General features: G+C 42.4%; 4 protein-coding genes and 1 long non-coding RNA gene across 11 annotated transcripts in view; 4 read left to right on the top strand and 1 right to left on the bottom strand.

Moving 5' to 3' along the window:
- The window catches only part of ERBB3 (erb-b2 receptor tyrosine kinase 3), a 115,095-nt gene extending 54,812 nt beyond the window's left edge, over positions 1 to 60,283 (top strand). Inside the window, exons 3-28 of the mRNA XM_089527149.1 lie at positions 3,168 to 3,354; positions 16,294 to 16,419; positions 17,405 to 17,470; positions 19,337 to 19,455; positions 19,640 to 19,781; positions 20,699 to 20,812; positions 22,333 to 22,453; positions 24,899 to 24,972; positions 25,569 to 25,659; positions 26,091 to 26,290; positions 28,594 to 28,726; positions 28,826 to 28,916; positions 30,770 to 30,924; positions 32,430 to 32,483; positions 35,071 to 35,212; positions 36,336 to 36,455; positions 37,579 to 37,677; positions 39,707 to 39,892; positions 42,557 to 42,712; positions 43,128 to 43,203; positions 45,518 to 45,664; positions 46,165 to 46,262; positions 47,187 to 47,336; positions 50,258 to 50,329; positions 51,548 to 51,815; positions 53,221 to 60,283. Coding sequence (XP_089383275.1) covers positions 3,168 to 3,354; positions 16,294 to 16,419; positions 17,405 to 17,470; positions 19,337 to 19,455; positions 19,640 to 19,781; positions 20,699 to 20,812; positions 22,333 to 22,453; positions 24,899 to 24,972; positions 25,569 to 25,659; positions 26,091 to 26,290; positions 28,594 to 28,726; positions 28,826 to 28,916; positions 30,770 to 30,924; positions 32,430 to 32,483; positions 35,071 to 35,212; positions 36,336 to 36,455; positions 37,579 to 37,677; positions 39,707 to 39,892; positions 42,557 to 42,712; positions 43,128 to 43,203; positions 45,518 to 45,664; positions 46,165 to 46,262; positions 47,187 to 47,336; positions 50,258 to 50,329; positions 51,548 to 51,815; positions 53,221 to 53,762 — 3,729 coding nt within the window. The 3' untranslated portion in view covers positions 53,763 to 60,283. The remainder of the gene's footprint in view (positions 1 to 3,167; positions 3,355 to 16,293; positions 16,420 to 17,404; positions 17,471 to 19,336; positions 19,456 to 19,639; positions 19,782 to 20,698; positions 20,813 to 22,332; positions 22,454 to 24,898; positions 24,973 to 25,568; positions 25,660 to 26,090; positions 26,291 to 28,593; positions 28,727 to 28,825; positions 28,917 to 30,769; positions 30,925 to 32,429; positions 32,484 to 35,070; positions 35,213 to 36,335; positions 36,456 to 37,578; positions 37,678 to 39,706; positions 39,893 to 42,556; positions 42,713 to 43,127; positions 43,204 to 45,517; positions 45,665 to 46,164; positions 46,263 to 47,186; positions 47,337 to 50,257; positions 50,330 to 51,547; positions 51,816 to 53,220) is intronic.
- Positions 60,284 to 65,191: 4,908 nt separating this feature from the next.
- Positions 65,192 to 83,231, top strand: PA2G4 (proliferation-associated 2G4). Its single transcript, XM_089477101.1, has 13 exons — positions 65,192 to 65,504; positions 69,882 to 70,010; positions 71,761 to 71,866; positions 72,256 to 72,325; positions 73,541 to 73,633; positions 75,109 to 75,172; positions 77,232 to 77,310; positions 77,518 to 77,596; positions 77,856 to 77,989; positions 78,496 to 78,590; positions 80,286 to 80,413; positions 81,327 to 81,380; positions 81,893 to 83,231. Exons 1-13 carry the CDS (start codon positions 65,417 to 65,419, stop codon positions 81,956 to 81,958), a joined length of 1,185 nt encoding a protein of 394 aa, XP_089333227.1. The 5' UTR covers positions 65,192 to 65,416; the 3' UTR covers positions 81,959 to 83,231.
- A 6,692-nt stretch (positions 83,232 to 89,923) lies between these two features.
- On the top strand, positions 89,924 to 93,446 carry LOC149322409 (uncharacterized). The gene is made up of 3 exons (XR_016271726.1): positions 89,924 to 90,084; positions 91,116 to 91,138; positions 93,089 to 93,446. It is a non-coding gene; the product is annotated as an uncharacterized LOC149322409 (long non-coding RNA).
- Positions 93,447 to 95,366: 1,920 nt separating this feature from the next.
- On the top strand, positions 95,367 to 107,358 carry ZC3H10 (zinc finger CCCH-type containing 10). 5 transcript variants are annotated; one of them, XM_089477061.1, is made up of 5 exons: positions 95,500 to 95,813; positions 98,023 to 98,092; positions 98,207 to 98,282; positions 98,798 to 98,833; positions 104,807 to 107,358. In XM_089477061.1, the coding sequence occupies exon 5, from the start codon at positions 104,849 to 104,851 to the stop codon at positions 106,034 to 106,036; it is 1,188 nt and encodes a 395-aa protein (XP_089333187.1). In that variant the 5' UTR covers positions 95,500 to 95,813; positions 98,023 to 98,092; positions 98,207 to 98,282; positions 98,798 to 98,833; positions 104,807 to 104,848; the 3' UTR covers positions 106,037 to 107,358. The 5 variants fall into 5 exon arrangements, with proteins under 5 accessions (XP_089333176.1, XP_089333196.1, XP_089333187.1 ...); XM_089477050.1 differs by lacking the exons at positions 95,500 to 95,813; positions 98,798 to 98,833 and adding an exon at positions 95,367 to 95,430; XM_089477040.1 differs by lacking the exon at positions 98,798 to 98,833.
- Positions 107,359 to 110,653: 3,295 nt separating this feature from the next.
- Positions 110,654 to 135,939, bottom strand: LOC149322407 (sterile alpha motif domain-containing protein 9-like). 3 transcript variants are annotated; one of them, XM_089477015.1, is made up of 5 exons: positions 135,766 to 135,939; positions 131,305 to 131,636; positions 126,214 to 126,322; positions 124,316 to 124,368; positions 117,308 to 123,386 (listed from the first exon to the last, which is right to left on the bottom strand). In XM_089477015.1, exons 4-5 carry the CDS (start codon positions 124,317 to 124,319, stop codon positions 118,666 to 118,668), a joined length of 4,725 nt encoding a protein of 1,574 aa, XP_089333141.1. In that variant the 5' UTR covers positions 124,320 to 124,368; positions 126,214 to 126,322; positions 131,305 to 131,636; positions 135,766 to 135,939; the 3' UTR covers positions 117,308 to 118,665. The 3 variants fall into 3 exon arrangements, 2 of the variants coding, with proteins under 2 accessions (XP_089333141.1, XP_089333150.1); XR_016271724.1 differs by lacking the exons at positions 117,308 to 123,386; positions 135,766 to 135,939 and adding an exon at positions 110,654 to 110,742 and having other exon boundaries at positions 131,305 to 131,720; XM_089477024.1 differs by lacking the exons at positions 126,214 to 126,322; positions 135,766 to 135,939 and having other exon boundaries at positions 131,305 to 131,720.
- Positions 135,940 to 143,334: the final 7,395 nt, after the last annotated feature.

The following is a 143,334-nucleotide window of genomic DNA, read 5'->3' as shown; positions in this document are numbered from 1 at the left end:
GTTTGTTCTCACCTATTAATTTACATCAGTTTTGCTGAAGATCCCATTATATCCCTCAGCTTCTCCTCTAGAATTCATATCTTTATGATTAGAGCTTGCCTTTGGGTTGATGTTTGAATTACCATCTCCAACCCACTCAAGATTTAGTTTAAAAGGCCTCTTGGTCAGACTTGCCATGCTACTACCAAAGACATTCTTCCTAGTCTTCATATGGTGCAGCCATCTGTAGCCAGTAGTCCATGGTCTAAGAAATGAAGACTATGGTCCCAGAAGCTAAACCTCTCCCATCTACACCATCCTCATTGACTTTTTAGTATCTTACTGTCCCTGTGTAATCCTCTATCCTTCACTGGCAGAATTGATGGGAATACAACCCATGCATCAAACCTCTTCAGCTTTTTGCCCAAAGCTCCATATTCAGAGATGCTCTCCTCATCTTGGCCATGAATAAAGAGAAAGTGACATCCCAGATACATGAGCCAGGAAGACAGCACACTTCCCAATTCTCTTATCAGGCTGGCATGGAGGTGCCTCTATACCCCAAGCTGTGAGTCTCCAGCCACCAGCACCATATTATACCTAGGTGAAAGTTTCTGTGCTGGTTGGGCAACTTCCTACCAGTTTGAGGCAATGGAGATTTTGACTGTGAGCCACAAGACAAGACTGAGATACCCAGCTCTGAATTGCTCAATTGATATATTAATCTAGACCAAGCCTGCTTGTTTGGGATGTGGGATCCATGCCATTATGAGTGGGAAGGATTCTTTGTGGTGTGATTGTGCAAATGAGACCAACTCATCAGAACTTACTTACTTTCTTTCTTTCTTTCTTTCAGTAACAGAGTGAGTTGTCAACAGGTAGCAGTGTTTTCTGAAATCACAGTGTTTTTCCTTGCCCATTCCTTCTACTTCTCACGGGGAAAGCTATTTTCTCTAAGGTTCAGTTCCACTTAACATAAGATACAGGACAATATTTATCTCTGGACACCTGGAGCAGTGTTATGCATTAAAGCAACCCCCCTGACCCCTGACCCATCACCTAGAATATAAAGAATTGGCAACCACCCCACCCCACACCACCCCTGAACAAAAAAACTGAGTGGAAGGTCTAGAAGTGTAAGAAGTGGTTACTTCTGGGTCATATTTTTGGCTAATTTCAGCTGAAGCTGTGCTTTTGGGGCCTGCTGCAGGAGAAAACAACTGATGTATAATTGATGTAGGGTGCATCTATGCTGTAGAAATAATCTATCTTGACCCCACTTTAACTGTCATAGCTCTAGTTTACAGAATTCTGGGATCTGTAGTTTTGTGAGGCACAAGCACTCTTTGGCAGAGAAGACTTAAAGGTCTTGTAAAACTACAAATCCCAGGATTCCATAGGATGATGCTATAAAGTGGTGTCTAACTGCATTATTTCTACAGTGTAGATTTACCTGTGTAGAATTAATAAATCTATAGTGGTTGCAAGATGTTGTTATAGCTGCAGTCCCAAAGAGAACTAGATGAAAATATAAGGGAATAGGATTGTCAGGATCTTGAAGCCAAATTTTTTTAAAGTGGCCTTATTCAGAGATTTCACATACCAGGAGCCAGGGGTTAATATGCATTAGCTAGATAATATGACATTATCCTGTAGTGCTGCTTTTTGGCCTTTGGCTGGTCACTGAAGTAGGCAGAATGTTAGGCTCATAGTAGTTAGTAAATCACATATACAGTATATTTACACCAGGAGATTGATGGGCTGGTAAGGGGTTTAAAACCTGGCTGGCTCTTTTGGAAGGATGAATAGATTGAAAAGAGGTAATTGGGAAGAAGAGGACTGGTGTGAGGAGACTGATGGGCTAGACAGTAATTTAAACCCTGGCTGGCTGTTTTGGAAGGAGATTGAGAAGAGGTGGATTGGAATGAACAAGAGTCAGTTGAGGAGATTGACGGGCTGGAAAGTTGTTTATACTCTGGTTGAGACTCTTTAGAAGAGTAAGAGATTGAGAAGAGGTAGGCGAGGAGAGGTCTAGCTAGTTAAGCAACAGCTACAAACCCGGTAGTAGTCAAAACCATGATTGTCAAATCTCCAAATGTGGAAGGCTGATTTAAGAGTAATCTGGCTGGCTGCAGAAGACTTTCTGGGGAATTTTATCTCAGTGAGGTGAGATTTCTCAGGGAGATGTGCATCGTTAAAACTCCATTCTTGGCAAATATTAATTTAGCATGTGTTGATTGGAATTTAATAGCACTTTTCCTCAGCCCAGAGGGGACCGAATCCTAGCTACTAGCAGAAAGCAAAAGGAAGAAGAAAGTGAAGCTCAGAAATCATTTTTTCTTATCAGAGATTCTAACAAATTGTCTCACTGCAAAGTGACGAGAGCAGACTGTGCCTGATCTAGAAAGCGAGAGGGAGAGAGGATGCAACACAGTAATGACTGTTGCTACAAATGTTATGAACCATGCAAATAAGGCTGGGGTGTGCAACAAAAGAATGTGGAACTTTTAAGGCAGAGCACGCTTGCATGTAATGGAGGCATGCCCTTTTCTTCATGTATGGGTTGTCTCCAAATACAATTAAAGGAGAAGTGGAGGCAATTTATAGCATGGGGCAGGGGAGTGGGGCAGAATTTTTTATCTGCCACCTCCAACTCACCAGCCTTTTCCACCATCCATTTTCATAGTTTCCAATGAGGAGTGGCTGATAGTGGCAGTGGATGTTCTTCCTTCCTGCCTACCATGTGTCAGGCAGAAACCACTTAGGCACCTCCTTGACTGTTACTTGAAAGTACTTCACTTTTGAAAACACAGGTCTGCTCCTTTCATGTTCAGCTTTTATTTTAAAACAATATACAATATTCCCTTTAGTTTCTGTTCCTTCATGGAGTTTCCCAGGAATGCTTCCCTCATACAACCATTTATAGAACATTTTGGTTCTGATTTGAAAGCGCTGTCCTTAAGAGTTCCAGGTTATTTCTCAATCTATCATCAAATGAGGAAGAGACTATGGAAAGCCATTGCCTGGAAATAAACACAGGTCTCATCTCCTGTCAAGTCCAGACAAAGCCCAAGATGTAGCTTGTTTTGAGTAGTGACCATTTGTTCCATTAGCAAAATTATTACCTGTGTAATTTTATAATGGACAGGTGGATGTTTTGATTATATATATTCTTTGACTTTTTCCAGACTATCCGAGAAGTTACCGGCTATGTATTGATTGCCATGAATGTCTTCACATACTTGCCACTGCAGAATCTGCGCATGATACGAGGGACCCAGTACTATGAAGACAAGTATGCTCTCTACATTGTCCTCAACTATGAAAAGAATGTCACACACGCCCTCCACCAGGTGGGCTTCAACCAACTCACGGGTGAGTCAATGGGAAGATTGGAATCTTCTGCTAACAAAGCAGTTACTACTGAACTGCTCCTTACTGAATCTTTTCCACTGTGAAATCATTGTACGTAGTGGTGAATAATGGACTGCTTACAGTATTACTAAACTGGTGAAAATGGCCTCTGGTTAGGAAGGATGAATAAAATGAGGTTGCTTTGGTATGCCACCAGGGTGCATCTTAAACAATGCGCGCATGACTGTATTCCTTCACTTCCCTCTTGCCAACAGGATCTTACTATGCCGTGAGTCTCCACTTCCTCTTTTAGTTCATGCGGGTGACTTGGTCATCATGCCACCTGTCTGCCTCCCCAATTTATCTTCCTGAGGTTTGGCTTGAGCAACTATTTTCAGTGACTGGCCACACAAAGCAGTACTAAAAAAAGATCTCCTTATGCATGTCTTATTTTATTGACATTGATGCATGTAGACTCACTTGGAAGCAGCAATGAGTTATGGCTTACCAACACATGTTGCTTATGGTCATTTAAAGATAAAGGAAAAGGTAGTCCCTTGACATGAATGTCTAGTCATAACTGATTGTACGGGATAGTGCTCATCTCTGTTACTAAGCCAACAGGCCAGCGTTGTCTGAAGACGAGTCTGGTGGTCATGTGGCCAGCATGACTTCACCGGACACTGTTGCCTTCCCACCGAAGTGGTACCTATTCATCTACTTGCATATGCATGCTGTTGAACTGCTGGGTTGGTAGAAGCTGGAACTAGTGATAGGAGCTCATTCCATCATGCAGCACTTGGGCCTCGAACTGCCAACCTTCCAGTCTTCTGATCATCAAAACTGGCGTCTTACCCACTAAGCCACTGCATCCCTACTATCTCAAACTCTGGATAATTTTTAAACTAATAATTTAGAAAAAAAAAAGGGGGGGGTTATCATGTGGCATATACTATTAGCTCATTTCTCAGGAAGAAGGGTTGTTGTCTACCTCTCCCACGCTAATTTTCAGATTGCCCTCTACACTTTACACTGCTAAAGTTGTGAGCAGGGGAGCAAAAAATGAAGTATGTTGGCCTGAATCCTGTTGTCAACCTTGACTAGACTGGCAGTCCTGACTAAATTCATCCACTGAATCATCCACTGACCCAGCTGCTGAATGGTGAATCAACACTTGTACAACTCCTTCTTGTTCTGTAGATCTACTCTAGGATCCTTTATAGTAGGATGCATGCATTTGTTCCCTTTTCAGTTACTATGGTAAGCTTCTTTAGTCATTCAGCTCTAGTCATAATCAGAAAAATAGTACATAGTGCTGGACAGACCATTGTATTCATTGTGCATATCTTTCTCTTGAACTGCTCCTTGCTGGCAAGAGTGGGCTGTACTGGAAAGGAGCCAGTGTATGTGGGACACTGGGGTGTTACTGGGTGGAGCACGGCTGCTTGGTGAAGAAATAAGATTACTTCAGCAACTGTCACCTTGAGGTAGCAGAAAATACATTCCACTGCTGAGATTTCATACTGTAAGTCCAAATGATCACCACATGTTGTGTAGCTTTTGGGACCACCTAGGCCATGTGGTATTTTTTCTTCCTCATGATGCGATTCCAGGTTACTCCTGGGGTAAACTGTGTTGTGTTTCCTAAATACACATAGAAACACTCCAGCAACTAGTTATGAACTATTAAATTCATGATGATTCTTTCTTTTTAAGAGAGGGAAAAGGAAAGAAAACCACTATGTCTTATCTGATTCAAATTTCTGGGTATTGGGTGTGGTGTTCTCTTTGATACTTCTGAATTAAAGGGACCAATATAGCCCAAGCCTTCCTTGTCACAAGTGAAATGATGGCCACCCTTAGTAAAGAAAACATTATGAGGAAAAGCCCTCAGCCAGTAACAAGGTTGGGTAATAAAAACAAATGGCAAGATTTGCTGGATGAGGCGAAAGTTTCATACAGTCCAGCATTGAATCCTGTTCCCCATAGTGGTTGCCAACCAGCTGCTTTTAGTAACCTTCTGCTTCTAAAATAGGCTTCTGCTTCTGCTCCAAGCATCTTTTATTCTGAGAATTTTAACTCTGAACCTGGAGGTCTCATATAACCCCTGTGACTAGTAGCCCTTGATAATGTCTAACTTCTTTTTAAAAACATCTTTTTTTAGCAGCAACGTCTAAAAATGAATGTTTTGTGAGGAGGTATTTTCTTTTATCTGTCCTTTTTCCTCCATATTGTTTCTGAACATGGAGAGCTATTTGCTAAACATCTCTTGGCTTGCCACAAGCAAAGGCAGCCATCTTAATTGGCCCTACTTGTAGGCTGCATGAACTGGATGCCTCAAGCAACAGCCGATTAGTGCCAACAGATCATGGCTGGGAAGGCAAGGGGACCACCAGCTAGATTGCAAAGGTCAGAAGAGTATATTCCAGGCAGTCTGCTGTACATCTTGAAAGCTATCCCAGGGATAACCTAGTCACAGTGATCCATGCATTGATAAATGCAGAATACATGGGGGTGCCCTTGAAAGTGACTTGGAAGCTCCAGCTTGTACAAAATATGGCAGCTAGATTGCTGATCACAACATCACCTAGAGATCATAGAGCACCAGTGTTAAAGGAGCTGCAATGGCTACCAATAAGCTTCTAGTCTGAATTCATAGTGCTTGTGGTGACATTTCAACCCTCAACAGCTCAGGATCTGGAACCCCCCCCCTCTCTATATTGGAGTAGTGTGGGGCAGGGGGAGGTATGGCGGTAGGAGAGTGGACCAGCGTTACAGGGGAAGGCGAGATGGATGCTTAATATCTATCCCTCCTTCCTGTCCCTCTTCTAACCAAAGAGATCTGAGGGTCATTCCAACCGTACCACAAACCCTGTCTCTGCTCCTGTGCAATGCCAGGTCCATTAAGAACAAGACCCACATCATTCATGACCTGCGGGAGGATAACAACTGTGACCTGGCTTGCATTAGTGAGACCTGGCTGGGGCCTGAAGGGGAAGCTGTGTGGGCTCAGGCCCTACCTGCCGGGTACTCAGTGAAGGACCAGACCAGGTTATGTGGGCGGGGGTGGGGGGTTGCCTTGATTCATAAGAACACCTTGTCTCTATCTAGGAACCATGTTTGACAGACTTCCTATATTGAGTGTATTTACTTGACCCTGAAGGCCAAAGACAGTCTAGGGATCCTGTTGGTCTACCAGCCACCCCGTGCACTAACAGACTCCCTTACCGAGCTGACACAGTTGGCCTCGGAGCTGGTGTTGGAGTCCCCCAGGCTTTTGGTCCTGGGGGACCTCAACATCCCCTTCGCGGCCAACCATATTCCATCAGGTGCGGCTCGGGAGTTCATGGATACCATGACAGCCATGGGCCTGTCTCAACTGGTCACGGGGCCTACGCATTCTGCGGGTAATACAATGGATATGGTCTTTTGTACGGACATGTAGATTCCGTGGGCGGAAATAACCAACATTTCCGCCCTGTCATGGACGGACCATTTCCTGGTAGAGGCAAAAATCAAGGCATCCACCCAGATCCCCCCGGGGGTGGCGGACCTATTAGGATGGTCCACCCTCGAAGGCTGATGGAACCCAAAAGGTTCCAAGAAGCCCTAGAAGGCTATATGGTTGGAAATGACGGCGATTCTGTTGACGCCCTGACTAACATCTGGGACATTGATCTCTCCAGGGCTATACACAGTATTGCTCCCAAGCGTCCTCTCAGGCCTGCTTCCAAAAAACAGCCCTGGTATACGAAAGATCTCCAGGCAAGGAAGCGGGTGCTGCGACGTCTAGAGCGTGACTGGCGTAGACATCAGCGCTTAGCCGACAAGGCTCTCCTAGACCTTCTTTTGGAGGACTATGGAGAGGCGATAGATGCAGCAAAGAATTTGTTCTACGCTGCACGTATCGCGTCCGCGGAGTCGCGTCCAGCAAAGCTGTTCAGGGTAGTGAGGGAGCTTACTCGGCTCCCTCCTGCTCCGAACCCTATCTTGGAACCATCTAAGGCCTGCTGTGACCAATTTAACAACTTCTTCGCGGATAAAATCTCTCGGATAAGGACTGATCTTGATGCTAGTATTAGTGTAGATACCAGAGTAGAGGTCTCCAGATCGTCCGTAGACTCGATTGTACTGGATCATTTTGAGTCTGTTAGTACCGAGGAAGTGGACAAGATCCTTAGAAGTGTTAGGAAGACAACTTGCTCCCTCGATCCCTGTCCCTCGTGGCTAGCGGCTCAGGGGGGAACGGTAGTAACTTCCATGTTACACCGTATAATTAATACATCACTGAGGGATGGGCAATTTCCATCTAGCTTAAAATTGGCCACTGTAAAACCATTGCTAAAAAAGCCCTCCCTCGACCCCCTGATGCATAATAATTATCGGCCAGTATCGCTTCTGCCATTTTTAGGGAAGGTGATCGAGAAGGCGGTTGCAATTCAGCTTCAATCGATCTTGGATGAGACGGATTATCTAGACCCATTTCAAACTGGCTTTCAGGCAGGCTACGGGGTTGAGACCGCCATGGTCTCCTTGGTCGATGATCTTCGTCTAGGCATGGACAGGGGTAGCGTGTCCCTGTTAGTGCTTTTGGACATCTCAGCGGCTTTCGATACCATTGACCATGGTATCCTTCTGGAGCGCCTGGGGGAGTTGGGAATCGGGGGCACTGCACTCCAGTGGTTCTGTTCCTACCTCTCAGGTAGGTTCCAGATGGTGCAGCTGGGGGACGTGTGCTCCGATAAGAGGGCCCTTACATCTGGTGTCCCTCAAGGAGCCATTCTGTCCCCCATGCTTTTCAACATTTACATGAAACCGCTGGGAGAGATCATCCGGAGGTACGGGGCGCGCGGTTATCAGTACGCTGATGACACCCAAATAGTCTTCTCTATGTCTCCGACTGATTCAATGACCAAGGATGGCATCTCTCCTCTCGTTGCCTGTCTGGAGTCGGTAATGGGCTGGATGAGGGAAAACAGACTCAGTTTGAATCCAGAGAAAACGGAAGTACTCGTGATAGGTTCTCCGGGCTCGGGGATGGCGGTGTTTCCACCTGTCCTAAACGGGATCACGCTTCCCGTGAAGGACTCAGTTCTCAGTCTGGGGGTGCTCCTTGACTCGTCGCTCCACCTTACATCGCAGGTGGATGCGACTGTCAGGAGCACCTGTCATCAGCTTCGGTTGATACGCCAGCTGTGTCCCTACCTGATAACCTCTCGTTTGGATTTCTGCAATGCGCTCTACATGGGGCAACCCTTGTACCATACCCGGAAGCTGCAATTGGTGCAGAATATGGCGGCAAGATTGGTCACTGGTACTTCCAGGGCCACTCACATAACACCGGTCCTTAAAGACCTTCATTGGCTGCCTATTCGCTTCCGGGCGCAATACAAGGTGTTGGTTATTACCTATAAAGCCCTAAATGGCTTGGGCCCAGGGTACTTGGAGGACCGCCTCTCTCCATACAATCCACCTCGCACACTCAGGTCAGCTGGGAAGCAATTGTTAAGGGTTCCAGAAGCTAGATATACTACCACCACTCAGAGGGCCTTTCCTACCTCGGCCCCCAAGCTCTGGAACTCCCTTCCCGGCGAGCTCTGCTCGGCCACCTCGCTGGACCAATTCAAAAAGGGGTTAAAGACATACCTGTTCCAGTAGGCTTACCCCTAAACCCTGAAGTACTCCCCCCTCCCCTCTCAGCAGCATTTGTCGCTAGCTTGAGATTTTTTAGATTGTAGTAATGTAGATGTATGATATGAGTTAATTTTATGATGGTTTTTATGGTTGTTGATGATGTTATATTGTTGTGTTTTAATATGCTGTTAACTGCCTTGATCTCCGGAAAGGCGGTATATAAATAAAATTTTATTTTATATATATATACACACACACACACACACACACACACACACACACACACCTCTTCAATGGCTGAGGTCTGCTAGAAAGCCCTCTTCTCTGTCCCCACCATTGGGGATGATACACTGTGAAAGGATATGCTGTGGCACCCTAGTTGTGAAATACCCTACTCATGGAGTCAGTCAATGCCAACAGTGGTGTTACTCTGATGCCTAACCAAAACATGTTTTTTAAAAAGTTATTAAAGTCCCTGGGGACTGATTTAATCCAAAGTGGCATGTGTTGTGGTTTCAAATTATTTTAAACTGTTTGTTGTTGATGTGTGCCTTCAAGTTATTTCCAACCTGTGGCAATCCTAAGGTGAAACTGTTTTTGCTGGTTTTAATTGTCTTGTTTTTAGTTAGCCGGCTGTTTAATATGTTCTACTCTCTTTAATTTATTTTCTACTCTTTTGTATTATTGGTTAGACTGATTTTCTTGTATAACATCCGGAGATTGCAAGATATAGGGTGAGATATCAGTGTTTAAATAAATAAATAAATAAATAATATTCTATTGCCATCCAGTGCAGTAGTGGATACATTGCTATTACTGTACGTTGAAGACTGATCAGTTTCTGGCTTTTGAATGTGCAGAAAAGAGGTTCCCCATTTTGCTCTCTACCTCAACTTGCAAAATCCCAGCCCTATTAGTAATCTGTAGTGATGTAGTGGTGGTGATGCACTGAAAACAAAGTCTCAGAAAGAGTTTTCAGCAATAGCATAGTCTAAAACTCATACATTTATTTTTTTTTTAAAGTAATTTGTCCTGTAAGAAATACATCCCACCTAGGCAATTCACTGCCATGACCAAATAAAACGTAGGGTTAAGGGAAAGAAACAACATAAAATTTGAAAATTTCTGCTCTCTAAAGATGTCTCTAAAATGCCCTTAACTTTTAAAAATAACTAAAAAATGTTGCTCATTACATAAATACGCACACAGGCCCTGTTGTTCTCTGAGCTTGTAACAACAATAACAAAAAACCAAGAAGAAAAGGTAATCACATTGCTTTTAACCCATTGCTTTCAAGTTCTGCAATGATCTTTTAGTTTCATACTTAAGTTTATGCTGTAGAGTAGAGAGAGAAGATGATTTAGTGGTTAGGGGTGCAAGCCTGTGTTTTGTTTAGTAAGACCTCCCTGGGAAACTCTGGTAAATCATAGTTTTGTAATGAGAGTGTGGGCCTCTATCAGAGAATTGTTAGCCCTTTGCCAACCTTTCATTGGGTTTGCTATTGGAAGCTGTAACAGTTACACAAGATTAATTTACATGTAGACATGCTTTTACTTGTGACTTTTGGGAATTTGCTTTGGTATCTGTTGGTAGCACTCTTCACTGTTATATTTTGTAGAGAAGAGGAACTGAAAGATGAAAGGAAATGTAATTAGATCTATTGGACTTGTATCAATAGTGTGAAATACGGAGGGGGATTTTGAATTTAAAGCTGATATTTAAATGTACTAGTCATCTCTTTGAGGTCTGCTGAAGGAGTATAGGGGCTTGAAATGGTACGCTTGATGTTCTTTCATCCTTCAGAAGTAACATTCAGCCACTGGCTACAGATCAAACCAGATCTTAACAGCTCACATCCACATCGAACAAGAGCTTGTTCGCACTGGTGGGACTAACCCTGTGAAAAGAATTTCTAGGAGCTTACTTGGTCATGTTCTCTTGGATCTTGGAATCTCTCTTCTAACTGCGATTCCTGCATAATCCTGAGTTTGTCATGTTCTCCATCAGTACCATCACCATACCACACACAAATACCTAATTTTTCTAGCCCTCCTAACTGCTTATTTTACATATAATAATTTACTGTAAAATACTTGAGAGTTTTCCATGAAAAGCAATATACAAATATTTTAAACAGATAAATATACGTCTTGGAATGTAGCGGGGGGGGGGGGGGGGAAGGTAAATCTTTCAGAAACTGCTGCTAAATTTTAGAAACTAGAATAGGTGGAGCTCCTATTACGAAGGTGAGGCGGAAGGCTCCTTTATTGAGCACTGCTCAGATCCATTATCTATAATCCTCATTCTCTTTCTAAAATCTTTTGCAACAAAATGCCAGAACAAGACAAAACACATACATTAAGCAATTGATGCAACTGTGGTCCTCGTCGTGGTCTTAGAACTACAGATTTTCAGTGCAAAATTCTAAGCTACATATTGTGTTCTATAATGCAGGCTATTCAAGTTATCTAGTGTGGGAGACTGGCAGCTTACTTTCCCCAACAAGCCAGGAACCAGAACTGTATTTGTGTCCCTTGGCTACAATTGTTTCTTTCCTAAATAGAAACTCACCAGGGACTGGCACCATATTATGTATAAAAAAGAAAAAAAAGATTAATCATTCATTAGCCATAGAGCTCTCCCTCCCTCCCTCCCTCCCTCATTCTTTTTTTTCACAGATCTAGGAGCAACACAGTTTTTATCTGAGATTACATCATTCTAGTCTGGTAACTAGCAGGAATTAGAAATTCTGACCACTCGGGACACTTAGATATTCAAGAGGCTGAATTCTGTGCCAAATAAAATTCAGTTCCCCTTACTCCACCCTCTGCCTGCAGATTATATACTATCCTGAATAAAAAGACTTTCCATGTTACAAAATTAGAATGGGGTGATCTCTCTATATATGCCTCTATCCAACCAGGACAATATTCAGGGTCTCAGAGATAGATTGAAGAGCCTTGACTTCAGTTGTAGTCAGATGATGGCTTCACAATAAGAAATCATGCTTCTTTATTTCCAGTTGAACATTGGGCCAAATAGTCTATAGCTCTGTTTGTCTGTTTACAAGCCCTTTGAACTTCACATAGTATCAGGGAAGACAGTACCTTTGCCCTCTGATCTGGAGATTTATGAGTTAAAGTCCAATCAGCAGGGGGGGGGGAAATATAGATATGGCAATTAACTCTCAGGATTTTATTTAACTGTCACTTTATCAGTTCTAAGAGTGAGTTTATGGTTCTATCAAACCATTCTGCCTCATAACTGGCCAAACGTGAAGTTGCTGAATAGGGTAGAAGCTTGTAAACAACTTAGGGTAGAGTCTCTTTTCAAGGACAGACTCAAAAGGAACGGAGTAACTGAGGAAATGGCTTAGCAAGAAATGCTCCATAGTTTTGGTCCACTGATGTTGCTGGACACAGCTTTCAGGAAACTCTAAACCAACGTAATCAGCAGCGAGATACAATGCTGCCTCTTGTCCCATTTCTTGTATAAAACAAGACTTTAAAAGATCTGTTTTATGAACGACTCCTAGGATTATTTTGCAAGGGCTACATTTATGAACATGCCAGTCACAGTTTAGAGACTCCGATTGTGAGGGGTGTCTAAGTACAACAACAAAAAGTACATATTAAGTTTGACATAATGCTGTGTGACTTCTTAAACTTGACATAGCTGAGAGTCTCAGGACATCTTAGTCTGGCCTTGTGTGCAGTAGAAGAATGTCAACTGTTTTGCAGCTAGGGCAGATGACACTTGCTCAAGGAGACTATGTGCCTTCACCACCTGTCAATTCACAGCAATCTCATGCATTTCATGGAGTTTTCTTGGACAAGAAATAATCAGAGGTACTTTACCATTGCTTTCCTCTGAAATATTGCCCACAGCCCCTGCTATTCCTTGGTTGTATCCCATCCAACTGTTAACCAGGCCTGACTCTGCTTAACTTCCAAGATCAAATGAGATGTGGTGCCTTCACAGTATTTAGGAGATGGGGGCTGCATCTTCACTGCAAAATTAATGCACTCACACCACTTTAACTGCCATTGCTCAATGCTGTGGAATTCTGAAATTGTAGTTTTGTGAGCTATTTAGCCTTCTCTGTCAGACAGATGTGGTACCACAACAAGCTACAAAGCCCAGGAGCCCTTAAGATGGAGCCATGACCATTAAAGAGAGCTTTCTCCCATGTCATTTCCAAACTGTGGAATAGAATTATGACTGGTTGCTGCTCTATTGCTGCTTTATGAAAAGATATTGAAACACATCTTTTTAAAATGTTTTACCTTGTTGATGGTTGTTGCTGTATTTCTTTCTCAAGAGATGGTGCATAAATGGAAGGAGACAAACACAATGTGAACATGACATGTAGAAGAGTAGATAGATCCTTTATTGGTATGATGTGTGTGTGTGCCTTCAGGCTTATGGCAATCCCATGAATTTCACAGGGTTTTCTTAGGCAAGGAATACTCAGAGGTGGTTTTGCCCGTTTCCTCCTCTGAAATACAGCCTGGTTACAGCAGTGGTGTCAGTAGGGGTGCAGGGAGTGCGGACCGCACCAGATGATTCCCTAATGGTGGTGGGGGGGGTGACACCACTACTCTTCAAACACCTCCTTTTTGGCAGAAATGGGCTGTGGCATTCATCTGCTTCCCTTTAAAATGTCCTAAAAGTTGGTGGGAGTGGGCTGATGCTCAGTGAGATGAGAAAGGAAAGGCTCCAGAATTTTTCAAAATTCAAATTTCCAAATTTTAATTTATTTTTTTAAAAAAATATTCTTTTAAAAATTTACTTTAAAAATCACATATCAACCAAATCTTCACTATGCATATGTAAATACGTTTAGGTTGTGCATATGATATTGTAATTTGAAGGTATAATTTTAATTTTGCTAGTTGTTTATGTCACAACTATTAGCAATACATTCAGTGCTATATAGGAATTACGATTTACAAGTAACATTCGTGCAAAAAAGTATTGCTAAGGATTCTGTATGGTGTGAAATGGGAGGAGGTCAATTGGGGGGGGGGGGTGACACCAAGAGTTAATGCACCGGGTGACACCAACCCTAGGGATGCCACTGGGTTATAGCACCCGGTATTCATTGGCAGTCTCCCATCCAAGTTACAAATCGGCTGACCTTGCTAAGCTTCCAAGATCAGATCTGAATTAAGCCACAATAAATTCTCATCATCCAGATGAAATGCTACCAGTCTTGCAGTGGATGCATTTGAAAACTTCTAAAAAGCAAGTGATCTACAATATAGCTTGTGGCTACAGGAAAGTCTAAAGCACCCGGTATACATTGGTGGTCTCCCACCAAAGTGCTAACCAGGGCTGACCCTTTTTAGCTTTCAAGATCAGACAGGACCAGATAGCCTTTAGGGAATTTAGGCCTTGTAATTTAGCAGAGAGCTCCTATAATCCTTGAATTTAGTGCTGCCATTTGTCAGATCTTGAAGTTTTCTTGAATGACTGGAGGTGGCAGCACTGAAAAGTGGTGTGTGAGAGATGTGAGATCCCCCTGCGATCCTGTCAGCAGATTTAAAAGAGGAAGACAGAGAAGGAGGAACAGGTCTTTGCTTGTCCTGGGCTCTTCCTGTCTCAACCAACCTGTTTGGTTGATGTTGATGTTGTTGTTGAGCTACTGTGGCACCAAGAGACAACACCTGTCTATCAACTTTCCCATCGCTTGATCTCTGCTGGCTGACAGAGCAAACCTGGGTTGGGGAGACATACTTTCAGAATTACCTGGGCAGCATTCCCTGCTATATGAAAGTGCCTTTGGCATTTTGTGGGTATTGCTAGTATTTTAAAATGTAATTTCAAGCCAAATAATAGCATGAAAAGTATGATAATAGAATTCAGAAATATTGTGTTTCAACTGCTTCTCTCCCCCCCTCCCTTGGCTGCAAAATACATAAGAATTGTTGTGTCATCAGAGATTTCAGATTGTAAGAGCTTTGGGAAGAACTGTGATACTTACAAGGGAGTGGGAGGGTACAGCCTACTGACAGTGGAGCAGCAAAGAATGGTGATGCTTTGGAAATTTTTGAACAACTTGGTCAATCTTTGGAAAAGATTACTCAAAACCTGACAAATTGGGACTCTAAATGGTGATCAAGGATCATAAACTGAAGGATCTTGAGAGCCATTGGATAAGAGCCAGCAAAATGTCAACAGAAGAATGGTCAATAGAACTGCCATAAACAGTGAAAGCATCCTTCTAAATAAGATACAAAGAGAATGCATACATATACATGTAAAATTTATCCCAGAATGAGTTGGTCCAGGCATTTTTTATTCCCAGAGAACAGAGAGGACTGGAACTATCTAACAGATGTAGTACAGAAAAGAGATGAAGTCTCAGGATGTTGAAAAGAAAGATGATTTTATCCTTGAAAATAGCCCAGCCTGAAAATATTTTTATTCCCTTCTTCAGGGAATGACAGATTATGGCGGGCAACTGAACAGCTTTGGACACATTTTTTTAGAATCCCTGCAGCTTGATTTTAACATTGAAATCACTTAAAGAAGGCCATAAAAATGTTTTCAGGACGAAACACAATGGACTATTTTCAAGAATAAAATTATCTTTCTTTTCAGTATACTGAGACTTTGTTTCTTTTACACGCTATATTTTCTATTAGCTGTTTGTAGGTAGATGATATTAATCCATATTCTTTCCTATGCCTGAAGAGATTTCTGCAGCCTGAAACACAGAGTATGTCACTCTCACATGAGCAAACCCTCTCCCAAAGAAGGCACAGATCTGTCAGAACTTACGTCTGTTAAGCATTTGTGCAGCTATAAACGTTTGTTCAGCACATTTACTCATATCTAGAAGTTTGTCCTATACCCTTTTAGATATTATATGATTACATACAGGTTGGAAGTTGGATTGCACACACATGACTTACACATGTTTGTAAGAATTTCTAAAGAGAATCCCTGTGCATACATCTGCAGGTGCACAGGGCTTTCATATACAACCAGGGATCCCACCAAAAAGCAGAGATCACAGTCATGCAGAAGGAGCCCTATGTACAGTTGTTCTCACAAGGGATGTTCTCAGATTTTGTTATCAATACATAGAGGCTGGCCACTTCTCATGGCCATTTCTTTGCACATGTTCATAAAATATCAGAAAGAGATTCAAGGACCTCATCCTGATTTCCCAGAATTTGCTCAAGGACACTTGGGAGTAAGACTCTATGAAATTGTGGAACCCCTGGCTCAGCATGCTGTTTGCTTTTCCTGACAAATCCTTTGGTTTCTCAATTCCAAGTGGGAAAAAGATCACAAGCTGTCCCTTTTGCCTTGCAGAAATCCTCTCTGGGGATGTCTACATTGGGAAGAATAAGCAATTGTGTCATGTGGACACTATTGACTGGAAAGACATCATTCGTGACCCACGTTTCCAGGCAGTGATCCATGACAATGGGGAGAAGTGTGAGTATATCAGCAAGTACTATAGTCATGTGGGAGTGTGTACGTGTTCCCTTAACTTTCTACATTTGTGCAGGAAGCTTTAAGTCCCATTTCCCCCACCCGGCCCCTCCAGGATTTAACCTGGCGTTGGAGAACATGTAGCTTTCCCAATGTTTCTGGACTAGGAACTTCCAAGGTCCTTCTTGGACCAATCACTAACATTAGAGCTGATCGGAATTTCTATCCATCAACATCTAGAGAGAGGTATGTTTCCCATGCCTGCCTTAGCTGTTCAAGGTTAGGATTTATTTGACCAGTTGGTACAAACATCCCATTCCCCATTAGATAGATTTGGCCTGCATTTGAGCCAAATCTCACTCCCCCACCTCCGTTATTTTCCCCGTCTCCTTTCTTTTTGTGCCTCACCATCCTCAAAAGCCACAATTTTGTGGCCTCTTCTCTCATGCTTCAGCGGCAACTGAGAATGCTGCAGCCTGCTTCCATTCCTGCCAGATGCAGACAACTTGCTTATTTCTATTCTTTTCCTTACTACATTTATCCCACAACTTCATTCCATCATGGGATTCTAGGAGATATACATAGGCTTTGCTAGGAGTCTGTCATTCAGACATTGTCCAGAATCATGCCTCTTTAGTTTCAACAAGATGGCTGCATCCTGTGCCCTCCAACTGTGCCCTGGGCTGTCATGGCAGATTATAATTTACCCCAGGTTACTGAAAGAGTTCATAGACAAGGAAGGATTAGAGCACAGAATGTCCTGGTCAAAGCCCCAGATCCTCTTCATCAAACCACACAGGCTCACATGTACTCACACATAGCATTTCTAAAGGTTATTTATAAAAAGTCAAACAGATGTGTTTTGAGGTTCAACACACATGAGAAAATCACTGGGGGTAATGGGCGTTATTGGTTATCTTTGACCCATCATACTAATTATCTCAGTTTCATTGGCTGATTCTATGCTTTTGTTCCCCTCCCTGAACAGGTTCTCCATGTCATGAGAACTGCAATGGCCATTGCTGGGGTCCTGGTCCTGAGGACTGTCAAAAATGTAAGTATTACAGTGTCTTTCAAGAGCTAACTCAAGTAGTGCCTTTATGTGAGGAACTGGCATTCGACTCTTCTTTGGAGAATGAACTGGGTCAGCTGATGTGCAAGATGTAATGGATGGCTCAAAGTATGGGTTGGGAAAGGGAAGAGGTAACACATATTTTAATGGCTCTCCCAGTATGTATGGAACAGGAGATGTGTGGACAGCAATGCAGGAAGCTTTCTTCCTGGTTAGCAAAGGGTCACCAAGCATTTCCCCTTAATCTGGGAGATATGAACAGAAAAGCTCAGTCTTTTAAACCAATTTAATTATCCCGTCTTAACTTCTTACAACCATTGATGTAGATTGTAACGTTCACTTTCAGGGCCAGCCCTAACATTAGACAGGGTAAAGCAGTGACCTTATGTGTCAGATGAGGCGGGTAGCAGTGGCAGTCCTCCAAACCATTTGTCTTCTCTCACACACACACACACACACACTGCTATCCAGGTGTGTGTGCCAGAGGTGGAGCTGTTTGTGCCACATGTCATGTCCTGTATTCTTTAAACTAGTCTGCTGCTTCAAAGTGTGGGCAAGGATGAATAATAATAATAATAATAATAATTATTATTATTATTATTATTATTATTTCCCACTTCTCCTCAAGGCTTGAGGCAGGGTACAGCATGTTAAAATACAAAACCCAATTCAAAACCCATAGGCCTGTTGGAAAAGACATGTCTTTAATGCTGTTTTAAATATAGTAATCATTTTCAGCAGTCATATCTCCTCCAGCAAGTCATTCCACAGTCTGGGGTCAGCAGATGAAAAGTTCCTCAGGAAAACCTTTGCCAATCTAGTCTAGTCCATTTTGGGCAAACCTTTCCCAGAGGACTTGAGTGTACAGGGCGGATTGTACGGGAGAAGGATGACAGATGGTTAACTAGTGCAGATGTAAGTTTCACCTCCCAGTCCAGTCAGCCTCTGTGTGTGGAATGAGTATGGCTAGGACCATTTTGCCTTGTTTATTCTGATTAGGCCACAAGCCTCGGAAGTGATGTATGAAGGACTAGAGGAAAACTCACCCTTTCCCTGCTGTTTCTTTCCTAATTACCAAGAAGCAAAAGCACACTTAAAAAGCTGATCTTCTGTCCATTTTATAAGCATACTAACAGTGCAATCCTTCTGTTTCTTCAGAAGAAGTATACTTTAGACCCTTCAACAATTTCTAACTTATGGTAACCCTGTTTTGAGATTTTCTCAGAAAGATTTGTTCAGAGTTGGTTTGCCATTGCCTTCCTCTAAGTCTGAGAGAGTGTTACCTGCCCACGGTCATCCACAATGTTTCTGTGCCTAAACAAGGGTTTGCACTCTGATCACCCTGAGTCCTAGTTCTACATTCAGACCGCTACACCACACTGGTTTTCACATTAACCAAAATACTCTTAGCCACAATTGAAACCCTGTTGCTAACCCTCAACACATTGGCATATTCATTGGAGTACCACAAATATCCCACAGCTCACTCAAGACAAGGTTGTGTTTTGCTTTTTAAATCTCTAGTGTATGAAAATTGATAATAATAAGTTGTGAGAGCTAACAAGATTAGTTTCCTTCCTATTTATTAAGTCTGAGTCCAGTATCACATGGATAATGTTAAAACTGAAGGTTTTTCACTAAGAATAAAACACACTTGGCCTATACTTTCTGTAAATGGTGGGAAAGCGTTATGTTAAGTGACAACTAATTCACATTAAGTAGGTCATATGCCTAGAATCCTGGGAAGATGAGAGAGGGAGTGATAGAAAGAACCTGAGAGTTAGTATGGATGTAGGATTTGTTGCATGAACAACTTCTCACCAATACTTTTTTCTCCCTCTGCTATAGTGACCAAGACCATCTGTGCCCCGCAGTGCAATGGACGCTGTTTTGGTCCCAACCCCAATGAATGTTGTCATGATGAGTGTGCAGGAGGATGCACAGGCCCTCTCAAGACAGAGTGTTATGTACGTAGCCAGACCCCAATATCCAGTTTTCCTTGGACTGAGTCTTTGTGTCTGAGCTTTGCTTGCTGTGAGGATGGGGGAATCTACATTTGGTTAGGACAACAGTATCTGGACTTTCTTGGTCTGCAGTGACTGAGACCAAGGTCTCATCCTTTCTCATCTGACCCCTTTCCTTCAATTCCAGGCCTGCCGGCACTTCAATGATAGCGGGGCTTGTGAAACACTTTGCCCACCACCTCTGATTTACAACAAACTCACCTTCCAGCTGGAGCCCAATCCTGATACCAAGTACCAGTATGGTGGCATATGTGTTAAAAATTGCCCACGTAAGTGTGAAATTGTGTTAAGGTGGTAATCATCCCTATGCTGTTCCTTAGGGTGGAATGTCATTTATCTAAGGGACAATCAAACCATTTGGATGGAATTGCCTGTCTTGTGAGGCAGGACTTCATGGAGGGGGACATTTTGTCTCTAAGCTTCTTAACTATGTATGCATGCCAAAATGTATGAAGAAGCCACATAGCAACATGCATGCCATCATAGAGACTCCACAAGATTTGGCTTGTGAATTTAGTTAGGAGAATTAATTTACAACTGAATGGGTGGGGAATATAAAGAGCCTGGCTAGGAACTGAGATCAGATATATCTCAATATGATATGAGAGGTCTTATGGAGGGGCTGAAGCATTTGATGGGGGATAGGTAAGTAGCTTTAAAATCCTTTGTCTGTCTCTTTGTATATATGCATGTGTACTCCTGCTGTTAGAAATGGTAAATCACTGCTTATTCTGAACAGTTAGTGGGCACTTCCTAATTCTTCAGAAATTGTTTGCTCCTTCCTTTGCCCAAAATACATTTTTGTACAGTCTTAGTGTTCCTAGAGCTGAGAGAACAGGAAGTCACAATCATAGAAATCATTGCATTTTTTTAAGCTTGCACATGTTGCCTTGACCTGGAAGCAAGCTTGGAAGTCCTTGACATATGTATATACTGGCTTGTACCATTCCAGTTCTTACAATGAAATAGATTGCTTTCTTTAGGGGAAATCCAGGAAATTTGAATTCCCAATGCCTGTTCCATAGAGTGACATACTTAAGTCTTCTTTCAAAAGACTGGAGATGGTCCTTTTTCCCAGGCCTGTAACTGTATTCTAAACAGTGAAAGCAAGAATTCCCAGCAACTACTTCCTCTGTGTTTTCATTCTTCCCCTGTTATCTCACACCTTCTTTTCTAACTCCTGCAGATAATTTTGTGGTGGATCGGAGCTCGTGTGTCCGGACCTGTCCTAATGACAAAATGGAAGTTGAAAAAAATGGCCAGAAGATATGTCAGCCATGTGGGGGACTCTGCCCAAAAGGTATTAAGGGAAGCTGAACTTCATATGCTGGGGTGTCCTGGAGGCATCTGGCTGTGCAATGAGATATTAGCTGCAACCCCTACTGACTTCTGGAATGGAAGGCTAACTAGGAGTCCCCCCACCCATGGTTTCCTTTCTCTGTAGGCTAGACCTGCACAATTTGGCAGTAGGTAGGGGCCAAAATTAAAATAAGCTAAACTTCTTCAGGCCACAGATAGGTTTTCATTTCATACTAATTAATTAATAATGAATTATTAATTATTAATAAATATTATTGATATTAATTCCATCCTCCTCCTTTGCCCGGCTCTTTACTCAGGAGAAAGCCAAGTAGTGGAGGTGCTTTGCCTATCCTTCTCTTCCTCTGCCCAAACTTCTCCTTGGGAGAAAGCTGAATGATGGAAGAGACTTGAAGGGCAAGTGTTTAACCTTCTTCCTCCTCCATTGCCTGGCCTTCTCAGGAGAAAGCTGGGTGGAGGAGAACCCATGCAGGGCGAGCATTTGCCTGTCCTCCTCTTTTACCTGGCCTTCTCTTTGGGAGAAAGCTGAGAATTAGGGGAGTCTTGCAGGGCAAGTGTTTGCCTGTCTTCCTCCTCTGCTGTCCAGCCCCCTCCTCAGGAGAAAGCCGGGCAGCAGAGGAGCCTTGCAGGGCAAGTGATTGCCTGTCCTCCAAATCCTCCACCTGTCCTTCTCTTTGGGAGAAAGCTGAGCAATGAAGGAGACTTGTTGGGCAACCATTTGTCTTTCCTCCTCTTCCTCTGCTTGGCCCTCTCCTTAGGAGAAGGCCAAACATTACAGGAGCCTTGAAGTTGTCCCACATCTTCACAGGCCACCTGAAATCCTTTGGCAGGCCACATGCGGCCTCTGGGCCATATGTTGTGCAGGCCTGCTGTGGACCATTCTGAGCTACATGCACTTGTCAAGTATGACAGATGTGCACATACCAAGTTGATTGCACAGCTTTTCTAGTAAATCAAAAAAACAAGAAACCCCCTCAGATGAATGGTCTGGAAATAAGGCTAGCCCTTTCACTAGGCAGCAGGAAGCACTGGGCTTGGGTGGCCTTCACATTTTTTGGGACTAGTACTGTATTGTCAGATTTTCAAAACAGGAATAAGGGAGAGTAAAAATTCATGACATGGAGGGTTAACAGTCATGAAGTAGATATTAACATGTTTATGTCCAATGAAAGTATTGAATTCAGTTAACTTAAACCATGTGTTTCTGTGTAAACTTAGCATATTGTCCACATTCATAAAGAGGTGTTATCCCTTATAATAAGGGACACCCGGCAACCCTATATGGGACATATGTTTTGCGCATACCTTAACCAGTCTCACAAAATAATGAGAGGATTTAACTGTTCCAAACTTGGGGGGGGGGGGGGGGGTTTCCCACTTGCATAGCCATCCTTCCTTCTGTTGTCTGCTTAGAGGGAAATCATGTGCAGGGTGGGAGGTTAAACTGGTATCATTCACTGCCTTGAACACTCCTCCCCCCTGATATTGCCTTGTCTTCAGCTTGTGAAGGGACCGGAACTGGAAGCAAATACCAGACAGTTGATTCCAGCAATATTCACAACTTCATCAACTGCACCAAGATCCTGGGAAACCTGGACTTCCTTATCACTGGCCTGGAAGGGTAAGGGTGTTAGGATTGTGTAACTAAAGTTTAAATACTGCTTGGAAATGCTGCTTTTTGGGAATACAATTCTTAGCATCCTCCAGTTAGCATAGCCAGTGGCTCATGCTAGCTGGCAGATTAAGGGACTGGTGATCCAAAAAGGTAACATTCTCAAGTTCTGTGAGGGACAGAGGACAATATCACACTAAACTGTTACAGTGCTTATATTCTGTTTTTAACTGCTATGGCTGCCTCCTGTGGAATCCTGGGATATGCAGTTTGGTTTCTCAGCCAGAGAGCTCTTAGGTCTCCCCAAACTACAAACCCCTGAATTCTGTATAGAGGTTAAATAACAGTGCTATAACAGTATAGTATGATATTGGTAAGAATGGCTGGGATTTGCCTTAGCAATGCTCAGGGAATCCTTCTCACTCAGCAGCCATATCTGGGGAGAGGCATGACTATTGAAAATAGCTATTCAGTGGCGAGGAATCATATCTTAGGTCAATACTAGTAGGCCCTGCGTGCCTTTTGGCTCCTGATGGTGAAATTATCATTATGTGAAGAGAAAGAGAGCTTGGAGCCTACTTTGAACCTACCTGGGACGTAGAAAGTAATGCCTGAGGGACAATGCTTTATTCTATGTTGTATAGGATAGCATGGCTTCACTTCTAAGCAGTCACTTATGATTGTGCCCTGTTAAATTCTATGCTCTAACTAGAAATGTTGGTTCTTCCAGAGGAACAGCTCAATTTCTTCTGTGGAAGGAATGCAAGGAAGATGTTGTGAGAAAACATGGGAGAGTTACACTTGAAAGCCTCTGGCTGCTTGCAGATGCATCTTTTACTGTACAATCACAACAGTACATTCATAGAGGGGTTATTGGAGTCTCAATTATGACTTCTTTCATTTGTAAACTTCTCTCCCCATGTGTTTCCGTTATTTTTTCTGTCTAATTTTCTTGCCAGGGAAAGGTAAGGAGAAAAAAAAGGAGTAGGAAGATGGAATAGCTACAAAACTCTGAATGAGTCAGGGTGATTGTATCATAAATGGTTCACCTGAAAGCACCCACAATCACCCAATATTTTCTTGTGTCAATAGAATACAGGAGAAGTAGCCCTACACAGCTCTTCTTACCCTGGCTGTAAAGCACTACTGCTATCAAGCAGCCTAGATACAGAGCTTATTAACATAATCAGAACTTTTGGAGCTTTGTTACTGAGGCTCTTCAATCACAGTTATGAATCCAAAATAAACCACCTTATGAGACCAGATCGAAAGCCTAGTGGTACACACAAGCACAGTCCTGCTATTTGAAATTAAAGTGTTGGCAATAGCCAGGAGTTGCTTTTGATTATTTTCAGCTTTTATGTAGGCTATGCCCCTTTTCTAATCTGGAGAAGACTGCTTTGATTATGCCAGGCCATGTTTCGATAACTTTTATAGACTTCTGGAATGCTGCCTGTGTTGGGCTCTCCTACAAGAGGACTTGAGAACTGCAGTCAGTGCAGCAAAATGTTGCCCATCTCAGCCTGTTTTGCAGCACAGATGTGGACTGACAGTTAGCTTATAGGCACAGTACAAAAGCACTAATTACCCTTTGAAACACTTCAATGACCCACCTGTCTGAGTTTCTGCCTGCTTGTCTTTTGTCCTGGTCTGATATTCTAAACCAAGGGTAAGCAACTGTCAGCAGACCCTGGAGGAGGGCTATACCACCACCCTCATCATAGCTATGCTATGGTATGCACAACATTAAAAAAAGTTTAAAAAGTGATTGAAAGGTGTTGGAGGACCTTAAGGGCCTCCAAAATTACCTTAGATGTCTAAATGTAGCCTGTGAGCCACATTTTTCCTGGTCTTGTTCTAAACAGCAGAATCCACTGTCCTTCTCTGGGCTGCTTAGTTTGAATTATGGGTGTCTATAACCTTTTGCTGCTGCTATTGGAACCCATAGGTTTTGTTGCTTTAATTTTACTTCAATATATTTTTTAGTTTTCTGTTATTGTTGTAGACCACCTCAACACCAGGAAATAATACATAGTAATGAATAGATAAAATCAATTACTTTAGTTTGTGATGGTTTTTACATTTCTGAAGTTGTTGCCTTAGGTTCTCAGCATGGAGTCATGGTAGATATTACGTCTCTTTTCCTGGAGAAATGATATTTATATTCCATCACTTCCTCCTTTGCCATCTACCTGAAGGCATTTTAAAAAAAAATCTATTATAGTGAATTACTGAAGCCATGGATAACCTTGGTTATCCATGGCTTTTCATTCTGGCTAATCACTACAGGGCTTCCTTGGATGTACTCTGCAGGTTCAAGGGATTATTATCCTATGAAAATTGATTGTGAAAGGATGCTGTTAAAGAAGAATGCTGTTAGACTGCCTTTCGTGATGTCCCAGCTTGAGACCAATTGCTGGTTCTCACCGTTTTTGCTCTGCTGTCTTTCCACAGAGACCCATGGCACAATATAAGTGCCTTGGACCCAGAAAAACTCAACATTTTCCGGACAGTGCAAGAGATCACAGGTGAGTAATAAATAATGGGACGGTCTGCTTTCTCATCTAAATGTAAATTGTAAGGAAGGACTGTGTCCCACTGGTGTTTGGTGCAGTGTTCCTTGTCCTTTTGGTATGATGTAACAGCAATGGGAGATTGAAAGTTAGAAAGAACCAAGTTTAGAGGGCACTATTTAGGAAAAGGATTGTGGAAGTCAGTGGAAATGTGAGACATTGGCTGTTCCTTGATGTGGAAAAAGTAGCTGGCCTCATTTCTTTCCTGGTACTGGGTGAATTTGAGTTCTGATGAGTCCAGGCTGTAGGATCATTGAGGCTCTTGAATCATTGAAGATCACAGCATACCTGTGTGCCACAAGAAGAACATAGGGAATCTGATAGAAAGGGAATTGGCAGTGCATTTGCACATTTCTATTTGGAGAAGGAAGGGTCAGCATGAAAGAACTACCTCCAATGTCCCTCCCAAACATTTACATTCATGTGTGGGATTTTGAACCTAGAAAATAAGGCAGAGAGTTGAGTACTAGAGAGGTGACACTGAGTAATGCTGAAACAAGGCTGAGGACAAGGGACTTTAGAAATCACTAGTGTCCTGTTCTTTCTCTTAGGCTACTTGAACATTCAGTCGTGGCCCAAACATATGCAAGATTTCAGTGTCTTCTCCAACCTAGTCACCATTGGTGGACGTAGCCTTTATAAGTAAGTGTTTCTCCTTTGTTTTATATGTAAGTGTTGCTCCTGAGCTATAAAAGGCCTTAGGACTTCTTTGTCTCCTTGGTAATGCCTAAGGTCAGACCTGTCCAGAAGATCTGCTGGGGAGCATTGGGCAAGGAATTGTAGAAAATGCACTACAGCCATAGTGGCTGAGCCTGGAATCTAGTCATCTCCTCACTATTACCAACCACAAATACAGACATGCATGCATGCACACACATATGTGCAAACACTCCCCTCTGAATTCTTCAGGGATTAGACTGGAGCTCATCATTTGAGCCATGTTAGTTGTAAAGGCAGCGAGGCCTGTGGTCTTCAATGCTTGCCAACTGAATTAACATCTGTCTGTCTCTTCCCATCCACTGACTCTTCCTATTCTTCTTCCTGAGACTGACTTTGGTTTGTGTTTTTTCTAGCCGTGGTTTCTCCCTGTTGATCATGAAGAACATGAATGTGACCTCTTTACACTTCAGCTCACTTCAGGAGATCAGTGCTGGCAAGGTCTACATCACGGAGAACCGGCAACTTTGCTATTACAACACTATCAACTGGGAACGTCTCTCACGCCAGAAATCAGATCTTGACATCAGGAGTAACAAACCTGCTAGGAAGTGCAGTGAGTGTGGGGACAACAAAATGTTTCTGAGGATTGGGAGACATGGGTGGCTGCTATACTAGGCTAAATTCACACAATCAAAAGGAAATAGCATTGGGTGCTTCTGTAGAGGTTATAGTATGGCTATTTTCTGTACTGTATGCAGATAACTTTTCACCACTCCGTCTCATTCATAAACACACAAACACACACACACACGAGTATCAAGTACAAGTGGATTTCCAACTTTTTTTTTCATAGCAAGAATCCTGTTAAGGGTATCTCAGAGTTCTTTTTTTTTTTTAATCATAGCAAGAATCCTGTTAAGGGTATCTCAGAGTTCTCTTTTGCTCCTTATCAAATTGGAACCAGTCACTCTTTCTGTGGATAGAAATACCACAGGAAGGTCAAAATCAGCCCTGATTTCAGATCATGTTCACAGATATCATTTAAAAATTAGATGTATGTGTGTGTGTCTTTTTGCCTTAAAGTTGCCTGTTGGTGACCCCATGACGCCTTATGGTGACCCCATGAATTTCATAGGGGTTTCTTAGCCAAGGAATATTAGATGTAGCTTTAACAGTTCCTCTGAAATGTAGCCCACAGCACCTGGTATTCATTGGTGGTCTCCCATCCACGGACTAACTAAGGCTGACCCTACTTACCTCCCAAGGTCAGAAAGGATCCAGTGCCTGTATAGTATTTAGGCACATGCCCTTTGTACCTCTTTGCACTTTCTCTTATAGACACAAGTACATGTCTAGACATTTATAGAAGTACAAGTAGAAATTTTAGTCAAAAAATTGACCCCCCAAAAATGAGCCAACCTGTCCATGGGTCAATGTATGCACTGTACTCCAACTCCTATTTTACTAAGAAAAGACCCATCCCCTGGTGAAAGGCATGAATGTAATCTCTCCTGGAAGCACTGGCCCCTCTGTACTCTCTCATCCATCCAGCCATAAACAGTTATGCCTGCTGGAATTTTGCAAGTTCTTTGGCATTATTTTCATTCGCTTCATGCTTTGTTACATGTCCCTAGGTTTTACCTTCACTCATCCACTAACCATGCCAAAACCCATAATTTTGACCCCCAAACCTGCCCTCAACTTATATATGAGGTTGGCTTATAGTTGAGTATATATGGTATGTCACCACAACATCCCTAATCCTTCGCAAACACACACATGCACAAAGTAGTGAGGAACTGCTTCTATAATGTGATTCCATGCCTGCTGGAAAAGGGATGACTTTTCAAGTCATGCTATTCTAGCTTAACACTGGTACCCTCTTCTCTATCCACTGGCCTTGGCAAGATTCTCCAAATCTCACGGGCATGCAGATAGTATTAAATGGTATTGTCAATTGTTACCAGTGTCCTTTTGCTGTCATCTGCCTTGGCCTATCGGCTGCCCACTATGTCATCAGATGAACTAAGGAGGTGGAAGATAGGTGGACCATAATGATAATAATCTGGAAGACCTGCTGTGACATCAAAGCAGATGTTTCACTTATTGCTTGTTGACACATGGGCTATTCAGTAGTGTTACTGGGGGGGCTAGGGGGGCGGACCACACCAGCTGACACCCCAGAAGGGGGTGACACCCAGTCAGCCCCCCTGCATCATTCCCCATGCTCTGGGCACGTGTGCCTTGTCCCTGCGCATGCCACTTTCCCCCCATGCACCACTCTTTGCCCGTGCACACCATTCCTTCAACCAGTTCACCACATGTTTCTTTCCTTTCCCTCCACGTGCACTCCTCCTCCCCCACATGCCACTTCTTCCCCCCTACGTATGAGCCTCTCCCTTCCCCATGTACATGCCATTCCTCCCTCCCCTGCGGGAGAGAGAGGGAGTGGAGCACTGTCCCCAGAAGCACCACCCCGGAAATCACCACCCCCAGAAGTCCCCCCCCCATACCAGGTGACACCTGATGCGGTAACACCACTGGGGCTATTAGCACCCTTGTTATTTGTACTTGTGTGCAATACATTTGCATGGATAGTTATCTAAGAAATTGGATCACTGCTATTCCCAAAGGATTTTTTATTTAAAATATTGAATACCTTTCCCTTTTTAATAAATTATCAACAGATAAGTCAGGGAAATAAGAACAGGGATTGAAGCACTTCCCCTCCAAGAAGCCCCAGTAACTTCTAAAAGGGATTTTTTGGACTACATTTCTCAGAATCCTTCAGCCAGCTTGACCTGGGGTAGTCCAAGAAAGTAACTTTCCCAAGCTCTGCAAGGAGAATATGACTCCCAATTGAAAATGGTGGCCTTGGTCCCTATTGTAACATAGGCACTCTGTTTCTCTAACCAGTCCAAGAGGGGAAAGTGTGTGATCCTTTATGCTCCACCAGTGGCTGCTGGGGGCCTGGGCCAGACAACTGTGTCACCTGCCACAACTACAGCCGTGAAGGAATCTGTGTTGGCTCCTGTAACTTCTATGAGGGGTAAGAATAATCCCCCATAGGGGCAGTTTTCCTCTGCTCCCCATTCCATCCTGGCCCCAGATTTGTAGCATCCCTTCTCACACTGTTTTCTACCTGTAGGGATGTTCGAGAGTTTTCAGATGGTGGTGCTTGCTTCTCCTGCCATCCACAGTGCCAGAAGATAGAAGGAGGCCTCACCTGCAATGGTTTGGTACAGTATTGTTACATATTTCTGGTTTATTTGAGAGGATGTTTATGTATAGATATCAAATTTGTGTTTGTTTAAATTGTGCATCTACACTCCACCTTTTCAGATACACGATGCAGTTCTTAGTACTGAAGACAATTTAAAAGTGCTGCCATGTGTAGAATCATGGAGCTGGAAAAGGCCTCAAGGCCCATCCAGTCCAACCCCCTGCCATGCAGAAATACACAATCAAAGCACCCTCGACAGATGGCCATCCAACTTCTGTTTAAAGCTAAATAATTTTCCTGAACTAATGCAGCCTTTTCTGAACGCCAAGAAATAAGAAGTTCCATTAACCTTCTCTCAAAGGTTCTTGTTTCTTAGTAGTAAGGTAGTAGTAGGTAGGGATGTAGTAGTTAAAACCTTGCTCCCTGTTGGACCTTCATATCCTGGGGCCAAATCCAGTCCTCTTAGAGCCCCAGTCCAACCCTTTGAGAGTCCTTAGATGGCAGCTCCTTCTGCCACAAAACCATCTTCACCTGGTTTTCTAGCTTCTAATGGGGTTTTCCCCCATTCTAAAAAGCTGAAATATCCATCCTAAGGCATCCTTTGTTAATGACAGTAAGAGCTTTAAGATTACAAAAAAAAAAAAAAAAAGGCTGATGTTTTTGGTCCCATCCTTTTGCTTTTCCTGTCACTGGAATCAGCCCCGGCCCCCCTGGGAACTTGTATCAAATTGAATTTGGCTCTCTGGCTGAATGAGATTCCTCACCCTTTATGGTAGGTGATATCCTCACCCTGGCAGTGATAGAACTTGGAACCTGACTTTTTTTCAGGTGCATAGCATGGGTGGGGCTGTACCCCAGGTCTATAAGACAGTGGGGGCTACAGGGCACTGCCTGCCACCGCCCAGTCTTTGCCCTCCCATGCCTCTGCCAGAGCTGTCAGTCCCATGTACTCCTGGCACCTTCACCAAGGTGAACAGATTTTTTAAAAAAATTAGCCAATGATGAAACAAAATGAACCTAATACTAGCTAAAAAGAGAGAGGATTTGCAACCTCATCTAAAGCCGGGGGGGGGGGGGGATCTTGGTGTTTACAAGTCCCTGCTGTAAAGTCCTTGCTTGTCTCTCCTTACCTGTTGCAAGGGGGGAGCAGCAATCAGTGACAGTTGATCAGGTCTGAAACAGAAAGAATAAATGAAAGCCAACCCAGGAGTGCCAACAGTCCAGGAGAATTCTAAGGCCCATCTTTCAATTGCAAATGCTTGGATGGCAATACATTTTGGGTCAGTTCTAGTTAACCCTCCCCATTCGTTACAAAAGTGCCAAAGCCCCACCATACAAGGCAGGCTTTTTTTATTGTGGTGATGTAGGGTTTTGTTGGTGAAACTTGAGGTTGGGAAATGTATTGCTGCTCCAATTTTTCTGGGACCACAGTTTCCATAATGTCTCACCATGGATTACATGGCCTAGGGTTGATAGAAGTGGTATGCCAAAAACATCTGAAGGGTCACTGTTGTCCTCCCCTGGTTTACAGTGTAACTGCATAAGAAGGGAAGTCACTTGGAACTGCTGTGTCTAAACTCACATTCACAGGGGCCTACACAGTTTTACAAAGCTTGAAGCACAGTGTGGAGCTCCTCTAGAGACTTTTATTTCCAGCAGCTGACACAGCCATCACCAACAACCAATAGTCAGATAGGACTGTAAATCAATTGTCCTCTGCTCAGGGAATTGCCTTGCTTGCTTGAACCATTGCAGTCTGAGTGCCTCATTCAAGTACTGTCTGGGGCCTTTTCCTTCCTCAATTACCTGTGCCATGGAGTGTCATGCTGTCCCCAATGAAAGTCATTTCCTCTCCCCCCCCCCCCCCAGGGTGCCGATGCCTGCACAATTTGTGCCAACTACAAGGATGGGCCACACTGTGTGGAAAGCTGTCCCAAGGATATCCAAGGGGAAAAAGGGCTCATCTTCAAGTACCCTGATGCCAACAAGGAGTGCTGGCCATGCCATGAGAACTGCACACATGGGTAAGTGTGGCATGAGAGTGTTATGCAATAATAGCCATGCTGTTTTTAGAGTGCTCTCTCCAGTCCATTGTCCTGAGCTGTTTTGCAAGTGAATAATATAACAAGGAATAATCAGGTGCCTCTCATATCTCTAAAGAATTATCAGAGAAGAAGGGAGAAAGTATGTGAAAAAGAACCAATGGTATATGGACAAGAACACCAGAAAAATCATTCCTGTTCCCTTCCAAACTGAAGGTTTCTAAATCACTGCTTGGTGACTTAAATGATGGTGTAATAGTAGGCTCTCTAAGTGGAATTGGACCCCTAGCTTTGAAATGTTACCTTTTTGAACTACAACTCTCAGATTTCTCCAGCCAGTATAGCCAAAGGATACTGAGGAACCAACATGAGGACATACCTTGGGGAAGTTTTTTTTGTGGGGGGGACTGTAGTTTCCATACTTTGCCTATTCTGGGAACTGAGGTCTAAAAGGGCAAATATTTCAAGCTTTATATGGAAAATCATCATGGAGAGTTCTTTCACCAAGGTTCTTGGATGCAGCTAGCGTTAATGCGATTCAAGCCATAAATACAGTGTGCCCTTGCCTTATGCAGAAGATCTGGAACAGATCCCCCGCATAAGGCAAGGCCTCATTATATTTATCACTTGAATTGCAGTAATGCTGGCTGCATCCAAGAACCCAAGGACCCCTTCGCATAAGGCAAATAGCGAGTGTACTCGAGCCCCATTGAAAATAATGGGGCTCGTGCATGTTGTGCAGTGCAGTGCACACATCATTGTAAGGGGTGCCTGCATCTGACGCGGGCGCACTGTATTCTGTTTCCCTTTTTTCAAGTGGCCTTTAAGAGGATCAATGAAGTCCAGCTTTGGTGAAGAAATAGGATTAACCTTAAAGGCTAACACATTTTATTTGATAAAAGGTTTTGCGGGCTACAGCCAACCAATGCCAGATAAAGCACGTTTGTCCTTAAGGTGGAAGAATGAGAGAAGACAATGTCCACATGGTATGCGATAGTCAAAAACCTATTTTTAAAAGCTCAGTATGTCTCAGTTTTATCACCAATTGGCCTTCTTTAGGGCCTATTCAATCCTCAGAAATTTCTGGAGTTGAAGTCTGTACTCTCTGGACATTTGATTATTATAAGAAAGTCCTTAAGGTGCCACAGGACTTGACTGTTCCTGCTGCAGTAGATGCCTCTCCCCTTGACCTCAGATACGTTTTATGTCCTGAGCAGCTTCATTTCCAGTGTCTTTTGGAACCTAGATAGCATAATCTTAAATATTTGAAATCATGCCTCTCACCCTCCGTCATGGTGGCTGCTAATACAGGCAGAGGACACATGCCTTCATTTTCTATGTGCTGCTGAGGGAGGCAGACATATAACCTGGGATGTGTGGCTCTTACTTTTCTTCACTCTAGTTTGCTACAGGTGCTGGTTTGTAAAACACATCTTGGATTCTCTGTCTCCCAGTCTAGATTAATCATTTGGTTCTGTTTTTTGTAGGTGTTACGGCCCACAGATTGAAGACTGCTTCATGGAGGAATTGCCTGTTGTCAGGTATCTGTCAGGATCCTGCTAATTGGATGGACTTGAGGAAGGAGAGCTCAGGCAAAAGCAAGCTGCTGCAGCCTCTCCTAGACTGTACATTTCCTTGTTAATAACTTTTCATCTTGACCCCACTTTGATGTTGCTTGGCCACACATATCCCCATTTCCATCTGTGAAGTGTTGTAGGGTAAGTCTAAATACCCTAAAGGCACCAGATCCCATCTAATCTTGAAAGCTAAGCAGGGTCACCCCTGGTTGGTACTTGGATGAAGAAGTGTCTACAAATGCCAGGTATAGTAGGCTATATTTCAGAGGACAGAACTGGCAAAACCTCCTTTGAGTATTCCTTGCCTAAAAAACCCTATGAAACCCATAAATCAACAGGTGACTTGAGGGCACACACACATATGCAAGAACATGACCTCTTCTCTCTGCGTGCTCCTCCCTGCATCCCACATCTTTACTTCACTTTATTGCTTTATTGCATCTTAAAGTTCAGGTTGATCTGAAAATAGTTCTCCATAGATTTGGAGAGAAAGCCCTCAAATTAACAATTTGCCTCACTCAGTACAGGCTTGAAAGGGCCATTCCTCTTATCCCATTCCCACTTCTCATTTTTCTGTCATTGATGATTGCACCCAAGACTCTACTCTCCCACCAGTGCCAGTTTGCCTTGAGGCCTTTGTGGGCGGCATGAACGGAGGGCAGGGCCACTGCAGGCCCATGCCTGTTGCCGGAGGGAGTGGATCATGGCACTTTGATCTCCTTCCTTTCCTGCTCGTTTTCTCCTTTAGAAGGTGGGAGAAAGTTCTTCCCACTACCATGTGAAAGTTCATTTCTCACTCCCTCTTCTAATTCCTTTGGTGGAACTAGCACTAAGAATATCCTGGATGAGCAAAGGTTCAGGACAGGTTGCAATCTGAGTAGGAGTACTTGCATTTGTAGGTTGTACTTCTATTTGCTTATCAGTGTATTTTGATAATGCCAGGGTTTTTGTGTGTGTGCTGAGAACTAATTGTGGTTATCAACATCATGCACCACCTATATGAATTAGGAAAGTAATGGATTAGTGATGTTGTTGTTGTGTGCCTTCAAGTTGTTTCTGGAGATTATCAGATGGAGGGGACAAACGATGGGAGCAAAGCGGATTGCGCTCATCCTTATCCTGTGATGACATGAAAGAGTATCACACACGTTACACTTATCCAGTCATTATCCCATCAGTGAAGTGGAATTGTCCTGTCACTTTTGAATAATGGAAACTTCTGTTAATGAAAAATGACAGGACAATTCCACTTCACTGACGGGATAATTACGGGATAAGTGCAACGTTGTTTGATAATCTCCACTGACATACAGCAACCGTAAGGTGAACCTATCATAGGGTTTTCTTGGCATGGTTGGTTCAGAGGAATGTTGCCATTGCCTTTCCCTGAGGCAATGGTCCAACTCCTACATTTTGTCCCTGGTAATAGTGGACAATTATGGCAACCCTAAGTCACCCAGTGGGTTTTATGGCTCAGGTGGGAATCAAACTGGTCTCCAGAGTCATTGCCTAATACTCAAACCTCTACGTGACATTGGTTCTCAATAGATTAGTGCATGTATCCTATTTAAGATTGTTTAAAGTTTTTCATGTGTCTTACTCTCAATTGTCCTTTTAATAGGCTGATAAGCTATATTTCCAAGTGCACAGTAAGCCCATGTTCTGATATTTGCCCAGTTATTCTGGATTTCTTAGGCGGGTTATAGACCGCCCATTTGGGGCGGTCTGGACCCGCCCCTTTCCCCGGAGTATCGGGGCTTCAGTGGCTACACCGGCAGCCGCTGAGGCCCCGATCCGCCGCTTTTTCGGGCTGCGGGGAAGCAGCAAAACGCCGCTTCCCCGCAGCCAGAAAAGGGGTGTCCCTGGGGCTTCAAGCCCCAAGGACACCCCACGGCGGCGGGGAGGGGGAGAAAGGGGCCGCTTGGCCCCTTTCTCCCTTGCTTCGCTGGGCGCAGCCGTCTGAAGGCTGCGCCCAGCGAAGCAAAGCAGCGCCGCAGACCAGGAAGGAGCTCCGAAACAGAGCTCCTTCCTGGTCCGCGGAAAGGGTGCCCTAGGCGCCCTGCCGCGGATTGAGGACGTCACATCCGCGCCGCCCCGTCTAGAGGCGGCGCAGCCGTCACGTCCTCACAGCGGCGGCCGTACAGAAGGGCCGCCGCCGTTTAGTGCGTGACGAGCACGCACTAGGGTTAGGGCGGTGCGGAAGCACCGCCCTTTTGTAACCCTAGTGCATGCTCGTCACGCACTAAAGTGCCGGTGTGTAACCGGCCCTAGTCATGAATGGGGAAAGGAACAATGGAAAGTAGGGAAAGTGCCTCCATCTCACCTGTGAAAATGTTACCCTGTCTCTGACCCATCTAAGATTTATTTGCATTTCTGCTTCATTGTAACCATGATAGTTAGCAGCATTTCCCCCCTATTAAGTACAGCTGGAGTGCATGAGTGGCTGAAGCCTCTCTAGCCTTGCTACCCATTTAACTTCTTGTGCTACACTTGTATAGAATTGTGTCTTTTACAGTCCCAACTAACAGACTGGTGTTTGTTTGCATCCTAGTAAAGCCTCCACACTGATTGCTGTCATGGTTGTGGGAGGCCTCTTTGTCTTCTGCTCCTGTGTCTTGCTCACCTTCCTGTACTGCCGTGGCAAGAAGATTCAGAAGAAGCGGGCCATGCGTAGATATCTGGAGAGGGGGGAGGTAAGACTGTACTGCTGTGCCATACCATAGATGAAAGAAACTGGGCTTGTTCGACCATTCACCAGATGCCTGACCATCCAAGGGAATAATGCGGCCTGAGGCAGAAATAATGTTGAGACCCTCCAGCTACCAAATAGATCATTTGCATCTACTGTGCTCAAGCAAGCAAAATGGCAGAAGGCCACACAGCAGTTGTGGACAGAGGCTGCTTTGTGGAGCCCTAGGCCAAATTTCCTTGGACATGTCTGGTCTAATTTTTAGACTAGATTTTTGTCAAATGTAGGCAAGGCAGGCGGCGGACTAACTTGCCCCTGTTAGAGTCTGATCCCAGTCTGTTTCCAGTGAAGCTCACTGCTGTCTTGTACTAACTTACTGAGATAAAACCTCAAGGAATGCAATGGGGTTTAATTCAGAGTAAATAAATTTAAGATTGCACTGTACATGAAGGTTAACTGGAAATAAAATATCTGGAAGTAAGGAACACCATATTACAAGAAACTAAAATGATGCTTCATAGTAATTAACATTATCACTTCATTGAGGCTGTTGGGATTTGAAAGGCTGCTATAAAAAACAGGAATAGTGCAACTAATTATGAACTCTGTGGAAAAGTGAGAGTAACTGTGGTCCTTGCAGACATGTGCAGACATGGGAACACAGATTAAAATTGCTGCATTCTCAGTGAGAAAGAGAGGAACTCCGAATTATGGTACCCTTGTCAAACAGGGTATCTGGAAAAATTGGGTTAAAACAGAGGTAGATAACTGTGGCAAAAGCCAATTTGTGTCAAATGTATATTTTTTGTTTGCATTTCCTGCATTCTTAATTGATTTTCAGCTAATTTGTCAGGCTTAGAGGTGGTTCTAGTTTGGGTGGGGTTGGGTGGTTTAAAGGTAAACCTCTCATTAGGAGTAGTGATTCATCAGTTGGGGACATTTATTTACCATGCCCATTTTAAAAACTTTGCGGGGGGGGGGGGGGCAGGGCCTTTGAAGGTGTTGGGGGAACTTGAAGGGGCTGCAAAAGTGGTTGGAGACTTCATGCAGTCTATGGGCCACACTATCCTCATTCTGGGTTAAAGTTCCTTTCTTTCTCTCTCTCCAATACACATTTGTTCCTGTAGAGTTTTGAGCCCTTGGATCCCAGTGAGAAAGCCAATAAAGTCCTGGCCCGAATCTTCAAAGAGACAGAATTAAAGAAACTGAAAGTTATAGGATCGGGAGTCTTTGGAACAGTGCACAAAGTAAGTTTGAGAGTGGGAAGGAAAAGAGGTTCTGCTCAGTTCTGATCCTCTTGAGCAGGAGGGTAGAGAAGGGCAAGGAGCAATAGTGTGATACTACAGTGGGCCCTTCCCTTATGCAGGGGATCTGTTCCGGATCCCCCCCCCCCATAAGGGGAATTCTGCATATGCTCGAGCCCCATTCAAAAGAATGGGGCTCATGCCTGTGGCACGGTGCACGTGCAAGAGGCACACGCGCCATTACCTCTTCTGGGGTGCGCCAAGCCTTCTTCTGGTGCAGTTTTTAGTGTATACTGAAAGCTGCATATGACGCAATCGCACTGTACTATGGAGAAGATTTCTAGACCTGTACATCTGTCATAGGTGGATGTGGGACCAGGGGACTGATGAAATGGAAGGGATTGGACAAGATGGTTTTTCTGAACTTATGGATTTTCTGAAACAAAGAAAGCCAGTTTCTGCAGACTGAGGAACCAGATCCTGCCCCGCTAAGTTACTTGTTGACAGACACTTTGGTATTTTGTGCAGGTCAGAGGTTGTGCTTCATGCACTGTTGACGGCCACTTATGATTCTGCAGCTTCTCCAGACCTTTGTGATAACATAGAGATCTTTAGCATAACCTTTCCTTTTGTTCTGGGAAGCTTGCCTGCCTGGAATCCTGGCTTTGAGCCATTTATTACTCTTTCATTGAAATGGCCTAAAGAGAAGGGCTAGCTAGGACTGCCAGTTCCTGTATGGTTTGTGGAGGGGCTACAGAAGAGTCAGAGTGGCGGACCAGATATGGCCCATAAGCCACCAGCTATCTATCACAGCTTTGTGTCTAGGAGGAATATTTTTCCTTAAAGTAACCTCTTTTCTTTGTCTTTTGTGAAGTGGAGAATTCTCCTTTCCCAGCAGCTAGGAAATGTAAGTGGGAGAGATTGTACCCACACAGGGGTAGGATGGATGTGTGGATGGATCCCTAATTGTAGGTGCAAAGTAACAGCACTAGAATTTGCTCCTACCTCAATAAGAGAAGAAGAGTCCTGGGTGGTTATGATAACTAACACTTCCTCAGAGGTTACTGTTTTGTCAATGTTCCTCATTTCAAGAATATGGATGATCTCTGGTTTCCTTTCCCTTCAGGGTGTCTGGATTCCAGAAGGAGATTCCCTCAAGATCCCTGTGAGCATCAAAGTTATCCAGGATCCAAGTGGTCGGCAGACATTTCATGCTGTCACTGATGTAAGTGTTGCAGAGATCTTATAGGAAGGGAAATGGAACTGGCCTCCTAGGGTCCTGTGTCATTTCAAGTCATTTATTAAACACACAACCGTTGCTATCTCATGATTATGCCTGTAGCCACAATGAAGAATATATCCTACTTGATGTGAACCATGGGGCCAAAGCAGCTCTGACATTGGAGATGCATGATTGGGTCTTCCAGCATCTTTTTCTATCTTTTAAAAAGAATACTTTCAGAATAGGGCAATAATATGAATCAGGGCAATTGTACTGAGGTTGTATGTGTGATTTTCGCACCATTCTAAATTCCTACCCACAATTTACTAGTAGCTGTGAAGGAGAAAAAAGGTAGCTACTCTGCAGATACCTAACATTCCCCTTCTTCTGGTGGTCAAGAAATTGGTAATGGGAAAGGGCAGGAGGAGGATTTAAATTGGGATAAGTGCAGGTGGAAAGGGGTAATCCCATTTCATTGGTATTGATTGCTTTTCACATTTTTGAAGGGAATCTAGTTACAGAGATGCCATGACTTAATGGGATCTATACACCGCATGGATTTCTGAAGATATGTCTAGTCTGGCCCTGGGATTCTTTTCAGTGTTTTAGCAAATGAATTCCACATCTCACAGTAAACTAAAGCATCTTGGTGAAGGCTAAATTAAGCACACAATCTATGTGTAATTCAGAGCTGGAAAATATTTTTAATTGATTTGTTACCCCTAATACACTAACATTTTCAATTATCAATATATTTTACATAGAACTGAAATTGCAAAGATAATTTTTGGAAACCCTACATTAACTTTTTAATTAATTAATTAATTTTTATTTACTTTATATACAGTATAGTGTAACTAACGTGGAACCTTGGGGTTATCTGGCCCTTTTTAACAATTTTAAATTATTTTTTAAAAGCAATGTTTTCACAATGTTTTAAAATTAACAAAGTAATTTATTAAAGATTTAGTCAAACACTGATCAGAATAGAGACTGCAGTCAGGAGATAAGAAGAAGACTAGGAATGGGACAGGCAGCGATGAAAGAACTAGACAAGATATTAAACAGCAAAGATATACAATTGAGCACTAAAGTTAGAATTGCCCAGCCATTGTATTCCCCATCACTATGTATAGATGTGAGAGCTTGACAGTGAAAAAAATAAATAAAAAGAAAATCAACCCATTTGAGATATGGTGCTGGAGGTGAGTGCTAAGGATACTGTGGACAGCTAAAAAGATAAACAGATGAGTCTTTGAACAGATCAAGCCTGAAATACTGCTGAAAGCCAAGATAATCAAATTGAGTCTGTCATACTTTGGCCACATCATGAGAAGGCACAACTCATTGGAAAAGACACTAATGCTAGGAAAGATTGAGAGTAGTAGAAAGAGAGGAAGACTGTACATCAGAAGGATAGACTCAGGGAGATCACAGGCAAGAATATACAAGACTTAAGCAGAGCAGTGGAGGACAGGAAGTCTTGGAGGTGTCCCATCCACAGGATCACCATGAGTTAACAACAAATTGTCACATTAGTGCTGTTACTAACATCTCCAAGGCTCTGGTTTGATTTCAAGATCAGATCAACCATGAAGTGAATAAGACATTTCAATGAATAGCAGGTTTGGTGCACAATTTAGCATGGCAAACTTTGGCAGAGCATGCCCTCCATCTGTTATTAGAGCAAAAGCACCTTCAAGGTGATTCCAGGCATGTGCTTTGCAAGCAAGCTTACCAGCTAATTTCTGTTGGTATGGTTCTGCTCAAGATCAATTGTTCTTAGAGCCAGCAGACAAGGTCCAAGCCTGATGAACTCTTGGAAACCTTTTGCTGGCACAACTAAAGGAATATGTTCACTACTAATCTTAGACAGTGCAAAAATACTGAGCCCCATAGGACTAGTATTCCAGTTGGCTCATATCCTGTGCTCAAAAACACTCTATAATTTTTCTTGATGCTCATCCAGTTCCTTCCTGTGCATTCAATACTGAATTTTGCCCTGATGATATGATTATTTGTTTCTTTACAGCACATGTTGGCAATAGGTAGCCTGGATCATGCGTATATTGTTCGTCTCCTGGGTATTTGTACTGGCACCCAGCTGCAACTTGTCACCCAGCTCCTGCCGTTGGGCTCACTGCTGGAGTATGTCCGGAAAAACAAGGATGCCATTGGTCCCCAGCTGATGCTCAACTGGTGTGTGCAGATTGCCAAGGTAAGGATGGGCTTCACAGAGTAATATTAGAATTCCTCATTAACAGTCCTTTCCCACAGCAATTAAGTCTGGATATCATCTGTCTCAAAAAATTGTTTGAGGGAAAGATGGCTTTACACCCATCTTGCACTTGTTCCTGTTCTTTTTGAGAATGTCAGTGTAACATATTCAGAATATTCAGGGAACAATTCCAATCATTAATGAAGACAAAAATGTGTTGTCTGAATCCAGAACATATAATTGGACAATGAACACTTGTCAGTTGTTGGACTGAATCCAAGAGGTGCAATGGGGATTGCATGGCTCCTCTTCCCATTGTAGCACTTTCCATTCCACCCCACTCCAGAAGCTGTTTCTGAGGATTAAGGTACTCTCTGCAAAGACATGGAATGGGTATCAGGGGCCTCAGCAGAGCAGAGAATTTGCCAGCACTGGGCAGAGTGCTGCCTGATGAGAACACATGACACTTTTGGATCCAAGCCAGTTTGGTTTCATTACCTCAAATTAATTCCCTGCTATACATTTCCCAGAGAGAACTTTTGCAAATATTAACAGCACGGTATACCTACAGCACTGACTCTTTTCAGCCCATAAAAATTAAATACACACGCCATACAGGTCACATCACTAGGTCAGTAGGAATATGAGGGGATGGGGAGGAGGAAGAAGTGAAGCAGGACTTCTGTTGCTTGCTCAGAGTGGCCAACAGATGGCTGGGCACTGGAATGGCAGCTGGTGTCTGGTATCAGCATCCAAGCCAAATCATTAAGTTAAGCAATTAGCTAAGGGATGATATGTATTGTATAATTAAAACCGATCTACTTATGCAATATTTGTATGACTGCTTTTGGGGGGGGGCATGTATACATACACAAACACATACATATATAGACAGGGAGAGAGAGAGAGACATACCTCCATATCCATAGACACTGCATCCATGGAATCCACTATCCATAGTGTGTGTGTGTGTGTGTGTGTGTGTGTGTGTGTGTGTGTGTGTGTGTGTATTCAAATTCCAAAAAGCAAACCATGATTTTTATATTTGGGACACCATTTTACTGTCCCACTATGTATAATGGAATGAGCATCCATGGATTTTGGTATTCTTGGGAGGGTCTGGAACCAAACCCTAGTGGATATCAAGGGCCCATCTTCTAACACCACCCAGATATCACTATTAAAACAAGTCTACCAGAGAGAAAATAGTTCTAGATCAACTGGTACATCCCTGGGTGATCTGCAACAGACTAGCAAAGCTTTTTGCCTCCCAACTTGTTGATCAATAGCAACTTGAAAAGCCCGCTCCTCTGCTCTAAATTACAGTCCTGCAGTGAAAAACACTTTGGATAATCAGGAGGACTATGGAAGGACTATGAGCTGCACTAAATTCTGCTACTCAAAATCAATTTCCAAGCTCAAAATTCTGTAATTGTAGGTGTGTGTGTGGCTGTAAAGGGAGCCAGCACAGTCTAGTAATTTGAATGTTGGACTAAAACTGTGGGAGACCAGGGTTAGAAACCCACTGGGTGGTTGTGGACAAATCTCTCATCTTAGCAGGAAGGCCACAGTAAACTTCCTCTGAATAAATCATACATAGAAAACCTTATGATAGGGTCATCATAAGCCAGAGTTGGCTTGAATACACGTAAGAACTACATTCCTGAAAATATATAAAAAAAGAAAACAATTATTTTACCATTACAAATGCAACTAAATAATCCTACTGAAACTACTACAGTTAGATTTTTTTTAATTGAGAGATCAGAGTCCTACTGTGTTTTAGTTGTATGTCTTTTTTCTTTCCTTCCTTCACTCCTTTTTTCTCCCTTTTTCCTTTCTCTTTCATTTCTTTTCTTCCCTCTTCCATTTATCTTTGATTGTATATTATTTTTATTGTAAATTAGATTGTTTGTGTTAAAAATGAATAAAAATTAATGTACAAATAGGTATTGCTTGATATACACAGTTACGCAAGTGTATTATTCCAGATTTCTCTCTCAGTTTATGTGAGTAAGTGATCCACTGTTGCAGGCCTAATCTACTCATCATGTGTTTCTCCTAGATACTGTTTCAGAATTCTCTACAGTTTGCTAAATTTCTTTGGCAAATGGAAAGGGGTTCCCTGGCAATGTAGGATGATCTCCACTCAGCTGAATACTATAAAATATATTTGAGTTAAGTCTCATCTCTTTTGTGAAGTCAAAGGCTTTCATGGTCATCATCCGTAGTTTTTTGTGAGTTTTCAGGCTAAGTGGCCATGTTCTGGAAAATTTATTCCTGACGTTTCGCCTGATTCACAGATGCAGGAGGAACGTCAGAAATAAATTCTTCCAGAATACAGCCACATAGTCTGAAAAACCCACAAAAAACTGCTAATCTCTTTTTCTTATGTCCTTGCCCAGTACAACCATAACTCTGCCACTGGAGGTAGTCTCTACCAATGTAGGATACCCACCTGTTTCAGGGCTGTCCATCTCTTTGAGTGGGGGTAAGGTGGAGGTATGGGATTGTTTCTCAGTGAAATTCATGATGAGAAGGATCTCTGTCGGTGGACTTTGACTAGAGTATTGCTCTTGTTAATTAGATGTTCAAAGTCAAAACAAGACCAGATGTCCCAAACTTTGCAGTATATTCATTCATCTGTTCCTCGTTTTTGTTTAGGGCATGTACTACCTGGAGGAGCATCGCATGGTCCATCGCAATCTTGCTGCCCGTAATGTTTTGGTTAAATCCCCGAGCCAGGTACAAGTGGCAGATTTTGGCATTGCTGATTTGCTCTATCCAGATGACAAGAAATACTTCTACAATGAGATAAAGGTAAGCACTCACCTGCGAGAGAGTACAGAATGCACTATGCTTGTATCCTCTTCTCTAAAATGCTCCTGGGAAGATGTTATTGTTTAATTTTTGGAAACAGAGTCTGTAATATGTTCAGAATGAGAGATTCCAGAATATAGAAATGGAAACCCACATGGGTGAGAAAAAGAAAATCTAAAAGGAAGGTGTGGAAGAAAACTCTTGGTACTTGAAGTTTAACAGGAGATGGGAGATGATGTGAAGACTGCTTCTGCAGGAGATTATGCCCACCATTTTGGACAAGTAAAGCTTTTGAGATGTAAAGTTTTAGTTCAAGACTCCCAAGGAAAATTAATCAGAGTTCAGATTTTTTTGCAGCATCGATGTATGTGTGGCCTCAGCTTCTGAATTTTTCTTCCTGGCTTGTATTTTTCAGACACCAATAAAATGGATGGCTTTGGAGAGCATACATTTTGGAAAATATACACACCAAAGTGATGTATGGAGTTATGGTACGTGTCACATACAAGTCAACCCTTACTGTGGCTGCTTCTAAAGATTTCTCAATCATTGTCATCACAGCAAGTTTCCAAACCAAAACAAATTCTGCTATAACTTGTTCAGTTGTATGTAAGACTCAGTTTGTGTCCCAGTGTACAGTCTTGCCTCAACCCAAAAACAGGGGGGTGGGGGTGGGAGAGAGAGAAGGGATTGAATAGCCATTGATAGTGTTGTTCTCTATGAAGTTGTCTAATCCCCTTTTAAAACTCTCCAGGTTGGTAGACATCATTATGGTGGTCAGTGAATTCCACCATTTGGCCAGGTGCTCAGTGAAGAAGTACTTCCTATCATGTGTCCTGAATCTCCCACTACTCAGTTTAATTGCTTAATCCTAGGTTCTAGTAATATGAAAGAGAGAAGAAAAATGTATCCCTCTCCACTTTTTCAACACTATTCGTAACTTTATACCCCTTTGTTGTATACTGTTCCTTCTCCTTTAGTCACTTTTTAAAAAACTAAGCTAAAACATCCTAAGTGTTCTATGCCCTCAATATATGCTTTAAGGTCCCTAGTGAACAAATCAAGCAAAAAAGGCAAAGGACTGCTCTAAAGACTCTTAGCAACAACAGTAAACAAAGGGGATGTTAAAGACTGCCTGTTCTTTGCATAGGGGAAAGCGAGACCTATGCATTGTAATTTGCATCCTGTATGCAAGCAAGGTCAGTTCTGATTAGTACTTGGATGGGAGACCACCAAGGAACTCCAGGTGCTGTAGGCTATATTCCAGAGGAAGGAACTGGTAGAACCACCTTTGAGGATTTCTTGCTTAAGAAAACCCTATCAAATTCATGGGGTCACCATAAGTCAACAGGTTACTTGAAGGTGTGTACACACACAATCATGCATCAAGATATGCAATGGAAGTAAAGCGTGGGAGATAAGTTTGTACACATGCCCTTGGCAACTCTCCATCTCTCCCAGCCAAGGCTCTTCTGTCCTTTTTGTGAGTCCTGGATATTAGCCTAGGCACACCTCATGTTTACTGAACAATGGCTTCCCATGAGGGGGAGAGGTTCCTAGTAACGTATTAGGGGCCCTTTCACACTAAGCAGTTATAGCACTATGATTCCACCCTAAATGCCCTGGCTACTTCCAGTGGAATCCTGGGGTTTGTAGTTTGGTCAGAAGCACCAGAGAAACTCCTTGACTGAGAATTCTATGTACCCCTCCCTCAACTGCAAATCCCAGGATTCCACAGGATGCAGCGATGGTAGTTAAAGTGGAATCAAGAGTGCTATAATTGTGTACTGTGAAAGAGCGCTTCGTTACTCCCAAGCCTGCCTACCAGGCAGTCCAGCACATTATAGAGGTCAAACAGACTTTCTGTTTCCACCTAATATGAGGAGCCTAACAATGCTTAACTGTTGTATCCAGTGATAGCAGACACTGTTGGACTGGACCAAGCATTCAGGAAACCCTGATCATGATATTGCACATTGGGAATGAAATTGCTCCTTTCTCCTACCACAGCTTGGTATCCAATTCCTCATTTCTTACTCTGTCTCCTGTAGGGAAAGGGTAGAACAGGATGGACCATGCAATGCTGGAAATTTCCACTTCTGCTTAACTTTTTGTAGTCCAGCAGTTGTTGGGACTGGTCCAGTCAATACCCCTCAGTCCAACTACTCTCTTGTACCTGGGCCACATGTGCCCATATCCTTATACTGAGCCCACTGTGTAGCCACAGTGTGGAAGTAACTACTGTAGGTCCATGTCATTACTCCCCTTTCCCATAAACACTGTTATGACTGTTACTTTACTATGTGACTTATGCATCTGAGGAAGTAGACTGAAGTCTACAAAATCTCATGCTACCAGCTCCTTTTTTTCTGCTAGTCTTTAAGGTGCTACAAGATCCCTTTACTATTGTAACTTTTAATGAAGGATACCTTCACTCCATTTGTAGTGTAACTGTAACTTTTAGGTGGGTTTTTATAGTTAAGATTTTACTAAAGGGTGGCAGAAGATGACCTGGTTCATAGTCATGTACTCTTGTGGATGTTGAGGCAAAGATGAGCATATTTTGTAGAACAGGCCAATGGCTTATATCATTAAGATGGTTCTTCTAGAAAACACTTAACTATACCTTACTTTAATTAATTGTACTTATTTGATGCAGATGTATCACAACAGGTTTTGGGAAGCCCCGAAACTTTTAAATAATAACTTCCCAAACTCTCCCTGTACCACTGTTTCTATACAAGCACCACTGTCTTGTATAGTGCGCTTATTTATTTACATTTTCTGTTACTTAATCTATTTCAGGGGTGACATTATGGGAGATGCTGACCTTTGGGAATGAACCTTATGCTGGAATCCACCTCTCAGAAGTGCCTGACCTTCTGGAGAAAGGGGAACGTCTCTCACAGCCTCAGATTTGCACTATTGATGTATATATGGTGATGGTAAAATGTACGTGGCAGGAGTAACTTTCCCACTCCTAGAGAGATAACATCAGTGATAGATCCATTGATTCACTTTGTCCAGTGGTATATTTTTGCAATGAATAAACCAAAGGCCCTTAGTATAATTGTGAACACAAATATACCACAATACTTCCACTTTTAGTGGAATCCTGGGGTTTGTAGTCTGGTCACAGGCACTAGAGGAGTTTTTTGTGGGTTTTTTGGGCTATGTGGCCATGTTCCAGAAGAGTTTCTTCCTGACGTTTTGCCAGCATCTGTGGCTGGCATCTTCAGGGAAATTCTCTGGCAGAGAATTCTAAAAGCCCCTTCCTAAACTGTACATCCCAGGATTCCCTAGGATGTTGTCATGGAAGTTAAAGTGGAACTATATTGCTGTAACTGTACAGTGTGGAAGGGCCCCTGATTCCACTGACTGAGAGTGTGTGTGGGACATAGAGGATGGCATGGTTGGTGCCTGCAGACTTATAATCTTCTCTTATCTCACAGGCTGGATGATTGATGAGAACATTCGCCCAACTTTCAAAGAGCTAGCCAATGAGTTCACACGTATGGCCCGTGATCCCCCTCGGTACCTGGTGATTAAGGTCAGTGCTAAGTTGATCCTTTCTGCAGCTTAAGCTACAAATTAAAAGCTGTGCCAACCTTGGGAAATAGTGAGCATCTGAAGGTTTAGCCTTCCCCGCATTCCCACACATAGATCTAAAATTGTCCTGTCAATGCCTTGAACCATCCCTTTGGTGTTATGCCGTAATTAGGAAAATAGGAATCTATCTTATACAAGCTTTTTGTCTTGTCCTCCCATTCTGTCACTCTGACACACAGGCATGATTTGCTTATACAAACCTCCTTTTTTTTTTTTTTTGCAAAATTATTGTTCTGAAAATTTGAAAGTTTCTGGGTCACAGCTGAACTGTCTTGCTGTGCCAGATAACTCACCCTGTCTTTCAAAGACCCAAGGGCCAAATCAAGTCCTCCAAACGTGGCAGAAACGTCCACGGCAGAAATATTACGGGAGCACCAGGGATATGATCATCCGTGGCACTTCTAAAGTGTAATTGAGGTTAATAACGGGATATCCTGTTATTCAGAAAATGGCTTCCCCACGAACGATTCCATGACGGGAACATAGGGGGAAGCCTCACTTACACTTTAGAAGTGCCATGGATGATCACATCCCTGGTGCTTCTGCAATGTTTCTGCCATGTTTGGAGCACGATTCGCCCACGTCTAATAAAGTCCATAGTCAGATGAAGGAAAGGATGCCTCTGTATATGTTAGCATTTAAGAACTAGATTCCCTCTAACAAGGCCTGCAGGATTGGGATACCAGAAAGGCTTAAGATTTGGTGTCTTCTTTTGTGTACCCAGACCCTGCCCAAAGACCACTCTAATAGTAAGATTTATGTTCCACTTGCGCAGGAACTTTATGGCAGTGCTAAGCAGTCATGGCTGTGGCGTTAAAAGATTATCATTCTAACCATGATGAGAGATACTTTCTTTTGTCCACAGAGAGAATGTGGAACACTTCCCCAAGCTGATCCACCTGTGCTCACTGAAAAGGAGATGGATGAGATGGAGACACTAGATATGGAGTCAGAGTTGGAGGAAGAAGAACTTAATAACCTCTTTGCTTCCAGGCAGTGGGTTGACTCCATACGGGTAAGTGATGCCTTCCCCACTACCACCTCATAAACAGATGAATCTGAGAATCTTCCTGACTCTGCCCTGTTTATGTCCTATTCCCCCATGGCCTCTCTTGTCATCTCTATTCTTCAGAGTTATGTGAGAAGTGTCTGGAAATGTCTTGCCAGATTTTGCAGCTTGGTTGATTGGATTATGTCTTGATCACTCATGACAGATTTCTTGAATAGCCAATCTTTTTGCTGTATCTTTCAATGTAAGAGTTTAATTGTGTCAGTTCTGTCAGAGAGAATTTTGCCACACAGGATAAATATTGCCTCATAAAAGCTTGAGGAAAGCTCCCTCCTCTCTCTCTCTCTCTCTCTCTCTCTCTCTCTCTCTCTCTCGCTGTGTGTGTGTGTGTGTGTGTGTGTGTATGTTTTCTGCCACAGCTGATAAAAGAAACTTTTTTTTAGAGTGTTACCTTGTCCACGGTTGGCCCAACACATTTTACTGCTTGAACAATAAATGGTACAACCCAACCATTGTTTCTAAGGCAAGGTGCAAAGTACCCAAAGCTAGTTAAATTATTTTGGCAGCTGAGGCAGAAAACCCTTCAAAATGTCTCTTTTTCTATGGAAAAAAGATCTAATCAATGAAAGCACAAACAAAACGTCTTTCCATAACAGCTAAAATTAGCTTGAGGAGGCTACAGAATAAAGAAAACCTGATACAATGGAAGATTGGGGCAACAAGCTGAGGATTCAGTGAGTAGCATGAGGGGGCAGGCCAAGAGTCCAAAAAACATGAGGTCAACAGTGGGAAGAGTAAGAGAGAAGAAAGACAGAGAATGTGAACCTAGAACCATAGCAGAGTGGATGTGTGGCTGGCTGTGGGCATGAGGAAAGAAGCTGTGAGACTTGGGAAGTTATACATACTATTAAGATGGTTGAGGGAAAAGAAGAATACAGTGCACCCTTTGTTTACATGGGGGATCTGTTCCGGACTCCCCCGCATAAAACAAATAACATGTATGCTCGAGCCCCATTTAAATGAATGGAGCTTGTGCACTTGGCAGTGTGGCAGTACACGCCCCATTCATCCCTATGGGATGCGCCATCCCTTCCTCCCCACGTGGCTTTCAGCGCATGCTGAAAGCCACGTAAAGCGTGCCCGTGTATGGCACAGGCGCACTGTAAATAGATATTGGAAGGGGGAAAGGCTGTACCACTTCAGTTTTTTTTTTCCTACATAGAGCAATCAAAGCTCTATTTATTTATTTATATCCCGCCCTTCTCCCAAGACTGGAACTCAGGGCGGCTTACAACATTAAGAAACAATACTATTAAAAACATACAAAATAGTACATTAAAATAGAATTCAATTACAACAATAATTAAAACAAATTACATAATAAAATATCAAATACTTTAAAAAGATAAAATGTTTAAAATACATTAAAACAGTATAACACCCCAGGCCAGTCTTTAAAAGCTTTCTGTTTTGAAAACCTGTCTGAAGAGGAAGGGGCCATTCTGATCTCCCTGGGCAGGGAGTTCCAAAGTCTAGGGACAGCCATGGAAAAGACCCTCTCTCGTGTCTCACCAACCATGCTTGTGATGGTGATGGTACAGAGAGAAGGGCCTCCCCTGCGGATCTCAGAGCCTGGGCCGGCTCATATAGGGAGATACAGTCTGCCAAATAGGCTGGACCTGAGCCATATAGTGCTTTAGAGGTCATCACCAGCACTTTGAATTGTGCTCAGAAACAAACTGGCAGCTCTTGTATGATCTCTATAACCTGTCCCCATTAGCAGCCTGGCTGCAGCAATTTAAACCAGTTGAAGTTTTCAAACATTCTTCAAAGGCAGTCCCAAGTAAAGCGCATTACAGTAGTCAAAATGGGATGTAACCAAGGCATGTACCACTGCTTGCCCTCATCCAGTCCATTACTGATGACAGACACTGGACCAGGACAGCCTCCTTGGATTGGGGTGGAAAGGAGTAGTACAGTGTCATCAGCATATTCATGACACCGAACCTCAAAATTCAGGATGACCTCTCCCAGCGGTTACATGTTAAATAGCATAGCGGACAATAACATAGGGAACTCTGAGGAACCCCACAGGCCAATGGCCACGGGATCAAGCAGGAGTCCCTTAGCACCACCTTCTGGATTAGTCCCTCCAGGAAGGAACAGAGCCACTGTAAAACAGTACCTCCAAGTCTCATCTCAGAGAGGCAGCCCAAAAGAATACCATGGTTGATGGTATCGAAAGCCGCTGAGAGGTCCAGCAGAACTAACAGGGACACACTCCCCCTATCTAGTTCCCTATGTAGGTCATCCACCAAGGCGACCAAAGCTGTTTCTGTTCCATAGCCAGGCCTGAAACCAGATTGAAATGGATTTAGATAATCTTTTTCATCCAGAAACCTCTGGAGCCACCACATGTTCCAAAACCTTGCCCAAAATAGTAGGTTGGATACTTGCCACTAAGGTGAGAAGAGCATTCACTCTCTGGGCACAAACTCTTAGTGTTACTTGGCCTGCAGGTAACTGGTAATACACTTCCAGGGCAGATTAGCTATTTCACTGCAGCCACTGCAGGCCCAGTGAGCCAACAGCATTAACAAGAGGGGCTAAGGAGAGGGCTTGGTGGCATGTTCCCTCTATGCCACCAAAAGCCTTCTGTACTCAGAGTTCCCAAAGGACTTGAGCATTAATATAGTTGCCTGATGCAACTTACAAAAATTGGGGATAAACTGTGGTGGAAACTATTCAGACTTAATGTGCTTTTTAAAAATGTTTTAATTTTTGTCCCATTTTACTGATTTCAGAATTTTGATGTTGAGAAGTGGTATACAAATTTTCAAAACAAACAAATTAATTCTTAATGTGTAAATTAAATACACAGAAGTCACTCATCACTATGCATTTTTCTCTTTAAAAAAAATATCCAGTGTCCAAATCCCCTGAATCCTTCTGCTGGATACATCCCCATGAATCAGAGTACCCTCAGTACAAGTCGCCAGGTAACTTTTTCCTTAAAATATATATGACAATCAGAACTAGTGTGGAATGTGAGGTTGCATATCCATTTAGAAGAATATCACCAAAAAAGGAGCAGTAGATGAAGAAGTCAGAGTTGGGTTAATTGGGAAGATTGTTGTTAGTTGCCATGGAGGACTGCGTGCTAGAGCAAAAGCTTTGAGTTACTCTACAATCCTCACAATGCTGGCTGGAAAACTGTGGAAGCTCTGACATTGAGAGTCCAACCCTTAGTGCTTCTAGTTAAGCAAATATGGGGCTCATATACACTGGCCAGAATACCACAGACTGCTTCCAGAGTATTCTGGCCCCAGAGCTGTCCCAGATTCCCTCTTACCTTTGTACTCTGTAGCAACACCAGACAGCTGTCTTCACAAGTGTCCCACTGTGCTGCACAGCACAGCCATTGCTAGCATGAGTCGCTCCCTCTGAGGTCAGAAGTGAAGCACCCAGCATTGGTCACATGGCTGGGCACCTTGTTGTGACTTCAGAGGGAGTGACTCACACTAGCAGCAGCAGTGCCGGCCAATACAGCAGGGACACATGTGTAAACAGCCACCTGGAGTGTTCCAGATTTTCCTTCAAAATCTGGGCGAAATGTAAGTTATTTTAAGCTGGTTTAAAGGAAGGAAAGGGCCAACTCATTGCAGAACTGGCCTTACATCATGAAGACAGTCTGCACTTGAATCGGGGATTTGGCCCTGTGTCATGAAGACAGGTCACTGTGAGGATGAGGGTAGAAACAGCTTCATTTGGCCCACGTAGTCATGCCCATGGATGGCAGGACTGGAAACAGTTCTCTGTTGGAAACCTTGCAGAACTAACTTATCATGGGGTTTTCTTGGCATGGTCTGTTCGATGTGTGTGTGTGGGGGGGGGGGGGAGTTGACTTTGCCTGAGAGAGTGTCCCTTGCCCAAGATCAGCCAGTGGGTTTCCATGGATGAGTGGGAATTGTAGTCCAATGCTCAAACCACTAGACCACACTGGCTCTTATGCTCAAGGCACTACACCATGCTGGCATCAATACCAGCTGGTTTATTGAGCTTCCAGTGTGCTGCTAGACAGGTATGTTTTCTTCTTGGTGGGTCAAAAGTTGTCTAGGCCTATTATAGTTCATAACTGAATGCCTGTTTTTCTTGTTGGTCATGTGTAAACCTCTGGGTTTTTTTCCATTGCTTATTTTTGTCTTCTTGTGATCCAGAGCACGGGGCTGGGGTCCCGGCATACCTTGCGCCTAAGGCAGGAGTCAGTGGGCCGTACAGTTTCAGAGTCATCAGAGGGACGGGGCACGGCCTCGGAGTATGACCTCACTGAGGATCTGTCATTGTCTGGGAGCCTGTGCCGCAGCCTACGGTCCTGTGGAGATAGCGCCTACCTGTCTCAGCGAGAGAGCCTGATGCTTCCAGTTGGAAGTGCTGATGGAGAGGAAGATGCCAATGGCTATGTCATGCCAGATCGAAATGGAAGAGGTAAGGGCAGCACCAGAAAAGGGAATTGCTTGGGAATGAGACATGATTCACATTCTCTTAAGCAAACTGAGGGATTGTTCCAGGACCAAACTAGAAAGACAAGCCTGACTACCTCTGGGCCATGACCTTCTCCAGACACCATTAAAAAAAAAGGTAACAAACAGAAAATTTCATGGCAGGCTTACAACTGACTACCTGATTGGAAATCAAAGCCGGCCCCACTAGAGCAGAATAAAGAGAAACTATAAGTTGGTGAAACATCAGAACTTAGGGAATCTTTTGGATTATCACTTCCCGAATCTCCCAGGCAGCACCAGCCATGCTAGCTGGGAGATTCTGAAAACAATGGTCTAAAAACTATTTTTACCAATATATAGAGATGATTGATTGCTTCCTGGCTTCATCGTTGTTGTTAGAGCTATGGCAAGTTCAAGTAAAGGAGCATTTGTAGTGGGAGCCAGGGGTGAACAGGATTTTTAGGACAGATGGATAGGTCCCAGCAACATGTAACAGTATATGTGGAACAAATGCAACCCCCAAAGCCATGAAAATGCTGTATATCCAGGATGTTTTCAACCTGGCCAAATTTTTTTGACTAAATTAACTCAATGGCAAAACATGTTAACCAGTGCAGGACTCCACATGTGCATTCCTTTTTTCCTCAACCTTGGCAGTTGGAAACATACTTTAAAAAATCAAGCAAGCTAACTTTCCTTGGGAACATAATAAATGTTACTTTCTAAGAGTAAAAGTGGCTAGAGGGCTGTATAGACATTCCCCCCACCACCTAGGACCATGTAGAATCCAAGGGCCAGAGACCCTTTACTTCTAAGAAGAGGAAATGGGACTGATCAATCTAGCAGAAAAACCTTTGCCTTGCAAACAGTGACTCGGGAATTGTTGCCTATCCCTTTCTTCTCTTTCCACACTATTGCTGCTGCTTCCACTTAACCTCGAGCCTCAATGCTGTTGTAGGGTTATCCCAGGTCCCTCAAACTGGGGATGGCAGGACCAGAGGCACAGCTTCCATCCTGGTTGAAACAAGGCAGTGTTGTGGAGGGTGCTTGACGAGTAGGCATAACTTGCCTAGCCTCAAAATGTATGTTTTTTAAAAAAAAAATGGAAAATGAGCCAGTTATGTACGTAGCTGTCGTGATGCTGTCTTTGTCCACTCACCAATACACAGCAATGCTATAGAAACTGCACATGCCACCCATTTCCGGTAATGCTATAGGGAGGAAAGAAAAAGCCTCAGGTACAGCTGCTGTGCTCTGCTAATTGTAAATGGATGCATGGTTCTGCCTCAACCTCAGAGACTGTGTGGGCCTGGACACCTATAAAAGGCTGTTAGTTTACGCAAGTGACTACAAAATGACAACGGTTATTGTTTTCCTCTCCCATACAGAGCGTGCTGCCGGCCTTACTGCCTCCCTGGTCCGAGGCTCACTCCCTGTGCCTGAAACAGAGGAAGAGTACGAGTACATGAACCGGCGTGCCCCACAACCCTCACAGCCCCGGCCTGCCTCCCTAGAAGAACTTGGCTATGAGTACATGGATCTAGGCTCAGAGCTGAGTGCATCTCTGGGCAGCATGCCTAGCTCCCAACTGACCACACCCTGTCGGGATGAAGGGGATGAAGAAGAGGATTATGAGTATATGAACAAGCAACCCAAGCTCAGCAAATCCCTGAGCAGCATCCACAGCTCTCGAGGAGACTATACCGACATGGACTCCGGCATCACACAGGGTTCCCCAGATGAGCAAGGGTATGAGGAAATGGATGCTGTCTTGCCTGTAGTCCAGTGTCCTGGCTGCCAAAGTCCCCCCTATCCCAAGAATGGGTTCATGAACCCCCTGCAGACCCTGGAGGCCTCAGACTGTGCTTTTGACAACCCAGATTACTGGCACAGCCGAATGTTTAGCAAGGCTGATGTTCAGAGGACTTAGCTAAGGGACAGCAACTTCATTTGTCTGTGAGGAAGATTCACCTTAATTCTGGCTGCCAACAGCCTTGCTGTGATTTTTAGGGTGAAAGGGGGAAGAACTTCCATAAGGCGTTTAAGCCACAGGGATGTTGACCCTAATAGGTGCGACCAACCAATATGGGCCTCCCACTGGGTTGTGCCACAGCACTTCTGCCTGGCACAGTGTCCTGGCCTATCTGTCTTTGGTTCGAATGCTTTGGACTCAGAGCACAAACAGAAGCTGTTTGGGGAGGGAGAATCCAAAAACGGGAAAGCCATTCCAGTACAAACAGAGAAGCTCTGCTGTGGCAAAAAGGCCTCTTTTTACATATAAGGAGGAGATGACTTGCTGGTTGCTTCTGTGGGCCTGAGGGCTCTGTGCTCCCATTGGAGGAGGATACAATCTCTTCATGAAGCAGCTACAGGTTAGAAAGTCAAGTCAAGTCTCCTATGCTGAACTGACAAAGTGTGGCACCTCAGTGGTACCCCACAGTGATCCCTTGACGACAGTGGAGGCCTCTGGGTGCCTGCCACCACAACCACAGCTTTTCTAATGACAACCCTCTGCTCATCATCAGCAGAGGGGCTGAAGCACAAGCCAAACATGCTGAGCCTTGTAGTTGGCTGTAAGATTGAAGGGGAGGAAGGGCCACCTTCAAGAAAGAAGACAGTGCCCTTGTTTGCTATGCCTGGCTATGTATGCAACAGAGACCTTCAACTTCACAGAGGAGGAGAGGATTAGCTATCAGGGTGGATATGAAGGATAATTATGCTTTTTACTTTCTTTCTGAGAGCCTGATTCAACCTCATTTAGGAAGACAATATGCCTGAATGTGAGAGTGTGAGAAAACCTGTGGCATTTGATCCTACCTCTCAAGGTAAAGGAGAGATTAGAACCCAGAGCTCCAAGCTTCTGCCTTCAGCTCTGTCACTGATGTTCCACAGTATTATTAACAAGACCTGTGCCTTACAAATGTTCCTGTCTATATGGAAACGCAAGAGAATGGACAGGAATCAAGCCTGACCTCACTACAGACCCCTGTTTCCATCTGTAGTATCTAGATGCTCACTACTACAGGCAGATTAAATCTCTTGACAGAAGTAATCTCCAGCATACCAGAGCAAAGCGCAACAAGGAGAGATTGTGTGTAGCTTGTTCTGTAGACAGAAGTAACTTTTTCTGTCCCACACCAGGGAGGTATTTCAGGGCAGAGAAACCTTTTAAAAGGCAGCATTCTCAATGTTGGCTCCTTAGTGAAAGGGAATATAGCATTTTTCTCAGGATGGGGGCCATGTAAAGGAAACAGCTGTAATTTAGTTCCCATGCCACCCAGTGAACAATTCAGCAAGGACATGCATTCCTGCTGAGTTGACTCATGCTGTACAAATGGCTGCAGAGTTGCACTGTGGGCCTTAATACTGTTACACCTGAATATTTTGAATCAGGCTCATTTACACAAGAGTATGATTTGGGAACACAGTTCTCCTTTCCATCACCACCATCTGCCCCACCTTACCCTAAAGGCTAGTCATACTGTATGTAACCTTGACTATGTTTCTACATGTTCTGGATTGCATCATATAAAGGGATATTTACAAAAGAGGGAAAAAATCAAATGTAGTTAGGGCGAGATGGAAGCTGTGAGAGAAACTCTGTGTTTGATCTTAGATCTCAGTGTCTTGTTTGACTCCTGCAAATCCTTTCTGCTGTGTGGTTTAAACAGGTTTCTCCCTTAAGTATTTCGTCTGTATTTGAATTGGCTCAGCAAAATACAGTTAAGGAGACAAAAATAACCCAGATTGGTCAGTCGGTCATTTGATTTTGGTCTCCAGTTTTTCATCTAAATTGCAAATATGTGACAAAGTTCCATGGAAATGTTTTTCAAAATGTAATATTACTTGAGCAATCAAAAAGCTGATGAATTGCTTAGCAAAAAACAACAACACCCCCACAAATTTCTATGGACTGTAGCAGAATTTCTATCCATCCCTCATCATGTCCAGCCCTAACAGAGACGGTGAAAGAGTAGATGATGTACAAACCAGAGCTCCACTCTTTTCAGAGCCATTTTGGACCCCACTGTTTCAGGTTTTCTTTATTGAAATGAGAGAAGCAGGCATTTTTAGTACATGGGTGGATGGCATTTGAACAATGCTGAGATGATTGATTGACTGGATGCTGAAGGGGAGCTCTTATTTATTTTGCCTTAGAAGTTATTAGGCTCTGTGGTTATGATGTCCATGGATTTTTGTTCCTTCCTGCCCAGTGTGGGAAACGCCAGGAGTTGATAAATTAACTCCCTGTCAGGATTGGAATTCCGCAGGGTGTGGTGAAGGCTTAAAAGTTGAAAAGCAGGCAGAGTTACCTGAGTCCTGCCAACAAGACTGGCACCTGAGCTGAGTGGAAGTGCAAGGAGAGAGGTGCTAGTTAAGGCATGGGAAGAGTGCTAAGGATGCTATTAGACTGCCCCCTACAGAAAAAAGAAGTTATAAAATCTTGCCACAGTTTTAATTTGGGCTGCCAAAGAAGTAAAATCACTGAAGTGGAATCTTTTACGAGACGAGACTGGTGTTTTTTTCAGTTTGAATGATGTCAGCTTCTCCTTATCCTATTGCCATATTGCAGGACAAATCTAGTTAAGGAAATACAATATTTTAACAGAGTGGTAAATAACTTTGTCTCAGCTGCTTCAGAGTTCACTAGTGTAACATCTATCAAAAGTCTATCAAAAGGGTACAGAAATCAGCGTACGCTTTTGAGATTTCCCCAGATCACATCATTACAGAAAATTATCAAAACAAAGTTGGGCCAAAGGGAGAAGAAATCCTGACTCAGTGCTGAAATCATGGTGAAGGCTGCCTTGTCTAAGGCTGCTGTCTGATGTACACATAATTACTTTTGAATAAAAAGGCATAGGAGCTCACCATCAAGTTTGACAACCAGAATTGTTTCTTTGGCAAGCAGTTCCTCCCAATGCATCTTCCTTCTTTTCAGATCATGGTCCTGTTGTTCAGCAGGATCCATTGTTGTAGTGATAGTTACTATTTAATTTTGACTGGCCAGCCAAATGGTCCTACTTTTGTTGGGTGGGTGGGGGACACTGTGTTAAGGAACACAGAACAAATTAAAACTAGCTTGGCAATAGTTCTGCAAGAGAATGTAACTGTTAACAGAAGCAATGGAATCTGTCCTAGATTAAATTTCAGCCAGTTTTTAAAAACAGATTTCGGTTTGGATTTGAACACATTGAAGCATTAAGGGTCAGAGTTCACTGTTGCCTCAGTCCTTGTGCCATCATTGTGCTTGTACAAGGCATGCATAAAATGCTATTGAGCATACTTTGGGCATACTCCAGAGAAGTTTATGTGTGCTAAAACTCAACATTTGTACATAGGCAAGCCTTTTCTGTTTCCTTTTGTACTTGCGTATAGAGCCCGGTACCCTATAGTCCCTATCTTTGACTCTGGAATTATTCTGAGTAGAGTTACTAGCCATGAAAACAATGTCTGTATTTCTTTTTTTTTAATGAAAGTTTAGTGTAAAACAACCACTAAATGAGGCCCAGATGTACATCAAATTGATATTCTGGGGATAGCTCAGGCACTCAGTTTTTAAAAGCTGGCACTTTAAGCCATATTCAGATCTGACAGCTCTCTTATATGTGTTATGGATATTATGAAAAGGAAGCTGCTACTACTTCTTTCACTAGAGTTCTCTGCTTGGTTTGGACCCATTTGCTGCAATTTACTATTAAACACAAGCTTATGCATGTCTAAGGCAATGTAGTTTACTCATCAGTTACACATGCAGAAAATTGCAGCCTTAAAGGTACAACTTCTTCCTGAGGATGGCAACTCTTATATTTAATAATGTTAGACTTATTATGCCATACAGCAGAAAGAATAAAAGGAACTCATATTCATAGTTTTTTGTGGGTTTTTCGGGCTATGTGGCCATGTTCTAGAAGAGTTTCTTCCTCATGTTTCACCAGCATCTGTGGCTGACAAGTTTATGTAATAGGATGTAGTTCTAGAAAAGGAGTTTGAGCTAGAGGAGACAGGAGAGAGAGAAGAATCAGTTATAACAAGGAGGATTATGTGATGGAGGTGTTCTAACTCCTGTATTTACCTTGATTATGCTCTTCAGTTAAACATCTGTGGTATCAATGGCTTGACAAAGGCAGCCAATCTAAGGGACATCAGGACCTGGATAATTAAACTGGAATGCAGTTAAAAACATTACATGCAATAATGAACAACAAACAACAAACATGCAAGTCTCCTCACTGACTTAAGTGGTTTTTGTGTTTTTCTAATAGCAGGGTAATAATGCCGCCTTAAATGTGCTCACCAAAGTTCGATGTGTTTATTGTCTGTCATAAAAGTCATGTTAGACTGTTATTGTTGTTTTCCCATGCTTAGAAACTGGTGAAATGAAGGTTTTTGTCTTCTCTTTTAAAAAAAAATCTGAACTGGAAGGAATCCAAATGTTTACACACTCTGAATGGCTTTGTACTATGTCCCAGCTTCAGGATAACAAGGAATGATCGTGGTGTTTTAAAAAACAAGGGCAATAAAAACTAGACACTCTCTCTTGTCATCAGCCAGGACAATGGAGTACTCTTGTGCCAAGACATTAGCAAAATGGAAGGATGGCAATGGTCCTGCTTACATTAGGACATCCAACCAGATGTGTTCACTTTAGTTTACACTTTGCTTTCTAATCAAATAAATGCTTGTCAAGAAAGCTGATTTGGACAAGCAAGAAATTCTCATAGAAAGAGGGTAAGATTTCCAACTCTGGGCCCAACTCCTGCACCTTTAACAACCTGGCAGCACAATCCCGTATACATCTACTCAAAAGTAAGACTCATTGACCACTGTTTACTTCCAGATAAATATGTATAGAATTGCAGCCAATGTGGTGGACACAATACAGTGACTTAATTTATGCAGATCAGGCTGTTGGCAAAATCACAAAGAGCAGGACAAGTAAAAACAAATAAAACTGTCAGGCCTCCCTGTTAGAGGGAAAATATTACAGCAATATATTCTGTTGTAAATTGTAACTATGTAAATGGCTATGCCTTGAATGTATTCTTCATTAGTCCAAATGTAAAAACGATTAGTATGCTAATGTAGGGCCCTTTTACAACACAGTTATAGTACTTTGATTCTACTTGTAACTTGAAATCCTGGGGTTTGTAGTTTGGTTGTAGGCACCAAGGGGCTTCCTGCCTGAGGAGTCCAAAGGCCCCTTTCTCAAATATCCATCCCAGGATTTCAAAGCATGGAACCATGACAGTTAAAGTGGAATCATAGTGCTAGAATTCTGCAGTGTGGAGTGAACCCCACCGCAAATCTTTTGATTGACTTCAAATATAATCAGTTGAAAGTTGCACTTTTGGACAAGTTCAGTATGATCGCCTAAGAGGGCAGAAGGAAGATACAGGTTGACTCTCCTTTATCCGGAATTTCAAAATCCAAAATACTCCATAATTGTTCACATGAGTGGCTGAAATAGTGACACTTTTGCCTTTGCAGAGTTTGGTGTACATAAACTTTGGCCTGTTACAGACTGCCAAAATAAAGCTGCTTCGGGTCTCTTTGGAGGTATGCTGTTTAAATGATGCATGCATCCTAAGAATCCGGAAGCTGCACCAAAGCTGCACTACAGTGCTTAGGAATGGAATGTGGCTTTGGCGCCACCTCCGGACTCTTAGGACCCAGGCATCATTTAAATAGCATACCTCCAAAGAGACCCGAAGCAGCTTTATTTTGGCAATCTGTAACGCCTTTGTTTCATCCACAAAAGTATTAAGAATATTGTGTATAAAATTACCTTCAGACTTTGTGTATAAGATGTTTACAAATCATCAGTGAATTTCATATTTAGATTAGGGTCTCATCTCCATGATGTCTCATTATGTATATGCAAATATTCCAAAATCCCAAACATGTCTGGTCACAAGCATTTCAGATAAGGGAGACTCAACCTGTAGTTCTTTTAATGCACATTGTCTCCTGACATGAGGAAAGAAGGTGTAACCTTCTCAGGTCCTAGCTTCCCTATACACTTTCATTTGTTTTAATCCTTCAAAGAATCCTAGGAATCAAATTTTGGTGACATACTAATTTTAATGATCATTAAAAATTGCTGGCATTTGCTCCCCGCTTTGCCGAACTACAATTCCCAGTCAGTGTCTATTAAACAAGTTGAAATGTGTAGTGTGGACTTGCTGTCCATTATTTAATCAACTAATGTTGTTGTCAGCAAGCATTTCTCTGACATTTCCTTGGAACACTGTGTGACCACAAGTATGTTTTGGAGGATGTAGTTTAGGCTTTTTCCTCGGAGGGCATGTGCTGGACACAAATAACATTCAAGAACAACTGAGTCCTTTCTGACGGAGGCTCTTCTTCATGCTAAAGATCTCACATATGTTTGTTTATATGTAGTGTGTGTGTGTGTGCGTGTGTATGATTGTGTGTGTTTTGAATACAAAATAAAAATGAAATTGATAAACTGTATTATTTCTGTTTGACTACAGGAGTGGATAAGAATCAGTAGCAGCAGGGAAGAATGAGAAAGCTGCTTAACGTTCAGGATTTCTAACATGTTTCTAGCATTTGATGTACTTCGTGCCCATTATCACAGCAGTGAAAAGGTGGGAGAGTGTGGGCTAACCATAGTTTACATCATTTTAGTATTGGGACACTTGATTCATTTTGGTGGAGAGGGCACAAAACTATTTCTTCTACTATAGCATGGAAGAAGGCTTTCCATCACTGCTGGTTGAGAAAGGCTGCATTTGTTGAAATTCTGTACCATAGTTTAAGACACAAGAACTTTGCTGGAGAGAAAACTGTAAAGCCTAGATCACAGGTGGAGAGTCTATGACCATACTTTGCCAAAACTAGCTTCAATCAAAGTGTTGTATTTAACTGAACTAGCATTTGGTGAACACTTCCCAAGGGACAGGCATAACATGCTTTCACACAGAATTTCTCAGTGTACTTAGAGCAAAGCAGTAAAATGGGCACATAGGGGTGGGGTTTAAGTGGTTGAGAGATGGCTGGTAGCTTGACTCAAAATGGGGACTTGTACATTTACAGCACACATCCTTAGAACCTGAATTATAAGCATATTAACTAGGACATCCGTCTCACTGTGTAGAGCAAAGATTATTTGTATAGGCCAGTGTACATAGCATTGCAGCATAACAATGGCAAGGTAGTTTACGAATAGCGTCATTGCATGCCACCTTTTTGGGTATAACTTGCTCAAGATGATGTGTTTACTTTTCAGAGTGTTTACTCGGCAGTAGGAGGATGGTGCTTTCTGTTTCCACAGTGCTGGTTGGAGTTGGTAGGAATAGGATTGGTGGAAGCTCTCTGCCTCCAGTGCTTACATTGACTTTACTTTCCTTTCCTCTGGTCCAAAACACTTGCAGAAATAATCCAGTTTGAGACCACTTTTACTGCCCTGGCTTATTGCTAGGGGATTCTGGAAACTAGTTTTTTGAGACATTTAGCCGTCATTGTCAGAGAGCTCTGGTGCCATAACAAACTACGGTTCCCAGGATTCCCTAGCACTGAGCCAGGGCAGTTAAAGTAGTCTTGAACTAGTTGGATCTCTATTACTTATTCCATTAAATGCAACCTTGATAGTAAGGGATGGGGGAGGAGGCACAAATCAACCCTTGAAAATGTAATTAGGAATGCAGTGGAGCGAAATAAACTAAGTAAAGTACATTAGAGTATAGTGAAGGAAAGTACTGGGTAAGCATGATAAAACAGGAGAACAAAGATTAAGCCATAAATACTAGTCATCCTTTTTTTCCCTCCTTGAAAAATGCTAAAGCCTGTGGACCCTTTCAGATTATTCTAAAGAACAGGAAGTTGACACAATATAGCTCCTTGGATTTGGCCAGTTGTTCTCACCTTTGCATCCTCATCTTTCATTTTTTCTTGAGGCTGTTTGTAGAGATTTATTGCAGTTTAGAAGAACAATTTTGATGTGGCTTAGGCCCCTCTCAGCATGCAGCAAACTATTAATTTTAAGTGGAACGCTAATCGAGGATGTGAAGAACTCACTGCATAATAAGTATAAGACTTTGTCTAAACTTTAGACTCCAAAGGGACAGCAGCACCGCAAACAAGGGCTATATCACAGATAGGCAGCTGCTGTTGGGCTGGCAACTAGGTGCTGGAATTGTGCATCTCCCCCCCCCCCCTCCGCCAAATTTTTGGAGTACAAGCCCAATATTTCTAGACCATTTGCTATGCTGTATGTTGCTGATGTCAGTTCTAAGCCACATCTGGAAGGCTACAGTTCTGGGGAAAGAGTGGGATACAAAAAATAAAACAAATATAATAATACAGTTATCTGCTCTAGAACAGCTGAAAACATAAAGCTCCATATGGACAAAGCAATCCTAACTGGTGATTTGCTAGGAATCAGATCTGGCCAAGTCACTGGTGTAAAATCACTGCTCCGGTCCCAGTGGAGAGAGCTAGTGAGGGAGAAATAAAGCCATGGGAGTAAGGTGCCAACAAGCACCTGGGAGCCATCACAGCCTGCCCCCTCTGCAACCTCCCAATAGGCTCCCACCATCACCACATGGACATCCATTTTCTTGCCAGGGACTCTATCATATGCACCCTAAAGAGCAAACAATACAGGCTATAAACCAGGCCATAGTGTGGCCCATTCTGGGAATGCTGCCACTCCTAATTCTTGGAAGCCACTGTTTTGGGATACCGCATAGAGAGCAAATTTTTCATTCAATTGCAAAAGAAAAAAAATTCTTAGCAGACCCCCAACAAGTGCAGTCATCATGTTGGAAAGCCACATAGCACCATGTAGAACAACAAAAAGAAAAAAAAATACATTTATCATGAAACATGCAGGCAGTTCAGGCAGACAGGACAGACAACATCACACATACCCAACAAACACTCCCATCATGCTTCTGTAGCCATCACTTGTTATGAGAGGATGCTGATACAGAGGTCAGCAGCTGAGAAGTGAAGGAAGGAAGAAATATCATCATCATCATCATCATCATCAACTTTTACCTGCCTATGTTTGATGAAGTCACAGGTCCAAAACACACTGCAGAAATAATCCAGTTTGAGACCACATTAAGTGCTCTGGCTCAGTACTAGGGAATCCTGGGGACTGTAGTTTATTGTTGCACCAGAGCTCTCTGATACTGAAAGCTAAATGTCTCACAAAACTACAATTCCTTGAATTCCCTAGCATTGAGCCTGGGCAGTTAAAGGAGTCTGAAACTGGATTATTTCTGCAGTGTGTTTCGGACCAGAGTTAGTATACGTTCCTGTGGCCAGAGAGAAAGGCATTAGACTGTAATCCTTGAAGGGGTGGTATCTGTGTGGTCCTTGAGAACTTGCTGAACTGCAATGCCCAGCATTCCTCGCCATTGGCCATACTAACCAGGGACAATTTGTATATGCTGGGCCAGTAACCAGGGACAGTATATAAATGTTGCCCTTTAACAACATTTGGAGAGCCTTATGATTCCCACCAGTTTTAAGAGTATACACAGACTAGGTTGTGATTAAATCTAATTGGGCCTCACTTCTGAATAGGCCTCCATAGGCTTGTGTGACGGGCACCGTGCATAGTTATTTATATCTATCACTAGGAAAAACAAAATACTGTATATTGTGCAAAACAACAACAACTAGTAGTAGTAGTAGTTTTATTTCTTTTCTGCCTATCCTCAAGGCTCAAGGTAGTGTACGTAACAATACAAAACACAAAAACAGATAAACCCACGGTTAAAATACAACACTATAAAACCATTAAAATAAACTCATAACAGTACATACACAATTAAAATCAACCGATATGTGCAGATTATTTTATGCAGACATCAGAATTCATTTTTTTGTTTTTTGCTCTCTGGCTTTATTTTTTTCCTTAAGAAGATTCATTGGGGAGTGCTCTGGGTTAAACACCCACAGATGACCAAGGCAGCCAAACAAGGTAGGAGCCAAATGGAGATTTGACATTATTTCAAGGCATCTTTGCATCAGCATTTGTGGCTATGAAGCTGCTGGGAGGAGCAGTTATTCTGGACCAACTTGCAGTGCAAGTGTCTGTGCAAGCTTTTCGAACCCACAGCTTCCAGCAGTCGCCTCCCTTTGAATAGAACAGGTCAGACAACCAGCCTGAACTTTGCTGCATCAACAAGACTATGGCTGAAGCCACACTGCAGCAACAATCTGGCTTGACACCACTTTGGCCCAAAACACACTGCAGAAATAACAATCCAGTTTGAGACCGCTTTAACCACCCTGGCGCAGTGCTAGGAAATCCTGTGGCATGAGAGCCATGCCCCAACAAACTCCCATCCCAAGAATCCCATAGGATTGAGCCAGGGCAGTTAAAGCGGTGCCAAACGGGGTATTATTCCTGCAGTGTGGCTCACCTGAAAGCGGCAGTCCACACTTGACTGAAGAAGGGCTCAAGCTTGACTCAGGCTTGCCTCCTTCCATAGGCTGCTACAATGAGTGTCCAGCTTGTTGGGGGTAATTAGCTTACAGTTGTAAACTGCTTAGAAACTGCCACTTAGGCATTTATGAAGCAGTATATAAATGAAGCTGCACATCATACCATCCTTCTAAGTGCAAATGCTGGTAAAAAATAACTTCCAGCCAAATGGAGGACGAAGGGGGAGAAGAAGAACTAGGCAGGCATTTAAAAACCCTTGTAAAAGGAAGGTTGCTGCCAGAGACCTTGTATTTTAAAAGCTTCCCAATTTAAAAAGCCATTTATAGTAGTTTAATTTCCTACTAGCTGCACTTTAAAGGGGAATAATATCACATGTGCCCATGCTGAGAAGTAGGCACATTTCGAACATGACTTTGGAGTATGATAAACTGATTGCTGACAAGAAGTGTAGTACATTGCGTTAAGTAAATGCTGGAAACAGTAAGAAAACCTTTTAAAATGTATTAAAACTTGTACCGTGCAGCAAAGTAATTTTTAAACATTAATGTGATTTCATGAGAAGTAAAAATCTTAATAAGCGTAATTTGTTAATGTTATTATAATCATTGAAATGTCCCTTTTTTATAATCTGGTTTATTTGCAAAATGGTTTAACCATTAACCTATCTTGAGCCTGCCTCTTAAACGGTGGCCCTTGCTTGCTTGCTTCCAAGTTGGGCAGGGCTGCTATAATAAATGAAGACCAGACACTGCCTGTAGTTCCTCCGGCCGCCGCTAGGTGGGAGCGGCGTACAACTTCCCTCCTCATGACTCCTCCGTCGCGCGGTGAGGGGTTTTTTGTAATCCTTTCCCGGCGTCCTTTGCGCCGCGTGATGCCTGACGGGAGTTGTAGTTCCCGGTGTCTAAAGGCGCCGGACACGCTTCCCAATCCCAGCGTGCCGCGCGCAAAGCCCGCGCGCTGGCTGGCTGGCTCTCTCTCTCTGTCTCTCTCCTCCTCTCAAGCCCTGTCTGGTCGTCGGTCTCTGTGAGGCGGAGGCGGCGGCGACGGTGGCCGCAGAGGTCCTAATACTACTAATAATAGCAGAAGGCGCGTCGGCGAGGAGGAGGAGGAGGCGGCGGCGGCAGCGGCGCTGAGGGCGACGGTTCAGTCCGACCATGTCGGGCGAGGAGGAGGCGGCCGAGCTGACGATCGCGGAAGACGCCGTCGTGAACAAGTACAAGATGGGGGGAGAGATCGCCAACCGTAAGTTGCTGGGAGGGAGGCAGGCAGGCTTCCTTCCTCCCTCAGGGACTGGGGCCGCCGCCGCCGCCGTCGTCGAGGGGAGCTGTCAGGGAGGGAGGGTCTCCAGGTGGGTTATTCTGGACCCTTTACCTGCCATGGCTGAATGCTCTGGGATCCTGGGAAGGCTGCGGGGAGTGTGTGGGCAGAAGCCCCATGTGCTCGGTGCTATGGAATTCTGGGAATGGTGGGGGCTGGGCTGCCTTGTCTCTCCCTGGTCCCGAAAGCGGATGGGAGCAAGGAGCCCTCTCCAAACCTCCCTCAGCCCCTTTCCCCTCGGGTCCCTTTGGGTTTGGGAGGCAGGGAGGGAGACTGCCCCGTCCATGGAGGGCTTGGGGCCCTTCCTCCTCCTCCTCCTCTTTCTGGCCCCAGAGAGGCGTCCTTGGCCCACGCGCATGGCGCCGGCCCTCCTCCCTTCTTCAACTCAAGGAATCACCCGCTTTGAGGCCGCCTTCGCTGCCCTGGCTCAGTGTAGTTCTCAGTGCCTCACCAAACTATAACTCCCACCAGGATTCCCTAGCATTGAGCCAAGGCAGTGAAAGGCTCTCTCTCAAAGGGGATCGTTTCTGCAGAGTGGCTTTTGGAGGGATATGTCTCTCCTTGGAAAGGAGCCCTAGTCCTTTGGAGGAGCATTGCTGGGGCAGGGCTGGCGGGGGGAGGGAGGGAGGAATTAACCGGCGTCTTTGGCTCCCTTTCTTCCAAGGGAGGGGGAGAGACAAGTCTTCGTCTCCCTGGGGCTTGGGGTCTCTGGGGTGGGCTCGGGGCCCCGTGTTTCCCTGGGGAGGCCGCCCTCCAGGAAGGGAGCGGGCGCATGGCATGGTCCCTCTCTGGGAGGCAGGCTGGTGGCCATGTGCTGCTGCTGCTGCTGCTGCTGCTGGCTGGCGCCCTCCCTTCCCTCCTCCTCCGCCGCCGCTCTCGCCCTGGCTGGCTGGCTGGCTGGCTGCCTCCTTCCCAGGCCTCTCTCTCTCCTTTTGTTTTCAGGAAGGAGCCCTGCTTCGGATCACATCACCTTTAAAAGGGGAAAGGAAAAAGAAAACCCTGACCCTCTAGGAAGTTGAGGATGAGGCAGGGATGAGCCAGGCAGCCAGAGGGAAGGCAGGGGAATCCTCGCTTGCACAGCACCCATTACTAAGGCTGGGGGTTGGGAGGGCTTCCCTGCCCCTTTAGTCAACCATATGCAAAGATACAGCTGTGTTAGTCTGTACATTCAGCATATAGAGAGATCTTGCAGCCACCTTGAGACTCACTCAAAGAAAGAAGCTGGCCCCAGGAGCTTTCCTAGACTTCAGTCTACTTCCTCAGGTGCATTCACTCCACCAAATACATCTGAGGAAGTAGACTTGAGTCTAGGAAAGCCCATGATGCCAGCTTCTTTCTTGTGAGTCTCAAGGGGGCTGCAAGATCTCTCTACATATACAGTATGAGAGAGCTATACATAGACAAGATCTCTGTACAAATACAGTAAGCAGAAGAGAAATCTTGTAGCCTCTTTGAGACTCACTGAAAGAAAGAAGTTGGCAGCATGATCTTTCCTAGACTTCAGTCTACTTCCTCAGCTGCATTTGTTGATTCTACAGACTGTATGTTTGAACTATACCACATCTAGGCCCAAAACACACTGCAGTTTGAGACCACTATAAGTGCCCTGGCTCAGTGCTAGGGAATCATAGGAATTGTAGTTTCTTCTGGCACCACAGCTCTCTGACGAAGAAGGATAAATGCCTCCCAAAACTACAGTTCCCAGGATCCCCTAGCACTGAGCCAGGGCAGTTAAAGTGATTTTAAACTAGATTATTTCTTCAGTGTGTTTTGGACCTTAAGTCTACTTCCTCAGATGCATTTGATGATTCTACAGACTAACACAGCTATATCTTTGAATTCTGCCACATAGCTATACAGGATATTTAGCACACAGATCACTTCCAGGCCAAAGTGGCAAACACATATTATTATTACTATTATCATTAGCCTTATTGTTATATTTATTTGTATCCAGGTTTGCCCCCAAAATTGGGACTCAGAGCGGCTTACAATTTTAAAAAACCAGCTCATACAGGGCAATTTGGGCCAGCTCATACAAGGCAATATGGTCTGCCACATAGGCTGGACCCATATAGGATTTTATAGGTCATAACTAGCACTAACTAGCACTTTGAATTGCACACAGATTGGATAACCTCATACCTTGACCTGCTGCATTTGGTTTTAAAGGGCTACTTTAAGTTTGCCCTTGTCTCTCAACCTCTCCCTTTATTTTGTTCTATCAAGATTGCAGCTAATAGCGTTACCACAAGATTCCTGTTAAAATAGGTTGACCCTATTGAGTACTAGATTGAGAGGTACACTGGTGTGTACCTTCATAATTGAGAGATCCCAAAGCTCTGTCTTATGTTTGGGGTTTAGTTTGGGTAGCATAGCCCTATATTCTTATACAAGTTCTTTTTCTGGATGAATTTTTAAGTTTGAAGAGACAAAAGAGGCTTAACTGAAGATCTTAGCTTTACATGGAATAGACATAGGACAACAATGTCTTATCTCTCAGTCACAGCTCTGCCGACAAAGGCAATCCACGATTCTTTGCTACAGCAAACTTCTTGGCAAGGAAAGGTCTTTCACTCCATCAAGGAAATCCTCAAGCTTGGTGAAGAAGTCCTTAGTTAGATGAAACAGGACTGTCAACCAATGTTTTTGGTTTATACCTCACAGAAGCTAATCAATAGCAATTGAAAGTTTTTTTGACCCTCAGATGAGGTAACTTCATGTTGTGTGTGCCTGTTGACCCCGTGAATTTCACTGGGTTTTGCTAGGCAAAGAATAGAAGAGGTTCTGCCAGTTCTTTTCTATAGAATCTGGTATTGGTTGGTGATCTCCAATCCAAGTACTAACCAGGGCTGACTCTGCTTAGCTTTCAAGATCTTACAGGATCAGATTTAAGACCTTTAGGGTATTTAAGACCTTAACTTCATTGTAGGAATAAGGAAATATCTAATAATGGGTCTACAACTACAGAGCCTTCTAAGTAAGGACACAGAAGTCAATAGCCTGTGAAGTAAAAATGATAATCTTGCTGTGTGAGGAGAGATCTGAATTTCTATGATGGTCTTCCTCCTTGAGCAGCCCCCTTTCTTGCTTGTCTGTATGAAATTCCAGACACGTGAGTATGCAGTTCATGACTGCCTACTATGGCTACCAGACCGGTGCTTAAATACAAGGCTGAATCAAAGAGTTGTGTATCAATTGTCATATGACTTGGTGTGTATATCAATATGATCATTGCATGTACAGTTGGGTACAAAGTTTCCAAGATTAGTTACATAGCCCATGCATTCTTTTAAAATATGTTCAAATTATTTTTATTGAGAGAGATTACAGAAACCTGTATTTGCTTATTTTGGATTGATTAGATCTTGACTGCTGCATTAGATCTCAGGGGCAGAAACATGACACATTGTGGAAAAATTACTGTTACATGTAGTGTGCCCACTGGATAGAAGGGACAATAAACATTCTGCTAGTCAATGTATTCCTAATACAGTACAGAGAATGAAAGCATTAAAGATTACACGAAGTATGTAAGAGCATTCTACTTTTACAATTATGAACACTCATCCAGGCAGATGAGTCTTGGTTTCCTAGAATAACATTTTGTTGCAGATGTTGTACAAAAGTAGACCTTTATGGCAAGCATTTTATAACATTGATCCTGGAAGAAGTATTCCCAGTTTTGACCTGCCTGACAGATACAGGTTTTAAAAAATTATTTAGAGGAGAAAATGGCTGGGCCAGATTTTTCCAACAAATATATTTGTGCTGCTTGCTTTTTTTTTAAAACAGTGGCTCAGAACAAATGTTCTACCTTGTATGAATCTGGATTTATTTATTGTAATACAAACATGGCTCCCTATGCAGAAATGCCTTTGCCCTTGGTCACAAAAGGAACGGTTGGAATCTGGAAGCTTAAAGAACTTCCTGTTCAATTCCAACCAAATTTAATCAGAAATAAGTTCCATAGTGATCCTTGCATTCAAGCTCTGCTTACAGTTGCATCTTTTGTGCTGTTTTTTACTGTGTATAGTACATCTGTAGCTTCAGCCACCTGGGAAAATATGGAGAAAAAGTCAGTCCTATTAGACTTTTAAACAGATCATGCACTTTGTAAAAGCCCTGTAATTTCAAAACTTTTTGTGTGTGCCAAACCTTAATCCTAACCTTGTGTTGGTAAAAACGAGCCATCAATGTCTCTGTTTTGACATTCTTTTTGTGATTCTTTATATTTTGGGCATATAGAATGGCATAGTTTTGTGCAAAATATTCATTTTGAAATTTTGTCTTGAATTGCAGGTATCTTGCGTGCTGTGATAGAAGCAGCCAAACCTGGAGTGTCTGTTCTCACCTTATGTGAGAGAGGGGATGAGCTGATTACAGAAGAGACTGGCAAAATCTTTAAGAAGGAGAAAGATATGAAGAAAGGTAACATATTGCTCTATAACTTTATTTTTTAATGTGCAAATCATGTTCCTGTTTAAGTTACAAGCATTTTTGAATGTGTTTAATGGGTTTAAATGTAGAAAGATGTAAATGGGAGATTCTATGGACATGGAGCAAAGGTCCACTGCTGCCAACAAACCTAACCAGATCTCACACCTGATTCACTTCAGGTGGTTCTTTGCTCCTTATAGACATATGCTATGTTTCTATTACCGAGCTAGCCATTGACACTCATGCTTACAGTGTCTGAATGGGTATTATGCTGTTGGGAGTCTAGAACTTCAAAGAAGTTTTGCCTCCAACATTTAAAAAAGTGACACCCAAATAACATTCACATTTGTGGGAACTTGTGGCATGTTAAAGGGAGAGGATTAAATTTATTTTTGTTCTGGTCTTAATGAGACCAATGTAATTCTGAGGCACTGAGTGTGCTGTTTTCTTACTCTTTGTTTTTGGGACAAGCATTACTTGAAGTACTGCAAAATTTAAATGCTGATATGAAGATTATTAATTTTGTTGTGGCATAAATTGCTTTTGTCAGTCTTGGGGGCATGACTTAACTATAGCTAGAAACTTGGATGAGTTTGCCATGAAAGCTGGCTTACCTTGACTGACATATGTATTCTCACAAAAAAGTACCGTGCCTTAATTTGCATAGGAGCATGAGTGGCCAGTAGTATAATGTTCCACAACACTAATGTTTTCTAGTGAGGATTAGAATCAAGAGAACAGGCAGAATTTCACAGTTACCAAATTGAGAAGCTAAGATTTGATGCTGACCAACCAATTTAATAACATTTTGAGCTGTCTTTCACAAAACTTTCGGATTTTAAGTAAATTACTTTAAGAAGTTTTTTAGGGTAGGATTTTATTGGTGGTGCACCACTGCCATGCATGGTTGTTGAAGGTTGATGGTAAAGTGACATGCTTCAGTTTACATGGGCACTATGAAGAGTTCCAGTGAACTAAGATTTAATTGGAAGGGCATGCCTTACTTATTTCATTGACACTCCTGAACACACATATTTAGGAGAGAGCACTATTGTACACAGTGGAGATTCTCTGAAATTCTCTGAGGTGATTTGCCATTGTCTTTCTCTGAAGCACAACCTACAGCATCTGGTATTCGTTAGCTATCCCCCAACCAGGTACTAACTAATCTTGACCATGCTTAGCTTCCAAGATCAGAAGGGATCTTTATCTCTGAGTAAACATACATAGGATTGCTCTCTTAAAACGATTGAGTTTGCACTGGGATCTTCTGGAAGTGGTCTTTTGAAAACTAGCACAGTGACATCTGGTAAAGTTGCCTATGCTGCATCAGCTATTCCAGGTCATGCTTTATATGTCTTTCTTTAAGAATGGCCCTAGCCCAACTCCTTTTAAGATGAGGAAGCCCATAAAGTTACAGGACAGGTTGGTATAGCTCAAGTAATTATTATTCACTTGCAAGGTGTCAGCAGGAAAAGTTATAGCAATCCAGTTACGGGACAAATGCAGTTTTACAATTATTTAGGATATCTTGCCTTCCAGATTCCAACCGTTCCTTTTGTGACCAAGGGCAAAGGCATTTCTGCATAGGGAGCCATGTTTGTATTACAATAAATTTCTATCCTTCAATATAATATACTGACAACTAATACACTATATTATATTTTACTGGAGTGGGTTAACTGTTAAAGGTTTTCTTTAGGACTTGCATGATCACACTGCTGTTCTTTGTTTTGCGCAGGTATTGCCTTTCCTGCAAGTATATCGGTAAACAACTGTGTCTGTCACTTCTCCCCCTTGAAGAGTGACCAGGATTACATCCTCAAAGAGGGTGATTTGGTAAAAATGTAAGCATCTGAATTCATGTTTTCTGATTATCTATTGCCTCACTAACATTCATTCTCTTGCGTATTTTAAACTGGTTTATTCCAGAGTGTATTGAACTGAATGGAGCATAGCTGCTGAGCCACTTCTGTAAGGCCCAGAGTTCTAATGCTTACAGAAGGGGTTGTACCTTTTGATGAAGTATTGGTTTTGCTTGGCAGATGAGTTTGAAAGTTAAATTGTTTTGCTTTGCTTGCTAGATAGGAATTGTTTCTTTAACTGCCATACAGATTTATTGGGTTGGGATGTTTTAGATAAATGATTTGTAAGCAGCATTTTAAAGCGCTGGGAGGTCATGAAAGTTTCCTTGTTATTACCTCTTCTGTCCCTCCCCCCCTCCTTTGTTTTGCAGTGATCTGGGAGTCCATGTCGATGGCTTCATATCAAATGTAGCATACAGTTTTGTCATTGGTGCATCCAAGGTAAATTTATGTGTGTGGGTTTGGGAAGTCATGTGAACATGTATCTTTCAAGGCATCATGAGTTCAGTAGAAGCACTGTATTAAAGGAGTGGTAGTAGAACCAGTTTGCAAATAAACGCTATGTAGCAGCAGATGCTAGTAACTAATTTTTTTAAAAGTGCTTCTCAAATGATGTAATGCAAAAATAATATTTGAATGTTTAATTTCTTCTGCATTTTCAATTGAAGTGTGATGCCTGAGTTAGCTGGCATCTGAGTCTGTTAAGTAGTTTGCAAGTATAACACAGTATGGCAAGCAAGATCAACTGACATCTCCAGCTGCTGTGATTAAGTACCATTGTTCTGGGCACATAAAACAGTGCCTTTTCTATTTGTATTTCCCAGTCTTTCACATAACTTTAAGTTTGTGTGTGTGTTTAAAGCACAAGTATGCTTATGTGACACTTGCTGCTGAGGGTGTTTGTCTTGAGTAAACTTGGCATCTGCAAATGGCTGCATTAATTGATGGAAGAAAGTAAATCAGTTAGTGATGATCCATAGAATAGAACAGTCCTATTGATCTGTTGCATTGAGTGCTGTGCATGAACATACAGCTTCTTGAGTGTTGTATCTTATTAAGTTTGACCAAGGTTAGATAAACATTGTAAATTGTTAAATCCATGACTCTTCAAAATGAGCATGGTAAAATATATTGGTAAATAATACAGACTGTATTCTGTATAACATTTATCTCTTTAAAAGCTGTCTTTTGAGTGTCCACTGAATTTTTCCAATTACAAAGGAGATTTTAAGGCTATTCTGACTGAGATCTCAAACAATCATGCTCTAGTCTAGAGTATTGTGCCTGCTACTTTTCAGCTTTGTTTCGAAAGTTGTTACTAATTTAGCATGCAAGGCAAAATAGAGAAAAGAATGGTCTGTGGGTGCTGGAATGTCTTGCAAATCCCATATGGCAAAATATGTATTGCACCATCCAGCATTAGTTAAATACTTAAGTTTTATTAATTCCAATAGGAAGATTTAGTCATGGATTAAATTCTCCCACTTAAAATCATTGGGACAAAAATGCCTAACATTAGCAGAATTATGCTCTCATTGTTCTGTACAACTGTACTATTTTCAACATGTTTCATTGAGAAGGATCTTGAGTACAATATTTTTCCCTGATCATGAATGCTTATGTGTAAATGCAGGCTGATTTCCCCTATCCTTTCAGGAAAATCCAGTGACAGGTCGTAAAGCTGATGTAATCAAAGCTGCTCACCTCTGTGCTGAAGCTGCCCTACGCTTGGTCAAACCTGGAAATCAGGTGATAATAGGCAGTGGTTACTTTGCACATTTGTGTTTCCTGTATCAAGTTGTGGTAGGCTGTCAAAGGTACAAGCCTGAACATAATCTGAATGATCAGATGGGAAAAATCATTAGCTTATTCTAGGAGGAGCTGTTAGTTTTGTGGGAAATCTGGGACTGACTGACCACAGAGAGCAGAATCAGTGTATGTCTGTGGTTTCAAACTGTAAAAGACTTTAGCTGCCTAGACAACATTTGAGCTAGTGTGTGTGAAAAGATAATAGCTTCTAAGAACCTCATGTTGTCATGAGCTTCTCTGAAAATGATTGAAGGTGTGTTCTTCAAAAAGTGTACAAATATTAGGCAGCTGAAAATACATTTCCCGTATTTTCCGGTGTATAAAATGATCTTTTAGCCCTGTTTTATACGCTGGGTTAAGCGTTCGCTGGCCTCCAGAGACAGGTGAATGACGTAGCCACCTCGCTGTCTCCGGGGGGGGGGGGGAGTATCCTTGCGGGTTCCTATCCCAGCAGGCACTGCGGCCGGGCTCTCCCTTTCTCGCCACCATTACTGCTGAGGTGAGGGAATGGGGGGCTGGTTTTGGGGGCTGGAAGTCAGAAAAGGTGGCGGAGAAGCTGCTCCAGAGCTGGTCCGACAGGAGAGGGATGATCGGACCGAGGGAAAGAGCCGGCCCCTTATGCCTTGCTGCCCCACCCAGGATGCACCGCTCCAGCGGCTTCTTCCGCAGCGGCGAGTGCTCTTTTGGGCCGGACTGCGGGAGGCCCTACTGCCACTTTCAACACCCGCCTTCCAGGCCTCTACAGAGGCCCCCTCAAGTTGGTGCATGTAGGCACCAGATCCCTTTAATTCGGCCTATAGTAGGCCAGAGCACTGCCTGAACGCAAGTTGGGGGTCGTCTTATATGCCCAGTCGCCTTATACACTGGAAAATACGGTATATGTTTGTCTCTTGAAACAGACTGAGATCTTGCTTTTCCTGCTTAATCAATCCATCTTTGTTCTGTAATTTATGCTGACCTCACAGTATATCTCTGTGGTTAGCTTCTGCAATGAGAACTAGACATTCTAGCATTATCTTCTCTTATTGCCATTTATTTCATTTCTGTCTCATTTATATAGCTTATGTAATCATGTGAGTAGCTGAATTTCTTTTCAGCTGCTTGCTATTAAATTGTGATTTTTGTGTGAAAGTACACAACCCGTGGCCTTGCTTCCTGGATTATCAGGCCAATTCTAATGTAGAGCAGATTTTATTACAGGGTTTTCATTAGTAGCTCTTGTGTGTGCCCGCGTATGTGCGTTCACACACTCATAGACAAAGACAGGCACATATACATGGGGTGGGAAGAAATTTATGTATGATGTTCTGGCCAGTGTGGGAGTCATAAAATTGGAAACAAGGATTGGTTCCTGGCTTTTTTGTAAAATATAGGTAAATTGAAATTAAATGTCCATATTTACTCCCTCTCAACAGAATTCCCAAGTGACTGATGCCTGGAACAAGATAGCTCATTCATTTAACTGCACACCCATAGAAGGTAAGGGCTGCTGATTGAAGAATGACATGACAAAGAACAAGAGTAAAAGAACTGTCCTCATTAGTGTTATTAGTTGAAATGTATAACTTGAATTAATGGAGGTGATAATAGTGCTTCTAAGATCATGTTAGCTTTAGATGCCTTAATGACTTTGGTATATCAATATTACAAATAATTATTTCAGTCTATCCCTTTATAAAATCTGAGGATGCACAAAAAACCTGAAGCCTGTTTGGATTTCAGGATTTATAGCTTAATTTGGGGGACACATTTTTGAGTGGAGTATATTTATAAAATGACTTGAGGCCATTTTGAGTTAGAAATTTCTGTAGATAGGCATGTTAAGGTGAATCTGCTTGCTGTATTTTCCCTTCGACATTACCTTTAACTGAAGACTAAATGAGTAAATCAGCTTTTGGAAACAATTCAGCAAAATAAACCAAAGACTTGAAGGGGGAGTAGTATTGAAAAAAGACAAGGCAAATGGATTTTGGCATTTATCCTGTGGTGGTGATGTCAATATAAGAATGTTTTGGGTTTTTTTAAATGATGTGTATGTCACAAGAGGGTTCTTGGCTGCATTCAATTCAAAGGTTCAATTAAAGTTTCAATTAAACTTGATTGGAATAGAATTGCAGTTTCAAGGTTAGGTTGTTATTCCCTTATGAGGTCTTGTAGATTTATTGTCTTCCATCTTGTGTAAAACAATGTCAGCAGAAGAGTGAGGAGGTGGTTGTTTATGCTGTCAAGGGACTCTTAAACAGTCGCTCTTTTTAAAATATACAAGTAGTGTGGTCATCCAGACAGCCACAGTGGTTATGAAACTAAATAGAACTGTCCTTTGTACAGGTAAACCTTTGTTTCTCCCCACAAGTAGCCTCCAGGTAAAAAGCTTCTGCTTTCCTGCTCACATTTTGTGATATGAAAGCATATGAGATTTTTTTCCCTTAAACAAACCAAGGCACACTACAAAGATGAAAGAGATAATTGACCATATACTGAACAGGACTTTGTCAGAGTGTAACAAGGGGAACGGAATAGAGAGACATCAAAATAGAAAAAAATGCTGTGGGTAATAGACACATTGTTTGTTAGAAGGTCCTTGGCACAGTTTCAGATTCAAAATGAAAAGGCTTCCCTAAAAAGCCATTAAATATGTTGCCATTCAACTTTGAGGTAGGTATAGAATTATGCCTTCATTTGTCCTGTGTCACTCCTCTCTGAATTCAGGGGCATGCAACAGTTGGCACCAATTTTACAGCCAGTTGTGCTGCACAGCATTATAGGTATGGCCCTCAGACAGATTTACATATTGCATTTTAAGTGTACATCCAAGACTGAACGAAACTGATATGGCTGAAAACAGATCTGTCTTAGTGATTAATATAGTCTGACTGCTATCACAAGTGCATACTTGGTTGCACTTCCAGGTTGCTGTCTAATGTAGAAAAAGGTTCTTAATGTGAACTATAGGAGTGCCTTTTGCACTGTTAAATTTAGCAACAAACAGTTAGAAGCTAGAGGCTCAGAAACAACATTGAGAGGTTTAATTGGAACGAAAGGAGATGAGAAGTGGGGATACAGAGATTTGTAGGGGGGCAAGCCAAAACATAAATGAAGCATGGAGAATGTATGGGCTGGGGAGAGAAAAAAAGAGTTAACATGGTGCAGAGGAACATGCAGTATGTGAGGAAACTCCAATAGAAAGTGAAGAGAAAACGGGTTAAAAGAGTGGATTAAATGCTCACAGAGCGCCCACCATATAAAACTGGACTTTGCTAGTTTGAGTTATACATCTCTGCTCCAGGGCAACAAAATCTAAAGCTGACCTTAGAAGGATGGCACTGGTGGTTGCAAGTAGTAACTGTATCAAATGTATGGCTTTCCTGAACTGAATTATTATTGACACTGTAGTTTGTTAATGACAATTTCCTTGTATAAATAACAACATCCATGTCTGATCTTAGCTCTGCTTTTAAGTCTAATGTCTTAAAATGTGACCAGCAAGTCACACTGGCTGCTTTCCTATATCCCTGCTAATAGATACTCATTTTTACAGGGATGCTATCACATCAGCTAAAGCAACATGTGATAGATGGCGAGAAGACCATAATTCAGAATCCCACAGACCAGCAAAGGTATGTGTCTTTTTCTAGAACTGATGCCAGGATGAGTTAGGAACCAAGAAAGACCTGTGATGTATTTTTGGTATTGTGCAGTGGAAGCATTTGTTCTAAGATGAAGTGGAATCCATCATATGAAACAAGTAGCTTGCTTCATGTAGACTCGGAAACAGTTCCCCTTTGTGATGGTTTTTTTCATGTATCTTACTTATCTCCATCTAGAAAGGACCATGAAAAAGCAGAATTTGAGGTCCATGAAGTCTATGCCATTGATGTTCTCATCAGCACTGGAGAAGGGAAAGTAAGTGTGCTTTCTTTGTATTGTCCAGTAAATAGGTATCCTACAAGACTGGCAACTTTATCTAAACCATTTGTTTTCGTCAATAATTTTGTGTATATTTAGGCTGTGGAAATAACTGTGTAACCATAATTATGTTTCAGAAGCTCCCTTTATCTGCTTTTGTCTTTGTGTAAAACTACCTGTCACATGACTTTCATTGGCTGAGCAGAACTGGATATTATGCTGCTAAAACTGTCTGGAATTATTTAAATGTCTTTAGGCCAAGGATGCTGGACAGAGAACTACTATTTACAAAAGGGATCCTTCCAAGCAGTATGGTTTGAAAATGAAAACTTCCCGTGCCTTTTTCAGTGAGGTGGAGAGACGCTTTGATGCTATGCCATTCACTCTCAGGTACTTGTTTTCTGTTATATTTGTTCATGCACTTCACAGCAGGGATCCCAGACAGATCCTCAAAAGTTCAATGGTTATTACTATTTTAATAGTGTTTGGACATGTCTTGAAAAAGTAAATAGAATGTTCCCGATTACATTGTTCTGTGTAGACATGCAAGGTGTTAATCCCGCACTTGAGCTAGTCAACAGAACTGTATACTCTGTGCTAACAGTATGGGAATTCTCTAGCCTGTATAAACCAATCAGGCTACGTACACTGTTTGGCTTATTTTTTGTAGTTCTAGTTCTGTGGGGAAGGGAGCAATGTAGCACATGAGAAGTCTTCTTCACCAGTCACCTCTTTAGCCATACACTCTCTGTGCTACAACTGAAGATGTAAGGGCTATATACATTGTTTATATTCTGTGCAGGTATGAACATTATTTAATAATAAGACTCTGCTGCTTTTTTGACTACTGAAATGCCTACACTCAGGTTCTTAACCTATTTTTATGTTACACCTAGGGCATTTGAGGATGAAAAGAAGGCCAGGATGGGGGTAGTAGAATGTGCCAAACATGAGCTGCTCCAGCCTTTTAATGTCCTCTATGAGAAGGAAGGTGAGAATTTGTTGCTGGCCCACTATCCATTTAAGTTTGGAACTGGACACTTGTTCTAAAAAAAGTTTGTATTATTGAACTTTGGAATAGGATTTGAGTAACTGTGAAGTCCAACCTCCAGATAATACTGGAGTTCAGCTCCCATCATCTTTGCGTGCTGATTTTCTGATTTGTCAGAGTTCAGGTGCACTCGAAGAGCCAAAGTTGCTCTTTTAGAGACATGTATTGGTACACTTTCCTACTGTTCAAATATTCCTCATTACAAGAACTTTTTTAATCAGCTGGGTTTAGTTTTAGGAGGTAATGGCCCGTTACAGATGGGCATAAAAGTACGGACTGGGTCCGTATTAGGGTTAGAAAGGGGCGTCACTTCCTGATGCCCCTAACCCTAGTACGGACTCAGTCCATACAAAATGGCGGTGCCTGTTCCACACGGGGGCCGCCATTACGACGTCACGACCGTGCCACCTCTAAACGGGGCTGCGCGGTTGTGACGTAGTGGGGCCGCACGAGGGCGCCTAGAGCGCCCTTTCTGCGGCCCCGGAAGGAGCTCCGTTTTGGAGCTCCTTCCAGCTTTGCGTCGCTGGGTACAGCCTTTACATGGCTGCGCCAGCAACGCAGAGGAGAAAGGGGCCAAGCGGCCCCTTTCTCCTCCTCCTCCCCACCGCCATCGGGTGTCCTTGGGACTTGAAGCCCCAAGGACATCCCTTTCCAGGCCACAGGGGAGCGGCCTTTTGCAGCTTCCCCGTGGCTTGGAAAGCGGCGGATCAGGGCCTCGGAGGCTGCCATTGTGGCAGCTGAGGCCCTGATCCGACGGGGAAAGGGCCAGTTACAGGCTGCCCCAAACGGGCAGTCTGTAACACGCCAATATATATTCCAGATACAGCATTTGTATGCTAAAGCATCTGTATCTGCTGGTTGGGTTGTATTTCTGATTAATTTCTTGGCAGAGATATAGCTGTAGACTTGGACTAGCATTTCAACTACTTTCTAAGGCAAGTGGAAGGAATTTCCTGAATTGCTAATTGCATTTATTGTGAGGGGAGACAGGCAGGAGCTTCCATATGACATCTTGATGGTTGTCAACAGACAACATGAGACTTATTTCAGCTTTGGAATGTGTTTGAAGCCCAGTACAAGTGTGGATTCTCCAATCCAGAAGCGGGAAATCTCGGGTCTCATGATGCCAGTCCATCTCTGGGCTTCCCCAGATGTGTTGGGGAGATGGTTCCCAGGTTTTTGCAAATTTTTGAAAGGTTGAAATGCTTCTCCAAAGGTTTAAGTAATGACAGTGAGAACTTTATACTTAAATATGGTGGTACTTTGGGGTCTACTGTTTCCCCTTTTGACCTTGCCCACTCCTGGATTGAGGCTCCTGAGAACTTCTCTGAAACTGAATTTGGGCCTTGCTCTAAAAGAGATGTTTCATACACAGGGCTTATTCCTTCAGTGTTTGCTGGCATCCGAAGTGGTTGTCACAAAATGCTCAAGTTGGCTTAAGTAAGCCAAAAAGGGAAGAGAGGAGAAGGAAGGAACTTCTGTTTAGATTGTTGAAATTAATACTTAATTTCTGCTATTGCAGTAGACCTGCTAGAACCAAAGTGTTCTTCTGTGCATATTCTTTTTGCATGCATGTATATCAATTGACTTAATATGAGAACTTTTCTAATGTCTTGATGTATTGTTAATTTCCAGGAGAATTTGTTGCCCAGTTTAAGTTCACAGTGCTTTTAATGCCCAATGGTCCTATGAGGATAACTAGTGGCCCCTTTGAGCCCGAGCTCTACAAATCAGAATTTGAGGTACAAGATGCAGAACTGAAGGTTAGTGCAGCAATGTTATTCTTCATAAGTTTGAAAAGCACATAATTTTTTATCACCATAAATTAAACTGAGTTTCCTATTCCCAATATAAAAGTAGTATAGTAAATATTAGTCATGTCTAGATTTTTTTGTTGTTGTCTAAATTGAGTAGGCAGATCCAAAGAGAGCAGAAAGCTGGTGTCCATTTTAAGTGTTAAATTTTAGGTGTCTAGAGAATAGCCCACAAGGAAATAGAAAAATGTATTAAATTTATGTTTCTAAGCATGATAAAAGCACAGCAAGCATCTTTCTGTACTGCACTGAATAGGCATTGGGACTATAATAGTTTCCCTTGTTCTGTTCAAGAGAAACACTGGGGAAAATGTTGTGTCCCCTGATATATACATACCCATAGCATGGCCTGTGCGGGTTTTTAAAAATGCAAAAATTCTTCAGGCATGTGGCCAGATGAGATGTGACATTTAAGCTATTTGCTGCTTCTCCCAGTAGGATCAGATTCTTCCACAATGCCAACCAAAGTTTTCTTCAGTTTTGAGTTACAATGAAGCATAAGAACAAGTTCTATACATTCATAGAAAGTGATCTGGAATTAAATCAAAAGCAGTTGTGTAGGCCTTTACTTGCGGTGGTGATAGTATTATTCGTGTGACATCGTGTTCTTTTCTTTGGCCTGATCATGGTTACTGTCGAGTAATTCCTTGTAGACAGGTGAAAAGTAAAGTAGCTGGCTCCAAAGGATGCACAACTCAGCACTATGTGACGCCAAGTGTCAGTCCCAGTGTGTGCCAAGCATTCTAAGGCTGGCTGTGTTCCTTTATGGCTGGCAGTAATTTTCTCTTTGGTTTTGTTGTAGAAAAGAGGGAACTGCATTCTAGGTATTGCTGTTTACTTCTTTTTTTTCTTACTTTACCAGGCACTCCTACAGAGTTCAGCAAGCCGTAAAGCCCAGAAAAAGAAGAAAAAGAAGGTAACTTGATTGGTTATGTATTTAATGATTTCATATATGTTAACTGTGTTGATCTAGAATCAGTGAGTCCCCCAAATTATATTTATAACTTGGATCTTCCTACATCTGGATCTTACTTTGGGATCTTGGCATTAACATGTGGTCATTTCAGTCCATGATATAGTATGATAGTACTGCACTTCCTTTATTCAAATGGCAGGAAGGTGTCAGGAAGCTTCATAAGAGCAGGATAAATGGATGTTGGGCTAAATGATGAATCTACAATCCTCATTGATTATTTGCTCATGACTTTAGGGAGAGGTTCGCATTATTGAAATCTTGATAAAATTTGAACAACAGAATTTTAATGTGTGCATGTTTTGGTTCTTTTTATATTTCCAGAAGTCTATTAGTGTTGTTGGGATTGAAAACAAGCAGGATATTTCTTCCAGTGTTTTTTACCCTTAAGTGGAAGTATTTTACTGCAGTTTCTAACACCTGAGCAATATAATTTATCTTCTTTGTTCCTATAGGCGTCTAAGAATGCTGAGAATGCCACAACAGGGGAAACAGCAGAAGAGAATGAGACTGGCGATTGAATGGCTTTGAATTCTCTGCATAGCACCTGATTCTTCCTCTCACATGCCCCCACTCAAAACAAGAGAAACAAATATCCCCTAATGGCTGTTTGTCCCATAGGACCAAATGACAAATAGCCAGGACTTCCCACAGAGTGCAACCAGCTGTGATTGACTTTGCCACTGAGGGAGGAGTCTCTTGGCCACTTCAGAATACTTTAAAAAGTGTGAACTAATAAAATCAGGAAAAAAAACTAGTCTACATCCAATCTTTCTAGACTTTGATAATAGTTGTGCTCATTAGACACAATATTCTGAGCAAGAGGGAGTTTTTTGTTAGCTCTCCCCCCCCCCCCCCCTTTCCTTTTTTACAGGTATGCCAGTTCCTCTGAAAAATTCTTTGGCATCTTTTCACAACTGTTCAAACATGCAAAAGCTCCATTTTCAAATTGCATTACATCCAGTTAGTATAACTTGCATGCTTGATTGGTGTTCTGATCTTCAGTTGTGTTTCCCCCCCTCTGCTTAAAACCCTGGGGCATTCATGTGTTGCTCTTTGTGTTTTCCTTTTTAAACTCACAATGTTGTGTTTTTAAAGTTGGTGGAAAGCTGGTTTAATTGCTGCACAGACATTATCATTTTAATTTCTTTTAATCTGTTTATATGATTTACTGTTTTTTTAAAAAATTATTGTCCCAGTTCAAAGATACGTTGTAAAATCTTTCAACGTACCTTGTAAAATCTTTTCTAAGACCCAGAGACAAAATAAAGCTGATCTTTTCAGAAATCCACCAGCTCTCGGCAAAAGCTTTAGCATTTTTGTTCTTCTGTGTTTATCAATTCTGTACACACTTGCCTTCTATAGACTAAAACTTACCACTGTCCTGATTGATAGGTTGTGTAAAGCAGGATTTTTCAGAAGAATCCTAACCATGTGTCTTTTTTAAAAAAATAATTATGAAATGCTACAAAGTGGGTGGGCCTGGAGGAAAATCCATTAGTGGGAATCTTTTCTATAGTATGTCTTTTTAAATTGTCCCATTGGATTGTATATGATTGTGTGGGCTTTTTTCTTTTTCCTGTTGTATTTCAAGCCAGGTCCCTGTCTAGGCATTTGCTGTAGTTAAATTGATGCCTGTAACACTGCCTTGTAAGGAATGAGAGCACCTGTGCTCTCTGGCAGAAAAAGTCCTTCTGACCAATATATCTGGAGTTTAATATTTTTAAAAAACTTAACAGTTGCTACCAAAGTTGAATTCCATAAAATAAACAAATGTTGTTTTACTCTGAAAAATCTTTTCCATCACTCTTTGTAAACTGTCTACTTTAATTTCTAATCTGTTCTCTTGCGCTTTTGTAAGGGGTCGCTTTCAGTGCTCAGATTTGGGATAAAATCGGGTATATGTTAAGTGGAGATTGAATTGTATGGAAGTATAAACTTGAAGACTCATGCACAAAGCTTGCAATTAACTGCCAGTTTAATTGTAAACTGTTCTGAATGGTTAACCATACACTTAAGGGAAAAGGGTGGGTTGGGAAAGGGGTGAACACAACTTGTTCCTAAGAAGGAACATTTTAGCATTTATAAGTAATATGTTTTCTTACTGCCCTTCTGTAAAAGAGAGACTAAAATCAGCCACATTACCAGTTTATAAACCACTGTGAATTGCTGGCAGTTTATTTAATTTTCTGTCTTTATTTTGAAACGTTAAAACAATGTATCTCTTGATTTAAAAATGCAGTTGGAAATTTTGGAAAACAATTCCCACCAAATGTTCTGTAATTTGATTTTTTTCCCAAATAAAATTGATTAGACATCTATAGATAGATGAAAGGGTCTGATATGTGGAGGAGGGTGGTCTCAACATTAAATATGTGACAAATGCATGCATCTTTTAACCATAATGGTAACTCAGGAAAATCAGAAAATATTGAGTGTTTCCAACTATTAGATTATACCTGCTTTAGAATATCCCAGACAAGCTAAATAGCTAGTGTTGCTTTTTTGGCTAGTGAGCCCCTCACTGGGGAGAAATTGTGGGGACGAAACAAAAAGCTTATTTTATTGTCTATAGTATGAATGAAGCTTTGGCGTTTACTTTGCATTGAATTACTATACTTGATTGTTGCAGTTTACAACTACTATTTAGGAAAAGTGAATCTAGATTTGTTTTTTAATTTTCCCTATAGTGTGATGTATTGTTGTTCCGAAGTTCAGCAGCTTCTTGCTTTATATTTGATTTAAGCAGGAGAACGTGCCCCATGAATTCTGAAATTGGTGTGTCAACAATACTGAAAACTCGCATGAGAATGAATTCAGTAAAATTGGTTGATTTTGTTACTAATACCTGCATCTTGATCCTAATCATGCATGAGATTTCTGTATCCTAATCCTATGTTTTTGTCATAACAGTAGCAGTAAAACACCACACTGAGTAGATGCTAGATTTCCAGCACAGATACATATGTACGTCTGCTCAGCAATATTTATTTGAATCTACCAGGTTTCCAAAGGAGATACAGAATAAATAAAAACAACAGATGGCATGCTGTTCCGTAATTATGATGCCATAAACCCAGTTTACAGCATTATAATCCTACATATTCACATTTACAGTTGTTGCACCAGTGTAGCTACCAGAAGTCCCCCAGAGCTTACCATACAAGCCAGGTAGCCCTGCAAACAGAGGAATTTCTGTGATGCTGAGGTGGGGTAGTGAGTGAAGAAGTGTCCAGCCCTTCCCTGGCAGCAAGGCGTGTTGGAATTGTGTCAGTCCCATTCAGATTCAAAATGCTTTGCTGCCAAAAAGGATGCTTCTTCACTCACTGCCCCACTCCCCATTGCCTTGGAAGTCCCTCCATTGGTGGGGCTGTGATGGAGCTCCATCGTAACTCCATCTCCTGATGCAGGATCACTGGTTTAAAAACAAAGCAATCTCAAAAGCCAATGCTAAAACACTTTAAGAATCAAAGGAAATGAAGAACCTGGGCGACGTTCAGTAGGGATGCTACCAGTCAGGCTTCTCTTGAGAGGAAGTTCCAATGATTCATCTACAGAAGAAGATTTGTCTGGTGTCTTCACCAGCCTAACCCAGTGGACTCTGTAGATACAGTGGTACAAAGCAAGGAAGTGCTATGTAATCACATGTTAAAAGTATCCTCTTTTCATGTTTTGCAAAGTGGCATGAAAATATATTACCTACCTGTATCTCTAGCATTTTGCAACAAGCTAAATGTATGGATTGGCAGGAAAAAGTAGCTACAGGTTTTTGTAGCTGTCACTTGATGGAAATGACACTTTTTTAAAGTTGATGCCACCCTAATTGTTGCTTTACTTACTTTACAACAGCTTCTTTCCCATTCACATTTTTCAGATCTAGTCCCGTGCTGTTTACTACTTTGACCAGAAGGCCTTATAATACAGATAATTCAAGCAATTAATTTTAGAGCTTCAATGGGCTTTGATTTAAAGAACCTCCTCTGCTAATGATGTATATGTAACTCTGAGGAGGTGTAAATAATTGTTTGTGTTGAACATAGATTAGTGAATGACACTTATCTGTACTCCAAAATAGGAAGAGTTTTAAAGTTCCCAAAATGAGATCTGTTCTGAAGTGCACCATATTTTGTGCTAGACATCGGTATATTGACCTTTGGGCTTAATTTCAACTTGAAGCTGCTGTGATCTAGAAATGTGCATTTACTTTATTGTAAAGTACTTTATGTTTACTAGGCACCAACTAGAGATTTTTAAAGAAATAGAGTCTGGAACATTGATTTCTTGCTCCCTTCCATTTCTGTGATCTATCAAATAATAGGTACAATTTCATTATGAGCCCTTTCAGGTGATTACAAATTTGTTATGCTAGCCAACATCTGACTTATTCTTTTAATATACAAGACCCACTAAGATCTGAAATCTAAAACTGCAGCTTGTATCAGATGCTTTATATACAGTATACATTCTGAGGCTACTTGAAAGTAATTTGGATTGCCTTTGTATTCTCATTGACTTGATGGGTACCATTGAATCTGAAATATTTGTGAAGAAAGCCTTAGCTTTTACTTCCATATACAGTACTGTACTGTATATAGAAATAGCGATGGGAGCCCGTTGGGAAAGTTAGTGAGCCCTTGAATATCAATAGCCTTCCCCTTGATGATTTTTATCATTTAGGATTTATGAAATTTCGCACTGGCCCAATTATTTCAAACTCTTGCCTTTAAAAAAAAAAATGTGGATTTGAGAGGCCTAAATAAATCCTTTCTTACATATTTCTTCCCCAGTCCCACAAATTATTCGGAGAATAGAATTCTATGTATAGATGTTCACTGGTTCAGGAAGATTTTATTCCTGTCCATTATATCAAATCTGTAGGTTGGTCACCTGGACAAGAAAATAAGATACTCAATTTCTTTGGCCTCTGCCCACATAAACCAACCACCTTTAAAATATTTTAAAATATATATTTAAAATATTTACTGAGGGAATGGCTCATGTTGAGTCTTCATTATGTTGATTTTTTGGGGAAGAATCATTTACCGCCCTGCCCTGTCATTATAACTTCCATGATAGTTTCCATCCCCTTGTGTGTACTACAATTTTAGTCCAGCAAATGTGTGTACCCCACAGTGTACCCAACTACAGTGAAAACAGTGCATTTCTGCTGCTGCTCAGAAACAAGACCAGTCTTTGTAGATTTCCCCCTTTTTAGTATCTGAGCAGCAGCATGCAGGGGCCAGTCTGCACTGAGCATCTTGGGAACACTGTAATGCTAGAACTTAGATATTTTGGAAAACAAGATAGACCAAGAGCTGGGTTGGGCTGTACCACATTCTGGCTTTCCTCATACCGAATATGATGCTTTCAGCTGAAGTTAAAGGCATCCTCTCAGCCACAAAGCGTCATGCTGTTCTGGTAGTATGGTCTTGGTTGGCCTATAAAGAAAACATGAAAGATTAACTGCCCACCCAGCTCCTGTGGCTGCTGGTTTTTCTTTGCATAATACCAGTTAGCTTCTGGAAAAGGCAAATTTAGGTCGCTACATCAAACTCTGCTGAGGTGTGGAAGAGAAGAAACAGTCTGTTAAAATAGGATGCATAGTAAATCTAGCTAAGCTAAGTTGTAGTTGCTGTGTCATTGGGATGTGTGGTCACCCTGGCCCCCACAAACTGACAGTGATGTGTAAGCTGTTACAGGTTGTATTAAGCTGTTAAGGCCATAAGTAATACCCTGGTGGCAGAGGATCAGCCGTCTAACGGCACAGAACATCACCATGAGGCTGGCCACCAGATCACAGCAACTGCAGACCCAGCAATGTGTGAAGTAGTTGGGATTTGCACAGGTGGCGGAGACTACCTGCATACTCAAGCTGCATAGAAGGTAGGCAATAAATTAAGCAGTTCCTTGAAACAGTGGCCAGCAGTTTTTATTGTCAAAAAATAAAGCATTTACCATTAAGCCCTTTAACGCTTAACACCTGGACAAAAAGGCGCAGTGCCTCTAGTGGAATTTTGTTGTTAACCACCTTCCAGTCAATCCCACCTTTTAAATAGGTTGCATACCCCTCACATCCTTCAACATTTCACAAACGAAATGTGGGATGCATGCGGGATGCATGTTGCAAAGCAACATCAGAGTGCAGCTGAGAAAGCAAAAGTTATTAATGAGGAATACTACATAAGTTTGGAGAGGATGCTTCAGTTTGCTTTTGCCTGAGCCTACTGGGAAGAGCAAGATTCTGCCTGCTCTCCTCCCACTGAATTGAGGGCAGACTTCTTTTGCACATTGAAATGTGCTCAATAACTGAAGTAAGGAGGAAGTGTGGCATTTTAAAATGAGCTGGAAAAGGGATGAATTGAGACTGTTCCAGCCACTTCCTGATATTCTGTAGCTGTCCTGGTTTGTAGAGGATATCTGGATAGAAAATGAGTACTCAAGTCTGCTGCAAACTGCTTAGAATCAGAATTGAAAGAGACCACAAGGGCCATCCAGTCCAACCCCTTGCCATGCAGGATTTCGCAATCAAAGCCTACACTTGATATAAAGTACTATCTTTCCCAGCCATGTGACAGGCAGTGCTCTATCTGTTGCAAGTATACAAGTCACTTTTGAGAAAGTGTGGTGTAATCAATGTGAAGTCAAAGGCTTTCACAGCCAGCATCCATAGTTTTTTGCAGGATTTTTGTGCTAGAACATGGCCTCATAGCCTGAAAAACTCCCAAAAAACTATGAGCTGTAGTCACCTTGAGGGCCCTGGCCTTTTCTTTGGGGACTTGTGTTGCAGCCCAGATGCATCTGCCGAGGTGTAAAGTCCCTTGAACATTAATGGCTGAATGTATCAGATTGCTAGTAGGGTGACTGGATGGCATAACTGCAAATAATAATAATTTTTTTTAAATTTATATACCGCTTTTCCACAGATCAAAGCGGTGTACAGACAATTAAAACCATACAGACATTTCATAAAAGGATAAAATCCCATAATAAAACCATACAATTACAGAACTCTAAGCACAATCATTCGCCTTCAAGGGTAAGGAGGGAATCGATGGCAACAGGGTAGATAACTTCATTCTTCAGGGGGAAGGCTTGACAAAAAAGAAGAGTTTTAAGCCTCTTTTTGAATGTTTCTATTCAAAAGAGGACAGGGCACTGCAAAATGTAGGGCATTAGGAAATAAAAGCTAAAAACGCTAATATATGCATCATGCTGAAAAATGAGGACATTTTGAAATTCCTCCTGGTCAAAACACTGCTGGTTTATGAGTGCGATAAAGATTCTCTTCTCTTCTCCTGGTCAGAAGGGTGAAATGTAGGACATGTCCTGGAAAAGGAGGATGTCCGGTCACCCTGATGGCTAGATGCGCTCACATTATGTCAGTTACCTTTTTTAAACCATAGATTACTATAAATTGCAACTTCTTCAATACAATAAAATTTATACGAGTATTATACTGCATAAATACTACTCCGCCATGTCAAGTTTGGTGCTGATATGTCAACCATTTGCCTCATGAACAATCTGTTGTTGTGTAGGAATTAAATGGTGTTGGGGGCACAGAACGAAGTATGTTTTTGTTACTATTAGAAATACAGTTTATTAAAGTTACTATCCTGTCTGCTGCATATCGGGGGAAGATCACTGAAGAGGGGACCCCTTTCTGCACAAAATGTTCATTGGGATCACTGTAAACATACCCAGTTTCTAATGTCTGTCAGTTGATATTGTTTTGGGTTTTTTTGGCTTTATCTGTTATTTTAAGGTAAGTTTTAATCTATGAATTGTTTAATTGTATTTTAGGGGGGTGGGTTGTTGGTTGTTGATTATATTTTTAACATGTAAGCTGCCCCGATTGTGTTGCACAGAGAGGCGGAGTACAAATACATCATTATTATTATTATTATTATTATTATTATTATTATTATTATTATTATTATTGTTGTCAATAGATATTGTTATGCCATGAATATTGTTAATTTTTAGTGACCATTGTGTAAAAGAGAAGGCTGCAGTTTAAAATCACCAGCAATCCTCCCTTGCTGACCTTGACATTTTAACCTGGATTAGTATTTTATTTATCTATTTATTTATTTTCTATCCCGCCTTTCTTCCTGAAAGGCCCCAAGGCGGCTCACAATAACAAATTTTAAAAACGTATTGCAATAATAATTTTGTAAAAAATCATCCCAAAGTACAATTAGACTAGTTATATATTTGTTTGGGAATACAGTCTGACGCATGAACAAATACAGTCTTTATTGTGAAGTCCCATTTGAAAGAAACTAGCAACTGCTTAAGATAGCAGTCCCAACTCCCGTCTACCATTAAACGCCTCCTTTCACATTCAAAATGGCGGCCACTGAAACTCTAACAAACCGAATACTTTCTTTAAACTACATCTCCCGTCATGCAACGGCAAAAGGGCGCGTGTGTGACGTCACTCGCCCGTCCAGGCCGCCTATAAATAGCAGCCGACGGCATTCCTGGGCCTTTCCGCTGTTGTCGCTGCCGCCTCCGCCATCTTGTGGGTGAAGGAGCCGGCCTCGGCTGGCGAGGTCTGCGAATCCGTCGCCATCCGGCCGCAGCCTTGGTGACTCTTCTTGGAGGTTGAGCCCGGGGGACCCTCCCCGACATGAGAGCCAAGGTGAGCCGGGAATTGGGCCGCCCGGGGCGGGATTAGAGGCCTCTCGGGCGCCTTAAAATGCGGAGAGGCCTGGGCTGGGCTGGATGCCTTCATAGGCTGTGAATTCAGGCTCCCTCGCAGTGTTAGGCCTTAAAAAGGGAGGGGAAGGGCTTCTGGTGTAGGCCGATGGCGGATGGGAATAGAGGCATGGATAAATGAGAGATTGGGGGAATAGGGGGGGAAGGCGAAGCTCTCGAGCCACGGAGGCGGTTTTGTCTGCAGAAAGGCATTTTTAAAATGCCCTGGGTATGTTGTGTTGTTTTCAATCGCAGTGGTCCCCAATGTGTGCCCTTTAAGCGATTTTGGACTTCAGCTCCCAGAAGCCTCAGTTATCTTGGCCAGTAGTCTGGAATGATGGGAGATGAAGTCCAAAATCCCTTAAAGGGCACCGTTTGGGGATCATTGTTAGGCTTCCTAAGTGCTTTTTATCTTTTGGATTGTATTCTGTTTCCAAACAAATGATCTTTTAAAAACCTTGTAATAATTTGATTCCATTTTAATTGTCACTTTTGTAGGTTTTTAATTGTACTGCGTTTGTTTTTAGACTGCTGTAAGCCGCATTGAGTCCCAGTTTTGGGGTAGAAAAGCAGGCTACAAACAATTTACAATAATAAATAAACTATAATAGTAAATCATAAGAATATATAATGATGATGATGATGAATAGTAAGGACTGATAGGGAAACTTGCTGCTTGAACTGGAAGTTTCTTGGTTCATTAAGGGAACACAGTTTGTGTATCCTACGTTTCCCATTGAAACCTGCCTGAACGTGCATATAGGCTCCATCTGCTGAAGAACTCTTATGGGCCACGCATGATCGCTAGGGCTGCATCTGCACTGCAGAAATAATGCAGCTTGACACCACTTTAACTGCCATGGCTCCGTCCTGTGGAAATCTTAGGATTTGTAGTTTGGTGAGGCACCAGAGCTGTCTGTTATTTGATGCTATAACAAATACTGATCTGTAGTTTTCTTTTTTCTCCCCCCTCAGTGGCGAAAGAAGCGGATGCGCAGGTATGTGGACATGTGCTTTTATTTTACTCTCTGGTTTACTTGTCTATTCTCTGAAAGATTTATACATTTGCTATCATTTTAATAAGATGGCTTATGTGTGCGTTTCTACAATCCAGTGGTGGAGTTGAAATTTGAATGCCCCGATCCTATTCATGCTCAGAACTGGTGTAATGCTAAGGACTGCCTTTGAAAAGTCCTGTCAGGTTCACTGTGGTTTGTTCTTGTTGTTGCATGTCTTGAAATCTTTTCCAACATAGGGTGACTGCTAAGGCAAACTTGTTGGGCGGTTTTCTTTGCAAGATTGCCTTTGCCTCACTGAGGCTGAGAGAGTGTGACTTGCTCAAGATCACCCAGTGGGTTTCCTTTGGTTTGGTTTTGTTTGGCCAGAATACTTTTGCAACATGTTCTTCCTTTGCAACATTTGTTTAAATTTACGGAAAGTATTCAAAATACTAATTTCAGCACACTGGATAAATTGTGCATGGTGTGCTTGTACAGTCTTTTATTTCTAATAGTTTAATTTTCATCTGCTGAGGGCATTGGGGCATCTCTAGTTTGGCTCTTGTTGAAAACTCACTTGCCTAAAATGGTATCTGTTCTTTGTAAATAATAACTTTTATGAAGCAAAGTTTCTTTAGAAGCGGAAAATGTTACGTTGAAAATTCATCAGACTTTGTATGCTACATCATTGGACACAAGTAGACTACCTTAACTTTGTTAGATCCTATTTGTTTTTCACTAGAAGCCTGGCCTACACCAACCAAAGCTAGATTCAGAATAATAGTTTAGGAAAGCAAGGCAGAGATTTGTAAAGCGAAACTGTTAATGATCTTTGAATTCTCTGAAGATGCCAGCCACAGATGCTGGCGAAACATCAGGAAGAAACTCTGCTAGAACATGACCACATAGCCCTAAAAACCCACAAAAAACTATGGATCTTTGAATTGTCCCACACATGTACATTTTGATCTATTTTCTGCTCTCACCTGAAATACAAACCATTGATTTTACCAGGCCTCACACACATCCTCTGGGATCTCTAATTCCTGCAACCCTTAAACTAATCCTGTGCAGGACTAAAAACTAACCTCACAGTTTGGGATTGATATCACTGGCTCAGCCATTGAAATCACCCACTGGGTGATCTCGGGCAAGTCTTCTCTCTCAGCCTCAGAGGAAGGCCAGCTCTTCTGAACAAACACCCCCCCAAAGTACCAGCCTAAGGCAGTAATGTTCACTCCTTCATGATTCCCACGTTAAATTGTAAGACACATTCCTTATTATTCTTGTTCTCTGCACATGCAAGGCACCATGGAGACAGTCATGAACTGAAGAAACACAGAAATACATAGTCTTCCACTTGACAAGTGTTCTACAAGTGGTTAGTTCTTCTGTTTTTGTGCATACACGGGCATGGCAAATGAGCAGAGTACATTAGATGTGCTACATGCATCTACTTTCTTACACTCCAGTAGTAATTTTTATCCACCTAGCAGTAGAGAAATTTGTGGGGATTTGCCAGTACCTACTGGGTGAAGGATGTACTGTGAGCCCTCCAGATTTGATGGAATTAGGGTTACAGGACACTCATGAACGTGGAAAACTTTTAAATAAACCACATTTTTTTTACCTGAGAACACCTCTCTGGGAATCTTTAGGTCTTCCAGTGCAACTTTATGGTCGACATTCACCAGAAGATGACCATAGAATCATGGCATCATGAGGAGCTACTGCTTTGTTTTGTTTCCTTCCACCCAGTTGCTTCAGCCTGCTGTTTGAAAAGTTGATTCTGGAAGCAAATTGCAGGGATAGAGGGTGGTTACCAGGTGTGACGGACAGACCACTGGAGAAAACAGTTGTGGTGTTGTTATTTTTTCCTGAAAAGGGAGCCAGAGCATTAATTGGCTAATGGCTAAGGCACTCAAAATTTTAAAATGTTCTCTCTTACAGGCTGAAGCGCAAAAGGAGAAAGATGAGGCAGAGGTCCAAGTAGATGTTGCTTACAGTGCTACAGGAGCTGCAAAATGGAGCATGGAAGGATGGAGTTCGGGGAGCTGACTTCCAGATAATGCCTTCTATTTGCTGCTGCTAGAAGACTCCTTGCCTACCTTCAGGAGGGTCCATCTTAAAGTCTAGGAGCTATGATTCTTCAAGGGCGGTGCCCTGAGCTTTACTATTCTGGACTCATCCTCTTTGTGGCTTGATGTAGCAACTGTGTAAAATAAAACCCTTTTGTTGGGAATTCAGCACATTTTTTCCTACCAAATGTTGAATCTTCAGTAAAGGGTTTTGAAATGGTAGAGACTCAGATGTGGTTTTGGAGTGATTTAATTTTCACTTGAAAAATTCAGTTGCAGTTATTTTTAATGGTACTTTAAAAACTTGCTTATATACACCTACCATATTGCTATATATACAAACTTGCTTGTATACAGTTACCACTAATCACAGGTGTGTGGGGGTTCATTGGTTCAAAAGAGGTGAATTGCTACAATCGGATTCAACCATCCATAGCTTTAAAATATATTTTTTTTAAATCCAGAGAGCAAACCTTGATTTTGCCTTACTACACCATTGTATATATGGGACTTGAGCCACCTGCTAGCACTGTTTTCTGAACTGTTTTGGCTGGAATATGGTTCTGCAAAGACCAGAATTGATTAGCAAGGCCTCATGGCATCAAAACCACAGCATCTCCTGATCTCTTAGTTGGTGAGAGGGGAGGTTCAGTTTCTTTTTGTCAGGCAGCAACAGAACGAACACTGCTCAGTTGTATATGGGGGTCTGCTTAGGCTAAAAAATCTGACAGCATTCTACTGGTAGAATACAACAGACTGCAATGAAAGGGTAACTGACATGGGTAAAAGAAGATGTACAAATGACTTATCTACTACTGGGTCCACCTAGTAAATTCCTGATGTATGACTGCCTATTTATGGTGACCCTGTCCCAGGATTTTCTGGGCAGGATTTATTCAGGGGAAATTTGTGGAGGTTTCCTTGAAGGCTGAAATACCGACTTGCCAAAAGTCAGCCAGCGGGTTTCCATAGTTGAACAGGGATTTTAACTGGTCACTATCAGTCCAAACTCTGCTGTTGTGTTGTGCTAACAAACTAAAAATAGCAGTAGGTATTTTAAACATTTCTCCTAAAAGTTGTGTTAACCTTCCCCTTGGACACAGGTGGAATTTGTAACAGCCCAGTGCTTAGTTGTTAATGAGAGCGAGCTTGGTGAAATAGTTGGAGCTGTTGGACAGTGACTTGAGGCCAGGGTCTGAATCCTCACCAGCCATGGAAACCAGTTGGGTGACCCCTAGAGCAAGCCACACTCGGCCTCAGAGGAAGACAAAGACAGACAAATTTTGCCAAAATGACTGCATGCTGTTGATGGCAAACCTACCATGGGGTTTTCTTAGAAAGTTTTATCAGTGGAGGTACGTAGAGAGATCTTGTAGCACCTTTGAGACTAACTCAAAGAAACTGGCAGCGTGTGTGAGGAAGCAGACAAGTCTATGAAAGCTCATGCTGTGTTTCAGTTGGTCTCAAAGGTGCTACAAGATCCACCTACGTACTGATTGTACAGACTAACACAGCTATATCTGTGAATTTTATCAGAGGGGGTTTGAGGTTGAGATTGTGTGGCTTGCCCAAGGACACTCAGTGGGTTTACATGGCTGAGGTGGGAATGAAACCCTGTCATATCAAACCACTGCACTGGAATTTGAACCCTGGCTCTCCAACAGCATGGCACAGCTGCCATGTCAGAAACTTGAAGGTGTGAAACAGGGAGGTAGCTTGTTCAGCTGCCTTTCTCCGAGAGGGACTCAAGGAGGCTCACAGGCAAGTCCATTTAAAAAAGCTTCACAAAAAACTAAATTGCTACATAAAAACAAAATCATTTTAAAGACTAAAAAAATAAAAAGCCTCAGTAAACGCATTAAAAAGCCTGCTTACGCAGAAGGTCGTGAAGCTTTAAAAATGTACAGGTTTTTTTGGTAAGCCGCCTTTGGAGTCCCTTTCTGGGAGAAAGGCGGCATAGAAATAAAATGGAAGGGGTAGGCGCTAGGAGAGCGAAGGCTGATGCTTATTAATGGCGCCCGGAAGAGGCCTCTCTGTCACGTGACCGCACCACGCTCTCCTCAGGGAGCCCAGCGGCCATGTCCGCCCCGCCCCCTTTCTCTAGGGGGAGGAGGAGCCTCCCGTAGATTGAAGAGCTCGTCGCGCGCCTTCCTCAGTTTGCCCAACCGACACCCTTCTCCCGCAGGGAGGGCAAGAAACCATAGAGTACTTCCGGTGAGGACGGCAAGAGGGGCTGTGTCTCTCCGGAAGGGGTGGCGCTTTGTTTGGAGCGGGCGGAGGAGTGGAGTGCAGAGGGGGGCCTGGTTTGGTTGTTTGTGTCTTCCCCCTGGCGTTGCAGCCTATTTCCGGTGTTGCGTTCCTTACTTCCGCCGCCGCCGCTGCTTTCCATCCTGAGGGATGAGCGGGCCTGGCCCCTCTCCGCAGGCGCCCCTTTGTCCCCTCGCGGGGCCCAAGTGACTCCTCCCGGGAGAAGGCTCCGCTGCAAGGATGGCTTGTTCCCTGGGGAGGCTGAGGGGCTTGGGCGGGGCGAGAGAGGGTCCGGGGCACGTCGGGGTGGATCTCCGGCGCCACCACCTCCGCTGAGGACAAAGGAAGAGGTGGGTCCCCCTGGCTTCCTCCCAACCGTGATCGGACCCGCTTGGTACAGCTCAGCCCTGGAAAGTTTGGCTGGAGGGGGACCCATAGATAGAAGTAGGCCGCATATTGTTGTTGTTATTATCTGAGGGAGTAGGCTGAAGTCTGCATGCATTGCATGGACTTTTCATTGTAAGCCGCCTTGGCTGCCTTTTGACAGAGAGGCGGGGTACAAAACAAATAAAGCTTTTGTTACTATGATTATTTATTCCATTTCCTGCCTCTCCCTGCGGATCGAGGGGGATGGCAGCCAATAAAATGCATACAGAGTACAATATAAAAACACAATAACAATAATACCTTGATTGAAATTAACAGAGGCCATCATACAGTAGCAGCAGCGACCATACATCACAGAATTTTCTGACAGTAGGAAAGCTCCTGCTGCTGCTGCTGCTGCTGCCGCTGCTGCCAGCGTCTTTCGTTCAGTGAGCCTCAAAGGCGCTGCGGAATCTTCCTACCTACGGATTTTCACAAAAGAACATGGGGATGCGTTTTGGATCCTACCGAAGGGCAACTACAGATGAAGCCACAAGTCAGAAATAAACCCCGTTCGACACCACTTTAACTGCCAGGGCTCCAAGCTCGATTGTCATGGACAGAGAGGCCGGATATACATAAAAGTTTTACTTATTATTTATTATTGCTATGGAATTCTGGGAACTGGAGCTTGTTGCGAGAGCGGAGCACGTGTTTAAAGATTGCCCATCCTTAACCAGAGCACAGTAATAAAAGAGGAGCTTGTTGTTGTGTGCCCCCAGGCCATTTTTGACTCTAATCATGGAGGTTTTCTTGGCAGATTTCTTCAGAAGAGGGGTTTGCCATTGCCATCCTCTAAGGCTGAGACTTGGGGGAATTGATGGGGAATCAAACCCTGATCTCCAGCCATAGTCTGGCACTCAAACCACTACACTGCACTGGCTCTCAGCCCTAATACAGCCTTCAGAAAGTGGGTTTAGGAGCACAGGAGTTAGATTGCTGAGTCCTTAGCCTGAGCAATAATGAAAGTGGAGCTCCACTCTGGGGCCACAACAAACTCCAGTTCCCAGAGTTCCATAGCATGGAGCCAGGGAAGTTAAAGCAGTGTCAAACCAGCTTATTTCTGATGTGTGGATTCATCCATAGTTGCACTTTGGTAGAATTCAAATACATCACCATGTTAGTGTGTAGAATCAGTCTGTAGAGAGATCTTGTAGCACCTTTGAGACTCATTGGCGCGTTGCACACACCCCAAAAGTACACACTCCAGGCATACTAGGGTTAGGAAGGGGCGTATTAGGGTTAGAAAGGAACGTCTATTCTAGATGCCCCTCAACCCTAGTATGCGTGGAGCACATACAAAATGGCAGCAGCCTTCCACACGGGTGCCACCATCTTGACGTCGCGGATGCATAGCATCCGGACGTCGCACGGCAGAAGTGACGCCGCAAGTGCGCAACTAGCACCTCATGGTGCCACTTCCGGGGCACAGAAAGAAGTGCCATTTTCGGGCTTTTTTGCTGCGTCCGGGAACCATGTGGTTTGGCTGCTGCGGTTCCCAGACGCAATAACCAGCGGCTCCAGCAGACCACCGCTTTCAGGCAGTCTGTAACGCGCCATTGAAAGAAAGAAGTTGGCAAAATGGGCTTTCCTAGACTTTAGTCTACTCCCTCAGATAATAATAATAACAATTATTATTATTATTTCTTAGCCACCACTCCTCTTGGATGGAGGCTGGGAACAACCACAACGAACAGATAAACAACATCAGTTAAATGACATAAATTAAAATACACATCGTTTTAAAATGACTAATAACAAATACACATATTAAAAAGATCCATATTTTAAAATGCATAATTTAAAATTCACAGTTTAAAAATCAGATGGATTAACTGACAGAAGAGACTAGTCTTCAGTTATATTCAGGCAGCATGTTCAGCTGTTGAATCTCATCCAACAGGCAGTTGATCTTGTTGTTATTCAGGTTGCCCCAATTGGGAAGATGACCAAATATGCTCAAGTAGGGAAGCAAACCTTGAGTCCCTATATTGGGAGAAAGCCAGGATATAAGTACTGTATATATTCATGTATACGTCTAGAAATTTTAGTTTAAAAATCCCCAAAAAGTTGAGTTGATTTATCCATGGGTCAATGTAAGTACTGTACTTTAACTCTTATTTTTTTAAAAAGGAACCATCTCCTGCTGAAAGGAAAGAGTGTAATTTAGCACAAGCACAAACAGTTATACAGCTGGAATTTTGTAAGTTCTTCAGCATTGTTTTCCTTTGCTTCATCCTTTAGATTCTTTGTTAAATGCCCGTACGTTTTACCCTCAGCTTATCCATGGCTTTGCTTTTCATTTTTCTTTTTATAGCTCTTGAGGGAAAGTCAAGTCTGAATCTTTGCCATAATCAACCCTGACATGTCTCTGAAAATTTTGCATCACAAAGGTAAGAAAGCTTGGAAATTGAAGGCTTTCTCTATTAAAATATCTGACAGTGGTGAGATGTTAAGGCCTTTTGGAGCTTCAGGATGTCATCAATTAGAATTGTCTTTGATTGCAAAGTGACTTTTGTTAAGTCTCACAGGATAGAATTTTAGTTGGAAACCCTAAGTACAGTAATTCAGTTTTTTAAAAACTGACCCTTTGCTTTCTGGGGTTTTGTGTGGCCTATTCCTGTTCTGATTAGTTACTTGAGCTCCCACCCCTGAAGCTCCTCAGATTTATTTAGTCTCTTGTGAGGTTTGAGTATGGGTTATATATTGCTTCTGAAGATACATGTGGTGTTGTATTTGCAAAATGAGAAATGCTCCCACTTCCACAAATCTTGATTCCAAGATTTGGAATCCGGACTGAGTTTTTAATTATGCTTCCTATACAACAAAAGAGAAATGGGATTATTGTAGGAGTTTGTTTTGCCTGATATATTGTGTTTATCTCATCCTTGATATTGCTATTAACCAGCTTGAAGACTATTCGGTGGAGAGGGAAGATATAGATGTACGTACTAAATTAATTTATATATTTATGCTTGCCTTTTGCAGAATTATTCAAAGGGATGCCCATTTTCAAGTTATATGAGTTTTCGAGCAATCATTTCTAAATACTGTTCAGAATGTCTGTTCCATCTGTGTATCTGTATCAGAGAAAATGATTGATTTTCAGGATTGGGAATCTCTGTCATTCCATATCTTTGCTTGTTCTTCAGTACAACTCTGCAAAATTTCTAGCTAGGTATAAATAGATGTATAATGTAAATAATTTTCAGCAAGGTGGTAAACTTGAGGATGTGTTGTGACGAATTGCATATGAAAACTCATGTAACTGGAAGATCTCCCAATACAAAATTTACTCCTTATAGAGACAGTTGGATGTTGTGAGGCCTGGACTTTTCCCTGATAACCTACTACTTTGTATGGAAGAGCATTCAGTTATTTGAATCTCAGTCTGCAGGCTGAAACAGAACAGTCTAGACATACATTAACTACCTCATAGAGAACTAAGGTCCAAAACACACTGCAGAAACAATCCAGTTTGAGACCGCTTTAACTGCCGTGGCTCAGTGCGAGGGAATCCTGAGAATTGTAGTTCATTGTGTCATCAGAGCTCTCTTACAGAGGGGTCGAGCTGATGGGGCAAAAAGAGCACTGTGGGATTGCAGCAACCGCATGTGCCTGCCCCAGTGTGGCTGCCACGCTTCTGAACCGGGCTGCCAAAAAGGAGGTTTTAAAAAAAACCTTTTGGTCAGTTATTTTGTCTTGCGGCTGGTTCAGGGCATCTTCATCAAAAAGTCACGCTCCCGATGTGGCCTTTTGGCCTGTTTCGGGTCAGAGAAAGCTAAAAGTCTCACAATACTACAGTTCCCAGAATTCCCTAGCATTGAGTCAGGGCAGTTAAAGTAGCAATAGCAAGTACATTTCTATACCGCTTATCAGTGCACTTGAGCATTCCCTAAGCAGTTTACAAATTGTAAGCTAATTGCCCCCAAAAATCTGGGTACCCATTTTAGTGACCTCGGAAGGATGCAAGCCCTTTTGCTAGTATTGAACTCGCAACCTTATGGTTTGTGAGTGCGTGGCTGCAGTACAGGCATTTAACCATTGCACCTCAAACTGGGTTATTTCTGCAGTGTTTTGGAACTAAGGGGCAAAACAGATCGCCCTAAAAGGGTGGATTGGGGCCATCCCAGTGCTGTGGCAACCGCACACATGCAGCCCCAATCCACCCCTATTTAGGGAGTGTGTATAAGATTGCTGCCAGGCAATATAAAGAAGGCTGAGCTGAACTGATCAATGTTCTTATGTGATAAAAGGCAGCATCATTTGTTCCTAAAGCCCTGCCAATCAGTATGAAATTGCAGTGAGTACAAAACCTGAGCAACATCCCTGACTAGGTGGCTTTCGCACCACTGATGAAGGCTCCACAGGAGATGAAACAATATCCCTCTTCCACCTCCTGAAAACTTGAAGGGGAAGAAGTATCATTTTTCTGAAACTGAGTTGGATTTGGGAGGACAGTTGTTTCCCTTCCCAGCCCTACTCTGCAGTGAGCTACTGAACAGAAAGAATTAATAACCTAGCAGCCTAAAGCTTCAATTTGAGCAGATAAAGGCTGGGTTTGGAGAACCAGCTATTGGTTTTTCCATTGGTCTGTGTTTGACAGTGACCCTAGCAACAGATAGTAAAGAACTAGAAGTTACATGTAGGATTAGATAAGAGGAGTAAGGGCCGGAACAGACGGTCCAAATACGTCTGCTTCAAGGCATAATCAGCACACAGCATTTAGATACCTTACACTGTGATGATGTCTTGAAGCTGCTTGGAAGCCAGGCGGCTACCCACATGTGAGCTGCCTGAAGGTTCTTTGGCAGTGCAGCGTTTAGATGCTGCACAGGGCTGGAATGGGTTAAAGCTGGCTGCCTGCCATGGCGCGGGCAGCAAAGCTGGCTTTTTGCAGGCTGAAAATGGAGCGGCTTTTTGCCACTCCCTTTTTGGCTGGGTTGAAGGTGAATTGGGGCCGTGGTGTGGTTGCTGCAGCTCCAATCCATCTTCAGAAGGGCTGGCTTCAAGCCACCCCTTCTGCCTGTCTATTTTGCCCCTAAGAGAGCTCAGTAATATTGCTTGATGATAACATTGCCCCATTGTGGAGCAAATATACTCAATAACTACTGTACATCCACCCACTAATTAGTCCCTTTGCTGTCACTCTTTCATATTTCAATTTTCATATTCACTTTTTTACTGCTTAAATTGTGAACACCAAGGGGACAGAGTCACTAACATTCGTGAATGTGTTGCAAGCCTGTCTGAATCCATGGAATAAGAGTGGAATATAAATCAGATACATAAAAAAAGAATATCTGCAAAGTATGAAAAAAATATTTTCTCTTTGAACTCCTGTAATAATAATAATAATAATAATAATAATAATAATAATAATTATTATTATTATTATTATTATTATTATTATTATTATTACAGGAGTTCAAAGAGAAAATATTTGTTTCATATTTTGCAGGTATTCTATTTTATATCTGTACTGTGTTAATTTGTTGATGTAATCCCATCTCGATCCGCATTATTATTTGTATTTTCCCGCTTCTCCCTGCGGATCGAGATGGGATTACATCAACAAATTAACACAGTACAGATATAAAATACAATCAATAAAACACTGATATTATTATTAATTCAATAAGATAGCTAAAACATTTAAAACTTTTAGAAAACATTCACAGTGCGCCCTTCTTTTACGTAGGGGATCCATTCCGCACCCCCTGCGTAAAAGAAAAAGTGCGTATGTTCGAGCCTCATTACAAGAAATGAGGCTCATGCTCGTGGCGGCACGTGCACACCACGGGCACACACACCATTGTTTGTTCCAGTGCGTGCCGCCACTTCTTCTAGTGTATGCTGTAAGCAGCGTATAATGCGTCTGCGTATGGTGCGGGCACACTGTATCATAACCAGAAGTGAAGCATTTTATCTTAAAGATCTCCTGTAAGAGGTCAGATGGATAAGCCTGCTGGAAGTGATCCATCTTAAGTGCTTTCTTAAAGGCATCTAAGGTGGTGATAAGATGGATCTCTTCCGGTAGGTTGTTCGTAGTTTGGGGACTGTGGCCACAAACGATCTATGGGAAGTTGTCATTAACCTGGACTTATAGTATTCTAATAAATTCTTCCCAGATGTTCTTAGAGTGCGGGGTGGATTGTGTAGAGAGAGGCGTTCACTCAAGTAACTCAGGCCCAAGCCATGAAGGGCTTTAAAGTAATTACCAACACTTTGTACTGCGCCAAGAAGCTAATTGGCAGCCAGTGAAGAGTTTTTAACACAGGTTTTATATGGGCCAACCTAGGTGTTCCAGTGACCAATCTGGCTGCCGTGTTTTGAACCAATTGAAGCTTCCGAATTTGGTACAGAGGTAGCCCTATGTAGAGCGCATTACAGAAATCTAGTCGAGAGATTACCAGTCCATGTACCACTGCTTCAAGGTCCTTTTGGTCCAGGTAGGGATGCAGTTAGTGTATCAACCGAAGTTGGTACCAAGCACTCCTGGCCGTCACATCTATTTGAGTTGACAGCTGTAAAGATGAATCCAGGAGTACTCCCAAACTGCGAACTTTGTCCTTTAGGGGAAGTGTGACCCCGTCCTGGACTAGTTGACAAAACTCCTTCCCCGGACTTGGGTTACCTATCGCAAGTACCTCCGTTTTCTCTGGATTCAGCTTGAGTTTGTTTTCCCTCATCTAGCCCAGTACCGACCCAAGACAGGCATCCAGAGGAAAGATGCCATCCTTAGTCACTGCAGCAGTCGGAGACATAGAAAAGTAGATTTGGGTATCATCAGCGTACTTATAACACCATGCCCCATGTCTCCGGATGGTCTCTCCCAGTGGCTTCATGTAAATGTTAAACAGCATTGGTGACAGAATCCCACCTTGAGGGACGCCTGACTTGAGCTCCCTCTTGGACAAATAACTGTCCCCAAGCTACACCATCTGGTATCTGCCCAAGAGGTAGGACCTGAACCACTGCAATGCAGTGCCCCCAATACCTAACTCCCTCAGGCGTTCCAGAAGAAAACCATTGTCAGTGGTATTGAAGACCGCTGAGATGTCCAAGAGCACCAACAAGGTTACACTTCCCCTGTCAATATCCAGACGAAGATCATTGACTAAGGCGACCATGGCAGTCTGAACTCCATATCCCGCCCTGAAGCTGATTTGAAATGGGTCCAGATAATTGGCTTCATCCAAGACAACCTGGAGCTGGAAGACAACTGCCCTCTCAATCACTTTGTCCAGAAATAGTAATAAGGAGACCGGTCTATAATTGGCTCTCACCAGGGGGTCCAGGGAAAGTTTTTTTAAAAGCAGTCTAACTGTTGCTTGTTTTAGTTTCGATGGGAATATTCCCTCCCTAAGGGATGCATTGATTATGAGTTGTAATAATGTTTTCATTGCATCCCCTCCCTGGGCAGTCAACCATGATGGGCAAGGATCGAGAGGGCACGTTGTCTTCCTTACACTTTCAAGAATCTTGTGCATTTCATAGGTATTTACAAACTCAAAATGATCCAGTCTAACATAGTCCACAGAGTCACTGGACACCTCTCTTTCTGTTTGTGTTATAATGTCGGCATCCAGTTCAACCCTTATCTGAGAGATTTTATCTGTGAAAAAGTCATTAAAAGCATCACAGCAGGCTTTAGTTGGTTCCAATAAAAAATCCAGGGTGGGAGACAGTTGAGTTAACTCTTTAACCACCCTGAACAGCTCTGCTGGACAAGACTCTGCAGACGCAATACATGCAGCATAGAAGGAATTCTTTGCTGCATCTGTTGACACTCCATAGGAATCTAAATAGTCTCTATGGCGTGTCTTGTCAGACAAATGTGGATGTTTCCACCAGCAGCTCTCTAGTCGTTGCGCAGTCCCCTTTATTTGACGAAGATTTTACATATTCCGAGATCTTTTATTTGAAACAGGCTGGAAAGGATGCTCAGGAGCGATGATGTCTATAGCCTTGGTAAGGTCATTATTCCAGGTATTGACAAAGGCTTCGGCAGAACCACCGTCATTCCCAACCATAAAACCCTCTAGAGCTTCCTGGAACCTTTGGGTTCCATCAGCTTTCGAGGGAGTAATGCAGAAGAGTTAAAATGTGTTGATGAATAATTAGTCCATGTTAGGTGACTTTGCATATGCACACTTTCTTGCAGTGTGAGTCAATAGGTTTCTGTGCAGGCAACCCCATGCCTACATAAATTTTGGCTGAATAGTTTGGCACCATAAACACATAAAACAGAATAACTGTTGTTGAGATAACTTGTTGGTTGTTGGGCCTACTTCATATGATGATCTTGGGCAACACCAGAGAATGCTCATTTCAGTGTACATCTTCTGGACAAGAATAATCCAGAAAATATTAGAAAATCGACACGTATATGAGGTATGCTGAATGCTTTAAGGCATTAAAGTCTTTTGATAAACTAAGGACATTTAATTATAAGTTGATTGGCTAGAGGGATGTTTTATTCATTTGCTGTGATTTAGATTTCAAACACCATTAATGAGGCTTTGTGTCAGGGTGTTTTTGTTTTTAAGTTGGCTTGTTCGCTAATCATGGCCACAAGGTCCTTCTCTTGAAACTCCATATTCATAGCACATTCATTTTGGATTGTAAATGCTACTTAGACACAGTCCAGGAATAGCTATATGATTCTTGTAAACATTTGTACAATGGGCTGCTGCAATAAAGGCAGATAAGAAAATGCCAGTTGTGTAACTCCACCTGGAGTGCTTTGTGCAGGCTTGGGCTCAAATGGTGTAAGTGAGGGAAAGAATGTAGAGAAATTAAGATAAGCTGTATTGAAGCTATTCCAACAAATCAAATACTGTAAAATACATAGATTGAATGACAGTGTCTTAGACATGCCAACTGAATATTTAACCTTTATGTCCCTGTACAGTACCCTGACTTCATTTCCCAGCCCAAACGGAGCAAGGAAAAGATGCCTGACCGCGATAACAGCTATAATGGTACTGGCAATGATGAGGCGAGTGCCAATTCCTATGTCATCTGCCGGGACTTCCTGCGCAATGTCTGCAAGCGGGGCAAGCGCTGCCGCTTCCGACACCCTGACATCAACGAGGTGACCAACCTGGGAGTCAGCAAGAATGAGTTCATCTTCTGCCATGACTTCCAGAACAAAGAGTGTGTCCGCATCAACTGCCGATTCATCCATGGCACCAAGGAGGACGAGGATTGCTACAAAAAGACGGGGGAACTCCCCCCACGCCTCCGCCAGAAAGTGGCAGCCGGGCTTGGCCTCTCCCCAGCTGACCTCCCCAATAGCAAGGAAGAGGTGCCCATTTGCAGGGACTTCCTCAAGGGGGATTGCCAGCGGGGAGCCAAGTGTAAATTTCAGCATCTGCAGCGGGATTATGAGTACGATGCCCGGGGGCTGGCCACCCGTGAGCAGGGCATCACCACCCCCGTGCGTCGGTATGACCCCTATGACCCCATGTACGACTCTGACCGGTGCTATGACGACCACGACCCTGTGCTCAAGCGGCGGCGGGTTGATGGGCTCCACTTTGAGACTTATGAGTATAACTTCACCAGTCCACGTACAGTAGAATACCGGCTGCTGGAAGAGGAGAACATAATGCTCCGCAAACGAGTTGAAGACCTCAAGAAGCAGGTGAACAACCTCCTGGCCACGAATGAGGTCCTTCTGGAACAGAATGCCCAGTTCCGCAATCAGGCCAAAGTGATGACTCTAAGCTCCACAGCGACAGCCACTGAGCAGACTTTGGCACCCACAGTGGGCACTGTCACCAACTACAACCATAGCATTGCCCAGACTCACACTACCCTGAGCAGCCAAGCTTTGCAGCCACGGCCTGTCTCCCAGCAGGATTTGGTGGCTCCAGCTGGAGCACAGGCAGCACCCCCCAGCAATGCAGCACCTCCTATGAACCCCGAAATCACCCCACTGTCAGCAGCTCTGGCTCAGACCATTGCTCAGGGGATGGCTCCACCTGTCTCCATGGCACCTGTTGCTGTCTCAGTGGCTCCAGTGGCTGTGTCCATGGCTCAACCACTGGGGGGCATCACCATGAGCCATGCGACCACACCCATGGTGACATACCCTATAGCTTCCCAGAGTATGAGGATAACAGCCATGCCTCACTAGCCTGCATCCAGGGGACATGCCCTCATTCAGCCTGTGCTACCCCTAAGTCAAGGGAGAATACTTACAAGAATCCATGTCTGTCCTGTTGAAGGATACAGAAAAGATAATGAAACTGATTTTAAATGTAGATCTGAAAGCCACTAGAATTATCACATGGGGAAGGACTGTGTTGGGTTGACAATTTGCCTCAAGCAGGCATATATGACTTCCCCGCCACAAATAACAGCAGGGCTCAGGGATGATAGAACTAGCAAAGCAGTTTGACAAGTGCAGTAATCTCATAGCCTCTGTGTGTATATTGTATCTCTTTTATAGCTTGTCCATTCTCATGGAGTTACCCACCAAGTCCTTTGAGTGTATTAATTCAGCAAATGGCCCTGCTTATGGAAACATTGCTTGCACATACATGCTCATTTCTCTGGTGGACCAGAGAAAATACAGTTGTGCTCCCTGGTACTTGCCAGTGGAATGGAGAGAGGCTTTCAACTACTTGGTCAAAGAAAAGACTGAGGCTCAAACAGTGCTAGATCCACAAACAACAGAGACTGATCCAGACTTTTCTTAGTGTAGTATTGCAAGGACCCAGGCTCTTAGTTTTAACTTAATTTGTATCTTTTGCTCTAATAGACAGAGAGGTATGTGGGAAGTCTCAGAAAAAAACAGATTTAATGAATTTTTTTCTAGCTTGATCAGAAATGGAGAGGTGAAATGATATATATGGAAACTGCAGATTCAATATGCTAGTGTTACTACAGTTTGACAATTTGTAGGGTAAAAGTGGTTGCAGACATACACTTCAAAGAGTCTAAAATGCAGAGACAGGATCTCTTGCAACCACCCAAAGCCTGAGCAGCTTCTTCCCCTTTGACACCTGCAGGGCCACCTGATGCCTTGCTGGATCAGAAGCAGTTCATCAGTAGTTTCCCACTCTAGTCTTTTCACTAAGGTCTTTACTGCCTTCTGCCTGTATTTCATCTGAATTTCTCCCATTTTCAAGAGTTTCTAGTTTGTAAGAAATTTCCTGCTCTGCATCACCTCATGTTTTGCTATACAAGATAGCACTCTTTTATTTTTAAAGAAAACCTCCCTCCATGTGTTTTTTGTTTTGTTTTGTTTTTGGTTTCATCTTGATTCCCTTTTTTTTTATTGGTATGAACTTCAGCTCCTCCTTGGGTCAGAAATAGCTTTTGTATCTTTTATGTTACATTTGGGTTGATTTTTACTAGAAGGTTTGAAAGAAAATGAGGAAAATGTTTCATGACCCAGCTATTTCTACAATTAACAGTGTAAATGTTTTCAGCTATTAAAACAAATATACAGTACTCACAAATTTCCAATGATTATATGATTTTATATATACATTTTTAGAAGGTCTTCTCTTTCTCTTCCCCCAGTATGTAGGTTTTTTTCATATGCAATTCAGAATTTCTTTTGTGAAAGAGTATGGATTTTAAAATACATTCTGTGTAGTTGAACACATCAGTTTCCTCCAACACTAACCGCATTAGAGGAGATAGTGGGATTGTAAATGAAATGGTGTGATCTAGGAGAGTCTTGATTTTAGGCTAAATTTGTAGCAGTTGTAAACTTGATATACGATCTGGTCCAAACAAGATTTACCAAAAGTAGACACCCTGATCCTTTTCATTAGGCCACTAACCTGAGGAGATATTCTTTCCATATCAGTGTTAGATTGAGACTAACTAAGGTATGTTAACTAAGTATATTTTAAATTATGTTTATTCAGTATAGGTTTGTTTGTGATTGTAGCCAATAGTTTAAAAGTACATCTTTTCATGATCAGTGCCTCTGTAACAAAGAAGGAAAATCATATAGCCCTCCAGATGTTGCTGGATTGCAATTTCCAACTTTCCTTACCATGGGCCATGCTGAATAGGGCTGCGGGAGTTGCAGACCAATGGCATCTAGAACCACACATTATTCCCTCCCTTGCTGTTCGCTCTATCTGAAAATCATATTTTAAGTTTGAACTCTTTTAAACTATTTGTTTAAGGATAGTATATCCCTTCAATGTTAGGGATAGTAACTTGGTCTGTTGGCTGTATCTATGTAGGCTTTTTGCTTCCAGTTTGGAATCATAGGAGGAAGACCCAAAATCCCTTAGTGACATATCAGAGCTATAGAGAATTCAGAAAAAAAGACAAGAAAAATCAGGGTGTGTTTTTATGGTTCAAATCACAATCTGATTTAAAGTTGTTGTTTTTTGCTGCCTTTGTATAGGATTGACTATATCCATACTGTGCCATATATCCATGCATTCTGATTTAAATGACCCTTCTATTAGAGGGGTCTCTGTGAGCATTTTGCATATCTAATACTGTTTTCTAGGCTGCTGTTTATGGTGGCCCTATGAACGAGAGACCTTCAAGAGCCCTGCTCATCACAGGTCTTGCAAACTCAGGCCCAGTTTCTTAGGCTGAGGCAATCTATCTGTCATATGGTCTTCCTCTTTTTCTGCTTTCTTTGGCTTTACCAAATGTAATCTTTCCCAGTGAATCATGTCTATTCATGATGTGTCCAAAGTACAATCGCCTCAATTTAGTCATTTTGGCTTCTAGGCTTGATTTCCTATCACACCCATTTGTCTTATTGCATCTAACATGAAGGGGATAAAAGAGGTTCAGCTGCAGCAAATCTGACAGGGCAAAGGCAAAAGAACAGTAGAACTTATATATACACTTCCTTGTCAAAATCTGTGACCAGTTCTTATGTGTATGGCCTACACTGCACATCAAATATGAATGCTGCATCTTTATATTGTAAGACACATTCCAGTTTAAATTGCATTCAGGTTGGTTCCTGCAGTGTGTAAGTGAAACTGGATTTTTTTTTCTAAAAACCTGCCTTTTTCATTTGCTAAAATGTATAGTGCATTTAAACACCAGAATGTTATATCTGTATAATTAGCCTTCATAAGCCATGTGTCCACATCATTGATAAATACAGGCTTGTCAGCATTTGATTTAAATATTACCCCTTGGGTGAGATGAAGGTTAAGAAGCTGACTCAGAATAGACACAGACCTGGACAGGTTGCTGGGAGTGGGGGGCAATGGCTGACACTATCTGGCATTTACTGGCTTTTCAGACACCAAATTTGGTTATTTCTTTGAATTGTACAACTCTTGCTGGATCAGATGAAAGGTGTGTGTACTCTTATTCCATTCTGGCTGTACCCCACTAAATGCCTATGGGAAGGTCACAACCAGGACATGAGTAGCAGATGTTACATAAAACTGTACTAATAGTTATGAATAACACTATTCTTCACTGATGTGTCTAATTTTTTTAAGCTGTCTAAATTGGTGCCTATCACTACATCCTGTGATGGCAAATTACAGTTCGGCTATTCACTATATGAAGAAATACTTTTATTAGCCTACTATTCAGCTTCAGCGAGTGACCTTTATTCTAGAATTGTGAGGAAGGAGGAAAAACAACCTATCTACTTCTTCCATGCCTTGCATAATTTTTTCACCTTTATCTCAGTGCTCCTTACCTGCCTTTTTGTCAGCTAAAGATCCTCTATGCAACATAATCATTCATCATAGGCAATATGCTCCAGACCTTTGACCTCTTTGGTTGCCTTTTCTTTTTAACATTTTCTAGCTTCTTAGATTGTAAGCCTGAGGGCAGGGAACCATTTAACTAAAAGATTGTATGTACAGCGCTGTGTAAATTTACAGCGCTTTATAAATAAAAGTTAATAATAATAATAATAGCTATACAGTATTTATGGAGTATGGTGCTTAGATCTGGAAAAAATCTTCTAAATTGTTTTAGAGATGTGCACAATAGCAATAGCAAGTGCATTTCTATACAGCTTATCAGCAAATTAAGCACTTTCTAAACAGTTTACAATGTGTAAGCTAATTGCCCCCAACAAGCTGGGTACTTATTTTACAGAAGGATGGAAGGCTGAGTGGACCTTGGAGCCCTGCCTAGGATCAAACTCAATCTTGTGGCCACTGCACCATGAGTTGGTGAGATGATAAAGAATGGTAGAATGGATTCTTGGTGTTGTGTGCCTTCAAGTCACTTCCAATTTAGGGTGACCCTGAGGCAAACCTATCATGGACTTTTGTTGGTAAGATTGTTCAAAGGGGGTTTGTCTTCCTCTAAGAGAATGTGGCTTATCCAAGGAATGGGATAAATATCAGGAATGGGAGACCAGCATGCCAGCATCTTTCTCTTGAGAATCCAGCCAGCTGGCTTTCCCTAACCTGACTACAACATGCAATTCCAAGCCAGCATGGACATCTAGAGGAAAATTGGGAATGCTGTTGTAAGTAATCTGATCCACACCCCTAGTAGTTAGAAATGCCTTATTTGCACTCTTCCTATCTCTTGAGTTGAGTAGCTGCCTGGGCTTTTGGCAGCCACAGTCCTCTATCCCATTAGGAAGCCACATTTCCTGGAATGTGGATAACAGTGGAGCCATTGTTGCTGTGTGCCTTCAAGTTGTTTCTGACTCATGACAACCCCAAGGCAACCCTATAATGGGGCTTTCCTGGCAAGATTTATTCAGAGGTTTGCCATTAGCCACTGGCCAGTCAAAAATTAGCATGCCCCTTGGGGCAGAAGCACTTACCTGGGGAGGGCATGATACTGTTGAGTAAATGCCAGCAGTTCTTGATAAATGGCATGTATTGAATGTAGCAATGTCATAGCTGCTGCCTAGAGAGCCTTTGACAAGGAAAATGAAAAGCAGAAGTTAGCCAGGGAAAGAAAAGGTTTAAAAAAACAAAGCATAAGAGTGGCTAGGATAAAACTGTCTAGGGTCAAGCTGTTCCTAGAGTCAAAACTGGGTATATTTATGAAATAGGCAGCTTCCTGTTTATCTGTCAGGTGTATCTGTGTGTCTGTTGTGCATGAGAGTTTTTTGTTTAGCAAAAAAAAAAAAAAAGTGTGTGGGAGATGGGACACAATCTACCCTTCCTTTGCCTCACTGTTCAGCTATTTTTAGTCCTTTCCCACAGGCCAGCTCCAGTACTGGAAGTGAGCAGGATGGTGGGAGAGGCAGCAAAGTAATGTAGGGGAAAGAGGTGGTTCAGATCTCCTTTATACAAAAGTGCACAAGTGGTTGCCTAGGTTTACTTTTGCACTTTGAGTTAGAAAGATTCTGAATCTCGAGAAAAGAAGCTGTTGCAGATATAAGGAACATTACATTGTAAAGGAGAGAGCCAGTGTGGTGTAGTGGGTTGAGTGTTTGACTCTGGTCCAAAGTACACTGCAAAAATAATCCAGTTTGATAGTGCTTTAACTGCCCTGGCTCAGTGCTAGGAAATCCTGGGAACTGTAGTTTATCATGGCACCAGAGCTCTCTGACAGAGAGGGCTAAATGTCTCACAAAACTACAGTTCCCAGAATTCCCTAGCACTGAGCGAGGGCAGTTAATTCTGTCTCAAATGGGATTATTTCTGCAGTGTGTTTTGGACCTCTGCCTCTGGAAACTAGGGTTTGAATTTCCACTCAAGCATGGAAATCCACTGAGTGACCATGGGCAAGTCACACCTCTCTGAGGAAGGCAAAGACAACCCCCCTCTAAAGAACTCTTACCAAGAAAACCCCACGATAGGTTTTCCTAGTCAGAAATGACTTGAAGGCACATAACAACAATAATGTTGTAAAGGCTGTAGAGAAGTAAACTGAAGAGAATACAAGAGTTATCTGTAAATGTCAGCAGGCATGAAATGGAGATAGCAAGAAAGGAAATAAGGATGTATTGTTGGGACAAAAAAATTGAAAGCAGTTTTAAAATGTATTCCATTCTAATTCCATCCATCTTGAGCACTCAAAAAGCAATGGCCAATGTGTTTGTAGCTATTTGAATCAAATTAGTCAAATGAGGTTCGTATCTCATTTGACTAATGAGATGGGGGTTATGCTATAAAACTGCAAACATTTTGAATAGGGAGGAAAGAACAGGCAGGGACTGCACCTGCGCTGCAGAAATAATCCAGTTCAACAGCACTTCAACTGCTGTGGCTTAATGCTACAGAATTCAGGGAATTGAAGCTCTGGTGTCACAGCAAACTACTGTTCCCAGAATTCCATAGCATTGAGCAGTGGCAGTTAAAGCAGTGCCAAACTGGATCATTTCTGTAGTGCAATTGTAGCCAGGGAAATTTTTTTTGCCATTTGGTAATACTAGAATCCACAGTCAGTTTGATTGGCAAAAGAAAATACAGTACTTTATACAACATTTGCCTGTACTGCTGGATTAAACAGTATGTGGACTCACAGAACAACTATATAGGCTTTAAACTATCAGGTGGCTGCTCCGATAAATAGTCTTGTTTCTTTCTTTTGAAAAATTCACGTTCCTGGAGAGCCTGGATATGTATTAAAAGGTTTTTGTGACAGATCCACTTGGAGGACAAATGGATGTGATTTTTAAAAAATGTTTATGAATATTCTATCATCTAAGTTCTCAATCATGGAATTTTAGTAGCAGACACAGGGATAGGATTAGCAAGTGACAGGCTATGAAAAGTCAATGACATGACACAGGAATTAAAGAGGTTAAGAAGAATCAATGTAAAGTTGTGGTGGAAGAGATTGTGGAGTCTGGAAAGTCAGTGTTGGGCTCAGTAAACTCATGGTTGAAGGCAGAGCAAGCAATCTAGAAATTTGAACTTGAGGGAAGAGTAGATATAGGCAGTACCCTTTTTTTAAAAAGAGCTGCAACATGGTTATTTTTTAAATCAAGATAATGATAAACTGAAAATTAAAATGACTGTTACCTTTCCATGTTTACAACATATATTAATTGAATATTGTTGGAGCTAACTACTTGTGTAGTCAAAAATGTTAATTAATTCATATTGAAATCTGCAGATAAAAGGTTTATGTGAATATCTATAACAATACCAACACAGAAGACTACATCATTTTGCTATGTGTCACATACACTATTGCATCCAATTTCCTTTTGTGCCACAATGGCTAAATCATCACCATCTTGAATCAAGTGAGGTGACTGTTTTTTGCCAGTATCTGAGAAAATTGTTTTTAACAACAACAACAACAATTTATGTTTATTTATATATCGCCATAAATTTACATGGCACTTTACAGATACTAATTAGTTAATTAGACAGTTCCCTGCTCTCAGGCTTACAATCTAAAAAGACATGAGACAAAAGGAGAAGGGAATGGCAGTGGAGAAGGGAAATAAGTCCAGCGGTTCTTCTCTCCCTCTGAGGCCTGGACCCTGGCAGATGGCATGGAGGGAGGCCTCTCCATACTCTGGGCTAGCTAGACCTGATGGACCTGGCCTGCCTCTCTCCCTTTGAGGCCGGATGGTATCAGATGGACTGGAGGGATGCTCATCCATGAAGGAAAAAGGTGACTTAGGGCAATCCCCATTCCCTTCCTAATAGACCTTATAGGGTTATTGTGGCGGGTTACAGACGGGCAAAAAGGGGTGTGCTCATGATGTCATGAAGGTATAGCCTTCAGACGGCCCTTACCTGAATGCCGCCACGAAGCGCCACCTGCACGCCCCAAGCGGGAAGAAGCGGCATTAAAAAGGTGCTGCTTTTTCCCGCTTCTTTTCTATATACTGCGCAACTGCGCATCTCCGTCTGTAAGCTGCTGCACCTGTACGCCACAATTGTCACGCCACAAATTTAAGTTGCCCATTTAAAGGCTCCGAGTCAGCTGCGTCGCATAATGAGTCGGGGTCCGGGAACTTGCACAGTTTGCACAGAGGCTCTAATTGGAACATGCACAGTTTGCACAGAGGCTCTAATTAGAGCGTCAGATGCCATGCAGATGTGGAAGCTGCAGCACAGCTGCACTCTATTTTAATGCTCATAACCCTAACCCTAGAGCAACATGTACGCATGCCCTGCTAGAATTGTGGAAAGTTTGGAATTTAAAGTGAACCCCTACACACATTCCTGCGCCATTTTCACCTAACAATAAAAAACCGCTAAATCTATAAATATTTACATATGTACAAGGGAGGTGATGGGGGATGGCAGGGGGACAGCGGTGGCAGCAGCGACAGCTGTGGCTGTGCATTGCAGATTCAGCAAGAGCGCAGGGACCAAAGGAGAGGAGGCATCCATGATGCTGGTGACACTGGCAACGTGCAAGTGGACAAGGATGTCAACACCAGCTGATCACCAGCTGGCAGGAGGCCACCTTTGTTCTTGGGTAGGGCGGGGGGAAAAGTTTAAAGGGGTCTGGGCGCTTTAAATGTGCACATACGCTTTCTGCCGCCGGTGCTGACCGCCGCAGCAACACAGCTGCGCATCCGCCAGCCGGCAAAAGAAAAAAAAAGCCGCGTTTTTGGCCGCCCGTGTGGAAGCTGCCTCTCTCTTTGCAGCGTCCTGCGAGGCGGCGGTATGGAAGCTGCGGGTCAGAAACGGCCCCAGGTGAGGCGTCTTCACTACCCCCAGTGTGGAAGCCCCATCCACCTTAGCCACACCCCCGGGGCGGGTGGTCTGGAGGCTCCGTATTCAGGGGAAGACACCTTCAAGACGTCTTCCCCTGCCCGTCTGTAACCCGCCTGTGAAAGTAAAATAGGCTAGTTCCTCCTACCCTCCCCACTCCCCTGGAAATGCTGTCCATAGCTTCTAAGGGGTTTATCACACTGGGGCTAATTTCAGCATTAAAGAGAGATTAAAGCACATTTAAAGCATCCTGCAAATAAAGTGAAAATGGGGAGTAATTGCACAAATGATTTATCACACACACTTGCGCAAATAAAGTGATATCGGAAATGCATTGTCTCTGAAATCCCGAAAATAAAAAGAGGCGCATTAATGCATCTTTGTGGCCACTTTAATGGCAGGTTTTGTGCAACATCGTGAGAAATGGCTTAGTGTAATTGTGCGGGATTTTTCTGGGATATTCACAGGAAAAACTCCCAATCTTCTTCGTGTAATAAACTCCTTAAAGAGATAAATCACACCTGTTCTTTTGTTTTACCTGTATCACTAGTTCTGTGCTTGAATTAATTCATCTGTAAAAGCATTGTTGCCCTGGGGATATTGTGATAGAGATAGAGGTATTGGTTTGCTGTCTTAGCTGGAAGTGTACATCCAGTTATGGATTTCAGAGTGGTACTTGTGCTGATGAAATATTCATGTTGTGTGAGCTGTTAACATTTCTGCCTTCTTAGACAGTACAGGAAAATAGACCAAATGGGATACTGTCATCTTGTGAGTTTCATGTGCCAAGGAAAGTTTCCTTGGTTGGGATATGTATCTAGCAAGTTGTGAACTTCTTCCAGGTTTACTGAATGTTGCAATGTGGCAAAACCTTAATTGTCACCAACAGATCAGCATTTAATTTTAAAGATTCCAAGAACTCAGCAAGTGAAGCAATAACTCCATTACAGAAAGCCCCCAAATCAGATACATGTTGGTTGCTTTCCCTGCATCTTTTCTTATGCTTTGTTGATAGTTGAATTCCTGTCAGCATACTGTTCCATCTGGCTATATAATAGCTTCATCTTTAAATGTCTTGAGCCATGTAAAATGAAAATGAGATATTTTTGTTCAGAAGAATGTCTTCTGAGCCTTTTTCATCAAAAATCATAAGGTAAGAAAGCATTTCCAAGATCTAGTTCTATTCACTGCCAACGTAGCAAATCCCCAACTACAATATCCCCAAGGGATGGTTACCCAGTCTTTGCTTAGGGATAATCTACACACTTGTATTATGCACTGCAGATTTTTGCACATTCACATCAATGGTTGTCTTCACTTTCCTGCACAAATTCACATCTATTCACCCTACCTCTGCCAAAAATGCACAGCTATCCAAACGTATGTGAAGCAGATGGACAGCCACTTGTGCAATAATATACATTTCTGTGGATTTCTGCAGATACTTTGGTAAAAACTGTGAAGCCTTTCCATGTAGACTTTAAGTTTTTGGGAGAAGGGGGCATGAACTCCTTTGTATCACATGTGGCTGGATTGCATTCTATTTGACTGGTATGAGTAGTATTTTCATCGTGTAGCCTAGCCCCTAGGTAATGCAGCATATATTCACAGAAAGTTCAATGACCACATTGAATGGTTGTCTTCTGAGGAACCTTTATGCTGTAATAGCTTTTGAATGTCTTATCCCTAAAATACCACACAGGACTCATAGTAACGGGAATGGGTTTTCAGCTTCTTGGTTATACGAAGTTTTTGTCCTCATCTACCCTATAGGTAGGTAATTATTTTCTCTCTTTCTCTTCTGCTGTTCCCATATCCTCTCCCCTTTCTACAGTGTTTCTCCACTTTCTTTTAATTTTCCACACACACTCCTCTTTTATAGATTTCCCCCTCCCAGCTTTTTGCAGTTATGAAAATATTAGGAAGTCCTCCTAGGACAGCAGATCTTGTGCTAGCAGTGGGGCTGGGTCAGAGCATAGTTGCCCTGCCCCCTAGTTTGCTACCACACATTATTTACATGGCCATGCACAACTCAACCACGCTCTAGCTTGACACTGGAAGAAGGGGAAACCAGGGCTTTTCTGGCTGTAGCCAAATATGTACGGTTACAATCAGAATTACACATCTGTACATGCTACTGATACTTGGAGGATTGGAGAGAAGTATCTTCTCAGTTTTGACCCACTGGCTTCTTGTGCACTGTAGGGGAGAAGTTTTGAATACTCCATGGGAACTGTGTTCCCCTTACTTTATTTAATCAATCTGTATTGTTGTGTGCCTTCAAGTGACAGGCTAAGAAGAGATGGCCTGACCTTCAGTTGCCTCTCTGGAGACAGTTGAAGGCCTGGGAGAGAGGGGGGAGAGAAGGAATAGGCATGTGCCTATTCCTCCTGTTCCCCACCCCCCATGTACCATAGATTTGCCAAAATGCATGCCATAGATTTGCCAACACGGCCTTAGAAATTACTGCCTATTTTTGGGGTGTGACTGCATAGAGAGAATAAGTTACAGTGGACCCTCTGTATTGGTGGTCTTTGGATCTGCTGATTTGTTGCCTGTGAATTGCCACAGCCCAAATTATTCAGTGGTGAACATACATGCTTCAGCACACACGTGTTCTTCACTGCCATTGAATAATGTGGGGGCACCTTTGTCTGCTTTTTTGTTTTGTTTTGTTATGGTGTCTGGGGGAGCACAAGCAAACCCCTGTGGATATGGAGGGCCCACTGTACAGAAAACAAACATGGTGGGGGAGAGCTAGGAACTATATAGAACTCCAAGGTTTGTTCTATCCCTTTTGGAGTTGTCTGAGTGTCCCCCAAATGATACTCTTAGTATTCTTAGAATAGATTTTAACTAGTTTTATTTTGCACTTCTAAAAATTAAAATGGAGTATTTCACCTAACAATAATATTAGGTTTTTCAACTATGCAGCTGAAACATCTATAATATATAATAAAATACAAAAATATATTCATCAATAAGAAATTAAAGCCAATCATCACAATCCATCTATAGAATGTGTACAAAAATATACATATTTTACATACAGCTTGATCCACCAGACTGTGGATATGATCCAATGATAAAAGCAAATGAATATAGCCACACAGCATTTACATGCAGAAGTTTATGCATTTTCCACCGGGAGTTTCTTACAGATGTTCTGTCTTCAACCTCTGTTATGTTTAACTATATATCTCCCTAGACAGTCAACCACATCTAACCATTGAGGGAATGGAAAAGTGAGCCTTATTGTTGAACTTAAGTCTAGTAATTAAAAGGAAGACCAAAATATAGAAGAATGAATGGCAAGATGAGTGGACAAGGCCAGACAGCAGAAAGCAGCTAAAAGTAAGGTGAGCAAAACGATAGGGATAAGCTCTGGAAGGGACAGCCAATCTAGCACAGAGATAATGTTCAGAAGCCCAGCCCTATGCAGAGCTAGTGCAGATTTCAGTACAGTCATTCTTCCATTTTTGTGGACTTCAGGTCCACGCCTCTCACCCATTTACAGGTGGCAAACGAAGATGGACAAAATAGGGCATTCCTGCAGGGGGGACGCATCCATTCAAGTCAATGGGGCTTGAATATAAGTGATTTCCCATTTTCATGGGTGGGGGAGGTCCAGAATAGATCCCCTGTGAAAACAGGGGCAACTGTAGTTGTAGAAGTGCCCAGTTCTGTACAAACCATGACTGATGAGGTTCACATTTTTTTCTGTCCTCGTAACTACAGTTGACTCTCCGTATCCATGGATTCTGCATGCATGGCTTGAAAATACCCTCCATTACAAAAAGCAAACCTTGATTTTACCATTTTATATAAGGGACACCATTTTAAAATGCCATTGTATACAATGGGACATGAGCATTCATGGATTATGGTATCCATAGGTATGTGTGTTCCTGGAACTAAATTCCAGTGGATGCCATTGTATTTAATATCTAAAAACATTTTCCGTAATATGCTGTGTTTCATAGTCAGAATTGACTTTTTCTGAATTTTGAAGAGAGAAAAAATGTATTAGATTGAATCTAGATTTGATTATGCTTGGGTTTTACCCCCCTGAATTAAAGGGGATTTGTGTTAGTCTTAACTGACAGCATTTCAGTGAATCTACACTAAATATGACCAGGTCTGGATCAAACCCATTATTTCTTTGGGTAGTTTGCAATTTAATACAGTACTGATAGGACATTTTCTACATTTTCACTCGAATGTCATAGGCTACAAGTCCATTAAATGAGAAACCAAGATAAAATTTTACATTTTCATTCCCAGGCGGCACTGAATCAAAATGCAGAGGCAGAATTGGAAGCTGTCCAGAGTGCCCCATTGCAAAAACTCTGCCATCTTCTGTCCATCCATTTACCCTTTCCAGGATATTGTGTACTTCTTCTATTTTCCACACTTGACCATTCTGCCAGTTTTTTCGACGCTCATCCAGGGAGCCTTTCATTAGTTTATCAATCTTTGTCCTGGGCACAATCTTTGCCAGGCCATAGCCCTTGCCCAAGAAAAAGATTGTGTAGATTCTTTTCTTCCTTGGGGCAACATCCTTTATTTTGATATCATGCAAGCGCTTCAAGGTATCGAGGGCGGACTTTAAGATGTCATCTTTATCTGAGGAAGAGACTTTATCCAAAGCACCATCAGGCCAGTAGAGTAAAGTAAGCAAAAAATGAGCGCTGGCAGGGAAAGTAGTTTTCCACTTTTTAAAGAACCTCTTGCTGAGTTCTCGGAGTGTGCGTAGGTCAAGGAGTTTGGAAGAACCAGGTGACAGGCAAGCGAGAGTACAATGACACAATATATAATTTATAAGGTCTGTATCCTCTAGACTCTGTGGGTCTTCTGAATATAAGCTTATTATTTTTTCCAGACTTTGAACGGATTTCTTATCATTCTTATCTGAAAGGAATGAGAGAATAGTGGTGACATTTCCACCACCATGTTTGTAAATATTCATTTGTCTAATCAGCTGGGTATTAGATCCTGCACCATTTTCTTCAGCAAGTGTATCAGAACTAAAAAATGTTGCATAAACCTTGCATTGTCTTTTGAGCCATCCTCTAGGGTTATAAACTTGTTCTTCTCTCTTATCTTCATCATCTGTTTGGTTTTTATCTGTTTGGAAATAACTTAAGTCCTCTGAAATCCAGTCAAGAGCATTGTAAATATTTTGCCGTAAGCTCTTTAACCGGCTGTGGAGTTTTCCCCATGGCTTTTTAATATCTTCTGGAATGTAATCTGTAAGTAAGTACTGGACAAGTTCAGGATGCTCTCCTTTTGTGTCTTTAGGAAATACATCAAGAGTAGATAGCAGTTTCAGTAGGCGACATCCCACTTCTACTTCTCCAAAATAACCTGAGTTATTCATGGTATCCTTTTCAGATTTTGCAGCCTGCTGTGTGGCTCTAAAGCACTTCATAGCCTTAAGGGCAATTTCTATAATTTGAATGGTATCTTCAGGAGTGTCTTCATCTGATTTTTTGTCCACCCTAAAGCTAAACCACTTCCTATACACCTGCCCTTCTGTGTCTAAAATAAATGAATCATTTGGCAAACGAGATTTGGCTACTTCTGCCCAGAGTTTTGCATCCTCAAACTTTTCATAAACATAATGCAATCTGGCAAGTTGTTGTGCAAAGAATGCATCTTTTCCCAAGCATTCATAAGCATATTTTAAAACCTCTATGGCTTTTTCTGGGTTTTCTGTGTTACAGACATGCTCAATGAATGGGGAGAAAAGGCTGTCAGTGTTATCTCCTCTACTCTTTTTATCACGCCTTATGAACAGATCTCTGATGAATTTTATAAACTCTTCCCGTCCAAACCGATGCTGAAGAAACGCTTTCTCTTGGAGAAATTCCATGGCAATTTCACTCTGAGTCTGACTTCCTGAGAGCTGATTCAGTATTTCTTTTGCCACCAGGTGGTGTATTATTCGAATAGATGAAATATATGTGGTGGTTTCTCTCAGTTCAATGAAAATAAGCCGTGCCTGTTCACTTAAGTTACTTATGAAATCATACTGCCTTACGGTCATTTCTTCATATGGCATAAGTCCCAGGAAAGCCTCACAGTGAGATAAAGAGATGTATGAATTATGTACATAGAAATTGAGTAGGGCAACATATCTCATTAAACTAGTTTCCCGGGAAGTTAAGTCTATATCTTTAAGCAAGTGTTCTACAAATTCTCTCACGTATGTTGTTTCAAACTCATTACTCATGAGAACAAAAGTAAGTATGTATTCCAGTTTAAAATCCTTCTGATTTTCAAATTTTTCTATCTTTGTTCTGAACAGGCTTTTCTCTTTATCTGTCAGTTTGTGAGTAACAGACACTGTATCCTGAGGGGATGCTTTGCAAAATTTATCAGGGGCATTGGACCGTTTACAGCACAAAAGGATGAAAGAAGGCCTGGAAGAACGTCGTTTGTTAGACCCCATGGCATCTGTTAAAGCACAATTTAATTCCTCAAGGTATTCTTCATCATAATCTTCCACCAAAAGGAGGACAGGGAGACAGTTTTTGAGGTCTTTTTCATCATAACATTGGAACTCAACTGCATGCTGACAGACAGTAGTAACTGGATATGTGGTTTTGATGACAGCACAACGTAAATCTTTTCTCTGCTTCCACAGCACTTGCCTTGCAATGGTACTTCCTCCACTCCCAGGTTCATGAAACACTTTAAGTTTAGCAACAGAATACCGGAACAAACTCCCATATACAAAATCATTCAACATTCTAGACACCTCCTTACAGGCTTCCCTTTCGATAATTTCCCCACACTTCCTTTTATCAGCAAGCCAAAAATTTTTCCAGCTGACTTTTTTACCCCTATAAAACGTTTCATCTATCATCTGTATTTCTCTTGTACTCAGAAAGTCTAATTTGATATCATCACATTGGTCAGCACACAATATTTCAAGAGAATACATTTTCTCTTCTTCCAGTGGGGGAAGTACACACAGACCCTTTGTGGAAACTGGTAAATGTCTGCAATTAGTTGTAGAGGGCAGCATGCTTTGGATGGTAGCATCCACATGGCTTAGCTTCATGCCTACAATACTCCGCTGTTGTAGTGTTTCAATGCTGCAGGATGCCTGTGCTAGATTAGCCCATTTCTCATAGTTTTCTCTAGATTCTGAAAGGCATATTATGAAATCCATGCCATTCATTTCACTGTAAAATTCATGGAAGGTGTCTACAATTGGTTTCTCCACAGGTGATAATAGTAAGAAGAGCACCAGAAAAGATCCCTTTGGGAGGAGGTCATCACAGATAAAAGATACTGCTTTTTTCAAATACTTTCTCTTTGTTCTAATCCAAGTGTTTTCATCACAAGTTTTTTCATTACCAAGGAAGTCGCTGCGTCCATTGCAAAATATCCAGCTTTTCTTAACAAATAGGCACAGATGTTTTTGAAATTCAGTTGTGCTCATCTTGTTGTCATTGGAATAATTTTGCAAAAAATGAGGACTGGTTGCATGGTATTTTTTGTAGTTGGAGTACAAACCTGACACATTGGAGTCTTCATCAAAATCAAATACACAGAAAATGTTAATGTGCCTCAAAAAGTTAATAGATTTAAGGTCTTCCTCTCCACATTTGTTGGTAACAAGAATGTACCACATAGAGCTGTCCAAGTAGCTTTTGCCATCTGTCAACAAGACAGATAATTTTCGCCCTAAATTTTGCGGAACATCTGTTTGATTTTCATGACTGGATTCTTCAGCTTTCTTCCTCCAAATGTCTCTTTCTTGTAAATCCTGAATGAATGTCACTAGATTTTCAATTGTTACTGGTTCAGAGCTTGAACCAGCTCTTTGGAAGGCAATTTTATCTTTTTCTAAGTTTACCTTATTACTTTTTTCATTAAAATTTGGTAGACGTACTTGAAAAAACTTTCCTTTTATAATGTCAGATAATGGTTCAATGTCAACTTCTACTACAAAATACTGTTCATGGCTATCTGTCTGAATAACTTCAATGAAAACTGGAGGGTGAATACATTGCCTTGCAGCAGTTTGAACATTTGCATCAAAACATTTCCCTATGTAATCCAAAGCATCAACGTACATTTCTGTCTCTCTAATTGGTATCCCAATGATTTGTCCATGTGTCCAGCCCTTTTTCTCAACACGATCCATCACTCCAAAGTGAATAGTGCCATTTGTTCGGACATTCAGGCAAGCAGAAGCAAACTTCATCACTTCATGGGCAAATTTTGCTTGCAACCGTGGCCTGTCCAGCAGAGCAGCAGTAGCAAATGACTTGTATTCATGGCAAGGACTGATCAGATTGAGGACTCCTGTTTCTGGAGAAAGGACTGCATTTCTAACATATTTAAAATTAGTGTTGTTGGTGCTGAATGGCCTGAACGTGCTCAAGCGTACACGATCATGCAGAACAGAAGTATTCTTTGTGCTTTCCATTTTGCTCAGAACATCACTTGTGTGTGCCATGACTTCTTTATTTGAGCATTGTGGTTCTGAATCTCTATGTAGCAAAGAAACTGGTTTAATGTCAGATATGTGTTTCTCTTTCTCTCTGTCACTTTTACCTTCTTCAGTTGATGTGTCTGTGTCTTTGACTTTTGGTTTTTCCCTCCTTGATGAATTAGTTTTGCTGTGGTCTAATGCAGGCATTTCCCTAATGGTTTCATAAACTTCTTTGGTGACATCTGCCCCACTATCCTGTTGCAAAAGCTGATCTCTTTTCTGCATTAATATATGGATCTGGCCTTGTTTCATGCCCATTCTCTTGAGGAATTTATCGTCTAATATTTTGAGTGCTGGGCCAGTTACTTCCTCTTCACAGAGCTTTTCAACATACATCCTTTTAATCCCAATGGACTCAAGCCAACACTTAACATGACCCTCATGCCATTCATCCAGAGGTAAACCAGTGTGATCTGAAAGTAAAAATTGGTAGGTTTCAATATGGCATCAACTATCCTGCAATCCTTCCTATATAATTAAAATCTTGCATGCATTTAGTCAGAAGTTCATTTTTAGAAAAGTCAAAGTTGAGAAATTAAAAGTTCTCAAAATGTATGAGATGATCTCCTGTTAAGATAGGTGTATACCACAGAAGACACATGGCTTCACTTCATCCATCCTTAGTTTTTGCCTTTTATTATATTTATATTTTTATACACACACACACACACACACATATGTTCACACATGACAGACTAATGAGGATGGTAAAATAAAAGGTCAGAGGATCACGGTCTCGGTTTCCAGCAGTGACCATTTCCTACTGGCTAGGAACTGTTGCAAAGGGATTTATTTTTGTTTGTTTCTATAAGTGGGGAGTTGTCCACTACTGTATGGCTTCTCTTGCATTCAGCATATCCCTGTTGAGGTACAAACCTCTCCTTCCAGCTGTGAGAAGGCTAGAACAGTACTGTGGTTAAAAGTGCCAGACCAGGTTTAGTGAGATAAGGGTTCATATCCCCAACTCGGCCATGAAGTTTTAGCAGGTGATAATGGGCAAGTCACTGTTCTGTCAAGCTAGCCAACCTCTCACAGTTGTGGCCTGATTAAAATAAGGGCTGTGGAAGGTCCATACATGTTAATAATAATAATAATAATAATAATAATATATTTATTTATATACCGCTTTTCCAAAACTGATCAAAGCGGTGCACAACAAAGAATACAAAATAATAATAACAATAACAATAATAAAAAATAACAACACAATATATACATAACATTAAAACTTGAAAATAAAAATTCAATCGCAATTTAAAACCATAAAAATGTTAGCTTTAGCTGTATGGAGAAAATGCTGGCTCATACCAAAGTCCAGGCTGCTGGAAGAGGAGATACATACCCATTTTGACTTTGAAGCCGAATGTTTTTTTGGTGGAGAACTAACAAGCAGAGCTGGAAAGAAAAATAAATTGGTGATTTGCAACAAAAAATGAAACGTAGTGCTGGAAATGTATACTTATGTTACAATTTTGTTTTTAATGAAAATTACTAACGAAGATATTTTTAAAAAGGAAAATAACATGGTGAAAGATATACGGTAGATTTCTAGCATTTGCTTTGCAGATAGGTTGAAGGAAATTTTTAAACACTCTAAAACAGAAGACACTGTTTTCACTGTAGACAAAATCCACAAGTAAGACTATGGTCCAGAGTCCCTTGAATCTAGGAATAGCCACAAAAATGGAACCACATTTTTCATACCTCTGATCTTGTGCCAGTTCACTATACTGAATTACCAGGATAAAAGTAAGGACAGAATGACACATTTATTTACCCTTTGTTAAGAGGGAAATGTTCCCATTCCTATTCTCCTCTTCAGTAATACACCAACTCAGATCCTTTGTTAAGAGGGAAATGTTCCCATTCCTATTCTCCTCTTCAGTAATACACCAACTCAGATCTTATTGGGCCCCAATTCCCATCATCACTAGCCAGCATAGTGAGCAGTGAGGGGTGATAGAAGCTGCAGTCCAAAAACATCTGGAAGGTACACATGTTCCTCATTCCAGATACAGGATGAGTCTCCCTTAGCCAAAATGTTTGGGACCAGAAGTGTTTTGGATTACAGAATACTAGTATTTGCATATATATCCAAAATGAGATAGCTTAGAGATGAGATCCAAGTCTAAACACAAAATTCATGTTTCATATATAGTTTATACACATACTTTGAGGGTAATTTTATGCACAATATTTTAAATAATTTTGTGCATTAAACCAAGTTTGTGTAGACTGAACCGTCAGAAAGCAGAAAGTGTCATTTTCTCAGCCACTCATGGATAGTTTTGGATTTTGGAATGATGGATAAGGGAAACTCAGTCTGTATAATAATTACCAGCTCTTTGCAGGTATGATTTCTATCTTACAGAATCCCCCCCCCCCCCTCCCCAGAGCCATCCAACAAATTGTTTTACCAGCTGAAGGACAGGAGTGAATCCTATGATCCAAAAGAGAAAATTGACCCAGTTTTAAGGGTTAAAGCTTTACTGGCTCATGCAGCAGAACACACCAGAAAATGCTGCATAATTTTTAATTAACTTTCCTGTCAGTTAGCAAGCATACTGTTTCAGTTTCATGTAATCTTCAGTCTTTCCTAGGAGATCCATCAGGTCTTCACAGCAGTTTAATGGTCTAGTCAGGAATGGATATGCAGGGTTTCAGTTCCCCGCTGTTTTACTCATCTGTTTCTTTATGATTGAAATCAGGAGTGTTCCCACCATAACTAAGGTGGCCCATTTGATGCTTACTGCTTACTACTTAAGGTACAGTGTGTAAGATAGAGTTCAGAGATCTTTGTGGAATACTGAGAAATTTCTCCCAACAATAGACATCAGACTTAGACTGCAATGTGCATATTTGAGCAAGGAATTACTTGTCCAGGGCCTTCCCAGTTTGTGTGGACAATAGAAGACCTGTTGTTTCACAAAATACTCCCAAACACTACAGTGGACCAAAGGAATGGCAACAGAGCACTTTTCCACAGTAGGGCCTTTCTGAATTGGGTAAATCAACTAGTGGATAAATGATAAAGGTGTCCTTATTATTATTTTTAAATACACTTCTCCTCCTAGATCAGTGGTCTCCAAACTGTGCCTTTTAAGAGATTTTGGACTTCAGCTCCCAGAAGCCTCAGCCATGTTAGCCAATAGTCTGGGATTCTGGGAGCTAAAATCCAAAATCCCTTAAAGAGCACAGTTTGGGGGCCATTGTCCCAGACAGACTGACCACACACTTTACCTTGTGATTCCAGTGACATGCACATTCATAATCTGGAAGTGTGCAAAGCCTGAACTAGTACCATGGCTGTTCTTGGTGTTCCATGTTATAATTTGCCCACTGTGTGATCCTAGGAAAGAGGGAAGTAATTTTAGAAGCTGGTGTAAATTCAGTTCATGTGATTTTGTTGATCCATCTGAGCAGAATCATTTGAAAACATCTGAGAAACAAACTAGTCCCCTGGACTCCACATCCACTAATAGCTATCAACAAGATGCTTTCATCATATCACCACATAGGAGATTTTCACACAGGGACAGGATAGGGATGGGATCGCTCCCTCATCCTTATCCCATCCTTAACCCTTCAATGACTGCAATGGTGCAAAAGGCTTTCAAACTGTAGCCCCAATCCTTCCATTAACCTGTCATTAAAGTGGAACTGCATTAATGTGAACTTCCGTTAATACAAAATGCCAGCCAACGTCACTTTAATGACACATCAATGGCAGTATCTGTGCGACTTAATCTGAAAACCTTTCGCGCAATCACCATCATTTGCGCTTCCCGGATGGGATAACCACAAATCCTATCTGAAAGTCCTTCCTGCAATCATGCAGGAAGGGCGGGAACATGTCAGGACAGGGACAGGACATCCCTTGTCTGATAATCCTGGTTGTTTAAGAAAATGGAGTTCACAGTATCTGAAACCATATTCAGTTTGAGGGTAACTAACTTATAGATTAAAAAAAAAATCTGTTTCCACATGGGCACCAGTGAAGCTTTTTATAAATCAATCATGAAACAAGAGGTTTCAAGTGAAGGATATTAGGGAAAATAACCCTATCTTTTGGTTCTCTCCTGGATAAAACAGCTCTCTTGTTCTGCCCCAGGCTGCCTGGCAGGGAGGTAAAAGCACAACTTCTTCCCTTTTGAGAAGCTCTGTGTGCAGCGTGAATGCTCAAAGTCCTTCCTATCTATGTTGTGACAGGGTTTTATTTTTTACACAAAATCTCCACTTGGGAAAAAGTGGTGAGTTTGGAAAACTGATAGGGGTGCAGTTGGATGAACAGAAAAATCAGACACGTTATAAATTGGAGATAGGACTTGGAGTGGAAACGTATAATGGCATGAGCATACAGAAATCCTGGTGCAACTGTTTAGTAAATCAAGGATTAATGTGAATCCAGGAAAAAACAAAGAGGCAAGACAACTCTGGAAAAAAAAAAGCAGGAACTGATTACTTCATTATTAAACCAAGACAAATTTATAAAGGAGTATAGTTCGCCCTCCATTTTCATGGGGGAATCTGTTCCGGACCCTCATGAAAACAGAGGCTCCTGCATATTCAAGTCCCACAGGCTTCAATGGGGCATGTGCCCATGCGCGCACCTGTGCAAGCTCACCCCATTAAAAATAGTGGAGGTTGCTCCTCTGTGGATTTTCAAGGTCGCAAGTTAGGAGGAGAAACTGTAATTGCTATTCTGCTGTTGAATTGCTGCCTACACCTCCTCCTGTTATACACCAGCCAACAGGATCATGGTTTGTTTGTTTTTTCTTAATCATGGGATATCTGAGCAGATATATCCATGGCTGGAAAATATACTTTTTTAAAAAAAAAAACTGCTTTGGGAGGACTGTTAGCCTTTGCTTGCAACTTTCTTTTCAAAGGGGCTGCTAGTACAGTCTGCTAAAAATAAAAAATACAGCAATAATACAATGAAACACTGAAACCAATAAAATTAATTAAAAAGAGTAAAATAAAACCATAATAATAATAATTTTAAGAAGCAGAGCTCATGTACCTTGGAATTGTGAAGACAACAAGATTTCCCAGGGATTTAAAATTGATGGAGGAACAGGGAACTACAGTTTCTCACCAATGTCCTAAACTATATACCATCTGAATGGGGACCAAAAACAGCAAAATGCAGGCCTATTACTTTGTTGTTGTTGTTAGCTGCCTTCGAGTTGGTTCCAGCTCAAGGTGACATCTCCAGGAATCCCTATCCTCCACTGCCCTGCCCAGGTCCTGAAAGGCCTTGCCCCATAACCTCCCTGACTGAGTCTATCCATCTGGTTTGTGGTCTTCCTTTCTTTCTTCTCCCCTCTACCTTTCCTAGCATTACTTTTTTTTCTAGTGATCCATGCCTTCTCATGATGTGGCCAAAGTACAATAGTCTCAGCTTAATCATCTTTGCTTCCTCTGATCTGTTCAAGAATCATGGTATTCTAAGTACTCTTCTCCAGCAGTACATTTCAAATGAATTGATTTTCTTTCCATCTGCTTCCTTCACTGTCCAGCTCTTGCATCCATACATGGTAATTGGGAATAGAATGGCCTGAACGATGCTGACTTTAGTGCTCAGTTGAATGTCTTTGCTCTTTAGTATCTTTTCCTGTTCTTTCATAGCTGCCCTTCCCATTCCTAGTCTTCTTCTTATTTCTTGACTGCAGTCTCCAATCTGGTCAATGTTTGATCCTAGATATGGGAATGCTTTAACTATTTCAATTTCCTTGTTGTCTAGATTGAATTTGTGTATTTCTTCTGTGGTCATTCTTTTGTTTTCTTTAAGTTCAGCATCAGACCTGCCTTTGGACTTTCATCTTTGACCTTCCTTATTAACTGTTCCAATTCCTGAATGTCTTCTGCTAATATTATGGGGTCGTCCGCATATGACTAACATCTTCAATTATTTTGTCTCCTGTATGGTTTTTGCCTGATGAAGAAGTCAGTGGAGCTTTGAAAGCTTGCAACATCTATACTGTATTGTGCATTTTGATCCAATAAATATATCATTGTTTGGTGGATTTTTGATGTTATTGGCTAAGCTATTTTGGTAAGCTTTAAGCGTAGTACCAGAAGGGGGCAGCAAAGCATAGCCTTTTCAAAAAGTGTTAAGTTTCGTTTTACTGCTATCAAGCAGCTTATAGTGAGATCAGGATGAATTACTGTATGTCAAGAGAATCAGAGTCGGAAGGCGCCTGAGTCCAAACCCCTGCTCAGTGCAGGAATTCTATCTAAAGCATCCCCAGCAGGTAGTTTTTATTTTATTTTATTTAAAAATCAAGCTTACAATAATATACATTATGTGCAAACTAATACATGGCACTTCAAGCTGTTAACATTTTCATAACGATTTATGTTTATATCACACTTAATGTCAAAAGTCTGCTAAGTAAAATTCCCATACTGTTAGCAAGACCGGATTTTTATAAATTTTGGAGTGTGTGGAGTTCCCTCTGACCCCAAACTGACTGTCATTATGATGAGGCAAGGAGGCCAGGTAGGCCACTCGCATGAGTCAGGGCAGGATCCCCTGTAACCAATGCTCTGGGAAATTCCCAAAAGGTGATGTGGGAGTTGCTAATGGGACAACTATCACCTTCAAGCTTAAGACAATACAAACTGGTTGTTCATAGTCTCACACTTGATGGGCTGGTGATCAAATCAACGACCCACCCATCTGCCTGGTTTTCATCCCCTGATTGTTTCAGACCCAACTGCAATTGCAATGCCATCCTACACCTTGGTTTAAAAACGTCCAGGCAATCAAGCACCTTTGTCTAGGCTCTGGCTTAATGGCTTGGCCAGAGGCTAGATTTTCCCTGTAAGAACCTCTGGATTTGCCCCGTCAGTGTGTTACTTTAAGAATACAGCTTGGCTTCATGCCACACTAGACTCTGACTTTAGCTCCGGCTCAGCCTACCCCCCCCCCCTTCTGTTGGAGTGTCTTATTGCCCCACTCGACCCCCTTTCCCTGCATTGGATTCCAGGAGAAGACTACTGGAGTAAATATCACCCTCAAATCTTTTCCCATTTTCCCCTCCTTTATTTCCATTGAGTCTCAAGTGTGTGTGTGTGTATATATATATATATATATGTGTGCCTATTGCTGTGTGTGTGTGTGTTTTTCCTTTTAATAAAAATCAAACCTTAATTGAAGAAGTCTGTCTCTGCACTATTTCTTAAGGAATTAATTGGTCCTTCTGTAGACAAATTCAGAATAGGCCTTGAGGAGTTGGCAGGACATCCCTCTCAGCAATTTGAGCTAATTAAAAATCCTCTTCAGTAGAAACTTCCTAACAATACGTACAATTGAGTATACTAGTCCACATCGTATCTGGCCAGTATTTACATAAAATATAGCAGTGCACCCCTAGATCTCTGCCAGTGGTTTCTGGGGGAAGGGAGAGAAATCAAAATCCACAGTGGTAAGCAGTGCTAATTCATATAAATAACATGTTGCAATGCAAATATGGATTTACTTTGGGTGTGTACCTTGGCTTTTTTTGCTCATCTGGGAGATAATGAGAAGCCTATACAATGCCTCAGACAAGGCTGCAAATTTCCTTATGAAAACTCATTGGCTAAATGTTTTGCCTTCTATATCACCTTCCTTTTTCAAAAACAAAATTAAAGTTGTGAATCTGACTGCAGCTCTTTTCTTCTTGACAGAGAGATCTGCTCTCATTGGCAGTGACTTTATCACAAGCTGTACAGGCCTACATCATGCAATGGCGCATTCAGATGAATCCAGTCTGAATGCATTGAGCAAGGCAGGCCCCCTGCTACTGAACACAATACTGAGACAACTGCAACAAGATGTAGTAGCTGAGGATGGATTAAGCAAGCATACCCTCAAATATGAGAGGGCATGAGAGCCAGCGTGGCCTAGCAGTCTGAGTGCTAGACTACAACTCTGGAGCAGAGTGACCAGATGTCATAACTGCAAAGGAGGACAAGGCACTGCAATATATAAGGCATTCAAAAAAGGGTAGGGCATAGCAAAATAAAAGCTACAAAACACTCCTACAATTATAAATCCATGCTTCTTAGTCCTGCTCAAAAGGGAGGACATTTTGCAATTCCTCCTGGACAGAAATGTAGGACACACCTTGGTCACCCTGCTCTGGAAAGCAGGGTTCAATTTCCTTCTCAACCATGAAACCCAGTGGGTGGCCTTGGGCAAGTCCCAGGGGAAGGCAAGGGCAAACCTCCTCTGAACAAGCCTTGCCCAGAAAACCCTGAACTCCAGAGCATGGAGCCGTGGCAGTTAAAGCGTTGTCAAACCGAATTATTCCTGCAGTGTGTGTGCAGCCTGTTTCTTACCTTGGGCAGCATGTTGCATGCATCCTGCAGCAGGTGGCTTCCAGAGGGCTGCAAACGTTTGGAGAGGCTGCTTTGAAGGCAGGGAAGGAGAGCTGTGAGTTACAGCCTGGTGTACCCACAGTGTAGAGACCTGGCCTCCCCCAAAGCAGGCTTTTGGAAGGAGGGAGCAATGGAAATGGGTCCAAGGCTTCCCTCAGCTGCCCCTCCTATTTATTTATTTATTTATTTGTTGGGCGGGAAAGGCTTGGTTCTTCCTCTTCAGCAGCAAAGGGGGGTGGCTACTGCCTTTTCTTCTCTTGGCTCAGTCCTCAGCTTTCCAGGCAAGGCTCCTCCTGTGGGAAGAAAAAGAGATGCCAGGGGCAGTGGGGCTGGGAGGAAGGATGTGCTTTCACTTTGAAACAAAAGGAGTGGCTTGTAAAAATGTTAACTGTAGCCTCTACATTACCAGCAGTTTCCACAGCTGTAACTGAGCACATCTCCATCTAAAAGCCCTGAGGAAAATTCTCCCCCTAGGCCTCCTCAACCTTCTGTCCAAGACGAATTCCAAAACGCCCTCCATTTTGAGCAGGACTAAGAAGCCTACTTGTCTCACTTATATGCTGAAAAAGTCATTAGAAAAGCAGGATTAGAATCAGAAAAAAAGGAGCAAAGAAAGGAGGAAGCAACATTAACAACCTAAGATATGCGGACAACACCATATTATTAGCCGAAGATATTCAGGAATTGGAACATAGTCTGACTTTCTTTTGAAAGAAGTCCTCCTGAATCTCCACTCAAATTCTTTCTGTCTATAGTGACTAGGGAGTTTATCATGCAAAGGTGATTGGGAGTTTATCCTGTGAATATCCCAGAAAAATTGCATAATTACATGAAACAATTTCACACAACGTTGCACAAAACCCACCACTAAAGTGGTCACAAAGAAGCGTTAACACACATCTTTTAACTTTCGGGATTTCAGCGGTGACAATGCACTTTATTTGCACAATTGCATGTGATAATCATTCACGCAATTACTTGCCATTTTCGCTTTATTTGCAGGATGCTTTAAATACACTTTAATCTCTCTTTAATGCCAAAATCAGCCCCGGTGTGATAAACTCCTAGGAATGGGAAGGGCAGCCATGAAAGAGCTAGAAGAGATCTGAAAGAGCAAAGATAAATAACTGAGCACCAAAGTTAGAATCATCCAAGCCATTGTGTTTCCTGTCACCATGTACAGATGTGAGAGCTGGACAGTGAAGAAAGCAGACAAGAAGAAAATAAATTTATTTGAGATATGGTTAGGGTTGCCATAAGCCGGCTGGGGGCGGGACAATCCCGGGTTTTGACCACTAGGGGGCGTCCCTGCACGGTTTCCTCCTTGTCCCGGGTGGATGAGGTTGCCTTTGCTGGCCCTTGCAGAGCTGCACGCAGGGCTAATGAGGAGGACTTCCTCCTCCTGAGGCTGGGTCCTCCAGGCCTCAGCCTGTGAGGGCTGGCAGGGGGCGGGGCTGTTCCAGCCCCAGTCTGCCCCCATTGGCCAGCCAGACTCAGGAGGAGGAGTTCCTCCTCTGTTGGGCTGGGCTGCAGCCAGAGGGGAAAGGAAAGGGCCATTTCCTTTGCCCTTTTTTGGTGCCAGGGAGGAGGAGGAGGAGGAGGAGGATGAAGAGGAAGAGGAAGAGAAGGAGAAGGAGGAGGAGGAAGTACTGTATGTGTTTTTTAAACTGTATTTTTAAAGTGCATTTTAAGCTGTATTTTTAAACTGTATTTTTAAAGTGCATTTTTAAGCTGTATTTTTTAAACTGTATTTTAAAGTGCATTTTAAAGCTGTATTTTTAAAGTGCATTTTAAGCTGTATTTTTTAAACTGTATTTTTAAAGTGCATTTTTAAGCTGTATTTTTTAAACTGTATTTTTAAAGTGCATTTTAAAGTGCCTTTTCTGTGTATTTTTGATGCTTTTAATGCTAACAATTGTCCCTTGCTTCGACAAGGATAGTGTGGTGATGATGTGATTTGAGTCAGCTTCTGAAGTTGAGAGAGTGTCACCTTCCAAAGGGTGGTTTTGGTGTATTTTTTGTGCTTTTAATGCTAACAAGTCTCCCTTGTTGTGACAATGATGGTGATGATGGTGATGGTGATATTGATATCAGCAAGCCTCTCAGGCATGGCCAATGTTAGCTGCTCTGTTTTTTACAAACTCATGTGCAGTGAAAAAAAATCAAAGTCCCTTGACTAAGTACACACTTCTGAGAGGTAGAGATGGTGCAAGAAACCTGAAACGGCAAATCCACTTCTTGTGAAACCACCTTGACATGTTCAATATGCATAGCCATGTTAAACCATGCTAAGTGTTAAACTCAAGGGGTTTGATTATGGAATAAGCCTCTGAACTATGCAAGAGGCCATGTTAAGTAAAGCCACGGGAAGTGCCCAAATGTGCTGTTGTGTGTGTTTTGGAATGGAGGGGGGTGGTTTGGGCAGAAAAGGAAGTCCATTTCTGCCATCTGACTAGGAATAATGCCCAAATGTCCTCCATTTTGATCATGCCTAAGAATCATGCATTTATATTAACATTTTTAAAAAGCATCAATTTTTTCCGCATGTCCTCCATTTTTATAAAATGTGCCCTACATTTGAAAAGGTTGTCCTACATTTGCCCTACATTTGTCCCGGTTTGGAGGTCCTGACTTATGGCAACCCTAGATATGGTACTGGAGAAGAGTACTAAGGATACTTTGGACAGTCAAAAAGACAAACAAATGGGCCCTTGAACAGATCATGCCTGGAAGCCAAGAGGATAAAGCTGAGGCTGTCATATTTTGGCCACAACATGAGAAGGCATGACTCAGCAGAAAAGACAGTAATGCTGGGAAAGGTGGGCAGTAGCAGAAAGAGAGGAAGGCTACATACTAGATGGATAGATCCAATCAAGGAGGCCACAGCCCTGAGTTTACAGAACTTGAACAGAGCAGTCAAAGATAGGAGGGCTTGGAGATGTCTTACTCCATACCAAGAGCTGAAGTCAACTCAAAGGCAGTTAACAACAAGAGGTGTGTGAAGTAGAGATTCACTGTGTGATTTACAGCTGTTGTGAGCCATATTCAACAAGTATAAAGATTAAAGGAAGCAAGTAGTGCAGCAATGTTTTGCTTTTGATTGAAAGCTTGGTCATGCTTCACTATGCATTTCAGGGAAATACTCCTCTTCTACGTGACCATTAGAGGTACAGGAGACCAGTTTTTAAACTAGCAACTCTAGCTGCCATTTAAAGCACACCTTGTGAAAATGCATGCTTGGTTAGTTCCAATTCTAAGAAGTGTAAGAATACCAACAGTGTACTTGATCAGTTGTATTTACTGTGTACCTAAACATCCACATATATCTTTAAGAATCTGAAAGACTATCTGTTAAAACATGTGCCATGATGCTCAACACCTTATAATCAGGCTTATCCAAATGATAGTTAGATTACATCTCATCTAAACTATGCTTACTGTTACCTTGAAACAGTGATGGTGAACCTTTTAGAGGCCGAGTGCCCAAAGTGCAACCCAAAACCCACTTATTTACTGCAAAGTGCCATGTTCCTCTGGCTTTCTAGTAACAAACTCTGGCAAACTCTGTGCTGGGAGGACGGCACATGTGCCCACAGAGAGGGCACACATGCCATAGGTTCGCCATCACTGTTTTAAATTAATCATACAATCATAAAGTTGTTGAGATTGAAGGGGCTCCTGGTGTAATACTTTGCCAGTGTACAAAAAACTAAGTGTCTCTTGGAAGTGGTCAATTCTCCTTGTTTAAAAACCTCCACGGAAGAAGTATGCACCACCTTCCAAGGCAATTTAAATGAATTAGAAAAATATATCATTTGCCAACCACCAAACCAAACTGTATTATATATGAACATTTCAGGTCAAGGATTGTAATGAAGTTATAGAGTCACACACTGCATATCAGACGTCACAGTTTAAACCCCTAACATCTCCAGCTAGATCAGGCTCTTGTCTGAAAGCTTGGAGAGGGTCTCTACGGTCCATGTAGATAAGGGGGGAATTGTGTGGCCCTCCAGATGTTGCAATTTATATTTGTCATCATTGGCTGTGCTGCCTTAGGCTGCTGGGAGTTGCAGTCTAGCAACATCTGGGCAGTCTCTACTTTGCCCTCCCCTATGCTTGAAGGACCAGAGATCTGATCTGGTGTAAGGCACCTTTCTCGTTTCCATGTGTGCCAAAGCTAGCAACTTTGTGCTTGTTCCCCCCCCCCCCCCGCAATTTCATCCAGATGTGTCTTATAGCTGCAGTGTCAGAGTGAATTAGAACAGTACATGTTTACTCACAAGTGAATTCCATTGTGCTCAGTGAGATTTACTCCCGAGTAAATGTGCTTAGCATTATAGCCTTACCTTATCAGAAATAAATTTCCAGTGTGATCTTAGACAACTGTTCCGTAGATATATCTACATTTAGGTTACTTACTCATCCTTTGTGTAGTTGAATGCCCACAGTTGGCAGCTCTCATGACAATGCCTTAGCCAGTTTTAGCAGGATTCATTTTTGTGGTTCCATTGTCAGAGAGAGCTAGATGAACTGAATTGCTCAGAAACAAGCTTTCTGATGACTTTGGAGGATTGTTCTGACGTTGTGTGGATATTCATGTTCTTAATCATCCTTTGTCAATGAGCAGTTTAACACCCAGCACTGGAACGAGGAAGCAACCATACAAGTGCATGCGTGCTATCAGCCTCACCCAGTTGCATCTTGTGGTTGTACTGTCAGACACAATTTGACAAAAATATTTTCTCAGAAAAACTTTCAGTGCTGTCTTAGGAGATGGCCACATGTTTGCATCCTTGGATCATGAGACTGGTGTAGCTGATAATATACTCTGGAATCGCTGAATGTGCACAAGTTCGGTACTTGTATCGTGGAGAAACAGATGTCGTTCTATGTTGGTGTCACTACACTGAAGCATCTGCCCTCCACAATTATGGACAGTTTTAAAGAAACATTTTTACATCTATCACTGAAAAGGGTATGTGGGGTGAGATGAGGTGCTGTTCTAGAATAAGTGATGGAGGATTTAGGTAGTGCAATCTCTGATGTTTTATTTGCCATAATCCATTGCACTTGGCAGGACTTAATATGTCACATTTTATAAAGCTTTTTCAATAACTGGTGGCCTGTATCCCCACCCTGTCACCCCTTGGAACAGAAGTAACGTTTGTCATTTCAGACATTGCTGCCACTTCAGTTCATAATGTGGCCAGGCTTGTAACATAGCACTAGGAAAATTTACTATTGTCGATATAGCTTCCAGACACCTTAAAGCAACATGGCCAATTCTGGAACTTACAGTCCAATTCTACAAGTTCTGGACATAGGAAGCTGCCATCTGAGGATTCAATTGTTCACCTCCACTGTTTCTCTCTTCCTTCCTGGGCCATGCTCCTCAACTGAAAGAACTGATGAAATGACAACCAGTGCATTCAGATTTTTCAGCTTCCTCATCATCTCTTATAATAATCTGAAGGCTATGCCTTGCGGTGTCTTTGGTTCCCACATGAACCAAAAGGAAAGGATTACCGTCAATAGCCTTGATGAGTTTTATCAGCCTCTTTGTTACATCATGGATTTTTGTCCCGGGAAGTCAGCACACCTCTTGAGACATCTTCTCAGGCTCACAAATTACTGATTCTGTTCCCTTAACAGTCCCCTACTACCACCACACCCCTCCTCCGAGGATTAGCAGAGGCCGTTCCATGTGTTGAACCTTCCAAGGTCTCAGGGACATTCTCTGAGGACTGACACTGCTCCTCTTCTTGCTCCCAACAACAGAAGCTAAAGCTGGGGCCCCTTTGCCTGCTTTTTCCCATTGGGAAAATACATATTTACTATATTCTGAAAGACCTTTTAAGATGGACTATCTGACAGTATCTTTTTAGTTTGCTGCAGATGACATATCTTTATGTTGATGAATGTTGTTTTAACTTCTGCTCATTTATGTTGCTTGTGTGGGCTAGAATTTGTAGTTTTATCTGTAAGCCAACCAAGAGTTTGATTTTTGTCTTAGAAGGGCAGGATATAAACATACAAGTAAATAAATGAATAGGGTGTTATAGTGGAATCCAGCAGGTTGGCACAATTCCACCATCCAGCACATGGTAATTGCACACGGGTGCATAAAGGAAGCTCCCTCTCTTGTGTATCAGAATATGGCACATGTCCCTTCTCAAAGGTTTAGCAGTACCAAGGACATTTTGATGCTCTCCAGTTGGACTACAACTCCCATCAGCCCTAACTAATAGAAACCAAAGCTGAGAGATGGTGGAAGTTGTAATCCAACAACACTTGGAGAGCCATGTGTTGGCCACCCTTGGCTAGATCTAAGTGTGGATTGTGATGCCAGTATTCTGTCAGCGCACTTGCAGATATATTTGACAGCCTGAAAGGATTTCTTAATCTCTCTCTGGGCAAAATGCTTTGGTGGTTTGGCTCTCAGGTCATGGCTGTTTGAATTTTCATGTATGACAACCCCCTCTTTTGGGCCAAAGAGTGAATGCTGACAGTAGGAAACAGAACATCAGTATTTCCTCAACACACAGAACTGGGAGCGGCAACTTTTATGAGATGAGCGTTTTGAGTATTCTAATATTTTCTTTCTTCATTCATTCAAGAAAGATGAAAGTGAAAGCACCGCTATGGCAGCCTGCTTTTCATAAATTTTGGATATAAACAGATGTGTCATTGGGTAACCTGTCCTCTGGCTGCAATGATACCATTGTTCTGATTTTACATTCATTGATTCATTGGGGTTTTGCTTGCCTATACTAGCAAGCAAAGCCAGACTTGAGTCAACAATTAAAATGCTCCTTTGGCATTTGCCATTTGCCATTTGTCAGGACCTCCAAACCGGGACAAATGTAGGACAAAATTTTCAAATATAGGACACATTTTTTTGTGTCCTACGTTTGAATAGGAGCCTCGTTGAGGGGAGGCTTTCCCTGCCGGCCCTGTCCCCGCCCTCGCTGCTGTGGCAACGGGGACGGGGCACAAGCAGGGAGGGAATCCTCCCCTCAGCCCGAGGGCAGACCAAATCCCGGGGGCGGGGCCAAACTGGGGCAGGACCGTGCAGCCCCGCCCAAAACCGGGAAAGTCCCGCCCCCAGGGGGGATATGGCAAGCCTATTGGCACCTACCCCCAGTGCTTCTCAGAATTAAAAAAAAGAAGAAAGAAAAGAAACAAATTGGCATTGTAATTGCCACCAAAACTTGATGGAAAACTGCTAAATTACTGAAACTGGTGAGAAAAGGAACAAAATGCTATGATATTGACTATCACATTGTCAAGGGGATAGTCAATTTCATGTTCAACATCATATTCATTAATTTTCATTTACTGGTAAGTATATTTGAGCTTTTTAAAATATATAAATACTAATTTAATCATATGGTAGGAGTAGGGGGGAATCCTGTTTGTAAATAATGCAAGAGAATTTTATTTGTTAATAGTGGAATTTAAATGTAAAAGTAAAATATATGTGAACATGTAGTCAATTTTCTATTTTCTTTTAAAAAAACCCCACAAAGCTTTGTGGAAGTAGTTCATCCTGAAAAGAGTTGCCATATCCCGCCAGGGGGTGGGACTTTCCTGGTTTGGGGTGGGTCTGCATGGTCCCGCCCCGGTTTGGCCCCGCCCCCAGGATCCCCCCCGCAACGGACACCAGGCAGGGAAAGGGTCTCACCTCCGCGGGGCCCTTTTCCACTGCTTTGTCGCCTCCTCCGCCGGCGAGGGAGGCGGCCTGGCAGCGGGAAAGGGTCTCGCCTCGGCGGGGCCCTTTTCCGCTGCCTTTCCGCCTCCTCCGCTGGCCAGGGAGGCGGCCTGGCAGCGTGAAAGAGCCTTTCCTCTTCTTTCTCCTCCTCCTCTTCTTCTGCCTCCTCTCCTCCTCCTCTTCTTCCTCTTCTTCTTCATCTTCTTCTTCTTACTCTCCTCCTCCTCCTCCTCTTCTTCCTCCTCTTCTTCTTCTTCCTCCTGTCCTCCTCCTCCTCCCCTTCTTCTTCATCTTCTCCCTCCTCCTCTTCTTCTCCACCTCTTCTTCTCCACCTCATCCTTCCCCTCTTCCTCCCCTTTTTCTTCCTCTTCTTCCTCCTTTTCTTCTTCTCCTCTTCCTCCTCCTCTGCTTCTTCCACTCTTCCTCCTCTTCTGGTTTTTGGCCAGAAAGGGAAGCACATTTCTGCCATCTGTCTAGGAATAATGCCCAAATGTCCTCCATTTTGATCATGCCTAAGAAACATGCATTTATATGAAATTTATTTTTAAAAATCATCAAATTTTTTGCGTGTCCTCCATTTTAAAAAAATGTGCCCTATATTTGAAAATTTTGTCCTACATTTGTCCCGGTTTGGAGGTCCTGACTTATGGCAACCCTAATCCTGAAGCACCAAGTAGTGACACATGCAGGTCTAGGCGAAGAAGATAAGGAAAAAGCATAACTGCACACTCTCTAACTCCCAAGGCTGCATAGGCAAAGGCCCTTGTGGGGTTCCCCCCTCATTGTCTATGCTTTGGCAAGAGAGTTAATGTGCTGCTTCTCTGTCCCAATAGTATGCTTATATTTCGTCTTTAAAAAAGAATAGTTCAGCCTATGCATGGATCTCAGTGTATGTGGATGAGGGTGACAAACTGACCTACAGGGTCACAGAGGGTGACAAACTGACCAACCCTAAACTGAACTAGAATTTCAGAGATATGCCAGTTGGGTAACTCTTACCTAATTCTCATAATGATTTTGAGATTTCTGATTTTTGAATACTAGATGGCAACCAGAAACCCATTTACATTTACTAGTCACTTTCTTCAGTATCACAGAATTGTAGAGTTGGAAGGAACATTAAGAAGAGGCATCTAGTACAACCCTCTTCCCCACTGCAAGAAATCCATGGCCAAAGCATGCCTGACAGATGGCCATATAAACTCTGTTTAAAAAAAATCTCCAGTGAAGGAGAATCTATCACCTTTCAAGGAGGCTCATTCTACTGTCAAACAGTGGGTTTCCAATTGCTATGTTAAGAAAGATTTGTGTATTACTATACCCCCAACTGCCCTAATTTGACAAGGACAGTCCTGATTAATCCTCTGTCTTCCCACTTTTTGAGCTGTTAAAATGTCCCAGTTTTCCCTTCCTTCCACTTCTCCCTTTGTCCTCAACTTACTTTATTTGCTGCAAACTGAGTTCAAGATGCAGACTTAATTTGCACTTCTCTCTAACTTGTGTGTTTTTCCTTATTAATAATAACTTTTGCTGTCTTGACTACACTCTGATGTTGTTTTTCCACACATCCCAGTTTTCATCTGTGAAAGTGGAGGTTATGTAGCACATCTGTTTTTTCAAGTGCACAGTCCATCTATTTTGCTTATAAACTCACCACACTACACTAATCCCTCCACATTCACTCGGATTAGGGGCACAGGTCCCCTGTGAATGTGGAAAAACCACAAATAGCAAAAACATTGTTTTCACCTGAGATAACACCTCTCCAGGAATCTCTAGGTCCACCAGTGCAACTCTGTAGTCAACATCTGCCAGACATTGGCCATAGAGTTGCACTGGAAGAGCTACAAATGCCTAGTGGAGTGTTCTCTCTAGGTCCTTCGGTGCGACTTTTGGTCAACATTGACCATAGAGTTGCGTTGGAGGACTTAGATATTCCTAGAAATAACATATTAATAAAATCCTTGAATAATCAAAGCCACAAAAGTCAAAGCCGCAAATGTGGCGGGACAAGAACAGGTTGCTCACCTGTAACTGTGTTTCTTCGAGTGGTCATCTGCGAATTCACACAAATGGGTTTATTCTGCGCCTGCGCAGCAATCCTCGGAAACTTCTAGAATCTCCAGGCAGAAAGCAATGTATCTTTCTGCAACTTTTTGGCGGTAGCCCCGCCCACCCATATATAAGGCCCCTGGTGGCCCGCTCCTCTTCAGTTCCGAATGAGCCGCTAATCAGCACGGCAACAAGCGTTGTCAAATGAGCAGACACTGAGGGGATCGATGGGCGGGTTTGTGTGAATTCGCAGATGACCACTCGAAGAAACACAGTTACAGGTGAGCAACCTGTTCTTCTTCTTCGTGGTCTCTGCGAATCACACAAATGGGTTTAGACTAGCGAGCTGTAGTCTGTGGAGGAGGGAGTGTCAAGATCAAACAATCACATGACAATAAATATGCAAACTAATACCTGAGTGATTTATTCACAGTAGACAGGTTAGTGCATGGCAGACAGTAACACTGCCCTCCCAAAGGCTGCATCATGCCTGGCCCTTGCGTCCAGCCTATAATTTCTAATGAATGTCAATGGCTGGGACCAGACAGCTGCCTTACACACATCCTCAAGGGAGATCCCGGTCAAAAAAGCTGAGGATGCGGCTACCGCCCTAGTTGCATGGGCTCTAATCCGACCTGGTAGAGGCTTCACTGCCAGTTCGTAGCAAAGGTGGATGGTGTTGGCCACCCACTTGGAGAACCTCTGCGGTGACACCGGCAGCCCCTTCTTAGCTTCGGAGTAACACACAAAAAGTCTCTCTGAACGCCTGGAAGCAGCAGTCCTGTTCAGATAGAACGCCAGCGCCCTGCGGACATCCAGGGCATGGAGTTGGCGCTCAGAGTCTGTGGTCGGATTGGGAGCCAGAGTTGGCAAAACAATGTCCTGGTTGATGTGAAAGGCAGACACCACCTTAGGCAAGAAAGTGATGTCTGTACGGAGCACCACCTTGTCCTTATGGAAACGAAGGAAGGGTTGGTCCATCCTCAGGGCACACAGTTCACCAGCTCGGCGGGCTGACGTGATGGCTACCAGAAAGGCCGTCTTCCAAGTCAGGAGTCTCGGGTCCGTGGTAGCTAAGGGCTCAAAGGGCTTGGATACCAAATGTGCCAGGACGGTGTCTAGACACCACTGCGGTGTAGGGTCTAGAATCGGTGGATGCAAATTGTTGAATCCCTTAAGGAACCTCTTTATGAGAGGATCCCCAAACAGGGAAGGTTTGTCCTGAAATAGGTAGTGAGATGAAATGGCTGACAGGTAGCACTTGATAGAACTCAAGGAGAGACCTGCGCCTGTTAAAGTCATAAGGAATTCCAGGACTACCGGGATGGAGACACGGGATGGTGGAATGTCCTTTGCTTGTAGAAAGGTTAGGAACCTATCCCATTTGTAGGCATAGGACCTCTGTGTGGATGGTCTTTGTGCTGCCTTAATGATATCCTGTACACCGGATGGAAGTGTCCTCAGGATCGTATCCTCCATGCTACCAATGGGAGAGATTGCATCTCGGGATGGTGGACTTGTCCGTCGTGGAGAGATAGCAGGTCGGGCCGGTGCTCCAAGCGGAGATGGTCTTGCGCTCGTTGTAGGAGCGGAGCAAACCAAGGCTGCCTGGGCCACCACGGGGTTATCAGGATTGCGTCCGTGTGGTCTGCCAACATCTTCGAGAGGACCCGTGTGATCAGAGGAAACGGAGGGAAGGCATACAGGAGGCCCTGAGTCCACTTGAGCTGGAAGGCGTCCCCTTCCGATCTTGGCTCTCTGTACCATGAGCAAAATCTTGCAGTGTGGGCGTTCAGCCGGGAGGCAAACAGGTCGAGGAGGGGGGTTCCCCAGCGATTGAAGAGTCGGGACACCACCTCTGGATGCAGTCTCCACTCGTGGCAAGTGGAGGGTGACCTGCTGAGATGGTCTGCAAGGTCGTTCTGGTCGCCGGGCAGATGGATGCATTGCAGCAGAATCTTGTGTTCTATACACCATTCCCAAATGCGGATGGTGACTGACAGCAGAGTCCTCGACTTTGTACCACCTTGTTTGTTGAGGTAGTACATGACGGTGGTGTTGTCGGTGAGAAGAAGTACCACCTTGCCCGCGAGGACCGACTGAAAGGCTCTGAGTGCTTTCTCCACGGCAAGCATTTCCAGGACGTTGATGTGGAGAGTAGCTTCCGCCGGTGACCATTTGTTCTTTATTGTAAGGTCCAGTGTGTGGGCGCCCCATCCTTGCAG

Source organism: Sceloporus occidentalis, unplaced genomic scaffold (genome assembly GCF_023333645.1).
Source record: "Sceloporus occidentalis isolate IW3139 unplaced genomic scaffold, rSceOcc1.0.p SCAF_1, whole genome shotgun sequence".
NCBI lineage: Eukaryota > Metazoa > Chordata > Lepidosauria > Squamata > Phrynosomatidae > Sceloporus > Sceloporus occidentalis.
This window is presented reverse-complemented; position numbering and strand designations above follow the sequence as displayed.

Coding starts and splice junctions, on each gene's coding strand:
- PA2G4 (XM_089477101.1), top strand. CDS start 65,417: ATGTCGGGCGAGGAGGAGGCGGCCGAGCTGACGATCGCGGAAGACGCC. Junction 65,505..69,881: donor GGGGGGAGAGATCGCCAACC/GTAAGTTGCTGG, acceptor CTTGAATTGCAG/GTATCTTGCGTGCTGTGATA. Junction 80,414..81,326: donor TACAAGATGCAGAACTGAAG/GTTAGTGCAGCA, acceptor TTACTTTACCAG/GCACTCCTACAGAGTTCAGC.
- ZC3H10 (XM_089477070.1), top strand. CDS start 104,849: ATGCCTGACCGCGATAACAGCTATAATGGTACTGGCAATGATGAGGCG.